The 122,679-nt window shown below is 31.8% G+C and overlaps 3 protein-coding genes across 6 annotated transcripts in view; 2 read left to right on the plus strand and 1 right to left on the minus strand.

The window, feature by feature from the left end:
- Window positions 1–2,214: 2,214 nt before the first annotated feature.
- On the plus strand, window positions 2,215–65,665 carry bma (SCY1-like protein bma). Of its 4 annotated transcripts, none has more exons than XM_080160398.1 (30): window positions 2,215–2,321; window positions 8,774–8,870; window positions 19,421–19,507; window positions 19,990–20,049; window positions 21,256–21,355; window positions 23,324–23,418; window positions 24,068–24,117; window positions 25,280–25,440; window positions 26,078–26,181; window positions 27,210–27,251; window positions 28,255–28,305; window positions 29,619–29,698; window positions 31,681–31,727; window positions 32,109–32,176; window positions 32,593–32,649; window positions 34,959–35,047; window positions 35,521–35,605; window positions 36,894–36,962; window positions 39,249–39,398; window positions 41,053–41,152; window positions 42,423–42,511; window positions 44,384–44,463; window positions 54,343–54,385; window positions 55,413–55,487; window positions 57,292–57,416; window positions 58,295–58,396; window positions 58,738–58,813; window positions 60,597–60,703; window positions 60,924–61,068; window positions 64,763–65,665. In XM_080160398.1, the coding sequence occupies exons 1-30, from the start codon at window positions 2,230–2,232 to the stop codon at window positions 64,784–64,786; spliced, it is 2,550 nt and encodes an 849-aa protein (XP_080016524.1). In that variant the 5' UTR covers window positions 2,215–2,229; the 3' UTR covers window positions 64,787–65,665. The 4 variants fall into 4 exon arrangements, with proteins under 4 accessions (XP_080016524.1, XP_080016504.1, XP_080016512.1 ...); XM_080160378.1 differs by having other exon boundaries at window positions 60,928–61,068; XM_080160386.1 differs by having other exon boundaries at window positions 60,931–61,068.
- A 27,028-nt stretch (window positions 65,666–92,693) lies between these two features.
- On the plus strand, window positions 92,694–96,915 carry LOC145318821 (uncharacterized). The gene is made up of 3 exons (XM_080160420.1): window positions 92,694–92,866; window positions 94,492–95,315; window positions 95,950–96,915. The coding sequence occupies exons 1-3, from the start codon at window positions 92,836–92,838 to the stop codon at window positions 96,796–96,798; spliced, it is 1,704 nt and encodes a 567-aa protein (XP_080016546.1). The 5' UTR covers window positions 92,694–92,835; the 3' UTR covers window positions 96,799–96,915.
- A 25,490-nt stretch (window positions 96,916–122,405) lies between these two features.
- Window positions 122,406–122,679, minus strand: part of LOC145318822 (uncharacterized) — a 3,617-nt gene continuing 3,343 nt past the window's right edge. The window contains exon 3 of the mRNA XM_080160437.1: window positions 122,406–122,679. This exon is cut by the window's right edge and continues 647 nt beyond it. Within this exon, the coding sequence (XP_080016563.1) occupies window positions 122,502–122,679 (178 nt within the window). The 3' untranslated portion in view covers window positions 122,406–122,501.

Below are 122,679 nucleotides of genomic sequence, written 5' to 3' on the forward strand. Positions count from 1 at the left end.
TTTAGGGGGTAAAAAATGTCTTGAGTATATCTGAATTGTTACAAAGTAAAAAAAAGTTTTCTGCTGTATATTTCCTAGAAGTAAATTGTTTCTCGATTTAGGACCAGTTTCTCTGGTGAAAACGGGATGATTACCCCTCTATTCTCATTTCTCTATTGTGTAAACAAAATTGCTGAATAGTCTATTTCTAGCTTTTAAGAAAATAGATTTGCTGAGAATTTAATTCGGAGATTTCTTCAATGTTTTCACAATAAATCATAAAAATAGTTTGCATGTTTATATGCTATGTAAGTATTGTTATGATTTGTTTCCTTCAAAGGTGTGACGTCTATGATTTTTTTGCCTTACAAACCTTCATTTTGGGGCGTACCCGTTAGTTTAGTATAAGTTAAGGAATTTTATTGTAAGCTAATTTGTTCGACTCTGTTTGGACATTCCATTTTAATAGGCCTTCCTTACTGGTAGTTGAACTATGCTTATAAGGCTAACCTAACCTACATTATCTATAATACAAATTATAATGATGCCTGTCTGTCCGTCTGTCCGTCCCTTAAGATCTCGGTAACCACTGAACCGATCGGTTTCTACTCTTCAGGGAATATACTTACTGGTCCTGTGGTGGTTTAGGCTATTTTCTTGGTGGTTGGGACACCCCCACCCCCCCAAAAAAACAAAAAATGCTGAAGATTTCCTTGGTCCTTTAACGAATTTCGCCAAAAAAAAATTTTGTGATCACCTCTTGGGGCACAGCCCCTAGAGGCTAGGGGCTAAGCCGCTAGTTATAAATATTTCCTTTCCTTTTACTTTTTTTAAGGGACACTTATGTAATGTAATTAACATAGTAGAGGTTATGTTCATCTAATTTTAATTTAAACGAACATCTATTTGAATTACAACAAGGATGACAACATCCATAAAAGCGAAGCTCTGAAACGGTAGGACAAACGAACATTAACATTTGTAGAGTGACAGAACTGAAAAATTAGAACATAATTGTATAAATGTCGAATCAAAATTGTAAGTAAATTTGTTAAAAAACTGCCTAAATACAGGATAATGTTTAAGGACATACTTACGTTTTTAGGACTTGATTATTGAGATGCTTCGCTTACAACATATCACTTTGTTGTCCTAAGAATCAGTATTCCAAACATCAGATCAATCGGATAATTTTATCACATAAAAATTTAGTTTTCAAAAAGTTAAAAATCAACATGATTAAAATGAACGTACGGACATTCTGGTAACGATCATAGAGTTGCCACGCATTCTAAATCGTACCTAACTACTACAGGAATTGCCATGCAAAGTATGAAATCGATAAGATAATTCTAACATGCCTAAATTAACGAAAAAAAGCTATCCGTTCCAGACGGACGGACGTACGGACCGACCCTAATTATAGAAAAGCTTCGCTTTTGAAAATACACCCAAACCAAATGCGCGTGAACAGGTTTTATGAGGATTTTTGAGGCGCGTGCTTATATGAACAAGGATTATTATCAAAATTAAAAGTTCTTTCATCTAATGACAAAAAAAAGGAAGCCTTTTTGAGTGTGCAAACCGTCTACATTTATATGAAGTATTAAATTGTATTGATTCTTATTACTATTTATTGTATAATATACATTAATTTTACATACACTTAATACCTATAGAAACCTAGTTTCAATAAACCAATATTGGAAAGAATAAAAATATTATAACATTGAATGTAATGCCATTGTGCTAAAATAATTAATAACAAAGTAATGTAACAAACACAAAGTCAAAGCTTTGATTATAAAAATGTTCCTATTATTTTTTATTACTTTTTTACTTTAAGCTTCTCTAAGGTTGAGAGCACAATCGTTCTAGTATGATAAAAAAAACAGACAAACAATCTTTTCAAATAAAATACGTATTTTTAATTATAGTTACTATGTCTTTTTTTAGTTGTAAATTTATATGTGACTGCATTTTCTTTTAAGGAAAGCATCTTTAGTTTTAGCAAGACTTAAACTTTTCTAACAATTACTATACCTATTCATTGTAAGTGTGTTAGTTTATCTGTTTGTCCAAGAGTTTTTTCAGGGAAGCTTTTTTTATCCAAAAAATTTTTTGGCTTTTCTTTAAAAGGCTAGGTGAACTACACCCTAAAGAAATCCAACATTTTAGAACAAAAACTTGTCCAATAAAGTATAGATGTCTAAAAAAAATATTTTTTTCAGAAATCTAAAAATAAAATGCATGGTATCTAATTCTAGTTCAGTTCTTGAAAGCGCCATGTTTGGAAAGACAAAGTCTGGGCTCAGGCTTGTGGACGCAAACCCAATTTCTCAGTAAGTTCCAGGGATCCAAAGGGATAAGATAATTGCCTATAAATTAATGTACATCCACAAATGATTACACACAAAATTACCCCTTCTGTAGATTAAAATTAGTGGTTGAAACGATGGAACACTCACTTTAGAAAATGTTACTTTTTAAGTAAATTTTGTATAAAAATTTTGAACACATAGTTTTAGGCAGCGGGGATCCTTCGTAGCTGCCAGCCGTCGGTAGTCGGTAGGAAAGCTGCGCCGGATTATCACAAAATTTTGATATGTTATGTAGCCATGTTAGATAAGCTTAAACTAGGATAAGTTTAAAATTTTTAGTAAAAAATTGACATTTAAAGATAGCTGGAGACCTGGAATATCATACCTGGAACCTATATTTCATATTGTTTTGTACAACTATATATTATATTTTTAGACACTAAAGTTAAACAAAATATTTGTACATATTACATTAGTTCTAATTGCAAATCCATGTTATTCCATGCCATTTTTCAGTACAAAAATAATTCAAGGCTAAAATTCATGAGAATTTTCTTAGGTATCTTACTGTTAAAGACCTTTTCGTCGATGGTTTTTATTGCTTGTTAAAGCAATTTGTACTGCCCTACGGTAAAATGCTCTGCTACTTTTATTGATTCGTTCTAGATTTTATTATCTGTTGGTGTACAGTTACGTAATTCCAACCAAAATAATCTCAAAATTGTACAAAAGGATTTGATACAAAATATATAATGATAAATCTACACTGAGAGCTTATTCAGGGAGAAAGGAGTAGGACATTTTTTTCATAATAATATGACATTTGTGACTTTTGTAATGGTTTCAAAGTTTAATTTTTCTAGGCACAAAATGTTTTTTTTCACGAGTTTCGAACTCATTGCCTACCTGGCCGGGAAACTACAATAATTGTTCTACGTTATACGTTACAATCGCAAGTATTTGATGGCGAAAATATTTAAATCTAAGATTCTTTTCTTGTATTTCTGCTACATAAGTACTTACAAAGTATTTTAAATTAAACAAGAATTGCAACTTCCAAAAATATAAATCTATTTACGATAACTATTCAAATTAATGTACTTTTTCAGCAGCAAAATCTGAGTAGCGTCTTCTGTATAAATTTGAAAAAATCATAATCGAACACAATTTTGAAGAAAAAAAATGTAATACCTATTTTGATCAATTGCGGATTTAACATCTCACGTATAAAATGATAAAAATTCTATTTCCTCCCATGATATTAAAATTCAATGGTAATATAAAATTCAACTATTTCCTTTCCCCCCAGACAAATTTTTAAACATTATTTTAATTGAAATAAAATACTACTTTAAATTAATGCAAATTTCATAGTATTATCCCTAAAATATTTTTAAAATAAAGAGTACTTAAAGTACAGTGCAGTTGTTAAATTTAAATATTTAATTTGGTGTAAAGGGTCTTTCAAGATAAGTGAATTTTTAAAATAATTTTGCATAGAAAAACAACAATTATATTTGGAAAGCCTGTAATATAACATTTTTGTCTAAAGTATTAAAAAATGCCTTTTTCGTTACAAAATAGCAGTCACACCCATTCGATTTGTCCAATTTTTCTTCAAAGCTATACATGAAATTGTTTTTGATGTCGACTTCAAGACAGCCTAAGGTACCTTGAACGTCGCTTTAGGATATATAGTGTGTTGAGTTTTAATTTTAAAATATTTTCATTCATATTCTAGGATAATCCAGATTTCTCGCATGTCAGTAATAGGTTCATTAGATCGGTTTTTTTCGAACTTCCGACATTTTTAATGGATAAATAACAAAATTTTATATGGATGTGGACAGGGGCGTCCAATTTTTTTTTGGGGGGGTGATTCGGTTTTTGGGGGGGGGGTAAAATGGCGCGCGAAGCGCGCCGCGAATTTTTTTTTACCCCCCCAAAATTTTTACCCCAGGGGTAAAATTTGCTTGGGGGGGGTAATTACCCCCCCTGAAATCTGTTGGCAGGGGTAAAATTTGTTTACCCCCCCCCAAAAATTTACCCCCGGGGTAAAATTTTCGGAGGGGTAATTTAAATTTTATTAAAAATTTAGTATTAAAAATGCGCGCGAAGCGCGCAAAAATTTTTTTTGTTAGAGATTTTTTATCTTGGGGGGGGGTATTTAGTATTTACACCCCCAAAATTATTTAGGGGGGGTAAATACCCCCTCCTAAATGGTTGGGGATGCCTACGGCACCCCCAGGGTAGGGGTAAATTTTAAATGGGGGGGTAAAATGAAAAAAATTTTGGGGGTACCCCCAAATTCGTTTGGGGGGGGGGGTAATCGCCCCATTACCCCCCCCCCCCTTGGACGTCTATGGTTGTGGACAGTTTTGAGGAATTTTTTAATTTTTATAAGTGAATTTTTGTATTTATTGTTTTTAAAAGAGTCCATTTCTCTTGAAAGACTCTGTATATTTATACACACACATATATGTATATGCATGCAAGCCCACTTAATAGTCATAACCCACAAATATGAGATGAATAGGAGTTACAATATTAATAAATGATATAGTATCATTACATATAAATCAATAATAAATCTTACCTCAGGTTATATTAAAGACTTCTTTGAGTCACATATTTTTTTTTGTTTTGAAAAAAGGCCAATCGCTAAATAGTTATAGTTTAAAATGAATACGAACCCTATTGTATTGATTCTAAAGTGCAATGTTCTTTCGAGTTTATACCTCATTGTTAAAGGAATCCTAATGCATCGCGACAGGAAATTTGACATTGCAGTCAGAGCTTTGCAGACCAATTAACACTCTTATGAATGTGAAAACAATTGTACAGTTCAATAATTACTTATTATATTATAAAACTACTTCAGTCCAAATTAAGCACTAAAAATAAACTTTAACAAATAACTTTTTGTAAAATATATAATTGTATGAATGTATTTGCTTTCAGGACATTGCAAATTTTAGCACGTTCTAGAAACAATTACAAAGTAAAAACTATTCTTTGAATTTGTAAGATCTGTAACTAGATACATTTATATAAAGCACTTAAAATGTATTTATTAATTGGTTCTTTGGGGACCAACCTTATTATTGACAGACCTTTATATGGGGTTATTCAGATATATTATTTCAAGTAGACAATTGAAAAACATAGCAAATTATTATAAAACTTTTTTTTATCAACCTGAATCTCCATGTGTTTGATTGTCTCAACATTAAAAGGGGCTGTTGTTTTAAAAACCTAAGCTTTTCTATAATTAGGGTATGTCCGTCCGTCCGAGACGGATAGCTTTTTTAGTTAATTTAGGCATGTTAGAATTGTCATATCGATTTCAAACTTTCCATGGTGATTCCTGTAGTAGTTAGGTACGATTTAAAAAGCATAGCAACTCTATAATCATTACCTACCAGAATGTCCGTACGTCTATTATAAATTTGTTGATTTTTCTACTTTTTTAACAACAAATTTTTATGTGATCTAATTATCTGATTGATCTGATTTTTAATATATAGATTCATGGGACAACAAAGTACAATATTATAAGCAAAGCAACTCTATAATCAAGTCCTAAAAATGTATGTAAGTATGTCCATAAACATTATCCTGTATCAAGCAGTTTTTCAACAAATTTACTTACAATTTTGCATCGACTCTTATACATGTATATTCTGATTATTCAGAACTGACACTATACAAGTGTTAATGTCCGTTTGTCCAACCGTTTCAGTGCTTCGCTTTTATGGATGTTGTCATTCTTGTTTACATTAAATATCAAGTCTGGCTCCTAAGTATTATTTTAATTTTATTTACCTAACAATTAAGTTTTGCCATTCAATTGATATTAAGTAAATATTACAAGTGCAGCAGCAGAGTGTGTTAGCTTTCTTACCCAATTGTCGTCAATTTAGGTTGCTAACATGGCCAGTTCGTCTATCCAGTAGGATGGAAGGGAATGTGGTAAAGGGGGAGGATATAAAAGATCCTTATTTTAGCCAGCTACAAGTTTTACTTTATTAGAGTATATGGTAATCTGGTGTAAGATCCAAGTGATAATATTATTATTATTATTATTTGATTCTTTATTTGTCTTTATCATTTACTTACAAAGATTACATTAAAAGTATAACAATATTAATTTAAAACTCATTTAAAATATTCAAGTTGGGTAAAAATTGTTTATGTACAGATATATAAAAGAATAGCATTTCAAAATTACATTGGTTAAATAAAAAAGATTTTTACAATCTGTGACATTCCCTTCGTTCAGTCATATTTTAATTCCTTAATGGATCACATTTAAGGTGTGATTGGCAGACTGAATAAAGAAAGGAGGGGCAGGAACAGTTTTATTAAGAGCAGAATGCACACGGTTGGTTTTTTATTAAATGAATAAGTTAGGGTACAATGTTTGGCACTTTCGATATAAGTAAATGATAATAAAAAACCCATAGAATGTGATAATAACTTCAGAAAAATCGAAGAAAATAGTTTTCATACTTAATTAACGTTTTTAAGTTTTTCTTCAAAAAGTTTAGATAAGATGCCTTTAAAAGTCGTCTATGATTTTGTCAGGGATAAAAATGTAACTTTAAAATAAGAATTACAACATATTTTTTCAATTAGTACAAAGTAAAATTTTGAACATTTTATTGATCAGTATATTTTTTAAAATGTGAAGTAGAAACCTGAATATTTTATCATGAAAATTGTGTTATGATTTGATTGTCTGCTAGATTACAAGAAAAAAGATACTGACAGTACTTGTTGGTTCTTTAAAAAAAATTAGGTAGATTTCTTTCAGAACCCCTCTTTTTGCAACGTTATTTCAATAGAACAGAGCCGTAGTCTTAGTGTACTCAATATCTAGACAGCCAACCATTGTTTTAGAATTGTTCAATGTTTTTAACTTCTGATAAAAACAGAATTAATGGTATTTTTGTAAATATTATACCTCTAAGAAATGGCTATACTTCCCAATCATATGTTGTGTGATATTTAAGAGGAATTATTTTGATATAATGTCATTAAAATATTCGTTGAAAAAAGTGCTATTCTAGCTTATACTTTACATTTTAATGTGTATGATAATTCAAATAAAAGATAATGAAGATTTATATTATATTTAATTGTTATAATTATAAAGAAAAACCTGGAATCAGTAAAAAACTGACTTTATTTTATTGACGTAGGGAAAATTTTGTCAAATATTTGAATAAAAAAACAATATAACACAAAATAAATTATTTTTAATATAGTCACAAAAAGGCTTAATGAGTTTAGGAAATATTTCATTCACTAATCATGTCATTTTAACTCCATTACACATAATACAGTGTAAAAAGATGTTCTCGTTTTAATTTTAAGTAATTTCAAATGCATTTTAATACCTTTTAATGATTTATTTTTTGAAACATCTTTTTATAAAATGTTATTGATTTTTGAAGTTATATGTTAAAATGTTTTTAAATTTTTTTAACATTTTGTTTTAAATGTAGAAAATTGGTAATTCTAAACATTCAAAAAATGATTTTATCAAATTTTCATCACTTAAATTGCATGTTTGATGAAATTTTCAACTGATAATTCAAGAAAAATCGTTTAAGTTTTATTATATTTTACTTTGAAATGTTAAAAAAATATATTATTGTCAAAAATGTGGAAGTTATACTTTCCTCAAAAAAAGACCTAAAACATGCAAATTAACACATGTAATGAGATTTTTTTTCTTTCAGGTTTAATTTTAAGTAATTATTGATATTTTTTGTAAAAAGGATTTTATATAAAAAGTTTTAAAACTCGAGTTATGTAGTGGTTCTAAAAAAGGTTGCGAATTTATGCAATTTTCTTGCAAAAAAAATTTTCTAGGATTTTAAAAATAGCAAAGGGTGTTATTAGACGTACTTACAGATACAATTGCTAAGTCATTTTGGCCAAACACTAAAATAAAGTTTTGACATCTGAGGGTCCAACCGTGTGCACTAACACTGTTAAGTACAAGGGTCGCCAGAGGATGAATTAAGGATAATTTTCGACTGGTCCCTTACCTTACTATTGCCCCTATAACTCAAGTCACAGATCCTGGGCAGGGACAGTTTTATTAAGAGCAGAATGCTCTAACATTGTTAGGTACAAGGGTCGCCAGAGGATAATTTTCGACTGGTCCCTCACCTTGGTATTGCCCCTATAACTCAAGTCACAGATCCTGTGGTATTCCCCTAGCCCAGTCATCAATAAAGCCTCCAAAAAAATAGTGTATCACATATAAGATGTGTTTAGCAGACTGAATTAAGATGAGAGGGTAGGGACAGGTATTCTGATAATAGACAGCTCTGACCCTGTTAGGTTTAAGAGTCGCCAGAGGATCATTATCGACTGGTCCCTTACCTAGGTATTTACCCTGTATAGCATACTTGAGCTGACAAGTGATAATAAATCCATTAACTTTCATATATATTTAGGCATTATATGGTGGGTAGACAACTGACAAGTGCAGCTCCAGAATGTGAACCTCCAGTATGGAAAATTTACGACGCTGTCTCAAAAACTGATGGAAAGGTAGAAAATTTCAAATTATTTATATCAGGGATAAGGGATAGGAAACCTGGCCATAAATTAGGTCTCGGCCTGGTTTTGAAAGGGATCATGCAACTTTTACCATTTGCCTAATTTAATGACCTTACTGGCGGACGGCTCATATTGGCTACCGCTCTAAACCAATAGTGTTCTGTGATTTGGGCTTGTTTTGTATCAACCAATCACCAATTGGCGGAGCCAATTGGTGATTGGTTGATACAAAACAAGCCCAAATCACAGATGGCGGAAATTTTAGAAGCAGACAATCTAGAAAAAATAATGATTTTGTCTGCTACGAAAAAATAAATATAAATGGTGTTAGATCACATTAGTTTAATTATTAAATCTGCTTAGAGTTAAACATTAAAAAAGGGCCACATAGAAAAAACAAAAATAACGGGATTATTTTTTTGGAAAGAAGGTAGCTACGAATTTTCATTTGGTAGTTTATAAATTAGATGTTGTATTTTGAATTTTAAAAATTTAGTACGGAGTTGATACAACACCTTCACCCTAATTTTTGTACAATACATCAACACAGTACAGATATATCATTACATTATATCCAGTATAGTATCCAAAGAACTTGATAGAATGTTACCCGAGTGCATATTTATTTATTTATTTTGAATTTAATTAGCAATGAAATTTTCAAATAAAATTTTTACTCATTAATAAAAATGCAAATAATACAAACTAAAATCTGTCTGAGGGAAACCCAACGATAGCTTTCTGACAGTTCAAATTACCAAAGTAAAAGATAAAAAATTTTGGGAGAGAAAAAACTTCATTTTAACTAAAGCCATTAATATATAGGTTTATAAAAAGTTATGTTTTTTACTTTAAACTAGCTACCTGAATTTGATTCTATACTTTATCTACACACACACACACAGCTTTTTCATTAGCATTTTATACGAACCACTGCGCTATCCCAAAACTGGTTTATTAGGCTAGAAATAGGCCTAGGCTTGAAATAGGCCTGAAATAATATTTTCCTACGTTTCCCATCCCTTATCCCTGATTTATATAGAATCTTATTTTGTTATAAGCCTGTAGTGTCAAGGTCGCATTATAGTTTATTATTAAATGTAAAAAACAAAGGATTGTTTTGTATATGAAAACAATACCACTTAATACCAACAGTAATTAAATTATTTTTAAAAACAGTATTTCGCTAACGGCTGAACCAATAAGGTTCTATACAGTAAAGCTTCCAACGGGTCAAGAGAAGGTTAATAACCATTTTGAGTACAAAGCGAAATCGCTTCTATAGAAAATAACCCCTCCCCCCCAAACAAACAAAAAAATAATTTTTCTTGTCAAAAAATATAGGGTCTACTTCTAACCCCCTTTTCTTCTGTGTACCTAGAGGCCTCCAAGGGTATAGCCGCTAGTCTAAAATATGACAAATAAAATAAATTAGACAATATATTTTCTAATAAAAGACAAAAATAAATATATTACAAAATAAATAAAACCCAGGGACACATTATTTTTAATTCAGTTACACACACACATACACTCACACAAACACACACACGCACACCCATACACTTTGTACATACACAAAAACATTACACAAATTGTTTTATCGAAGCAATTTATTTTCTAACCCATAAATCGGAAACTCAATAATTGTTACAAGAAAAGTATTAATACAAAAACATTTTAGGGTGTGCATTCACTGGCGCATATCATCACTTTCGAATAAGAGACTGGATGTCTTAACCTGTTCCCAACCTATTCAGTAAACGGATTATAATTTGTTTAGGCTGAGGTAATAAGCGCTTAGAAGAAACAGTAATCTGCCTGATTCCGTTCGCTAAGATCTAGTAAACTGCTCATCCAGTTTTTAAAGTTTTTCCAGGAATTTGTACAATAGACCTGGAAACTTTCAATGTTTTTAAAAAATATAATGGATTTTACACTTGGTGACATACCCCCACCTGGATCCCTTGAGGCTAAGAGACACACACTAGCAAAAAAAATAAATTTACAGTTGTTTTTGATGATAAGTTTAAAAGGAAGAAAAAGGGACATTTTGTGGGGTTATAATGAATTTCAATATATGTGCGGAAGTGAGAGAATACCGCATTTTAGATTTTTAAAAGCGAAGCTTTTCTATAATTAGGGTCGGTCCGTCCGTCCGTACGTCCGTCCGTCCGTCCGTACGTCCGTCCGAGATAGATAGCTTTTATTCGTTAATTTAGGCATGTTAGAATTGTCCTATCGATTTCAAACTTTGCATGATGATTCCTGTAGTAGTTGGGTACGATTTAGAAAGCGTAGCAACTCTATAATCATTACCAGAATGTCCGTACGTCCATTTTAAACAAGTTGATTTTTCTACTTTTTTAACAACAAATTTTCAAGTGTTTTAATTATCCGTTTGATCTGATTTTTGGTATATTGATATAACAATATTATAAGCGAAGCAACTCTATAATCAAGTTCAAAAATGTAAGTATGTCTATAAACATTATCCTGTTTTTAAACAGTTTTTCAACAAATTTACCTACAATTTTGATTCGACATTTATACATTTATGTTCCGATTTTTCAGTTCAGATACTATACAAGTGTTAATGTCCGTTTGTCCCACCGTTTCAGTGCTTCGCTTTTATGGATGTTGTCATCCTTGTTCTAAGGATAAAATACAGAATACAAATTCTTTCCTTTATAATTCTCTTCCTTATGGAGCACAGAGCTTATACAGATAGAAATATGATATTCCTTGCAGAATTGAATATCATTTATCTTTACGGGATCCTACACAAACAATAGAGATTATATAAGTTTAGAGTGTTAATAATATTTTTACAATTTTTTACGTTTTTTTCTGTTAAAAAAATGTAATATATTCACAAGTAGTGTGACTCAACAGTTTTTTTTATCAAACAAACACCAGATATTTTTGGAGTGGGGGGTTTAGCACCCCTTTACACCCCCAGCCTTGAATGCCATTGCTTGGAACAAACAAATTGTTTGAAACAATCAAGACAAATGTAAAAGTAAAGTTTTTTTTAATCGAGCCCATAATCAACCCTCTTTAGAGTTATGAAATAATATATACATATACCCTGATGCATGCAGATCAAAATATAACATTTTTAAAAAAGAATTTTTTAAAGTTTTGAAACTTAATAATCTAACATTTTCTTATATAGAAAGTATTACATAAACTTTATTGGGTGGTGTGTGGTAAAAAATTCAAGTTTTTCACTAAACTTTAGTGAACTTGTAAATTTTTAAACTTTGGATGACGCAAGCTTGAATGAATTCTAAAATTTATATTTAAATAATTAAGATGCACAAACTTTATTTTTTTTTCAGATTCTAATAGAATCAAATACTTTGGGATCAGTAATATTTGACATAAAATCACTTCGGATCAGTAATATTTGACATAATATCATTTAACATAAATTCATTTCACATAAAACATTTGACATAAAATCACTTCACATAAAGGTACATTTGACATAAAAACATTTGCCATAAAGGTACATTTGCCATAAAGGTACACTTCACATAAAAACGTTTCACATAAAGGTACATTTGACATAAAGGTACATATGATATAAAGGTACATTTGACATAAAGGTACACTTGGCATAAAGGTACATTTGACATAAAGGTACACTTGGCATAAAACGTTTCACATAAAGATACATTTCAAAGTCTACCCGAGGTTGTCATTTTTTTCCCCGAGCATGGCAACCGGTGAACAGAATCTCAGTTCTGCACCACAAGCCTCGCACAACTGAAGTTCCCAAGTCTATACAGTCATATTTATATGAAAATATTTTTAGAAGATTTTTGAATTTTTTTTTGAAGATTTTCCATTTTTTTTAAAGATTTTTATTTGTTATTAAAAGAAAATCTTCAAAAAAAATTCAAAAATCTTCTAAAAATATTTTCATATAAATATGACTGTATAGACATGGGAACTTCAGTCGTGCGAGGCTTGTGGTGCAGAACTGAGATTCTGTTCACCGGTTGCCATGCTCGGGGTACCTTTATGTGAAATGTACCTTTATGTCAAGTGTACCTTTATGTGAAATGTACCTTTATGTCAAATGTACCTTTATGTCAAATGTACCTTTATGTCAAGTTTACCATTATATATATGAAATGTATCTTTATGCCAAATGTACCTTTATGCCAAATGAGTTTATGTGAAACGTTTTTATGTCAAATGTACCTTTATGTCAAATGAGTTTATGTCAAATGATACTTTATGTCAAATGTTTTATGTGAAATGAATTTATGTGAAGTGATTTTATGTCAAATATTACTGATCCAATCACTTCACATAAATTCATTTCACATAAAACATTTCACATAAAGTATCATTTGACATAAACTCATTTCACATAAAGGTACACTTTACATAAAAACGTTTCACATAAACTCATTTCACATAAAGGTACATTTAACATAAAGGTACATTTGACATAAAGGTACATTTGACATAAAGGTACACTTCACATAAAGGTACATTTCACATAAAGGTACGTTTGACATAAAGGTACATTTCACATAAAGGTACATTTGACATAAAGGTACACTTCACATAAAGTTACATTTCACATAAAGGTACACTTCACATAAAGATACATTTCACATGAGATACATTTCACATAAAACCATTTCACATAAAGGTATATTTGGCATAAAGATACACTTCACATAAAAAAAAATGTATATTTTACATATGGATAAACTACACAAAAAAACGTTTCACACAAAGGTACATTTCACATAAAGATACATTTGGCATAAAGGTACATTTCTCATAAAGGTACATTTGACATAAAGGCACATTTCCCATAAAGGTACATTTGACATAAAGGTACATTTCTCATATAAACATTTGACATATATTTTACAAAAAAAAAAGGTTTCATATAAAGATATATTTAACATAAAGGCACATTAAAAAAGTACATTTCCAATAAAAACATTTCACATAAACATTAAGGTACATTCCATTGCAAAAAAAGTGATCTTTGGTTTATTTAAATGTCCATTTATTTAGCAATTTTCAAGAATGTCAAGCGTGGGAAAATTTTTAGAATGTGGGAACCATTTATTTTGATTTAAATGGTACATATGATTTTCATTTAAATTCATTTTTTGGACCCGTGAGAAATTTTTTTTAACGTGAGAACTATTTAATTTTCATTGAATTTCATTTTTTGGAAGTGTGGGAAAAAACGGGAGAAAAAATATGTTTTAGTATAAAGAAATGTTCTATCAGTTTCAAACCTTTTTCATTCGATAGATCATACTAACTTTGGAAAAACTGTCAGACCGATTTTTGAAATTCAATCTGTGAAAAAAGATATTCAAGTTTTAATTTTTTGTTCTGAAAATATTATTTTACATGTATTGACGCCATCTTGGATTATGATAAATTTTTTTTGTTAGAAGATTTTTTTTCTAAAATATTTTTAAAAAATTAACTTTTTACAATAAAAAAATCTTTGAACTTAAATTGACCAATAATTCAAAGATTTTTTCTCTTTGATTTGGAAGATATTTTATGATTTTTATTTTTAATGTCAAATAAAAACACAACAGTGAAAAAAATGAAAATTAAATGAAAAAACGTTTTATGATTTTATTCAAGAAATTATTTGCTAACATCACCTTTTTGTTGCAATAGAATGTTATTTAAAATAAAAGTACTCTTCAAATGAAAATAAAATTGACATAAAGGTACATTTCATATAATCACATAAAATCATGTTTTTTTCTTCAAAATATTTTCAATGAAAAAAAACTTCCAAATTTAAGAATGAAAATCTGTTAAACGTACTTTTTTGTACTGGTACCCAAAGTTTTATGATGGTACCCAAAGTTATATACTGGTTTCCAAAGTTTTATACTTGTACCCAAAGTTTTATACTGGTACCCAAAGTTTTTACTGGTACCCAAAGTTTTATACTGTTACTCATGACAAATTTATGTGAAATGTATCTTTATGTGAATTCATTTTCATTCACATAAAGATACATTTCACATAAATTTGTCTTAAAACTCAGAAATAGATTTCAAGTCTTAGAGGACCTAAATGACGAGACTGAGATCACATGGACTTCAATTAAAGAAAACTTTCAATCTACTGCTAAGGAAATCCTAGGACACAAGAAACCAGAGAAAAAGGACTGGATCTCTGAAGAAACATGGATCAAAATAGAAGAGAGAAAGAAGCTCAAAAACAAAATCCATAATGCTCAACATTTGGCTGACATGAGCAATTTAAAAGCTGAATATACTGCTAAAGACAAAGAAGTCAAAAAGTGCACAAGGAAAGACAAGAGAGATTACATTGACAATCTGGCTGAAAAGGCCCAGAGAGCAGCTGACTTTGGTAACATGAAAACAGTATACAACATAACCAAGCAATTAAGTGGCAAATATAGCAAAAAGAGTGGTGAAACTATCAAGGCTAAAGATGGTAAATTACTCACTACAGAAAAAGAAATTGCTGAAAGGTGGAAATCACATTTTGAAGAAGTGTTGAACAGACCTGAACCAGAAATTACTGCTGAACCAGAACCAGAACATGAAATAGACATAGATATAAGACCACCAACTATTCAAGAAGTTAAAGCTGCTATACATAGCCTAAAGAATGACAAAGCACCAGGACCTGACTTGATAACTGCCGAAATGCTTAAGGCAGACATAGATCTTTCTGCTAGGACTCTAACTGATCTTTTTGATAAAATTTGGAGGCAAGAAAAGATACCAACGGACTGGTCTAAAGGTATAATCATAAAACTACCTAAGAAGGGAGATTTGAACAATTGTGATAATTGGAGAGGAATTATGCTGCTTTCTATCCCAAGCAAGGTCCTATGTAAAGTTATTTTAAACAGAATTGATGAGAAAATTGACAATAAACGGAGAGAAGAACAAGCTGGATTCCGTGCTGGAAGGGGCTGTGTTGACCAAATTTTCACCCTTAGGACAGTTATTGAACAATGTGTTGAATTTAACAAGCCACTTCACGTAAATTTTGTTGATTTCTCTAAGGCCTTTGACTCCATACACAGACAAACACTCTGGAAAATACTAAGAAGTTATGGTATACCAGAAAAGATGATAATTATGATAACTAAATTTTATGACAACTTCCAAGCCTGTGTTTCAGTTGGAAACAATAAGACATCTGATTTCTTTAAAATAAGCACTGGAGTTAGACAGGGATGCATTTTATCACCTATTCTATTTATATTGGTCATTGACTGGGTGATGAAGAAAACCACAGAGGACAAAAAACGTGGTCTCCAGCTGGGCATACCAGGACACCTAGAAGATCTGGACTTTGCTGATGACCTGGCACTGATTTCAGAAACAATTAAACATCTACAAGCTAAGACAGATAGACTAGTCAAATATGCAGGACAAGTCGGGCTCTTTGTTAATGTCAAGAAGACTGAAATTATGAATATACCTACAAACCCTGATCAAACTATAACAATAAATGGTGAACAATTGAAACAAAGCAACAAATTCACCTATCTGGGGAGTGTTATCAGCAGTGAAAATGGCTCAAAAGCTGATATTAAAACCAGGATTGATAAGGCTAGGGTTGCTTTCAACAGTCTACACAACGTTTGGAATTCAAAGAAACTTGCTCTGAAAACAAAAATCAGACTTTACAACAGTAATGTGAAATCAGTTCTTCTCTATGGAGCGGAATGCTCGAGAACTGTGAAAACTGAAACAAATCAACTTAATGCATTTCACAATAGCTGCCTAAGAAGAATTTGCAAAATATTCTGGCCAAACAAAATATCAAACCTTGAGCTGTATGCTAAGACCAAGTGCAATAGTATTGAAGCAGAAGTGAAATATAAAAGACTAAAGTGGCTAGGACATGTGCTCAGAATGGAACAAAATAGGTTTCCTAAAAAGTGCTTAAAATGGAACCCTACCACTGGTAAACGTAATCGGGGACAACCAAAAATGACCTGGAGGCGGAGCACTGAAAAGGACCTCTTTAATTTGGAATTAACATGGGGAGAAGCTGAGAAACTTGCCAAAGACAGCAGGAATTCATGGAGGAACAAGGTGTCCGTATTCTCTGGCCTTCACAGTCAAAAAGAGAGATGCGTCTGATGATGATGATCTTTATGTGAAACGTTTTTATGTGAAAAATTCTATAATGAGAAAATTTTTTTATATGAAATGTATCTTTATGTGAAATGTACCTTTATGCCAAGTGTACCTGTATGTCAAATGTACCTTTATGTCAAGTGTACCTTTATATCAAATGTACCTTTATGTCAAACATACCTTTATGTCAAATGTACCTTTATATCAAATGTTTCTTTATGTGAAACGTTTTTATGTGAAGCGTTTATACTGGTACCCAAAGTTTTACACTGGTATCCAAAATTTTATCCTGTACCCAAAATTTTATTCTGGTACCTAAAGTTTTATACTGGTACCCAAAGTTTTTACTGGTACCCAAAATTTTTACTGGTACCCAAAGTTTTATACTGGTACCCTACCCATGACAAATGTTTTCATGACAAATTTATTTGAAATGTATATTTATGTGAAATGTTTTTATGTGAAAAATTCTTTAATGAGAAAATTTTTATGTGAAATGTATCTTTATGTGAAATGTACCTTTATGTAAAGTGTACCCTTATGTGAAATGTACCTTTATGTGAAATGTACCTTTATGCCAAGTGTACCTTTATGTCAAATGTACCTTTATGTCAAGTGTACCTTTATGTCAAATGTACCTTTATGTCAATCGTACCTTTATGTCAAATGTACCTTTATATCATATGTACCCTTATGTCAAATGTACCTTTATGTGAAACGTTTTTATGTGAAGTGTACCTTTATGGCAAATATACCTTTATGTCAAATGTTTTTATATCAAATGTACCTTTATGTGAAGTGATTTTATGGCAAATGTTTTATGTGAAATGAATTTATGCCAAATGATATTATGTCAAATATTACTGATCCAATACTTTGAAATAACTTTAAAATAAAGAAATTCTGTGTAATTATTTATAGCTTGACATGACGTGATAATAAAGTTTCATATTAATATCAGAGTTAAGCTTGGAGGATTTGAGAAATTCAATGAATGCTCAGCAAAATCAGTATAGAATTTTCTTTAAAGTGAAAAGTCTATACAAGTTACTTGGTAATAAAATATTTTGTAATGGATAAAATGGATATTTTCATTATTTTCTTTTTTATTCATTGGGTAAGTAAAAAGTTGGTGTTTAGTTTAAAAAGAACAAGTATTGTTCTGAGTGATTGTCATTTCTTTGAATTTACCTCCCAATCAAGTCTAGGCCTTTTCCCAACAGATTAATTTGAAAAGAAGAGGGAGGGAAACAGGAAATGTGGAAAAAATACAAAGTTATGCCAAAGTCTAGGGAGAGCAAAGTAGGCAATGTGAGTTTTTTAGATGGTTTGAAAACTTTTAGGATATTTTTTTGCCTTACCCATGGGGAAGGCGCTAACACCTAGGTCTACCCTTCACTCAATTAAACCTGATTTAGACTAAGCAAATAATACAATTATTTTTGCTTCTACACCTCTACCCCATAATTTAATTATTTTTTTAAGTGATGGGGAGTTTTAAAGCACAGAAAGGTACTTTGTTCACATATATAATTATATAGTTCTAAGTTACCTTAAATCATAAAAAGACTAACTTTTGAATGAAAAATCTTCTTGATGTAATAATCCTATAAGATTAGCATGTAAATCATATCCTTTTTATTATCTATGATTTTCTATCACTCACAATGTATGCCAATTAATGAGCCATTTGTGATGAAAATAAGATCCCTCTAGACAATTAGTAACATTCAATTTTATCTGCTGATATATTTACGATTTGTACACCTTCGGTATTCTATATACAAGAAAGTAAATTTTCAAAGCTCCTATTAAAAAAAGTCAGTTGCATTTTTCTTAAAATTTTCAAACAATAAGCATATACACAATTCATAAAAACTTATTTTAAACTTCAACACTTTTATTTCTTGTCATCCAAGTGTTCATAGGATATGAAATATGATTTATGTATAAGAGGATAAACCTTTAACCTGATTAATTCAAATGAAAAATGTATGTTTAGTACATGCATACTTTTTGATTCCACGATTTTTGACATTTTGTTTTTGTAAATATCAACAGTTTTCTTAATATGATATTTAATCATTGTATAAGGAAAAAAAATCTCATGCTATTTTGTATTATTATTCTAGATTAGTTAAATTGTAATATGTCATGCACTATGTAACATAATATTGATATTTATGCTAATAATTATTTGCTTTTGTATAATTAAATATTTTTTTGTGTATCCTATAAATAAAACTTGTTTCTAGATTAAATCAAATAATTATCTTGAGTTTAGGCGAACAAGCTATTTTTATTTTGTTCTCCATGGACCATGATGGTGCTACCCTACAGCTGAATCTCATTTTTTTATGAACTCTTGACTCTCTAAAACTTTGACCTGTATTTTAGGAGGTGAGTATTCATGTGTACGAGAAGAAGGGATGTGACAGAGTCGGCAGGGGAAGGAGACGAGAAGCAATAGCTGAACTTTTAAAGGTAGGTTTTGTTCCAATAAATCTCTAGAAAACCAAATGATTTACTTTAGTCAAACTGTCCTAAATCGAATCAATTTTGATGACACACAGAAAACTGTCCCGAATTTGTATTAATTTTGAGGAACAAGACTCCAGTTACGTCGTATTTTTCTTTCCCGAAAAAGGGAAGAGGGAAAGAAAAAAAGGGAAGGGGAAAAGAAAAAAGAGATGGGAGAAAAGGGGGTTTTCCCCATCTCTTTTGAAGAGATTTTCTTCCCCCCTTCCTTTTTTCGGGAAAGAAAAATATGACGTCACTGGAGTCTTGTTCCTCAAAATTAATACAAATTCGGGACAGTTTTCTGTGTGTCAATTTTGATATACATCTTTCGATTAGAATTATGTGTGAGTAAGTAGTATTCAATTACTAAATTTTCAAAATAAAAAATTATGTTTTAATATAAGCTTCAAACTTCATAGAAATAATCACTTTAATTAATTTTACAGGAGGGAGTGAACAGATTGGTACAACATTCAGCACCGAGAATGTTACAAGTTGTGCATGGGGTAAGCTCAGTAAAATTATCTTTAATTTTTCTGTTTTAATTCAATGAAGAAAATAACATGTTTTTCAATTGAGGAATTGTTAATAGAATTGTTTTTCGAAACAGCGTATAGTGTCCAATAAAAAATGACGTCATACAATACGAATTACCAATGATAGGCCAGTATAAATTGTAATTTACTGACCAATGGCCTATCATTGGTCATTTGTATTGTATGATACAATTGGATACCAAACGCTGTTTCTTACTTTTTGTTTTAAAATGAAAATATAGATCAAAAGATCTGATAAATACAGTGACTAAAGACAAAAATAGATTTATAGAAAATACAGAAGTTGCTAACCAAAATAAGAGAAATTGTGGATAAGAGTAAAACAAGGATGACAACATCCATAAAAGCGAAGCACTGAAACGGTAGGACAAACGGACATTAATACTTGTATAGTGTCTGAACTGAATAATCAGAATATAAAAGTATAAGATTCGAAGCAAAATTGTAAGTAAATTTGTTAAAAAACTGCTTGATACAGGATAATGTTTATGGACATACTTACATCTTTAGGGCTTGATTATAGAGTTGCTTTGCTTAAAATATTGTTCTTTGTTGTCCCAGGAATCAATATACCAAATATCAGATCAAACGGATAATTAGATCATATAAAAATTCGTTGTTAAAAAAGTAGAAAAATCAACATGTTTAAAATGGACGTACGGACATTCTGGTAATGATTATAGAGTTGCTACGCTTTCTAAATTGTACCTAACTATTACAGGAATTACCATGCAAAATTTGAAATCGATAGGACAATTCTAACATGCTTAAATTAACGAATAAAAGCTATTTAAAAAAGTAAAAAAATCAACATGTTTAAAATGGACGTACGGACATTTGGGTAATGATTATAGAGTTGCTACGCTTTCTAAATCGTACCTAACTACTACAGAAATCACCATGCAAAGTTTGAAATCGATAGGACAATTCTAACATGCTTAAATTAACGAATAAAAGCTAACTATCTCGGACGGACGGACGGACGGACGGACGGACGGACGGACGGACGGACCGACCCTAATTATAGAAAAGCTTCGCTTTTAAAAAGTACATTAAAAATATCCAAATACTCTTGCTTTATAATATAACAAAGTAAGGTTTCTGTCACCAAGTTCATAAAACTTAAATTTTAAACAAATATTTTTCTTTTTTTAGACCGAGGAAAATTCAGAGAGTCTAGCCTTTGCTTCGGAGAGGATAATTGGAAGTCTTTCAACCATTCTAGCTTCACAGAATATTTCTGATTCATCACAGGGTATACATTATTTATATTTTTCCTCTAACAGTAACAAAATTATAACACAGGGAATCAAAAAAAAAAACATTAAATTGTGAGAAATATTCTTGTTAGCCAAGATATAAAGGAATACACAACTGCTAAGAAATTTGACAAGATTTGACCTATTATCCTTCTAGCTACAAAAACTAGTTGTTGTTTGACACAGGATACAGATTTAATGTATATTATTGTATGTCGCAATTTCAAATTATGTTCAAAAGTAGCGAAACTCTTAATAAACCAATAGTAGCGAAATTGAGAAATCTATATATTTAAAGGATTTAAAGAAGTAAAATTCAGTGCTTTGCAAAATTTTATCAATTATGACAATGATTATTAATAGTTTTGAAATATGATTTCAGTCGGTTTTTAATACCAGCTTGAAAACAAAATTAAATGTACTTTTCTTATTCTTTTCAATTTTTTTAAAGAGAAAATTCAGTGAAAAAAGTAAATTTAAACTAAATCAAAAATTACGTTTAGATTTTTAGAAATTGTCATGTAATTGTATACTATACTATTGGCATAGAAACAGAATATTTAACCCATGTTTAAAAAAAACAACATATCTAGTATTCTATTTTAAACATTTAAGAATTAATCGGATTAAAAATTAATCAGAAAAAATAAAAAGATAAGATTTTGTATTTCTCAAAAAAGTAATTTTCCAATAAAACAACAATTTTAAAAGCGAAGCTTAAAAATAGCAAATATTAACAAACATATATAGGAACAACGCTTCGCTTATAACATTATGCTTATCGTCCAAGGAATCAAACTTGAAAAATCAAGTGAATAGGACATTCTCGAAAAAAAACTAAACACCATTATATCCATTTAAAGTGTTGGAGCGCTTTCTAAATATTTCAGGAATTAGCATGCCAAGTTTTAAATTCTTTCGACTATTCTAACGAAGAGCTCTTAAAGCAAAGTAACTTTTACCTATCATATATGTTTTGACCAGTTATGGTTGCGCTGTCTATGGACATAACTGTCTTTGTGTAGTTTACTTTTTCAAAAAAATTGTCTAAAACTTTTCTGAAGAATGTTTACTTAGCAACAAAATGATTTAAATTTAATTCCATGTTTATCTTTTAATTTGGAAAAATTAAAAGTAAAGTACCATCTAACATTTTAATCCAAGATTATGATATAATATATACATTTCTAATCCGTTTAATTTGTTAAATAATAAGCATAGCAACAACCAGATAACGATGTTGAAAAACAGTAAATTGTAATATAGTAAAAACAAGGTTGACAACATCCATAAAAGCGAAGCACTGAAACGGTAGGACATTAACACTTATATAGTGTCAGAACTGAATAAACAGAATATAAATGTATAAGTGTCGAAGCAAAATTGTAAGTAAATTTATTGAAAAACTGCTTGATACAGGATAATGTTTATGGACATACTTACATTTTCAGGACGTGGTTATAAAGTTGCTACGCTTATAACAATATACTTTGTTTTCCCAGTAATTAACATACCAAAAATCAGATCAATCGGATGATATGACTAGATCATATAAAATTTAGTTGTTAAAAAAGTAAAAAAATCAACATGTTTAAAACGGACGTACGGGCATTCTTGTAATGATTATAGAGTTGCTACGCTTTCTAAATCGTACCTAACTACTAAAGGAATCACCATGCAAAGTTTGAAATCGATAGGACAATTCTAAAATGCCTAAATTAACGAAAATAGCTATCCATCTGTGACGGACCGACCCTAATTATAAAAAAGCTTCGCTTCTAAAAATTTACACAACGATGATGATGTTTTTTACAGTAAAGCTTTTAGAACCAAAAAAATATTTCTTTTCAAAGATCAAGTAAAAATTAGCTGCGTTAAAATTGTTCTTATCTGAGGTGGTATAATTTTTTTTATCTGAAACATTTCGCTTTCTGAACATATTAATCATCCTTATTTTCTTATAGGATCAGAGAAATTACAAGTTAATGGTAGTGGGGAGCTGTATCAATATGTTTCTTACAGTTTCATTGATTTTGAATACAGATATGGACTGTGCCAGGTTAGTAGCCACGCCTAACCCGCGACCGTAGTTCAACACATAGTGCATCCGCTCGTCGTCGGGGAAGTGATAGGTTCGATTCTCGGCTTAAGAACGCGTCATAACTCAAGACGTTAAAAATGGTTCCTTCTGCTACCATGTTTGGTGCGCGACATTAATAGTCAGAGTATGGGGAATGCCATGGACCATGGCGTTTGAGTGTCATGGAAAGCATCCCCGCCTGAATGAGGTAATTCATGAGGTAGTAGCAATGCTTCTCTTTTGTTCATCCGTTTTTCTGATCGTCCAGCATGGAAAATTATTTCAAGTCACTTTTTACGACAAAATTATCTAAAGTATTGTAATATTTTAATAAATAATCAGTAATAAAAAAACCTTAAAAACCATATTACAAGATCCTTACATCCACTATTTTCTCTTTTTTCAACAGAATTTTTGTATCTTATTTCATTTTATTTTGCACTTTTGTAATACAATTATAAGCAAAAACGAGTAACAAGATTTATTCTTTTATGGGAATAAGGTATAACCAACCAATAATATAAAATACCTTAGTAATGCAAAAAGTAGATCTTCGCATGAAACTTTGTTGGTCTACAAAAAAATATTTTGCATTCAGTGAATGACTCATTTAAATTTTGTATTCTAGATATCAGAGGCATTGCTGTACCTACATGCAAGCTGTCAATTTGTTCATAGGTAAATCAACAAATTTTTTAAAGTTTGATTTTCCTTATTATTTACCTTTTTTCATTACTCAAGCTCAATCATAACGATGCTTATGTATAATTTGTATATATGGTACATAAATTGGTATAAGCGGTGTCTATAATACGATTCGATGAATAAGGATTTTTCTCGTATTCATTCGAATCCGGTGGATAGGAACCGGTTCTCATCCATACGAAAAAACTATGTCTAGCATCGTATTATATCCAGTTTTCTACGAATATAGAAATGTACAATCATAAGATTAAAACCAGTTTTTTTAGCCCGTGCCTTCGGCATCTCGGGGCTAAAAAAACTAGTTTTAATCTTATAATTGTACATTCTATATCCGCGGAAAGCCGTTTATAATACGATGCGAGAAATAACTATTATATTTCTTATCATGACTTCAAATTTAATTTATTTCCACTGGATATAATCTGGTTCTTAAATACGATTAAAAAACAGCATTTAGCATAGTTTTATGTATAAATTTCGCGAAAATAAAGGTCAAATTCGCAGGGTCAATCCATTTTTGTTGCCTAAAAAAAACTGTCAATAAAAGCATAGAGAAAGTTTTAAATTTCTAAAGCTTCTCCATGATTAATTTTGCTCTTACGGTTTTAATAATTCCATTAAAACCAATTGTGCATATCAAATATCCATTAAAACTGAATATACATATAATGCAATATTTGTGTAAGAAAATTTATATTTATTAAAATTCCATAGAATAAAATTTTACAAACAAAATTTTAATTATAAAATTTTTGCTCAAAATATTTTATAATATGTCTGTTAGATAAAGATTATAAAATATCATAAAGTCTTTTCTCGTTTTCATTCGAGTTAGGTGGAAAGGAACCGGTTCTCATCCATACGAAAAAACTATGACTAGCATTGTATTATATCCAGCTTTCTACGAATATAAAAATGTACAAGCATAAGATTAAAAGCAATTTTTTTAGCCCGTGACTTCGGCACCTCGGGGCTAAAAAACTGGTTTTAATCTTATAATTGTACATTCTATATCCACGGAAAGCTGTTTATAATACGATGCGAGAAATAACTATTCATGTGTTTATTCATTGTTAATTATTTGCGTTTAAATATCATATTTAGAAAAAAAACATAATTTGATAATCCTTACTAGAAACGTGTGTCCGAGTACAATATTTGTAACAAAGCGTGGCACCTGGAAACTTGGAGGACTCGAACATGCAGCCGCCATTGGCCACCATGATTCTGAGGTTCTCTGCCAAGCGTGGACAACAAAAATGCCCAAAGCAGCGCAGCCTAACCTTAATTATACAGGTGATAAAGACAACAATTAAGTTAAGACATATATTACTTTGAAGTCGGCTGTGAAAAAAAGTGGCTTCGAAAAAGAGAGAATTTTTAGTGATTTTTTCACATATATATCCTTACATAAAAGTGATAGGATCTGTGTCTGTTTGTATGTACTAAACTCCACATCCCCTTTAGAGGCCTTTAGGGGCAGAGCTGCTAGTTAGAAATAAAGAAAGATAGAAGAAATGTAAATATATGGTAAAATGATAATATATCAACATACATGTCCAATGGCCTATTTTTCTTATTGGTCACAACGTTATCACGATCACCAATTGCAATATTTTACTAGTGACGCTACTCCATAAGTTTTTGTGTTTTAAACATATAAAAATAGTAAAAACTAGAAAAATACAATAGTTTCAAATAAAGGGGTTCTCAAAGCTCCACTCTGTTCGGCTAATGTGTGTTAAACCGTATATGACGAACTAATTAAGACGTCGGCAATAAGTACATCTTGTCCGTGACCGTTTATTTTGCTTATAATTTCAAAAGCTTCCTTATTTATTAACTTAATCGTTCTTGTTTTCTTTATCACGTTCCTGCCCTGTATTTCTAGTGGCGCAGCTCCTCTATAACTAGTTTATTTTCATTTTTTTAGCCCCCGAGGTTCAGCACAAGTCATGCTACAGTAGTCGCAGTGATATGTACAGTCTCGGTATGGTCTTTGTAGCATGCTTCAATGATGGTCAACCTATTATACAGGTAGGAAGATGGATAGATAGATATGTACAGTCTCGGTATGGTCTTTGTAGCATGCTTCAATGATGGTCAACCTATTATACAGGTAGGTAGATGGACAGATAGATATGTAATTGTACAGTCTCGGCATGGTCTTTGTAGCATGCTTCAATGATGGTCAACCTATTATACAGGTAGGTAGATGGATAGATAGATATGTACAGTCTCGGCATGGTCTTTGTAGCATGCTTCAATGATGGTCAACCTATTATACAGGTAGGAAGATGGATAGATAGATATGTACAGTCTCGGTATGGTCTTTGTCGCATGCTTCAATGATGGTCAACCTATCATACAGGTAGGTAGATGGATAGATTTATATGCACAGTCTCGGTATGGTCTTTGTCGCATGCTTCAATGATGGTCAACCTATTATACAGGTAGATAGGTGGATAGATAGATTTACAGTCGGAAACAAGACAGATTGATTTGTCGCATGCTTCAATGATGGTCAACCTATTATACAGGTAGGTAGATGGATAGATATATATGTACAGTCTCGGCATGGTCTTTGTAGCATGCTTCAATGATGGTCAACCTATTATACAGGTAGGTAGATGGATAGATAGATATGTACAGTCTCGGCATGGTCTTTGTAGCATGCTTCAATGATGGTCAACCTATTATACAGGTAGACAGATGGATAGATAGATATACAGTCGGAAACAAGGCGGACATACTTAAAGGAAAATTTAGACATAGAGACAAAGTGACAGATTGAAATACAGAAAAATAGACTTAGAGACAATCAAAGACAAATAAATATACAGACATACAGACAACCAGACAAATAGATCTAAAGATCTACTGAAAGGAAGACAGAGAGATAGATAAACAGATTAACAGAGAGATGGTTATACGGACAGACAGAGTTGAAAATATACATATGTATATAAAAATATTAAAGAATGACAGGCAAGCTAATAAAACAAATACTAAACAATTCAGACAAATATCAGTTTTAAAAAATATTGCAACTATTTTATGTTCAGGCTAGCCACAGCACAAATACCTACTTTAAGCTGGCGGGCCAGGTATAATCATATTTTATTGATAAATTGGTCGATTAGAGGTATTTAACACACCCATTATGATTTTTTATTAATTGAGTGTATACATTCCTCCTGTAGCTAAGGAAGAAGACCACTCCTTAATAAATTGCCAAAATAGATGTTCTGGCCTATATTACTTTCAAATCAGAGAATAATTAGTTTTGCAAGATCCTAGGCTTCAGTCTGACGGACAGACGTTCTACTTTTTATTTTAGATCATTATTTAAAAATCCTAAAATAAAGCATAAAATATACAAAAATATGTTAAAAAGAAAGATATGATATGTAAGGATTATAAATTATGTATGCAACGTTTATTCTCTCTCAAATCATTTATATTTAAATAAAAAGAAATATAATTCTACTTTACATTTTTTATTCTTATTCTCTATTTTTGTGCTACAGCAGTTTTAAGAGATTTATTCTAAGGAAATTTACTGTAACGTTTCTACGTTTTTTTATAGAAAATGTTAAATTTCTACGTACTATGATTTTATACTAAAATGTTAATAAAAACTTCATAAAAAGTTAATATTAATTTATATTTTTAGATATTTTAAAATATGGTCGAACGAATATAAATAAAAAATGACGTTTAAACTTATAAATAGAAATTCCATAGATAGAAAAAAAAGTCCGGCCAAATATTATTACAGCACCAAATTACGCGTTTTCTTTTGCTTAACTCTAATTATTAAATTGATATTTATTTGCCATAGTGTATTTATGCAATTGTAAGGAGGTTTAAAGGTAAGAGATCTTAAGGACAAGACAATGGACGAATTTTATAATTATGTTGACAGCTACATCCCTTTCAATCCTCTTTAGCACTCTTAGGTTTTGGAATTTCTAGTTTGTACAACTTAGGTCAACCAACTAGAAGTGCTTTCTTTTGTCAACAAAATTTTGAGAGCCATTATAATTAACAGTCCTCTGTTTGTCCTCTCCCCCAACATAATGAATCTTTCATTTACATTTTTTTCAGTTATCAGAAAGAGTTGCTGAAATTCTACCACAAATACCAGTTGGATTGCAGGTGGGTAGAAGCTAAAACTCCACAAAGTTTGATAATTGTGCAGTGTATAGAAAATTATATTAATTTTTATTAGTTCTAATTAAGGATGTCACAAAATTTGTAACTAATTAAAAACTTTAATTAAAGATCAAATATTAATTTTATAACTAATTAACAAATTACACCACGTAAAGCAGACAAACATACACACATAAAAAACAAGGATGACAACATCTATAAAAGCGAAGCTCTGAAACGATATGACAGACGAACATTAACTTTTGTTGAGTGTCAGAACTGAATATACAAAATATGAAAATATAAGGTTTGACAAAATTATACGTAAATTTGTTGCAAAACTTCATAAATACAGAATTCTGTTTAAGGACATACTGTCATTTTAATACTTGATTATAGAGATGCTTCGCTCATAATATTGTATTTTGTTGTAATAGGAATCAGTAATCAAAAAATCAGACTAACCGGATGATTTTTTCACATAAAAAATTGTTATTTAAAAAGTAAAAAAAGCAACATGTTTAAAATGGACAAACGGACATTCTGGTAATGATTATAGAGTTGCTACGCTTTCTAAATCGTACCTAACTACTACAGTAATCACCATACAAAGTTTGAAATCGATAGGACAATTCTAACATGCCTAAATTAACGAATAAAAGCTAACTATCTCGGACGGACGGACGAACCGACCCTAATTATAGAAAAGCTTCGCTTTTAAAAACAATTGGGAAATATTATGCTCTTTGAGCAATATAGATTTTAGAGTTTAAAATGTTTTTAAAACTAATAAATTAAATTCCGTAAAATATTTTATTTATAAAAATATTCCGATCATGTAAAATATTGCTTTAAAGTACTAAAAACTAAAAATTATAGCAATCAAATATGATATGATCCAAATCACTGAATGAATTTTAATCTACTTTTATAATTTTGTCCACAATCCACATGTGTATAATAATGAGGTAATATTTCCACTACTATCATTTTTACATGCACTAGAAAGTTTTAACGATTCCCATGAAGATTAGGTTTTCAATGTGTTTTTTCAATGTTTTGAGATTTCAATGTCTTAACAAAGTTTTAGCGATTCTCATGATGATTATATTTTTTTTTAAAGTTCATTGTTTTTCAATGTTTTTTCAATTTTTTCAAAAACATTGAGAAAAAAAATCTTCAAACGTAAAAACATTGAGAAAAAGTACTCCAAAGAAAACAAAGTATATTGTTTATAAAAATATTATCCAACTTGTGAAGTCAAATATTTATTATTCGCCAAAGAATAAAAATCACCATTTTTTTGTATTTGTCAGGTATTGGTGGATCAGCTTGTGAACCAGGACACAAGACACAGACCTTCGGCCAGACAAGTTGTAGAGGCACCTTACTTTGGGTAAGTTATGTCAGACGCGTGATCTTTATTAAGCTAGATTAGGGTCAGTTACACCAAAACAAAAACTTGTCCAAAAGAGGGAATATAGGTGAAGTATATATGTAGGTACAGACTTTCAGCAAGAGAGGGGACTAAAAATGTGATTTCAGACGCGTGTCAATGAGCTTTACTAGGATATGTAAGGTTTATCAAGGTAAAGTTTAAAGGGACTGTGAACGTAAATTTTTCTCATCTTAATATCAAATCTTAACATTATCTCATTCATAATATCTCACAGATAGAGCAAAACGCGCTTTTGTTTGCTTAAAAAACGGCTTTTTCCGACGATTTTTATAAGATACGGGGAAAGGAAGAAATTTTCCGTATTATATAAAATGTGCATTAAATTGCCTTTTTCTCCCATTATAGCTAAAATTAAACTTTTTCACATAGTTCTAGATTTTTCCTAACAGTTAAGCTGACTTTTAACATAATCCTTGCTTTAATCCAATGTATAGTTACTTAGAAATTGATAAAATAAGCAATATTTTTTTATTGAAAACCAAATACAATGACAAAGCCAGAAACAGGTTTTTTATTAGTATCCAATTAACTTTAAATGGCCCATCTCTCGCCCACCTTTAATTACAAATTTGTAAATAATAAAGACGCAATATTTCTTTATAAACAGTCTGATAAAAGTGTAAACTAATTCTCCAAAGTGGGTTATTTATTGTTCAACACAATAAAAAAGGATATTATTATTTTATATAACCTATGAGATTCAACCCTTTGTAGACAGTGAGGTATTTTTTTTGTCAATAATACGAATTTAAAATATGTCTTTATTACCTAATTACTACGTTATAAAAAAACGAATTGGCAATTTTATAGCATAAAATAAATCCTTAACAGTAAGTAAATTGTTTCAACTATATATGACAAGTTAGATATCCCTACAAACATTATAAGAAACAAAAACGTTCAGATTTTCCCTATTTTTTCCATTTTCCCTCTCAAAATACCATAAAATCAAGGCATTATTTCTGGATATTTTTGTGAATAGGACATTTTTGGTTGATCAGTGTAGTGAAATGTGCTTAGTAAATGTTAAGATTTGATAATTAAATGAGAAATTTTTACGTTCACACTCCCTTTAAGGGATATAGATTTCAGCAAAAAGGGGACTTTTATTAAGTTTTGTCAGACTGATTACGAGAAAGACTTAAAGCCAACGCTCATGCAATACATTGATGTGTTTTTTTGTAGTATTTTGCATGACATCCAACGAATAATTATGCATTATATGCTAAATAGATTAGGTTAAAGAAAAAGGTGTAAGAAAAGTAAGAATGATATCTTACTGTATGTACATATGAAAATGGCTTGAAGTAGAAAATCTAAGGTTGTCTGTCTTATACTGCGTCATAACCAAAGAAATTAAAAATATGCTGTCAAATCAAACATTAACATCTTATTACAATATAGATAAAAAAAACTTTCTATAAAAAAAACTTGCCTTATATCTATTTTATTTTTATTGTTTTCTTCTCCTAAATAATGAATAGTTAATGGTCTAAGATTTATTTACTTTTTTCTCTTTTTTCCTATTGAATATAAACAGTTTCTGTAATTGTTAATTGTTTTATATAAATTGAGTTCATTGTTTTTTATCTATTGATATTTAAAGTTAAAAATTAAATGCAGAGAAAAATTTTATACAATTATTAGAATTGATCCCTTTAGTGGTAGCGCGATTGTCCAAAGCTCATTTGATAAAATTTCCTGAAACCCCTTCCTGTATTTTAGCTCAAACCCTACGGGCCTCTCATAAACCTTTCGTAACCTAACCCAACTTTAAAGATATTCTAGTCTATGTTGTAATTGCAATCACGCGCATCTCTTCTCTAATTTTAGGCCGGAGGGCTCAATCCCTACGTTTTTAAACCTTACTTAACCTAACCTATTAAGCGCATCTATTCTATAATTGATTATGACCGTAGGGACGCTGCTGTGCAGGCTTTACAGTTTCTGGAGACTCTGGAATCAAAGGAAACGGAATATTCAATATTTTAAACAAGTATGATTACATCCATAAAATCGGCTGGACAAGCGAACAATAACTTTTGTAGAGTGTCAGAACTTTGTAGGCAGAATATTTATCAAAAAGACTTTAAAAAATTATACATGAATTGGTTGTAAAGTTGTTTAACTGTCATATTGTATCTTGTTGTCCTAGGAATCGTTTTCCCAAATCAGATGAATAGGATAATTTTAAGAAAATTGCAAAAAATTGTCTGTCAATGATTAAAATCGTTAGGACAATTTTGACATATAATAGCTTTGCTTTTAATAATGGTAGTTGATCAAACAAATTTAAGAAATTAGTTTGCCTTCAAGATTTCATTTACAAATATTCCCATCATTTACCAGGACACAAATCAGAAAGCTCAGTTTTTCAGAAATACTCTTATTGAAGTGTTTCCACTAATACCACGGGTAAGCATTTATTATTGTTCTTAATATTTAAACTATATTAGGCGGTTAAGAAATCTGTGTAATATTCACCCATAGACGTAGGGGGGGGGAGGTTAAAGGGGTGTTTATCCCCCTGAAATTTTGAAACCGCACTCAATTTTAAAATAAAAGATATATTAGATTACCCGTCTCAAAACTTTGAAACCACTTACTTTATCCCTGACTTTACCATTCTCAAAAAAGCTTGCACGTCCTTGTAATTAAATTATTTATCTAAGTGTAGATGAGGGAGCATTTTAAAGATGTTTTGATAATAAAATTTCCATTAAAGTGCGAACAAACCGATAGACAGGCAACATGAAAGAATTGTAGAACAGCTTCATACTTATACGATTATATTTAGATGCTTTTGAAAAATTTTAATATTTTTTTTGTAGAAATTGTGGTTGTCACTTGTTTGGCCAGCGTTAGATCAAGAGCTAAGCAAACAAGAGGTAAGAGTAATGGATATACAATATTCGTGGATATTATGACAGGGGGGAAAATGTCGTCAATTTAGGTTGCTAATATGAGCATAATTTATTTGTCATTTCGTTAATCCAGTAGGAGGGTAGGAGATTAAATAATTTTTTTGGGGGGGTTGGGGTTGTCCAACCCCCCAAGAAAGTAGTTATAAACCTTCCCGGGACCTATAAGTAGCTACCCTGTTAAGGAGAACCCGATCGGTTCAGCGGTTAGCGAGATCCTTCGGTACAGACACAACAAACATAGACATCCTGTTACTTTAGCTTTAGTATAAGGAATATGATAATCTAGTGTAATAACCAAGTAAAAATAATTCCATTGAAAGAGCGTTGTCACAGGTTCTCTTCTTATTCCACAGAATGTTTCCAAAAATGTCATGCACTTTTTTATAAATATCAGCTATACGGTAATTCTTTTTCTCGTATTCATTCGAATCCGGTGGATAGAAACCGGTTCTCATCCATACGAAAAAAACTATGTCTAGCATCGTACATTGTACATTCTATATCCGCGGAAAGCCGTTTATAATACGATGAAAGAAATAACTATTAAAAAATTTACGCCATTTGAAAAAAGGCATACAGTTTTTACTTCTTACACTAATAAAAGCATTAGAATAGTTATTTCTCGCATCGTATTATAAACAGCTTTCTATGGATATAAAAATGTACAAATATAAGATTAATACCAGTTTTTTTAGACCCGGGTTTTTAATTTTCTGGTTTTTAGATTCTTCGTTAAGCCTAAAGGCTCCAGTTTTCATGAAATCTAATCTAGTTCATTTTAAAAATTCTATGACACCAGCCTCCCTTATATACAGGCTGAGGAAGAAACCATTTTTAAAAAGAATTGTAATTAATATAAAAATATTGCGCAATATTAGTACACAATTACTATTATAATAAAAACTAGAATGAACGTGAATTAGAACAATTACACCAATTAATTACTATTCTTAGAAATAATTATCCAGTAATTGTGTAGGTTGTGTAGGGGTAAGAAAGAAAACTAGCTAAAAGTATGAATATTTTTAAAAGCGAAGCTTTTCTATAATTAGGGTCGGTCCGTCCGTCCGTACGTCCGTCCGTCCGTACGTCCGTCCGTCACGGATAGCTTTTTTCGTTAATTTAGACATGTTAGAATTGTTCTATCGATTTCAAATTTTGCATGGTGATTCCTCTAGTAGTTAGGTACTATTTAGAAAGCGTAGCAACTCTATAATCATTACCAAAATGTCCGTACGTCCATTTTAAATAAGTTGATTTTTTTTTACTTTTTAAATAGCTTTTTTTCGTTAATTGCCTATGTTAGAATTGTCCTATCGATTTCAAATTTTGCATGGTGATTCCTGTAACAGTTAGGTACGAGTTACAAAGCGTAGCAACTCTATAATCATTACCAGAATGTCCGTACGTCCATTTTAAACATGTTGATTTTTTTACATTTTTAACAACAAATTTGTATGTGACCTAATTATCCGATTGGTCTGATTTTTGGTATACTGATTCCTGGGACAACAAAATACAATATTATAAGCGAAGCAACTCTATAATCAAGTCCTAAAAATGTAAGTATGTTCATAATCATTATCTTGTATCAAGCAGTTTTTCAACAAATTTACTTACAATTTTGCTTTGACTCTTAAACATTCGCATTCTGATTATTCAGTTCTGACATTATACAAGTGTTAATGTCCGTTTGTCCTACCGTTTCAGAGCTTCGCTTTTATGGATGTTGTCATCCTTGTTTAAACATAAAAGCTTTGTATTGAGCTTTGTATTTCACTTACTGTATTTGTCATGATGTAACGCATGTTTTATATTGCAAATAGTAAACTTTTGTATTAAAAATTAAGTTTATTTCATCATTTCACATTTCCGCCCTCTAAAACTACTGAAATCTAGGAAGGGAGAGGACATTGGGCTGTTTATTACACTAGTCCCCAAACTTTTATAATAACGCTTTATTATTCGTTGGCTCAACAACTTTTATTGAATTTTGATTGATTGGTTCATTAAGTTGAGCGTCCAAGCATTTTAACAAATAATCGTATTCTACAGAAAGGGTAGTTTTGTGTATCACCATCGGGGATGTACTTCAATTTATCGGACTTAGTCTTATCCCATTAGTTCCCTGACTGAAATCAAGGGATTTAAAGCTTTTAGTTTAATCTATCCTATTTCTTACACCAAAAGGTGCCCCCTCCCGTCCCCACAAACTCTAGAGACTCTTCGCATCCACTCCCCTACTATATAAAAATGAATTATATGATATTTAGGTAATGGCTGCAGTGCTTGAATCTATATTATTTCTGATCAATGAGTGCAGCCAGTTGGAGTATCAAACATTCATTCAGCCTTCTATCAGGTATTTAGTCAGCTGATCTTTTTTCCTCGTGGCTTGACACCCCAAACATGCTAACTTAAATCAATGGTTGAAGCAGCTTATAATGCTATAAAAAACGTTAAACAATACCAATGACCAATGATATATTTTACCATTAGTCAATCAACATGTATACTGTCCTATCATTAGCCATTTTTTATTGTATGACGTCATTTATTGATATGCTTTATAAGCTGATTCCAGTAATTTATTACTTCAGATAGAAAGCTAACTCTATCCTGGCATGATAAACCATACATAAACCTATATTTTGACCGGGAAAAAAACATTAAATCAGCGACAAGGTCGCGGCTTGCTCGCTGCTGCCGATCACTGTTTATGTTGTAGTAATTTTTCTGTAATTATTGCTTTTTGAACTTGTTTTTGAACTTTTTGTATAATGTTTTTTTTGAGTTGCTGAGTAAAAGTTGAATATATATGTATATTGTTTTCAGACCCATATTTAGCGGTCCTAAGACAGTTCAAGCAAGTGTCACCTTGTTGGAACAATTACCCATTCTTCTAGAGAAAACAGACCAGGTAATACAAGAACGTTCAAGCTTTTTTGTTGGGGGAAGGGGGAGGGGAGGGACAAAACTCAATAGGGAGGAATTGAACTGGAAAAATTAGACACCCCCCCCTCCCCCCCCCCCTCCCACTAATAAAATGTTTTACTTTTTGTGAAATAAAAAATTTAACGGAACTGTGAAATCTAAGGGCTTTGATCCCCCCTCCCCCTCCCCACATAAAAAAAATTCATTTATGATTTTAGAGTATTTTTAAAAGCGAAGCTTTTCTATAATTAGGGTCGGTCCGTCCGTACGTCCGTCCGTCCGTACGTCCGTAACGGATAGCTTTTTTCGTTAATTTAGGCATGTTAGAATTGTCCTATCGATTTCAAATTTTGCATGGTGATTCCTTTAATAGTTAGGTACGATTTAGAAAGCGTAGCAACTCTATAATCATCACCAAAATGTCCGTACGTCCATTTTAAACATGTTGATTTTTTAACTTTTTTAACAACAAATTTTTTGTGATCTAATCATCCGATTGATCTGATTTTTGGTAAATTAATTCCTGGGACAACAAAGCATAATGTAATAAGCGAAGCAACTCTATAATCAAGTCCTAAAAATGTAAGTATGTCCATAAACATTATCCTGAATCAAGCAGTTTTTCAACAAATTAACTTACAATTTTGCTTTGACTCTTATACATATATATTATACTCATTCAGTTCTGACACTATTAAAGTGTTAATGTCCGTTTGTCCTATCGTTTCAGTGCTTCGCTTTTATGGATGTTGTCATCCTTGTTCTTCTATAATCCTATTGGAATTTAGGTATTTGTGTTTTATATTAATGAAATTGTTTTATCATGTTAAAAAATATAATTTGAGAGGAGAGAAATAAACAAAACAAATATTTGGAAAGCAAAATATCAATTTGGTAATTGTTTTTTTTCACTCTTAAAACTTTAATATGTTTTTTGGCGATTTTTTGGAATTATGCATTAAATTTATTGAACATCAAGTAAGACAAATAGTTAGTTATAACACTAATGGCGATTGCGCCCCTAGAGGCCTCTATCAGCAAATACAATATTCTCTTTTGAATCTATGTTAAGATCTATGCTTACCAAAAAATATCTAAACGGTCGCGAGTTATATTTTTCAGTTTTTATGCGATTTATCTTGTGAGGTTGATTGTACCCTCCTTCAAAATAGTTAGAAACCTGCCCAGGACCTATGGGAGGTAAAATGTAGATGAGAACCGTAGAGGTTAAGTAGACACAGATAATCTTTTACTTATAGGGATAAAATATTTAGGAAGAGTTGAAGACACAAATATTACCTATGGTGTATCTAGCCCTGGAAAGTAATATGTCCCAAGTTCAGGTAAAAAATTGTATGCCTTTTTGGAAAAAGGCATCGAGTACTAACTTCTTCCATCAATTAAAAAAAATGTAAATGCTTTCTCGTCATTTCTATGGCTTTGCGGACTTTTAAATTGTTGGTCCAAAAATGTGTGTCCTTTTTTTGGTTAGTTTTTATTGTATGTCTTTTCACAAAAGGACAGTAATCTTTTTTTTAGAAATGCCTCAATTTTACGAAAACTATTTTGTTTTTATTTTAGGTCTTCTTTATCATATGGTGTAAAATTAAGGGTGAAGAAAAGCATCGATTACCTATGAATCTTTTATCCTAATAAATTAGAAATAACTAAATTAGTCGAAAAAGTGCTTTTAGCTAATTTAATAAAGTTCATCAAAATTGGCAGCTGTGCGGATACGGCTTTTGGTGGCTGTGGCTTAAGGTTGGTTAAGGCAGCAGCGGCTAAGGATGACTTATGGTGGCTGCAGCAAAATTAACTTTTATGGTAAAGTCTGGTTTTGACTGAGGCTGATGGGGGGGGGGGGGGGGGGGTGTGGCTGACGGTGGTCAATTCTTTCTCGAAGCCGCCCAGCTTTCTTTGTTTCGCGGTTAGAGTTTCAGCTGCTATTTAAGTTTTTTCTGAGCTGTTTGAGTAGGTTTTACAGCGGTTATAGCTGCCAAACATTCGCAGGGTGAGGATAGATTATGCTGATTGAGGCTATGAGTGGCTGCAGCTAAGGATGGCTGAGGCTAATTGTAGCTTTTTGTGACAAAAAGTGGTTGATTTAAAATTTGGTGTGTTGCTTGCTTAATTGGTGCCTTGGTAAGTCGCGTGGCTGAAGGTGCGGCTTCTTTTAGCAGTGAGGTTGATGCGTATGTGACTAAGGCTGTCGAGCCCATGGAAAAAATCTACTTAATAGTGTTCCATTTAAATTAAAGTACGAAGAAAATTTATCCATTAAGACTTCTAAACCGATTAATATCCGCTGGAATATAACCGATTATCACCCTTACTGTAAAATTATGTATACCATCGTATTACCTACGATTTTTCACGAATATTAAAATAAAAGCCAGGTTTCATTTTGATATCCGCGGAAAGCTTATAATACGATGCGATAAATAACTATAATCTAAATAAAGAATTTAGAATGAATAATAAATTCTTTATACAGATTTTAAATAATATATTTTCTCCTTAGAAGATCTATTTTATTTTTAAAAAAAACTATTAAAGATTTTAAACTAAACATATTTTTGTGTTTTTATTCTTTTGTTTATGTATAGAAAATCCATTTCTTGTAAAAACAAACTACTCCAAAATAAAACTTAACCAGGAGTTTTACAGATAGGGAGTTGAATCCATTTTTATAGAAGCAGAAATATAATCTATGATTATGGTTTGGACCCTCTAAAACTGTAATCTACCCTTCCACTTTCCCCTCTCTTGGTGAAGATATCTTCAACGCCGATACGATTTTTGAAATATAAGATTCCACTTTTGTCTCTCTTGTTGAAGATATCTTCACCAAGAGAGTCAAAAGTGGAATCTTATATTTCAAAAATCGTATCGGCGTTGAAGATATCTTCACCAAGAGAGGGGAAAGTGGAATCTTACATTTCAAAAATCGTATCGGCGTTGAAGATATCTTCACCAAGAGAGGGGAAAGTGGAAAGGTAGATTACAGTTTTAGAGGGTCCAAACCATAATCATAGATTATGTTTATGCTTCTATAAAAATGGATTCAACTCCCTAATTGTTTTATTTTCATAAGTAGTGAAGCGCATCTTTATCAAACAAAGAATAGTTTTCATAACAAAGTAAATAAATCATAGCAGGACAGAAAATGTAAACAATCTTTTTGAAAAGATAAGTTATATTTTTTACATGATTTTTGGGATAGTGATTCATGAGGTACAATGTTATACGCAAAGCATCTTAACACACCCTTTTTTAAAAAAACACAGTGGTTGTATTTTTGCTAGTGGTAAAAGTGGCAGCACCCACAATAAAACGCCATGAAAACTATATATTCAAGCAATTTTGCTTTAAATTAACAAACATTTTTATTTAGGTATAAATATACACTCTGCAAGTGTTTAATGTTCGTTTGTGCTTCGATGCTGTCATCCTTATTTTTTCAATTTGTATTATCAAACAACTAATAAACCAATTAATATTCAATTTCCTAAACTAACAGAGAAGTAATTTAAAGAGGTTTAACAGATCCAGTTGAAATAAAATAGTGATAGAAAAACTTGAGATTATTTCCGTGTTTACACAATTTTAGTTCTCCTTTGTAATTGTAGATGGCAGCAGTATCTGTTGTTCCCGCAATTTTGGATTATTTGTGTGACCGAGTAATAAGAACTGAGCTTCTGCCACGGATAAGAAATGTGTATTCGTGCAACGGGGCGGATGTTAAAATCGTCCTCAGCCTTCTGGCATGCATTACAAAGGTTAGTATCAGGAGCTGTTTATAGTGCCTATAAAAAAATGACGTCATACAGTACAAATTACTAATGATAGTCCAATGGACGTCATTTTTTACAGGCACTATAAATAGCCTACCAGAATTAGCTGAAAAAGATTATTATAGAAATTAACCTAAAGGCAAAATAGTTTTTCTTAACATGTTACCTCTCCTTCATGTTGACATGAACCCGTGTACTTTTTGGAAAAGTACCAAACTGGACATTTTGTGTATGTAAATATATAACTATCTTAGAACATGTAAAAATAACACTTTAAATTTTATGTATAATCTCTTAACTGACCAATTGACACAACACAAACCAATATTTTTAAATTTTAAAACCGATATTCAACCCTTCTTCAAGCTCTAACCAAGCGGGGCTCCCCTAGTACTTACTAACTTAACCTAATCTTAAAATTGTCAAAATTAATTTATAATTATGTTTTTGTGATCCATTTACATTTTGAGGGATATTGCCAAAATTTAACTTTTCCCAGTTTTCTCGTTGAAGATTGTCAAAAATATTTCTTTCCATTAAAGGATTAAAGATACAAACAAGGATCATTCATTCCACTAATTTCTAAAAATCTTAGATAAAACACAGCTCATATATGTAAAATGTATTGTTAGTTATACATAATTACTTTAACTTTCCTCGGATTAATGTCGAAAAAAAACCAGTTACTTTCCTCAAATTGCCTTGTAAGAACAGAAAACCCCTTCCCAACTTAGTTTTAAAATAAATGGGTATTCTTCATTTACTAAGTATATTTGCGATTACTTTTATTTAATGAAATCTTCCAATTTTTAACATGTACAAAACGGCCTGCTTAATTGCTTCAAGATCCATGTCAGATCTATATAGGAAATAAATGTCTATAAACGAGCTCAAGTTTTCCAAGGAATATATGATTAAAACTCATAGTGCTCCAATAATCCATAATAAACTCTCATTGCCCAGAACGATAAGACCCATTATTTTACTTTATTAAAAATAAATTCATTTTTTTCATTTCATGTTGCTATTTACCTTATATTGATGTATTTAATTTCTAATCATAAAAAGGAAAATTTAAATTTATGATATGATAAATTTAAGAAAACTATGTTTTAAAAGAATTCGATTGTGGCGACATTTTGTGTGTTCAAATATTAAACTAAAATTGTAATCATCATCATTAACCTTTGGTGATGGTAATGTAAAGAAAAAAATATAATTTAAAAAAATCTTTTAAAAATCATTTAAATTATTAAATATTTACTTTCTTTTAGATAGTAATGCCGGGTGAGGAAAATAGATTTATTGAGAAATAGATATGCATATAGAAAACTAGCCAATAGGGAGATAATTATATCGAGCCAACTCTAGTACTTAAATATGGGGGGGTCTGTACCTGAAGTGCCCTTATCCTGCGGTCTATCCAGTACCCAATATAACCTAGCCTAAGATAACTATCAACACCAGAATAAGACTGCCCCCTGCATTTTAGTTGAAAGAAAAAGGAGGAAGTAAGAAAACATTAAAAATATGAGACCTATATAGTCTGACCGATGATATTGGCTTATAGAGGAGTAGCTTTGCTCACAACATTTTTTACAGACTAACAGTCATTAACTTTTTATGTTTTGTTTTTCAGATTTTGGACAAGTTAGACAGAGCAGTTATAATTGATGAAGTTTTGCCACTTCTCGTGGATATCAGACTCAATGATATAAACATCTTGATTACAGTCTTAGGTAGGGACAAACTTTTTTATTATTAGGTAGTAGAATGTGTTACCCGCGACCGTGGTGCAAGGCGTACCGCTCGTCGTCAGGGAGGTGATACATTCGAATCTCTGCCCGACCTTGCATCATAACTGAAGACGTGAAAATGGTTCCTACTTATGCTATGCCAGGGGCACAACATAAATAGTTAGAGTAGGATGAATGCCTTGACCCATAAACAGTCGAAGCATCTCATACCATGCACAGTTAGGACTTTTCTGACAAAGGTCGTGCAATCAAAGGGTTGGTTGTCTGTTGGATGCTACTTAACCTAATATCCAATGGTGGGCGTTAGATTATTGTGTCCCATTACAAGCGTATGATACCCTTGGGTTGTCTGGATTATCACTTGAAATCGAAGAAGAATCCCGCCCCAATAATGTAATAGGGAATAGGTAATAGTAGGATTAATTGTGACAAAGGATGCCTGTATGAAATTTAACCATTTTAAACAAAATAGTCTTCATATTGTAATATAGACCGTTTTCCACGGAAAATAAAATAAAAAATTATTGGATTAACTCCAGTTTTGTTGACCCTAGTAGCCAAAGGCCCAGCGGAACGAAACAGTGATTGATTTTATGACTTTTATTTTATTTCTTAGTGGTAAATCATCTAAAATACAATATGATGCATAATTTTTCAGTGTAGCGGATATAAATTATCCTTTATCCTTGATGAAAACTATTCCAGTTTAATATCCTGTTTGCATCCTGTAATATATTAGATATATTATGCGTATACCAGAAAATTAAATACCCAAGAGTTAACGTCATGCTTGTTTTTCATTAATTCCCGTCTTTATATTTCAATATTCTAAATAATTTGATACATTAACAAGAAATGATTTTTTCTATCATGAAAAGTTTGAAATCGATAAGACAATTCTAACATGCCTAAATTAGTGTTAAGAGCTATCCCTTACAGACGGATGGACGGCTGACTGACCTGCTGACTCTAATTATAGGAAAGCTACACTATTAAAAATACTTTTTCTCGTATTCATTTGAATCCGGTGGATAAGAACCGGTTCTCATCCATACGAAAAAACTATGTCTAGCATAGTATTATATCCAGCTTTCCGCGGATATAGAATGTACAATCATAAGATTAAAACCAGTTTTTTTAGCCCTGAGGTCCCGAAGGCACTATAATCTTATAATAGTACATTCTATATCCACGGAAAGCAGTTTATAATACAATGAAAGAAATAACTATTATTATACTTGATTATATTAAGAAATCTACCGAGTGATGTTGAGCGATAGAAAATATGGATTAAATATTACTCTACTGGCTACACGGGTTCTACCTGTTCTCATTCCCCAGGTATAGATAGAAAATATTTATTGAATATTACCCTGAAGGCTACACGGGTTCTACCTGTTCTCATTCCCCAGGTAAAGATAGAAAATATTTATTGAATATTACTCTGCTGGCTACAAGAGTTCTACCTGTTCTCATTCCCCAGGTATAGATAGAAAATATTTATTGAATATTACCCTGAAGGCTACACGGGTTCTACCTGTTCTCATTCCCCAGGTAAAGATAGAAAATATGGTTTGAATATTACCCTGCTGGCTACACGGGTTCTACCTGTTCTCATTCCCCAGGTATAGATAGAAAATATATATTGAATATTACCCTGAAGGCTACAAGAGTTCTACCTGTTCTCATTCCCCAGGTATAGATAGAAAATATGGATTTAATATTACTCTGCTGGCTACACGGGTTCTACCTGTTCTCATTCCCCAGGTAAAAATAGAAAATATGGATTGAATATTACTCTGCTGGCTACACGGGTTCTACCTGTTCTCATTCCCCAGGTAAAGATAGAAAATATTTATTGAATATTACCCTGCTGGCTACAATCATAATATTAAAACCCGCTTTTAAAGCCCGTGCCTTCGGCATCTCGGGGCTAACAAAACTGGTTTTTATCTTATAATTTAACAGTTTTATATCCGCGGAAACCTGTCTGTTATACGATGCGATAAATAACTATTCAATTATCTTACTATCATTATCTGTCAAATAATATAAATATTGATTGTCTACTAAATTAATGCACAATCCTCAAGGTTTATAACAAAACATTAAGTAGTTCTACAATACTCAATGTCCGTTTGGCTTTACTTATTGCTGGTGAAAATATCTTTTAGTTAGGTACAATTTAGAAAGCCTACCAACTCAATGATAGTTACCAGAATGTCCGTACGTCCATTTTAAACATGTTGATTTGCAACTTTTTAACAACAAATTTTTATGTGATAAAATTATCCGATTGATCTGATTTTTGGAATACTGATTCCCAGGACAACAATGTACAATGTTACAATTTGTTTCGATTTTTATACAGTTATATTCTGATTATTCAGTTTTGACACTCTTCAAGTTTTAATGTTCGTTTGTCCTACCGTTTCAGAGCTTCGCTTTTATGGATGTTGTCATCCTTATTTATATACTATTCAATACAAATACAGAAAAATTAACAAAAAAGTCTATATAGTAAAGATTAGGTTATTTAAAGTTTGATAAAGTTAGGTTAGGTTAGACCACCACTAGGTTTAGTCCCCCTGCATTACAAAATATGTACAGACAAAATAAAAATTTAATATTCATTTAAAAGTTGAATGCACGAAGCTGTACAAAAACGAAAATAAATAGAACACATACGTGTGTATGTTGTTTAGTGTCTATTTTTATATATTTACCAACAAAAATACAAAGAAAAATATTTGTATTTATTAGTTTGGAGAATGGATATAGAATTTACGTGGATATTATGACAGGGGAAAAATTGTCGTCATTATAGTTTGCTAACATGGACATCACATTATTGGTCAGTTCGTCCATCCAGTAGGAGGGGAGGGGATGGGATGAATGGGGTGAATGGTGGGGGTCGCTATTTATTTAGCCGGTCCATAATTTCTACTACTAGTACATTCAGAAACAACCCAGCAATCTGAAAATACATATGTAGCATCATATTTAAATGAATTAGGGAGTTGAAGCAAAGCCCTGTACTACATGCCACTGATTTTCATCAACATCCGCATTTATCGCATCGTATTATAAACAGCTTTTCGCGGATATAAAAATGTACAATTATAATATTAAAACAAGTTTTTTTAAGCCCCGAGATGCTGATGAATATCGAATATTGCTTCGTTGCTTGTGAACATAATTTTCCTTGTTTAGACTGTAAATCCTCAGCTAACAATAGAGCAGTATATGGCTGTACATGCAACTATTCAAGAAATGATTGATCTAATTGACAGGTAATGTAATGTGCAATGCATGAAACATAATAAAGTTTTTGTATTAACAAGATGTCTTGCGTACTTTGATTCAGCTTATACCAATAACGAAATTAATTCGAAAAAAATCACTAAACCTATATACGTGGTTTTCAGCTGTCGCTGGAGGGGGGGGGGGAGCAACTTATAGTAAGATTAAGGACCTCTCCATTTGCCCGCCAAATATTATTTTAGATTTATTTGCCTTGTTGGTTATACCATATACCTGACTTTGATTACAAGACCCTGGTACTAGCAGTACATTATTATGAGTAGCACCTTTTTTATGACAAAGAAGATCTCCAACAGCTATAGATAGGCGAATGTAAAAAGATTATCTTCAACCATCCCCCCCTTAATACTTATAAGTTCTATATTATTATTATTTATTTTATTATTGGGGTAAGATTCAATAATTTTCTTGATTTATAAGACACTATTTATGTTTGTTATATAAAACAGTGCTTTTTCCCTCACCTTTCCACTAGAAAAAATAAGTTGCATGGCCTCACACTTTGCTACTTTGGCATGCCTCAAACAATTTTCTACGGATTTCCAGGAAATTTAGCTTATCTTGGCAATTTTTTTACTTATTTTTTATTTATTTTACTGAAATTATTAGTCGTCCATGGGATATGTATTTCTGTATATACTAAAGACAGTAATCCAAAGGGCAAAAGTTTTTATGCAAACTAATTTTATTTATAGAAAGCTGTCTTAACCTCTTTTCGAGGAAGCTTTGTGTTTATCAAGATCGAAATTAATTCCTTATCATTATCCTAAATTAAGCGCAAATGTCGTCTTGTTTGACTTTCCTTTCATAAAGTGACGCGGTATGGATTGTTTATATTTTGATGCGCCCACGTTCGTTACTTTTGAATGAGATATGAGTGTGTGAAGATTTCGGAGAACAAAATTGGGCCTATCATTGGTCTCATAGTGCGTGAACAACCCTAGTATACCAGGGATTTGAAACCATAAGAACTTCAGGTAGAATTTGTTAATTTTATTAAGTGGAATGGTGTATAGGACGATTATATTTAGTTTAAAAGGCTTTAGCCAGCTAAGCATGGAACTTAATTATGATTAATATTATGTTTTAGTAATTTTTTATGTGCCTTTATTTTTGCATTTAACAATGATTTATTAAACCAAATAATTTTTCTTTAAAGCCAAAGTTTCCAAAGATTCTTAACCGTAGAGAAAAATGATTTTAAAAAGCAATTAAGATTACGTGGTTATAAAAAACTGGAATTTTGTATTAATTGATTTTGTAATTTCAGGACTTTGAAATAATTTCATCAATAAATCTATAATCAAACCTGCTGTTGAAACTTGATGGTTCCTGGTATTGGGGGTTTGTATGTTCGCCAACAGATCTCGAGAACTTCCCGCTAATTCGGAAGTCACACTCAACCAAAGTGTCATGGTTGAGACAATTTCAAAGGATCTGAAGAATAGGCGTTAGCATTCTTCAAGAGATCAATAGCATCCAGTGATTATTGATGCAATAAACTGTGACAATTTTTCTGTGAAATAAGTACCTAGTGAATCAATATGCCACTAACCAAAAAGCAGAAAATTGAGCGAGCTATCGCTATTGGCAGTGAAAGGCTAGAAGTGTTTGACGAACAGTTAAAAGTGTTTTATGACAATCTAAAAGCCTGCCAAAGTTTTAGTTCATGTGAAAATGTGAATTTAAAATCAATTCGTGACATTTTTAGTGAGGTCAAGGACCAATCTGACCTAATAAAAAGTCTAAAACCTGCCGTGGAGACTAGTGAGTTGCGCGAGTTCAAGCGTGATTTGGATGAAGCTAGTGAACAGAAAACTGTTGCAGATAAAGTTTATGCGTCGTTGGAGCAGTGTACAAAAATTCTGTACTGGCTTGACAATGATTCAGACGACGCGAGGTCAAGCACTGTCGCCAGGAACCTCGACGTCATTGAGAAGGTGAAGATGGACATGGGAGTGCTTAAAATTTCCATGGAGTTGCGCCAAGAAGTACATGATATGTACCGAAGGCTTAGAGAGATGGAACGTCGTTCATCTAACTTGGATGAGAGTGGAACACCTGCCATACTCTCCAGAAGTATGTCTGCCGTGGATATTCGGAGTTCCAACCCGCAGTATGGGCGCTGGGACAACAGTTTGCTGCCGTCCTTCGACGGTACAGATACAGATTACTCCAACTTTAAACAGGTCTTTAAAGATCTATGTTCTGGTTACGGATTTTCTGACCAGAGGTTAAGTCTGATGTTGTGTATGGAGAAGGTGATAACCAACCCGGAGCTACGCAAGCAAGTGTCAGCGATTAGAGATCATAATGAACAATGGTTGTTTCTCGATCAGATGTTTTTATCAAACACCCGCCGGTTCATGAAGATTTTAACTAAGCTGAACAAGATGAAACCTGTGGATAAACCTGTGGACGTGGTTAGTGCAATTGCTACCTTCAAGAGCACGATGCAAGAAGTAGAAGCCATCGTTGGTTCTGCAGCTAAGGATTACCACCACCTAACTCTTATTCATATTTTCAAAGACAAGTGCCCAGATAGCCTGAGAGAGAAAATTATGATGGAGCTAGGTAGCATGAACCAACCAAACATCCAGAAGATTGTAGAACTGCTGGAGAGGACCAGGGGAGCAATGTTGGCCGGTGATATGTCCTATGACACTAGCGCCGGCAAGAGAAATCGTGACAGAGCTGCCGCCGCGCAAGTATCTGGCCGCAGCGACAATAAGAATGGAAAGGCTGGAAAGGACAAGGCTTCCAAGTGGAACAGTACATGTCCTGTGGAAAGCTGCAAGGAGAAACACCAGAAAGAAAGTTGTCCAGCAGAAAAAGTTGTGTGAACTCTGCCTGTGTGACGGCCATACTGCTGACAAGTGTAATAAATCGGATAAGCTTGGTGTTTGTGGCACCAATAATTGCGACAGATATCATAGTAGGTTGCTCCATGAGGCTAGTGCTGGTGTGAATACAGTATACAAGTCAAGTTCTGCACCCAGCCCCTGTACCTTCTTACTTCAGTTAGTTCCTGTTGTAGCACCTGGCGGCGGCACCTGCCACGCCACTGTCATGTTTGACTCTGGTGCAAATTTGCCACTTGTGTCTGAGAAGTTATCCAACAAGTTGAAGCTGAAATCTACCGGCAGATATACAACTATTTCTGTAGCTGACGGCAGTGAGTCTTCCTGCCGCAATGTTGTGTTTTATCTGAAGGATAGGGACGGTAATTTGAGGGAGTTTGAGGCAGCTGTCATGCCTACCCTCGGCGGGGCCAACGAGATGCGCTCGGTCCACCCCGAAACCGCCGCCGAGATATTTAAGATGCCGCCAGAAAGATTTACATATATTAGTGGAGGCTTAGATATCATCATTGGAAATACACATCCTGACGTGTTTCCATCAACCTACCAGAAAGTGGGCCAGTCTATGTTGTGGCGAACCATTTTTGGTAGTGGTTTTATCTGTACAAGTGCTGACGGTGGAGCTGGAGACCAAAAGTCGGCATATAAGGCTGTCAGTGTCAGTGGAGGCATCTTGCCAGACTTTTTGACGTCTGAATCGTTTGGCGTACAGCCGCAGGCACTTTGTCCAGGATGTACTGCCTGTCAAGAGTGCAAGGCTATGGCCGACGGCACTACCTGGGACCAGCGTGAGAGGCAGAGAATAATTGAGGCAGGTTTAACACTAGACTTGCAATCCAACAAGTGGACAGGTCAATATGCTTACATTGAAGATCCTCACACTTTGCCCTACAATGAGAGTTTAGCCCGCAAAATTGCTGAAAAGAATCGTGCCAAGATGGTCAAGGAAGGCACCTATGATATGTATGTGGAGGTATTCAACGACGCCATCTCAAGAGGCGTGTTTCAAAAAGCCACGCCTGAAGAATTGCAGTATGAAGGGCCTAAGTCTTGTTCATCAATAGTGGTTGCTTTCAAGGAGGATTCAAGTTCCACACCCATGAGATTGTGTGCAAATAGTTCTCTGACGTTCAAGGGCACCAGTTTTAATAACATAATGCTGGGAGGTCCGCCGCCAATGCAGAAGATTTTTTATCATTTGTTGCTTTTCCGCGGTTACAAGGTTGGTTTAACCGCGGACATTTCCAAGTTTTATAACTCCATCCTGGCCACAGAGTTCGACAGCCAGATGAAGAGAGTTTTATTTTCCCCGACGCCAGACGGTCCACTTGAAATTTACCTGACTAAAGTTGTGAATTTTGGCGAGTTGGCTGCGGGAAATTTGGCAGTTACAGCCCTGAAGTTGACGTCCCGCCTGTTCGGCGGAAAGAGTGAAGCAGAGGTCAAGGAGATGTATGGAGAGGGTAAGATTAATGGTAGTGAAATTGTTGCTAAACCTGAATTATGGAAGGAGCCACAAATACCTACCTACCCTGAGGAAGATTTCAAGTTACCTCAGATTCCAGTTGCAGTCAAACTTGAGAAGCACAGCTTCATAGATGATATTATTTCGGGAGCAGGATCTGTGCCAGAAGCCAAGGAGATGATGAAAGAAGCCGACAGAATTATCAGCAAAGGTAGTTTTTCCTTCAAACAAGTCATTTATTCTGGTGATGATTGCCAGCCAACCAAGGTTCTTGGGCTGATATGGAAGCCAGCCACTGATGTGTTATCCATCGCCACGAGAGTCAACCAAGATGGTAAAGTCAAGGGTAAGAAGGTGAAAGAGGATGCTGATTTGTACAACCTCCAGGACGCCTTGGACGAGAATCTGACAAAGAAGATGGTTCACAGGTTCGCCGCCCAGACCTTCGACCCGCTCGGGCTTTGCAGCCCTATCCTGTTGAGAATTAAACTTGTCCTGCGGAAAACTTGTTTGCTGAATTTGGGCTGGCAAGATTTCATTCCAAAAAGTCTACGGGATGAACTTGTTAAGTCGCTGGAGGACAGAGCTGAGGTCGCTAAATTGGAGTTTGACCGTTGTGTGGTCCCGGAGGAACCAACTGGCCTTCCATCCTTGATGATGTTTTCGGATGGGTCATCAGAGGCCTATGCATGTATGGCATATTTGAGGTGGCCAACTAGGCAAGGGTTTGAAACGTTCCTGCTAGCCACCAAGTCAAGAGTTGCGCCGGTCAAGACTGAATCAATTCCACGCCTTGAATTGATGGGTTGCCAGATGTCCACCAGGTTGTCAAAGTCCATCAGAGATGCCCTGCCCTTTGATGTTATCAGAGTGATGTACTTTACTGATTCATCGTGTGTTTTATCACAAATAGTTTCCAACAGTGCTATGTTGAACACATTTAATTCTCATCGCATTGGAGAAATTCAATCTGCAACCAACAAGGATGACTGGAGGTGGGACACACAATGTTGCAGATTTGGGCACCAGAAGCACCTGCAAGGTATCAGATTTAGGTCCAGGTTCCAGGTACAGATTAGGCCCAGAATGGTTGCGCCAGGATGAAAGTGCGTGGCCGGTGAAAACTGCCGAGCAAGTCAAGCAGGATTTACCACCGGAGGAGTTGAATACCAAAATGGTTAAGTTATGTTCAATGAAAGTTACCGGAGAAGCCGCTGAAGATGTCTTTAGGTTTAAGCACAGGAGATCATTTGGACAGGCCAAACGTATTATGGCAGCTGTCCTGCAAGTATCGAACACCTGGTTGAAGAAGCTAAAGAGCAGACAAGAAGGCAAGGCTACAGCCGCTGGTAGTCATGTAGCAGCCGCAGATTCTGTGTACAAGCCGTCTTTGTACAATTTTATGGCGGCGGCGGAACTTTTCATTGTGTCATGTAGCCAACAGGATGAGTGGATAAATGACGCTAAAGGCAATTATTCGTCATTGAATCCATTAGTGCATGAAGTATCATTGACCTGGCCTGTTGTTGGTCCCGGAGGTAATTATGTGACCAGGAAGATGAAAATTCTAAAAATGGTTGGTCGTGGAGAGCCCGTCATTGACACCATTACTGGTGGCCGTAAAATGCTATTTGAAGACATGCCAGGTTTAGTAATTTTGGAGCCTGGTAATTGGTTAGCTGCTGTCTTTATGAGAGAAGCGCATGTTGAGCTTCATTCTGGTGTCCGTGGAACTTTAGCTGAGAGCCGCCGTTGGTGCTGGATTGTGAAGGCAAGGAGGTTGTCCATCATGGAGGTGAAGAAGTGTTGGCCCTGCAGTGTTGAGAGGGCCAAGGAATGTCGTACTACCATGAAGGATGTGTTACCTGACAAGTTGGTTCCGAGCAGGCCATTTGAAGTTGTGCAAGTTGACCTTATGGGTCCGCTGGTTACGAGGAGAGCTACCGCCAAAACGAGGAGTCAGACAGCAACGAAGAAGGAGTGGGTGTTCGTGGTAGTCTGCAGGTTCTCAGGGGCGCTATGGTTAGATGCCTTGGAGAAGTATGATACCAGCAGTATCCTGTTGTCCCTGCGCAAGTTGGAGGCTGTTCATTGTCTGCCGAAGGTTATAGTAAGCGACATGGGCACACAATTATCCGCTGCTCGCAAGGTTTTAGAGCAGAAGTTGGGCAGCCAGGTAGAGCTTTCTTGGTTTCAGATCCCGGCCCGAGCCCACCATTTTATTGGGCAAGCTGAGAAAATGGTGGGATTAACCAAGAGATTGCTCTCCAAGAAGTTGGTGAATAGTTCTGTTAATTTTAACGAGCTCCTGGTGCTGTTGGCAGAGGTTAGCAAGTTGATGAATAGCAGACCATTGACAATAGAAGCTGCGAACGACGTGGAGAATTGGCGGCTGATTACCCCTGGCCAGCTGCTGGGAAATGTTGACCGCCAGCCGTTGTGCAATGTGGCGATGAAACCGGAGGACCAAATTTCCTCCAGGTTGAAGTTGTTAGAAGATTTGTCTGCCCAGTTTTGGACTGCCTACCGCCAGGAGATTCTGCCGAAGATATTAAGGATGTCCAAGTGGAGAGAGGAGATGGCGGAGCCGCTAGCTGACGGAGATATAGTTCTGGTTACGAGTACCAATCCGCTGATGAGATGTTTGCGGATGGGCCGAGTGACGAGGATTGAGGATGGGAGAAAGACTGCAAGAGTCTTGTTCAGGCTGTCAGATAAATCTCCCCTGGAAGAACATGCTGTATCAGTCAGGCAGTTATTAAAAATTATGATTAATAATTGATTCTTATTTTATGGAAATTGAGATTTTTTTTTAGTAAAAAAGCCACATTTTTCATATGCCTATTTTTATGCCTAAAATAAGAATCAAGTGAAATGCGATTAATTTTTATTCTATTTCATACGCTCAAATTTAATTTTATTGAGTTTAAATTCTTTTCAAAAGTACAATTCATTATAAAACTTACCTGAAAAGTTTACCAAAAAAGAATAAATATGTCGAGGTTGCGTGATTCGATATTTATTCTAAGAAAAAAATCAAGTATTTTTTAGCAGATTTTTTAAAATTATATATGAATTTCAATCAAGTAAAACATTTTTATTCAGATCAAGGAATGATTGAAAATTCATATTTAAAGTCTCATATTTTTACAAAGAAAAATTGGTATTTTTTTCATAATTTCGATGAAAATTCTAACGAAGATATTATTATTATTTTGCTATTATTTAAGTATTGAAAAGTTTTATTGTTGATTAAGATAGTACAGTTCTTATTCATTAAGTTTGAAAAACTTTCTGCCCAAGGATTTTGAAAAATTTTTTCTTACTACTCTTTTTGATGCTTAACAAATTTAGTTTTAAGTACCTATAAATCTTAATTTTCTTGTCTAAGATTTATTTCGTTTTATATTTACTATTATTTGTTTACATTTCAACCTGATTTCGTAGGTACTTATTGATTTATTAATAATGATTTATTACCTATTGATTATGAAATGATTATTAATTAGTATAAGTTGTTATATTTACAACATCATGATTAATAGGATTATCCATTTTAGGATTTGTGTATGTGATCTTGTGAGTGTCATGTGCTGGAATATTGTATGGTACAAACCAATCCCCATCCTTCTATCCTAAAATGTGAGGTATTATGAGTCCTAGTGAGGAGTATAATATTGTGTATGCATTTCACGGGGTTTCATTTAGTTAGGAGCAAAAATTGTCATGTTTTTCGGGATGTGGCCATTCTCATGTGATTATGGTGAGTTGAGTTTAGTGAGAAATGTTGCTAGTGCTCAGCGCAAAAAACCTTGAATCTCGTTAAGGAAGTTAATTTGACTTTCAAACGGGGGGTGTGTCTTAACCTCTTTTCGAGGAAGCTTTGTGTTTATCAAGATCGAAATTAATTCCTTATCATTATCCTAAATTAAGCGCAAATGTCGTCTTGTTTGACTTTCCTTTCATAAAGTGACGCGGTATGGATTGTTTATATTTTGATGCGCCCACGTTCGTTACTTTTGAATGAGATATGAGTGTGTGAAGATTTCGGAGAACAAAATTGGGCCTATCATTGGTCTCATAGTGCGTGAACAACCCTAGTATACCAGGGATTTGAAACCATAAGAACTTCAGGTAGAATTTGTTAATTTTATTAAGTGGAATGGTGTATAGGACGATTATATTTAGTTTAAAAGGCTTTAGCCAGCTAAGCATGGAACTTAATTATGATTAATATTATGTTTTAGTAATTTTTTATGTGCCTTTATTTTTGCATTTAACAATGATTTATTAAACCAAATAATTTTCCTTCAAAGCCAAAGTTTCCAAAGATTCTTAACCGTAGAGAAAAATGATTTTAAAAAGCAATTAAGATTACGTGGTTATAAAAAACTGGAATTTTGTATTAATTGATTTTGTAATTTCAGGACTTTGAAATAATTTCATCAATAAATCTATAATCAAACCTGCTGTTGAAACTTGATGGTTCCTGGTATTGGGGGTTTGTATGTTCGCCAACAGATCTCGAGAACTTCCCGCTAATTCGGAAGTCACACTCAACCAAAGTGTCATGGTTGAGACAAAAGCCTTTGGTATGACGTGGTTGGACAAATTAGAATTCTAAAAATAACCCACCTATAGAAATGTCTATTTTTTTACGACTAATATGTCAATAGATTATTTAAAATTATGATTAATAATATTAGTTCAAAAATGATGCATAGTCTATGAATAACATTTGTTTTTAGTTTAATACAAGTACGAATAATTACAACAGTGGCAAAGCTTTAAATACAAAGCTATCTAGTGTACTACTTAAAAGAAAAAACCTGTTGAGAACTGAATATCTCCAAAATATAACCTAAAGGGTGTTAAAAAAAACGGTCGCTTCACTCTTTTCAATATAAACCCTACAGTTTTTGTCAAAAACTAACAAAAAATGACCCAAATCATGTCCAAGCAATGACAATTAGAAACCATTATTGATTTTGATTTTTACTTACATCTCCTGAGCACTACAGCTCAAGTCCTAGCACTTGTGGAGAATTTTTCCTTACATGGAGATTAAAAATCAACAAATCGTCTTAAATACTATAAATTGTATAGATAGACCCCATAATGTTCAGAGTTTATGATGGGGCATGTAAAGACCTTTCTATAGACGACTTAACCAGATTTTCTAACTCAATCCTTGTCAATTTGGCATAAAAAAAAAAATTCTCCACAAGGGCTAGGAATCGAGCTGTAGTGCTCAGGAAAGGTGAGTATCAATCAAAATTCAATAGTTTTTTCTCATTGTCATTGCTTGGACATGAATTGGGTCATTTTTTGTTAGTTTTTGACCAAAACTGTAGGGTTTATATTGAAAAGAGTGAAGCGATCGGTTTTTTTTAACATCCTTTAACATAACTTAAAGTAATAAACAAAGGAACGAAAAACTAACTCCTTCTCCCATAATTATTGATTTATTTACAAAAATAAGAAGGTTGGGTTAACATTGCTCAGCATCATTATTTGTTTAGGCACCAAAGAAATAAATTGAAAATGGACGGAGATCTCCCAAAGGTAAAATTTAGTTTGAAAACTTACAGACAAAATCAAAATTATTTGCCAAAGTTTGGCAAAATCTAAGTACAATTAAAGTTGATTCAAGAAATTGTTTTTTAGTTGTTGTTTTTAGACAATTACCTCTGACTAGAACTGGATGCCTTAAAATGCATTTCTAAAGTTCATTTTTGATTTAATTAGAATAAGCGAATGTTAAGTGAGCATCGCAGAGATATTCACTACGAGAGAGTTGTTGAAATATAGTTGAGAGGGATTCTATGGTTCAATAGTTTGATCACGGGATTTCATCTGTTTTTCTCATTTACTTTTAATGATGTAAATTGTCATTTGTTTTGTGTATCATGTTACAATCTATCAGAGTTAGGAGGATGGGAAATTTTGTTTAGTGCTAAACAAATTATATAATAACTTGTAGATTTGTGACTTTTTTTATTAAAGCTAGGACAATATTGTCCATAAAAAGAGCTGCAAAAAAAAATAACATCTTTGATTATAACCAAATGATATATAAATTACTAAGTACGGTTAGTGTTATCTCTTACCCAACTTTATTTGTACTTCATTTTTATATATCAACAACTTTTTAATTAAAAATATTCGAATGCAATTCAAAACTACATTTATTGCTTCTTAATAACAATCAGAGCGAACATATAGTATAAAGATCTTTTATTGCAGCTTTTATGATCATCAAAAAAGTTGAACGAGTATATTAATTTTCGCTTCTGGAGACAACTGTAAATAAACCATACTAGAGTTATAATAGTTATTTATCGCATCGTATTACAGACAGCCTTTCACGGATATTAAAATGCACAATTTGCACAATTTTTTATTAGACCCGAGAGGCCGAAGGACAAGGCTACCAAAACTAGTATTAATTCTACGATTCTTGTTATGATATTTTAGTGGAAAATTGTCTATAATACGATGCTATACATAATTTTTCAGTATGACTGAGAACTGATCCAGCAGATATTTTTTCTGTTTCGAAGGCATACTGGAAATAATTTTGTTTATTTAGTCATCAGAGAGGCAAGACAGAATATCAGATATATCAATTCCAAATCTTGTAATTAGAAGGCCAAGTGTTGTTCAGGTATTATATAAACTTTACACACTTTTTTTTATCCCTTTTTATCAATATTTCTGTGAATTTTTAAAACAGCACAAATTCTCTCTTCTCCTTTGCTTCTCATTATGAAACAATCTATCTCTACTTTTTGCCAGGGAGTAAGGGAGGGGACAATGGGCAATTAATTCAATTTAAGAGGGTTCGCTGAAAAGCAATGAAAACCAGATTTATCAAGAAAATTTTACCAAAATTGTAAAGGGATCACGGTAACCTAATTTAGAACAAAATTAGTTCTAAGAAAAAAATCATTTACTTGAAAATTAAATTCAAGCGGTTCTTGGATTTTTTAATACATAAATATCACAGTAGAGTTTCTATACATGAAAAGACATTTTCTTGGGAAAAAATATTTGTTAAAACCAGCGATAAATAACAAACTTTTCTGTCTGCATATTCAAAACTAGCTCAGCTAGTTAGCGGGGCATTGATGCGCAAGTCCCCAAAATCAGTAAGAATCTGCTGTATTCGTGTACATTCCCTTTAAGCCAGTCCCCAAAGTCTGAGACTCCTTAAAAATTGAATATTCGATCCATTGTCCCCTCCCTTACTCCCTGACTTTTTGCGATTATGAAAAACTATGTTGATATGATGAGCGGAAGTGAATTTACACATTTATAATCAGGAATATGGAAAATAATTTCCAGTGTGGCTTTGAAACCGATTAATATCCACTAGATTTGAACCGGTTCTCAACTATACTGAAAAATCATGTACAGCATCGTATTAAAAACAATTTCCACGAATATCAAAATAAACATCATTAAATTAATACCAGTTTTGTTAGCCCTGACCTTTTTTCCCCTCGGGACCAATAAAACTGGTTTTAATATTTTAATATTTCATTTCAATATCCGCAGAGAACTGTCTATAATGTGATAAATAACCATTCTTTCCAAGATTCTAATTGTTTAAAATAGCAGATATTTTGTGAATTATTGATATATCTAAATAATTTTGAGGGGTTGTTGTATATAATTTAGACAAACTATTTTAATTATAGAAAGAACCAATAAAACATTGTCTTATCCCTGTAAAATCAGATTATTTACTAACAATAACAATACATGATTTAAATCAATTAAATTTGCTCTAATTAAAACTTGTTTTGTCCATATACTTGAAAATATATAAATTATTGGAAATCCAATAAAAATATAATTGCACTATCTATCTATCTATTTTCTATTGACAAATTATCATTATATTACAAGTGTTTGACATATTTACATTAATAAATGTCAAATTATTGCATAACAAATATTTTTTTACTTTTTATGTAAAACTATAAAAATATAATAATAATTTTTTTAGAATAGTAATTGAAGAACTTACCAGTTTTTCTTAGGGATCCGAAGGACAAAGCACAAATTGTGTTAAAATTATGTCAAAAATGATCCATGTGACGTAATAATAATGAGGGATTATCCATCACTTTTTTAGGGGATTGCTTTCCCACTTCTCCTCTCATCTCCCTATTTTATTACGTCACATGGATCATTTTTGACACAATTTTAAGACAATTTGGGCTTTGTCATCTAAAAGTATAATACAAATGCATATGAATTGATGTAAATCCCTAATAATGATACACAAAATTATCCCTCCTGTAGATTACAATTAGTAGTTGAAACGTTTAGACACTCAACTTAATGAATCAACCTATCAAAATTTAATAAAAGTCCCGAATGTTGATAACTTTGGAGACTACTGTAAAAAAAAGCCAAATGTCGTCTCTCTCCATGAGTTTATCTATACCTTTTTTCTGTAGGGGACCATGTTAAACCATGCGGGACCACTGCACCGTTTGTCAGCAATAACCTCGAATACATCAAGTGGGGAGAGCTCCCCTGAAAATAGTAATTATCTCAGAGTGTCGGCACTGTTTGGAAACAGGTAAGTCATACTATACAATTAACTGTAAGTTCACTTATTATCAAAATAGAGAAGCATTTCTATAATAAGGGTCTGTACGTCCGTCCATACTCTGTCCTTATTTTGTATTTGGGAAATCAGCTTATAACTTCGAAAATATAAACACAGCCTACAAAAGAACAGGCAGCAATTTACTATTCCTGGCAATTTTTTAGCAGACGAAAAGGGTATCCACCATTTAAGGCAGATAGTTGACTGGATTATACAATACATTATACATTTATTTGTGAAACTATCTAATAAACGTTTAAAATGTTTTCCAGTGAAAAATTTCTTAATTATCTTCTTTTTTCATAAAACAATAAATCTTTAAAAATTCAAATTTAAAAATGATGATCCTATTCAACTAATACATTTTGATTAACTCAACTTTCTTTTAATAATGAACAGACAAAAAAAATCAATTGTTTCTAAACAAAAGAAATAAATTCTATTGAAATATTTAAAGTAAAACTTTATCTTTTTTTCTAAAAACTTTCCACAAAAAAATCAATTTGTACAAAATCGTTCCAGAGGTAGAATATTTTTCATAAAGAAATAGATTCCAATTAAAAGATCAACTAATATCTATTGTAAGTTAGATCTGTATACTTTAAGTGCTCGGCAGCCACGCCTCAGTCGCTCATAAGCCTCAAATTTAAAGCCACTTGTGTGCCAAATTTTTTTTCTGAAAATTATGGATTGTCTGTTTAAGTAAAGGTTTAGACAATAGACATCCAGGTGAATTCTAAAGTTATAATATGACGATATCACTGAAGCTTACACGCGGCTGCCAAGCCCTGATAATTTTCTTTGTTTTTACATTTCCCATTTCCATTAAATATGATTTTATTTTGTAGACGCTGGAGTGAGAATACAATAACTATAGGAAATAGATCTCCCCTTTCTTCTGTATCATCACCTGGAAGTGCCCCAGGATCCCCTGTGGGGCTACCTAACAGGTAAAACTTCTCTGCCAATAGGATCTTATTCTTTACATGGAATTGTCCCTGGATCTCATGTGAGGATCATCAACAGGTGAATAAAAAAAAGTATCATCACCCGGAAGTTCCCCAAGAGATCCCCTGTGGGGCTACCTAACAGGTAAATCTTCCCCCTTTGTTGCCCTTGATCTTTTGTAGGGGTTTCTAACAAGTAAATACATAATAGATTAAGGTCAACATATCCTTGTATCTTTTTCTGTACCTTCTTAATTCACGTTGTATATGTAAAAAAATCCACATAAAAATCAATAACCGGGATGTTCTGACATACTATAGTTTTTAAACATGTTTTCTTACAGACGGCATAGCAGTGTGACACAGAGGCGGCGCAGCTCATCAAATCTTCTTGTTCACTCGACAACTGTTACGTCATCGGTAACATTTAGATAGATAGATTGTCATCTATATAGAATGTTAGTTACATATTAACAAATAGATTGGTATATAAAAGAGAAAGGGGATGTCTGGTAAACAAACATTTTATATTCTTTTGGTGCAATAACTCTTAACCTACCCTCCGTCCAAATAGCCTTAAACCTGCCCAAGATCAATATTAATTTCTAAGTAGAGTAATAAGCTTAATTTTTGTAATAGATAGGACATATTAACATAGACACATATATGAAAAAAAAGATATATTGAAGGTGTGCGAGAAGAAAATTACTTTTATCTTTTTAATAAAATGAAGATTTATCCTCTTTGTGTAAAATGTTATAGAGCTCTGGAGAAAATAAAGATTAAATGTTCCACGTAAAAACTTTTTTTTTCAATTTTCCATTTATTTGAAAGTTACTGTTTTCTTTAGGAACTTTAAATATATTGTAGAAATCATGAAAAAAATGATTAATTTTTGACGCGCGCAACATAATAGGTTTATGTGGACATTATGTTATTAATAATAAGTGATCACAGCTGCCATAATATCGACACAAAACATGATTTACTTTTTAGTTATGGCAATCCGTCGAAATTTTGGGCCGGATTCCGGATTCTTATTTTTGGCGGATTCCGGATTCGGATTCCGGATTCTAGCAATATTTTAAAAGGATTTTTAATTTTTTTTTTTAAATTAAGTGCTACATATGTCCTAAAAATCAATGTTCTTGGTGTTCTCTATAATTCACTTCCAAGAATCGAACCAGATTTTAAAAGATATTATATATAATGATAAAAAATCTTTGCCTTCAAAGAGGAGGAGTTGAAAGTAAAAACTCAAGACGCTAATTTTAGCCTACCAAATAAGAATCCAGAATTCGCTATTAAAAAAACGGATTCCGGATTCAGATTCCAAAATTGGCCGAAAATTGGGCGGATTCCGGATTCCGGATTGCCAACCCTAACTTTTATTCTAATGACATAATAATTACACATTTATTGACTGGGTATGTTAGATGTTTGAATAATGGGCCAAATTAATGAAGAAGGATTTACCCAACTTTTTACTTTTTTTTTCACTCAACTTAGGAATAAAAAAGATGACACTATATTTACATAAGACAGTATTTTAACTTTAACTACACTTCTTTGCAAAAAGTTTGTCTTTCTTTATTCAGTTTTTCTTGTGATATTCATTCGATTTTAATATTTTGTAAAAAATACTGTTTTCATTGGAATGAAGGATTTTTAATTCCTGTTTATTTGCTAAGTACATCTTGCATCTTAGGGCTTCTAACTAAACATTCATTTTTTAAAGCGAAGCTTTTCTATTATTAGGGGATGTCCGTAAGTCTATAATGGATAGCTCTTATAGTTAATTTAGGCATGTTATAATTTTCCTGACGATGATTCCTGTAACAGTTAGGTACGATTTAGAAAGCATCTCTATGATCGTTACCAGAAAGTCATTTCAAGCTTTTTTGATAAAAAAATTTACACAGTATAATCCTGTTCACTTTTGAAATATTGTTACCTAGGACAACAAGATATTTTAAGTGAGCGAAGCATCTCTATTATGAATCCTAAAAATGTAATATGTCATTAAACTGTATCCTGTATTCAATCAATTTTGCCTCACACTTAAATTATATGATACAAGTTTGTTTCGACTATATTCCATAAGTGTTAATGCTCGTTTGTCCCACCGTCTGATTTCAGAGCTTCGCTTTTATAGATGTTGTCATCCTTATTGATCTATATTTTCATCTATCCATCTATCTAGCTGGGAGGAAGTGTGCCGAGCTCGCTGGGATACACAAGTCCGCTGAGTAGCAGACGAAGTAGCCGGGTTGGAAGGACAGGGTCGTCGTCAAGCTTGATGGGAGGCAGGTACTATTAGTATCTTAAATATTTTAAGCAAAGCAAATATTTTAATTTTTTTTTTCTCAGGCACACAGGGAAAAGTGATTTGGAGATAAATTATTATTTGACACAAAAAAAGTATAACATCACCTATGCAATAAATATACTTTGAATTAATATTATTTTTGTTTTTCTAATTTGACATGAGCCTAGTCAGTGTGAGAAACAGTGATCTCAAAATGTTTAGGAAGCAGTCTGTACACGGAATGGCGGAATGTACTAACTCGTCCCCGCCGTGGAGTAATTGTTACGCCGGGGCTGGTGGGCCACCCGGGAGTGGCGGGACCAACTCTGTCACACCCTCTCTACTCCAGCAGATCGGGAACAATGTTGTGAGTGCCGCGAATGCTTTTACACCATATAGAAAGGCTTTTATTAACACTTCTCCTAATAACCTTTGCGCTAACTCTTTCCCCTTTAATTAGTTTGAGCAGTTTGCGCATTTTCTTTCCTTTTAATTAGTTTGTGAAGTCAATATATTTAACGACACAACAATTAAACAAAAGAAAATAAGTTTTTGAATTAGAAGTTGGCTGCAAAAAGGCCTAACCACTATCCTTTACTAAGTTTCTTTAACAGTCTTTTTTTAAAATTATACTAGTTATTTCTCGCATCGTATTATAAACAGCTTTCTGCGGATATAAATTGTACAATCATAAGATTAAAACCATTTTTTAGTCTGGGCAGTTTTTATTCAAGGGCTGAGTCAAAAACTTGTTTTAATCTTATGATTTTACATTTTTTTCGTAAAAAAAGCTTTTAATACGATGCTAGACACAATTTTTGTTTGTATGGATGAGAACCGGTTCTAATCCACCGGATATTAATCGGTTTCGAATGAATATGAGAAATAACTCTCAAGAACTTATTTTCTTCTGTTAAAAAGCAATAAAGGAATTCTAAGTTTTTTTGTTTTAAAAATTACTTTTTAACTCCCTTATTTTAAAATGTTGTCACTAAAAAAAGATAATTAAAAAACTTGGTACTCCTTTATGAAAAAAAATATTATGGAATGCTAATAAGATTTAATTAAGAAAATTGTTGACATTTTCTCATTATTTTGCATTTTTTAAACAAAATAGAAATTATTTCCTTTTAAGATGATAAAAAAAGAGATCATCTAAGTTGACTGGTTATTCCTTTTTTAATTAATTTCTTTAGTAAAGATTTTTTATCAGTATATTATTTCTCCTCTTACGTCTCTGAGATGGGTTTTCATAAAGTTATTGATTGATTTAAGCGCAGACAACAGGAAGAAATGCCTCGTAGGATTTAAACAGAGTATACAACTTAGGAAATCAAAATTTTGAAATAATTATTTTAGCCATTTGTATAGTGTCTAATAAAGCTCTAAAAAGATGCATTATTTAATATACAGCAAAAAACGATTTAACATTATTTATTTTTCTTCTATAAAAGCCATACCAACAAAAGCGAAATAATTAAATAAATTTCTTTCTGTTATCTGCGCTTAAATCAATCAATAACCTTATGAAAACCCATCTCTGGACAGGCATTATAAAAGGAAGAGATATATCATAAGATTGATAACAATTATATCGAAATAAAAAGTTTTGATTTAATAGAACAATGTCAACAATTGTATTACCTGTTACACAAAACATATATTCTTTCTTTCTATCATTGCCTGTTGTTATACTCATTTTCTTATCTAGATTCTCTAATTTTATGACCAAAAAATTCTAATATAACAATTTTTAATAAAATTTAGCGACTAAGAATAATCTTAAATTATTTCAAAACGGTAATATTTATTTTCAAGTTGCTAATTAACTTCTAGCCGAAGAATGAAACTATAATAATTAATAGTAGCTTTTTTATTGGCTTCTACTCTTTTAAAGCCGCAACAAATAAAAAAGACTTAATCCTGCTTAAAGGTTAGCAGTCTGAAAGCAGCTGCAGCTTTAAAAATACATAACAGAATTAAGTTTGGTCAAATTTTTAGAGAATCTTCTTTATTAACCTTTAAATAGTTTAGTCCTGTAGAACATAATTAATCAATAGTATTTTAAACAATAGAGAACAAAAAATATCTTTTGACATAATCAACAAAACATAATTTAAAAACATTTTATTACAAATTTAGGAAAGATTTTTGTATATTAAAAAAGGATTAGTCAAAATATTTTAATATTGAGATGGACAAATAAACAAATTTTGCAAAAAACAGTTTTCATTTTATTTTGAAAGAATACCTTTAGAAAACATTTTTATTAAAAACTGAAACATTTTACCTTTATGAGTTGATTATGTCCCTAGATAATTCTCTTGAAAATAGTTCTTCTCTTTGAAAATAGTAATCAATGATATATCTTCTTCCTCCTACATTTGTTTTCAATTTTAAAGTTTATGATAATTACATCAAAATTAAAATTTGAGGCTTATTTGCGGCTGATGCGCAACAGCCAAGCACTAGTATTATTCATTGATCATCTTTTAAAAGAGAAGGGATTTTTTTTCAACAACTTAACTTTTTAAATGCACATATATAAAGTAGATATATTTATTAGATGTACTTTTATCATAAATATTTTTCATTCACTTTTTCTTTATGCAACAGTGCACAAATCTATATTTATACAATATCAGATTATTTTAATAAGATTTATTCATGCTAAAGAGAAAGTATCAATTGTCAAGGGAGGGTTGATTACTAAAAAGATATCATCTTCAAGTTAAAAAGGACTTTCTATAAAAAGAGAAAGAAAGAAAAAGAAAGAGAGAGGAAGAAAAAGAAAAAAAGAGAGAGATAGTGCTGTCGCTCATGGATTTATATTAATGCCATAAATGAAGCTTTTTGTCCTGTCGATCCTTTAGTCTCGGCAGCCGCGGATCAGCTGTGAATAACCCTCAAATCTGAACCCGTTTGGATTCTTCAAATCATTTGTTGAAAAAGGGTATTGTCCTATTTTGATTAGGTTTACACTTTCAGCTTAATTTTTAATTTTTAAAATGTTGATTTCTTTTAGACTTACAGCCGGCTGACGCGCGGCTGCCGAGCCCTGAATGATACCTTGAATAACGAGATTACTACAATAATGACCCTCTCTTTACCTAAGATATATCTACTTTAACATTTAAATGCTTGCTGCTTCACACATAAAAAAAATAATATTTTTATTAAAAATTTATTAACACTTTTGATCAAAAAATTAAACACTATGAAACACTTGTAGTTTAAAAATAAATCAATTAAAATAAAAATGTTTTAAAAGCATGGAGTTCAGTTATATAAAATTTTATTTACTCATTATCTAATAAATACATATTTAGCTAAATTTCTAAATAGCCTTATAAATTAAAGGCAAGGATACTTTATAACACACTTAAGTCCGCTTATCACCAAGATATTTTTTTTTTAGATTCACTTTTTGAATTTTTACAATAATTTATTTGATTAAATTGAAATAAATAAAATCAGAGTCTTTTTACCCAACCTTCAATTTTTGAAATCAAATAATTCATTTTTTTCTGTCCGTTTTTGCCTTTTTTGTTTGTTTGGTGCTTCTCTTGAACATTAATCTTTTCTTCGCTTGTTTGCACAGTTTTGTCCTTGTTATAGTTATTTATTATTGTATTTGGATTTATTCTAAACTGCACCAATAGCCTCACCTTAAAAATTGTTAGTTTTTATTATGATTGGGGACAGAACTTGAAGTAGATTGAAAGAATATGATCATGTTATCAATTAATGTTCTTTGGACTTAAAGAAAGCATTTGATGACGGACGAAGCTAAATTCTTTAAATCAACTTCACAGAATAATTCTTTCGAATTTGAGAAAGAGTTAGTCTGGTTTTAGATCTTGTTTGGTAGATTTCTCTATTTTGCTTCCAGTAGTTTTTATATAAATCAAAACTAAGTGAACCGAATTAACATTTTGGAGTTAAATTTGCATAGGATTAGTTTCAGTACATCATAATAGAGGTAAGATTAATTTATTTTTGTATATCATATATCAAGTAAAATGTACGCAAATGTTTTATCACATTATTTTACTTTTCAGTGCAGCCTTCTCAACAGAAATTAAAGATGCAGTCCTTGGTTCAACATTTGAGAACAAACGATACTTTTTTTTATCAAAATTGCCTATGTTAAACTTTAACATGATATGAAAACAAATGAAAATTAAAACTTAAAATACCATTTACAAAATTGTTTGTTTGATTTGAAATTTTCAAACCTGTATGAATGTATCTTGATAATTGTTCATAACATGGAATTTCGTAGGTAGATAAAACACCCAATTTTGTTATTATGTTTCTATATAATATTCAAAACAAAGGATTACAAAATACACACATTCATTGTTCAATTTTATTTTTTATGTATTTCTTTTTATAAATGTAATAAATAGAATGTACGGCCCCTTTTATTATTGATTTTTAAATAACTTTTTTTAAAAATATCTGCTTAACATTTTTCATTAGACACTATACGCTGTTTCATTATAACATGAATACGTATTAAAACAAAGCAATAGCAAGCAATAGTGACTTAGAATGACGGACACAGCTAATTGAAGAGTAGATGTTTATTGTTAAATGGTCTTGCCACAGAGATGACTCTGATCCTGAGTGGCCTAATCCATACAGGGCTCTCTTATCCCATACTCATCCTAACCTAAGTGAGAATAAAAAATACGATATTAAAATGGTCTTAGGGAAACATTGTTACCTTTACATAATTTTAAGTAAACACCTTTTCCTTTTAGCTTTAAAGGACAAACGGACATACAAAGTGGTTTATAGTCGTATGTAACAAAAAATGAATTTTCAATTATGCTTTGCATTATCAAAAGTTTTGATCAAAAATATAATGATAATTGCCTTATTTACGTATTGTCAATACAGATTATAAATAAAGATTAAAAATTAAATGAATAAATGTACTATTATGTAATATAAAATAATCTTTTTTTCGTTCATTAAAAATTTATTTGATTTTTGGCATTATATAAAAAAATCATAAAAGAAACGAAACGAAATATCACAAAATTATCTTTAAAAATGTTAATACATGTAATACATTTACTTATTTTGCGTTTAAAGGTAATTTTATTTTTTAACTGAAAGGTGGTACCCAGCGAATCTTTTTAAAAAAGGGAGCATGCTATGTTGTTCGATATCTCAAATGGTAGCTTATGAATTACCACCTAATTTTTTTGCGATAAACGTTGGAAAATCGTCCTCTCAAGCAAAAGGTAGCATGTGAGTTCGCCATCGATATCGTAGCAGAGTATGGGGCGAAGTAGCACAATAGTAGCAAAAATTAAAAGAGCAAGAGAGAGAAACATATCTTACACGAAATATCTTGCTAGTATGATGAGATACCAAGAAAGTTTATCTGGTATACGACGACAGGCACCCAGTAGAACGAAAATGTTAAGTTTTAAAAGTATATGGAGAAAAAAACTAAAATACTGCATCTCGGATAAAATAATTTTCGGTTTTAAAGATATCTTATTTCTGTATATTTTAGTAAATAAGTTTTATAAAATATTTCTATAAATTTGTAATATATATAAAGGTGATATAAAACTACAATTTGAAATCTTAGAATTTACAAGATTGCTATTAATTTTCAGGGCTCAGCCGCCACACTGAAATATAAAAATGAAACCCGTTTTGATGCATATAGTTTTCTTTTGAAAAAAAGGGATGGACAGAGTTGGTCAGGTAGACTTCAGTGGATTTTTAGAATTGCAAAAGGTTGATTTCCTTGAGTCTTATAGGCGGCTAATGCGCGACTACCGAGCCCTGTTAACTTTCAATAGACTTCTAAATTTGACAATAAGATATCTTTAATTTTTTTACCGAAGTATTTTCTATAATGTTGGTCTGTCTTTCAAATACGTTTAGGAGGCAACGTTATGCTCTTTTTTAGGGGAGGAGGGCGAAGGGTTAGATTTTCAAATCCTTATTTAAAAGTAATAGGATCTCTGTCTATTTGTCTGTTTTTTACCGCTGAACCGATATGGTCCTCCTTTACAGTGTAGCTTCTCTTGGGTCCTTATGGGGGATAGGATAGGGTACCACCACAAAGAAAAATCGCCAAAAATAAAAAAAAAGATAAAGTACTGCCAAGCGGATATTTTTGGTAAACAGCTGATCTTAACTTTGATTAAAAAGAAAACATTTTACGTGCCCCTAGAGGCCTCCTAGGGGCGTATCCGCTAGTATTATATGATTTTCTTATATAACGTTTAACTATACAAGTTCCTTGCTCAAAATATTAAATTACACCTAAAGAGTACACACTAAATCAAATATTTATAAATTTTTTGGATAAAGTTTTAATGTATTATTTTGTAGTTTTAGTGTTGTTATCACAAAGCAAGTTTTTATTCTGTTATATTTAAAAACAAAGCTTTTCTACATTTAAAATGATTGTTAATTTAGGCACTGTACGAATCATCCTGTCCATTTTTAACATTTTGATTTTTTAGCTATTTTGACACAAACATTAATATAACTTCCATATCATCTTACAAAGCCCAGATGAAAAGTATCAAAAAAATAAAGTAAAAATATTAGCAGAATAACTTACCTCCTAAAATATAACAAGTGTAAAATTCCTTTATTTTTAATTTTTTTTTGAAAGGACCATCTTTTATTTAGGCTTGACAGATTCTTTATAATAAAAATTGATAAAATATTTTTAGGGCTCGGCAATAAATTTTACTAATTTTATGCAACAGCCGGCTACCTTTTTTGAACTAAAGTAGCCTCTCCAAACTGCCATCTTTTTCAAACAAGCAGCATTAGATAGATGAAGGAAGTTAGGACATTAGACTGTTAATTTATTAAAAGATTTGCTACTAAGAGATAGTGTTTAGAATCTTCATTGAGTGGTACTCTATTAAAATTTGCCTGAAGTTTTATTCACATTCTCTTATTTAGTAAGCTTTGGGTACTATTATCATACATATCCTTAATTGGTTGGTTTAAACTAGTAAGGCACAAACTTTTGAACCCAGGGGTGATTTTGAATTTTTTGGGGGGGGATATACAACAATATATTGTTCATTACCCTTCCCTATTGATCCATGAGCAGCCAAGCAAGCCAGCCACACTTTATTAAGATTATTCTGTAAATGTGGGAGTGTACCCCGCCTTTGCCTCAGAGGTTCGCGATCACAAGCTTTGTAGAGAGACAGACTTTTCACCACGACTTGCAGGTCAGCTTTGCTGATCTGCCTATAACTATAACCAACAGTAATTCAGTTTGGATGTTTATTGTGAAAGGGCATCTTAAATGTTAATGGTTTACAACATAATATAATAACACATGGATTAAGGGCACACATATGAGAATAAGAATTACATAGTAAAGGATATCATATTAAATTGGTTGTTAGACAAAGCTGATCCCATCCCTGAGCTAGGGAGGGAGCAGCAGATGTATAACTGATTGAACAAAACCTAATAAATGGAACAGTTACTATACAGAGGCATAATACATTATTTTGATCTATTCACAATGGCTTCTCCTGTAGCTTAAAGGGGAATGAACAGAAAATTAGGGATAGATCTGGGGAAGCGAAGCTATACTACAAGTCAGGTAAAGTAAAGGCGTCCTACATAAACATTATCTTTATTTAATCCACGTACAACAGCCTTCCACTCTCCAACTGAAGGGGTGCCGAGCCCTGATTTTTATTGTAAATAGAAATACAATTTACGTCAATTTTATGACAAAAGCAAGGATACACTTTTTACAGAGAAAAGAAAAAGTAATTTCTTTTATTAATCTTACAAACAATAGCAAATCATATTTCTGAAATTGATGGGGGAAGGGGGTTGGGATTTTATGGATTAGTAAATTATTTTTAAAGTTTTCTTAATTAAATAATTTATTTGTTATCTAAGTTTTCACAAAGGGAGGAAAGAACTGTTGATAATATAATTTTTATTTCCAGTACAGCTTCGAAACAGACTAATATCCGCTGGATTAGAACCGTCTCTCAATCATACTGAAAAACTGTAATGTATCATATTACAGACAATTTAAATTTAATATTAAAATAAAAATTACTATTACCTAGTTGCCTTTTAGCTTAATCGTTCTTGTCTGGTTAGATAAGTCATGAACATTTCAGTAACTAGGTTTTTCTACCAAGATGGGTTGTTAGCCCCTCTTGAACCCCCCGTAGGGGTAATGGGTGGGCTTCGTTTAGACTGTATCCTCTGTGGCGACCTTCAGTATGGCTCTGCACTTCCTTGAACCTCGGGCAGGTATACTTCGTGCAGGAACAACCCTCATACAACGATAAGTTATAGATTAGCTTTAATAGCGCAATAAATAAACAAAGGAAAATATTTTTTTCTATTCGCAATATTTTACAATAACAAACGCAAAAAAAACATTCCACGTAATGTTAAGAATGTACATACACGTGAAATTTTATATTTAAGCTGCATATTAAAAGTTAATTTTTAAACACAGGCTGACAGACACAGGTCCTGTTACTTTTACACAAGGACTAGTGGATACGCCCCTAGAGACCCCCACTTTTGATTTAATTGAAAAAGGAAAAAATAATGGGTTGTGGTGATATTTTTGCCAGGGCTATTTCTCTTAGGATGGTGGTTGAACACTCTCCGAAAATAGTTATAACGTTCACAAGACCTATAAGAAGCTATACTAATCTGCAAGGGAGAACCATATCAGTTTAGAGGTTAGCGAGAACCTTTGATACATACAGACTGACAGACAGATACAGATCCTGTTACTTATATATATGGATAATCTTAAAGATTTTTCATTCTTGTAGGTATTATTTTTGAGAAATCCTTCACAAAAACAAAATATAAAATTACAGGCATAGTCCAATTGCGTAAGAAGTAAATTTACTTGAAACGCTGGCACTAAATTCCCTCTTTTGTTGGCGCATACCTAGGATTAACATGTGAAACATTACACGTCCTCCTTTTTATCCCTCTGAAAGTTGGGAGAGATTAAGAGATGATTTGGAAAACCCAAACCCCTCTTATATACACTTTTATTGTTGTTTCTTTTATTTGAATAAATAACAAATAAGGATGACAACAAACATTAGTAGCGAAGCCTTTGAATGTGAAAATAAGAATTACAAAGTAAATGAAAGCAAAATTGAGAGTATAACAGACACTTATCATCAGACACAAAATTTTTAAATGATTTAAAGGGTAGACGTGCATTGGTCAGCAACATTTTCACCAAAAAAATCTGATCATCGCGAGAATCTTAACCTGGAAATAATCTGCCGTCTATCTAGAATAGTAGATAAGTAAATAATTTTTTTTACAATGTAAATCAAATGGCCGTCAAAGAATTACGGACTGACTGACGGACCAAGTAAATTATATACTGGTTGCTTATTAGTATTGTGTATTTTCTATGTCCATCTTGAATTGCAGCCAAGAAAATCACGTCTCCCCCATATCGTTTCTTACAAACAGGCGGACATTTGTAATTATAAAGTTGCTTCGATACTAAAAATATCTTAAAAGCAGATAAGAAAACAATAACAAATGTGCGTCAGTTTCTTTTTCTTTCATACAAATTTACGTTTATTTTTAAGATTTATTGAAAACGTTTGATATGTACAAATATTATTCGTATGATAACAAAGTTCGCATCTATAAAGTACATACATTAAATTTGACAAAAAGTACACTGATGGATATGAGGACGGGATACACCACGAGATCTTATTCTGGTGCATCTCTGGACCAAATCTTGCTTAATTGCTGAGCATAATTGTATGGTCACGCACCCTTTAGACAACCAACCCTTTGAATGCACGATCTTTGTCTGGAAGTCCTAATTGGTTAATGAGTTGCGCCAGTTATAGGCCAAGGCATGAGCCCTACTCTAACTATTTATTATGCTTACCTGACATAGCATCAGTAGCAACAAACAGTAACTTCTTAGGTTATGACGCGTTGTTGGGCAGAGATTCGAACCTATTACCTATCGGAGCGTATGCGCTATATGTTGCATCTGAATCTTAACTTCAGCGAATCATGGCTATAAACATACATAAAAATGTGTTACGCAACGTACAGTCGCAGGTTACAAAAAGTGCATACTTGACACCAACAAAATTAAAGTAGAAACTGAACCCTATCAAAATTGTGTAGTCGTTCTGTAAACAAAGGAAAGAAGTCATATATTGTCATTAAACTGTTTTTAACCTATTTTTTAATCATAATCAAAAATATACTATGACACCAGTAGAAACAGACTGCAGAGCCCAAATTTGAATTAAGTCCCCAATAAACTTTTTTGGGGGGATTTAAAAATTAATTTTATATGTTGCTGTGATCATTTTGACGGAAGCAAAAGCAACTTTTAGTTTGGGGTTAAATTGTTTCTTACAGAACAATTTTATAGGATTCAGTTTATATCAATACAATAATAAAAAAAACTCTACTCTGTTCGATGGAAATAATTTTTTTTCTAAAACAATCAATTTCAGTAAAAAATTTAACATAATACAATAAAACACATTTGCTAAAGTTAAACAATAAGATTTCTTGTTTCATTTCAATTTTTTATGATTTCCGAAAGAGTGTTTTCACAAAGTGACTTATTTACAATGTAGTTAAATAATTTTTATTTAATTAAAAGGAAAAGAATGAAAACTATACACGTAAAAGATACATAATTTTTAAAAATATTAAAAAAAATAAGTTTGAATAATCTTATTTTATATCATATTTGTATATGTGTCCAAAATAATTTTGTTGTATTGCATAAACATTTGTTGACATCTTGTCATGTTGACATCAAATTTAACCCTTTACAGCCAATTTTTATGTGTTTAAAATAGGTGAACGAACACAAACATGTTAATGTTAATTCATTGGTATATTGTAAAGATTTAACTTTTTAGTGAATTTTTATAGTAAAATCATAAGGCCAAATTTTACTCTATACCAGAATACAATATTTATGAAGCAAAACACTCTAAAAGCTACGAATTTTACTTAAATAAAAAAAAAACCTTTTGCTTTGATCAAAATGACTACGGCAACAGTAAAAATTAATATTTAAATCCCCCCAAAAAAGTTTATTGGGGACTTAATTCAAATTTAGGCTCTGCATTAGATCTTTTCATGAAAATACACTTTTTCGAATTTTAGTCTTCTGCTAACCTAAAAAGTTACTTTAGGAGCCTAGAAATACATGTACAAAATTTCAGCTCTCTATCTCTACTGGCGACCTAGCGCCAGGCATGTAAAATATCAACAGATAACGGTAGCACGGCGGTTTTAACAATATCTCAGCAATGTGCAGGTTTTAAGCTCTTCTGCATATTTCAATTTAAACACATAAGGACAAAGGTATATTATCCAAAAAATCTTTTGTCAAAGTCTACTCTACACCTAGCGCCAGTCAGTTTTCTAAAATCATGCATTTTATACCTGTGAAAATAGAAATCGCCAGCGCTAGGTGTAGAGTAGACTTTGACAAAAGATTTTTGGGATAATATATCTTTGGCCTTATGTGTTTAAATTGAAATATGCAGAACCCCTAAATTCATCTTCCAAGCCATTCTCTGACCATTTTAATTTTTTTATGAAATAACGGTATTTCAAAACTGCCCTTTGAAAAGGCCTAAAAAATATCTTTTTTTGTCACTTTTTTCACTGCTTATAGTTACAACTTATTAAGACATTATGCTCAGTTAAAAAAAATCGGCGCCTCCAGCACCAAAACCTGCAAAAACTGGCAGTTAAACTTCTGTGCCCCTACTTGCCCCCCTCTTCGGCCAACAGTAGTTGTCTCAAGAAGTAAAAGAGATATCAATACACAGAAGGAAAACTTTTTAAATAAAACTGAACTAAGTAACTATTACAGATTTCATTTTGGGACTTTCCTTCTAGGGGCTTGTGGAGCAAAAGACCCCCCAAAACACTAAGAATATGAGTTCTGAGCTTATTTTTAAAGTTATCAACCTGATTTTTTTAAAGAAAACTTTGTAAATAAAACTGAACTCAGTAATCATTACACATTTCGTTTTAGACTTTCCTTTGAGGGGCTTGTGGAGCAAAAGCCCCCCAAAAACTAAAATTATGAGTTCTGGACTTATTTTTAAAGATATCAACCTAATTTTTTTGAGAAAACTTTTTTCACATAACCAAACTCAGCAACCTATACAGATTTCATTTTGGGACTTACCTTCCAGGAGCTAGTGGAGCAAGAGACCCCCAAAACACAAAAAATATGAGTTCTGAGCTTATTTGTAAAGATATCAACTTGATTTTTTTAAAGAAAACTTTTAAAATAAAACTGAACTCAGTAATGTTTACACATTTCATTTTGGGACTTTGCTTTGAGGGGCTAGTGGAACAAAAGACCCCCAAAAACACAAAAAATATGAGTTCTGAGCTGATATATAAAGATATCAACCTGATTTTTTTAAAGAAAACTTTTTTAACATAACCAAACTCAGTAATGTTTACAGATTTCATTTTAGGACTTTCCTTCTAGGGGCTAGTTGGGCAAAAGACCCCCAAAACTAAAAATATGAGTTCTGAGCTTATTTTTAAAGATATCAACCTGATTTTTTTTGAAAACTTTATTAACATAACCAACCTCAGTAACTTTTACAGATTTCATTTTGGGACTTTCCTTCTAGGGGCTAGTGGGTCAAAAAAAACCAACACAATAAAAATATGAGTTCTGAGCTTATTTTTAGAGATATTGAGCAGATTTTTCAATGAAAACTTTTTGAACATAACTGTACTAGGTACCCATTACAGATTTAATTTTGGAACTTTCCTTCTAGGGGCTTGTGGAGCATAATACCCTCCAAAACACTAAAATATGGGGGGTGTCTTTTGCTCCACAACAATCTGTAAACATTACTGAGTTCGGTTATGTTAAAAAAGTTTTCTTTAAAAAAAATCAGGTTGATATTTTTAAATATAAGCTCAGAACTCATATTTTTTGTGTCTTTGAGGGTCTTTTGCTCCACAAGCCCCTCAAAGGAAAGTCCAAAATGAAATGTGTAATGATTACTTAGTTCAATTTTATTTACAGAGTTTTCTTTAAAAATATCATGTTGATATCTTTAAAAAAAAGCTCAGAACTCATATTTTTGTGTTTTGGGGGGTCTTTAGCTACACTAGCCCCTAGAAGGAAAGTCTTAAAATGAAATCTGTAAAGGTTACTGAGTTTGATTGTGTGAAAAAGTTTTCTCAAAAAAAATTAGGTTGGTATTTTAAAAGATAAGTCCAGAACTCATATTTTTAGTTTTTGGGGTCTTATGCCCAACTAGCCACTAGAAGGAAAGTCCTAAAATGAAATCTGTAAACATTACTGATTTTGGTTATGTTAAAAAAGTTTTCTTTAACAAAATCAGGTTGATGTCTTTATATATCAGCTCAGAACTCATATTTTTTGTGTTTTTGGGGGTCTTTTGCTCCAAAAGCCCCTCAAAGAAAAGTCCCAAAATGAAATGTATAAACATTACTGAGTTCAGTTTTATTTAAAAAGTTTTCTTTACAAAAATCAGGTTGATATCTTTAAAAATAAGCTCAGAACTCATATTTTTTGTGTTTTGGGGGGTCTTTTGCACCTGGAAGGAAAGTTCCTAAATAAAATCTGTATAGGTTGCTGAGTTTCGTTATGTGAAAAAAGTTTTCTCAAAAAAAATTAGGTTGATATCTTTAAAAATAAGTCCAGAACTCATATTTTTAGTTTTTGGGGGTCTTTTGCTCCACAAGCCCCTCAAAGGAAAGTCTCAAAATGAAATCTGTAAATGTTACTGAGTTCCATTATGTTAACAAAGTTTTCAAAAACAATCAGGTTGATATCTTTAAAAATAAGCTCAGAACTCATATTTTTAGTGTTTTGGGGGGTCTTTTGCTCCACAAGCCCCTAGAAGGAAAGTCCCAAAATGAAATCTGTAATGGTTACTTAGTTCAGTTATAATTAAAAAATTTTCTTTCTGTGTGATATCTCTTTTACTTCTTGAGATAACTACTGTTGGCCGAAGAGGGGGGCAAGTAGGGGCACAGAAGTTTAACTGCCAGTTTTTGCAGGTTTTGGTGCTGGAGGCGCCGATTTTTTTTAACTGAGCATAATGTCTTAATAAGTTGTAACTATAAGCAGTGAAAAAAGTGACAAAAAAAGATATTTTTTAGGCCTTTTCAAAGGGCAGTTTTGAAATACCGTTATTTCATAAAAAAAATTAAAATGCTCAGAGAATGGCTTGAAAGATGAATTTAGGTGTTCTGCATATTTCAATTTAAACACATAAGGCCAAAGATATAATATCCCAAAAATCTTTTGTCAAAGTCTACTCTACACCTAGCGCTGGCGATTTCTATTTTCACAGGTATAAAATACATGATTTTATAAAACTGACTGGCGCTAGGTGTAGAGTAGACTTTGACAAAAGATTTTTTGGATAATATACCTTTGTCCTTATGTGTTTAAATTGAAATATGCAGAAGAGCTTAAAACCTGCACATTGCTGAGATATTGTTAAAACCGCCGTGCTACCGTTATCTGTTGATATTTTACATGCCTGGCGCTAGGTCGCCAGTAGAGATAGAGAGCTGAAATTTTGTACATGTATTTCTAGGCTCCTAAAGTAACTTTTTAGGTTAGCAGAAGACTAAAATTCGAAAAAGTGTATTTTCATGAAAAGATCTACTCTGCAGTCTGATTTTACTGGTGTCATACTATATTTTTTATATATGTTTTAAAAATAGGTTAAAAACAGTTTAAATTATGTCAGCCATGGCTACTTTTTTTTATCAAAGCAGTATTGCTGACAAACTATTCAAATTACAAATTGGCAGAATGTCAACAGTTTTAATAAAGTATTCAGTCGCCTTTTTGGATGGTTACTGTTGCAAAATATAAGAAAAACCAGTCGCTAAATTTGACTGCAAATTTTAAATGTTATTAAAATATACATTTCAGGAGGAAAAGAATATCCGATGTGCTTCTTAGTCTCTGATAAAATAAAAATTTTGTTTACTTAAACGGACGGACGGATTGACCCTATAGTAATAGTGGCTTGCGCGATTAGAAAAAAAACATTATATGAATCAAACGAGAACAAGATATTTCATGGATATATAATGAACTAGAACTTAATCATATGTATGTTGTTTCTATTATATACACTAGCGGCTTCGCCCCTAGCCTCTAGGGGCTTTGCCCCAAGAGGTAATTTATGAGAAAAAAAAATAATTACCTCTGGAGATGCCCCCCACAAATTTTAAATAATTTTTAAAAAAATTGAGGGGGGATTTTCTTCATTTTTGGGGGGTTGGGGGTGTCCCACCCCCCAAGAAAATAGCCTAAAACCACCACAGGACCAGTAGGTATATTCCCTGAAGAGTAGAATCCGATCGGTTCAGTGGTTACCAAGATCTTGAGGGACGGACAGATGGACAGACATCATTCTACTTTGTATTATAGATAAGCCGAGGGAAAAGAAAAAAAATATATTTAAAAGCTATATATTTTGTTACTTTATAGTAATTATGTATATTTTTTTTATTTATCGGGGTTTATTGTAGAGTGGCTTAATAATATAAACAATACATTAATTTATAATTCATGATCTGTATATAAATCTACTAGCGGATATTCCCCTAGATAGAGGCACTTTAAATGTGTTTTTTTTGTTCAAGTCTTTACGATACCTCTTTATGTTGCGTTCAACAGTTAGGGAGTTGAATCCATTTTTATAGAAGCAGAAACATAATCTATGATTATGGTTTGGACCCTCTAAAACTGTTATCTACCCTTCCACTTTCCCCTCTCTTGGTGAAGATATCTTCAACGCCGATACTATTTTTGAAATGTAAGATTCCACTTTTGCCTCTCTTGGTGAAGATATCTTCAACGCTGATACGATTTTTGAAATGTAAGATTCCACTTTCAATAGAGGCGAAACTAGAATCATGGTTTACATTTTTAATATCTATGTTTCTGTAATCTTCCATTACTTTTTTAACATCGACATAATAGAAATGTACCATACTATTTTAAAATTATGTCAATTGTGAAAAAAAGCATAGATTTTATACATAATTTAAACATTTTTGTATATTCTTAATTAAGTAAACAAAACATACAAAGAGACTTTTATACAAGATGTTTTGTTTATTTAAAAAAATACTTTTAAAAGTGTATCAAATGAGTAATGAAAATTATTTTAAGAAAGTCGTTTATTAATTAATTCAATTGTATATATTTGTAATTTTTTTGTTCAATTTATTTCATCTTAATATTTCCCTAGTAATCTCTCACCGTGTAAGTAAGCACTTAAAGGTTAGTTGCTGATCTAATTGTGCATTTTTGTGGTAAATTACTGATCAATTACTGAACAATTTGGTCTGATTTGTGAGTTAAAAGTGGATGGAGTAAATAAATGGACATTTAAAGTAAAAGTTGCTTGTATCAGTTGAAGTGAAGAAAAAGAAGGAGGAGTAATAAGGGGGGGGGGAAGTTCTGACACATTTGCGTAAACCTGGTGTTTAGGCTTTATCTTTGGACTGAGAGGATAGGTTATTAGGAATAAAATCATTCTTATATGATGAATTTCCCCCAGATTTAAGATTTTTTGGATAGGCCTCCAGGTTCCGGAGCTTCAGGCCTCCAGGTGGTCTCTGTACAGATAGAAATTAAAAATAAGATTTTTTTTTGAAGGGTTAAAGGTTAACTTATAAAACAAAATATGCTTCTTTTTTGTTGTTATTCACATATTTGAAGAAAAAACATACATATTTTGTCTCATAAGCTGACTTCTAACTCTTAAAAAAATTTTTTTTTCATTTTTACCTGTAGAGAGACCACCTGGAGGCCTGATTTTGTATATATATATAAGTCAAATAATTTTCATTATATGCTTTCATGCTTAGTGGTAGCACACTGAGCTAAATTGGTGAGAGTTCAAGTTCAATTCTCTATAGGTTGACTCTAATTTCTCATTCGCAACATTAATCATGCATCGTCCCCTGGTTGTGTAAGATAGGGATTATTGAGTAAGTTTAGATACCCAATAGTCACTTACTTACAGTACTACCTTTAACCCAAGCTCCTCTTTGGAGAGCGTCATTCATTACCATGACTTAATTTGGGACTAATTTGGGCCATGTTCGGCAAGGGTAAGGTAAGAGTAGATCTTATGAGATAGCAAGTCAAGTCAAAATGTGCTTGAACATGGAGCTTGATAGCCCTATTTCTATGGAAAAGTGTCTCCGCCTACTCCAGGTCAAAACTATACAAAACTAGGTATATTCCTCTTAGTATTATTTTTAGCGATTTCGAAAATTTGAGTACCCCCCCCCCCCCCCAACAAAATAATAATTTAAGTAAACTATTATTATGTTGGACAGGAGGAAGGGAGGGAGGGTATATAAGGCGAGACACGAGCCTTGCCTTGCCTCCTTAGTCAACCATGCCAACCAGTTTAGGATCTCAGTCCCTCGCTACAAGGCAATCTGTAGTCGACTAACAAACAGCTTCAAGCTTTCAGTCTATTTATATACAGAATTCTTACTGTATTGTTTACCCCTTTCCCCTCCCATCTGACCAACAACCCCCTTATCCCCGCCCCCTTTATGTTCTCCCTCTCGTCCGCTCCGTGTCCGCGTTTTTTAACTGTATTGTTTACCCCTTTCCTCTCCCATCTGACCAACAACCCCCTTTTCCCAGTCCCCTTTATGTTCTCCCTCTCGTCCGCGTATTTTTAGCAAGAACAATTTTATTTGTGGGTTGCGTAGCAATATTTAAAAGAAATAGCCTAACCTAAAATAGTTTTTTGAAATTTAGAAAATTAAAGTACCCCCGACAACGAACATCTGTGGCCGCAGCGCTCGGCTCCCTAGCCTATAACCTAACCTAACCTAACCTAAAATAGTTTTTTGAAATTTAGAAAATTAAAGTACCCCAGACAACGAACATCCATGGCCGCAGCGCTCGGTTCCCTAGCCTATAACCTAACCTAACCTAACCTAAAATAGTTTTGTGAAATTTAGAAAATTAAAGTACCCCAGACAACGAACATCCGTGGCCGCAGCGCTCGGCTCCCTAGCCTATAACCTAACCTAACCTAACCTAAAATAGTTTTTGAAATTTAGAAAATTAGAGTACCCCGACATCAAGTTGTGGACACTGGAAAAAGGCAAGCTTCAATTTAATTCAATAACGTGTCCGTGCTGTGGAGAAGCATCGCTTCGCTTGGCTTCCCCACACAGCACGGACACGTTATTGAATTAAATTGAAGCTTGCCTTTTTCCAGTGTCCAAATCTTTTCCTCCTCCCGCAGACTATCCAGACTGTCGGGGGGGGGGGGGGGGGGTACTCAAATTTTCAAATTGATAAAAAATTTTGTAACAGGATAACGCCCAAAACTATGGCTAATCAATCAAATTGATTACTTAAAAGTATTTTATCATAATATAGCATGATTTGGTATATGAGCCATATAAGCAATAGTTTTTATTGATTGATTATGAGTATTTTTTCGTAAAATTACCATGATTTGGACAATAGCAAAAATTTTGATTGATTGCTTGAAAGTAATTTATCAACAAATGGCATGATTTGGTATAAAAGCCTAATAAACAAAAACTTTCATTAATTTCTTATAAACAATTAATCAAAAGTTCTTTTTGTACAAAATGAAAGAGTTAAATTTTCTTGCATTAGGGTGAGGGCGAACTAAACCGGTAATTTTTTCAGTTATTGAAGAAAGAAAATAGGGAAAATATTAAACTGTTTTTAACCTATTTTTAAAACATATATCAAATATATACTATGACACCATTAGAATCAAACTGCAGAGCCTACATTTGAATTAAGTCCCCAATAAACTTTTTGGGGGGATTTAAAAATTAATTTTTTCTGTTGCTGTGGTCCTTTGTGATCAGAGCAAAAGCTCTTTTTTTATTTGGTTAAAATTCATAGCTTTTAAAATGTTTTGCTTCATAAATATTGTATTCTGGTATAGAGTAAAATTAGGCCTTTTGATTTCATCTAAATTAATTCATTAAAAAGTTAATTCTTTACAATATATCAATGAATTAACATTATCATGTTTGTTTTCTATCACTTATTTAAAACACATAAAAATCAGCTGTAAAGGGTTAAATATATTATTAATAATGTAAGATGACAACAAATGTTTATGCAATACAACAAATTTATTTTTGTCACTTATACAAATATGATATAATATAGGATTATTCAAACTTATTCTTAAAATATTTTTTAAAAGTATGTTTTATGTGTATGGTTTTCATTCTTTTCATTTTGATTAAATGAAAATTATTTAACTACATTGGAAATGAGTCACTTTGTGAAAACACTCTTTTTTGAAATGTAAAGAATTGAAATGAAAGAAGACTTCTTATTGGTTCAGACTTTAGAATTATATGTTTTATTGTATATGTTAGATTTTTCAATGAAATTAATTGTTTTAGAAAAAAAAATATTTCCATTGAACAGAGTTATGTTTTTTTATTGTATCAATATAAAGTGAATTATATATAAATTGTTCCAAATGCCACAATATTGCCCCGAGTAAAAAAGACCTTTTGCTCTAGTCAAAATGACCAGAGCAACATTAAAAAATATTTTTTAAATCCCCCCAAAAAGTTTATTGGGGACTTAATTCAAATTTGGGCTCTGCAGTCTGATTCTATAGGAGTCCTAGTATATTTTTGACACCCCATTTAAAAATAGGTTAAAAACAGTTTAATATTTTCTAATGAAACCAAGAATGTTAGAAAGCTTACGGAAAAGACTATCAGGTTATCCTAGGATTTTAGAAGTTTGATATAATTGGACTTAAAGTCGTTACTGATTAATACCCCACAGGGGGGCTAAACCAACAACGTTTTTTTCAACCTAAAAAAAATCAATGAAAAACAGTCAATCAAACATAATTAGGTTAGGTTAGAGGGATTATCCACAAAAAATTTCATAAGGACTAGACTATTCCTTCTATGTCAACACTGGTGTCCTGGATAGAAAACAGGTTTTTTTTGAGTTATGTATGACAATACCTATATTTCTATGACCAGGCGTGTATGACGGTTCAGCACATAACTTCCATTAAATCACAGCTGATCATTTTTGTGGATTTTTTTGAAAATTACTTTTTTACCCAGATTTTCATAGTTTTTCCTCAAAAAATCACAATCTTCTCATATTTACAGCTTAGTTAATCTAAATTTATTTCAAATTTCAAAGAAAAGTATAATAGATGACAGCTGAACCAAAGATTATGTTATTATCAATAACAAGATCTTTCAGAATCAATTGACTAATCTAAGATTTGTAGTCTTTAAGTTGGGTAAAAGTTATTTGAAGTTGTTATTTGAATTAATGTCTAAACATTTAAACAAAACTCAAGTTTGTTTTGGTAGTTAACACAAAAAAATACTCACTTGTTAAGTCCCTCATGCATGCCTCATGAATTGTTATAGCATAGTTCCTGGCTGTAATAAGATGTTCCTCTGAGGTTCCACCAATGAAGTTTAAATTAACATGCTTCAGAATCAGCAATGATTCTGTATAAAGTTTTCCTTGTAATATTGACAAGTTATCTTGCTCAATATTGGTCCCTTGCTGACTTGATGTCTAAATAGTTCCTGTGTTATTGTTTGTTCCAGCTCATCATCATTGGAAACAGTCAGTTCAGTATTGTGGCTGCTATTAAAGGTTTTGATCAGTTTCTGTTGCAGTTGAAATGATTGTGGTTGTGTGAAATTCTTGCCAGTGTCAGACACAAACTGCACCAGATTCTTGTTTACTCTGGCCTTTAAGGTATTCAGGTAAACATTGTAACCTGAAAGTATTGTGACAGGGTGGTTTTAGCTGTTCTGAGTAATGAGTTTGGATCTACTGCAGTTCATGGTAAAATATTGCTGATAACAAATGCTTCTGGTTTATGATTTGACAGTAGATGGATGTTCTCAGATCAGCTTTTCCAGCAAACAGTAGGCTGTCCCAGTTGGCATTACTAAATACGGAACTGCAGTAGAATATCAGGGACTGGCAAATTGCTTTTTATGTTTTACTATGACTTACTTTTCTTTCCCTCTGGTGGAGTAGGCTTAAAGCATTTTGTTTTTGGGTTTTAGTTTGTTTCTAGGCTCCTTAACAAGATGGGTGATATAGAAAAGATTGTCACATGTAACACCTAAGAACCTAGGATGTCTGACTTATGGTACTGTTTCAACTATGACTACAGTGCCTGCTTCATTCGAAACCAATCATTAAGAACTGCTAAGTAAGCTTTTGTGTCCTTGACATAAGGATAAATAAGGGGACCTATGCTGTTGGAGTTGTCAACAGAGGGAACTAGATGTAATTAGAGTTAGGTGTTGGCATTTATGAAATTTACAGTTCAAATAGTATATTGTATAGGACCCCTCCTTGTAGGTCAGCCTGTTTGGCAGATTTGTATGTATATTTAGATCCTCTGATAACAACAAATTGTTGTCTACCTCTAAGGTATTCACATAAAAACGTTACATGTACTCATTCAAGTCTAGTGCATTAATATTATGCAGTAGAACCTCATTGTTTACAGTGTCAAAAGCCTTTGAAAGATAAATGGCAACTGGCACTGTTCTGATAACTGGTTTCTTATTGTTTGCAAGTTTAACAGCATCATTCAGGTAAGGACGAATCATGCATGCAGGATAAAGAAGTGAGACAGGGCAGTAGCTGGAACCCTGATTGTCAAGTTTCCCTGGTTTCAGTAATAAATATTGTACCAGTCCTCCATATGCTTGGTGTCTAGAAGTGATTTGCTTGTCAATACTAAAATGAAAACATTGTACAAAATCATTGCTGATTCTGATTTGTTTAAACTTTTTTGGTGGAACCTCAGAGGAACCTTGTATCACATCCAGGATCTATGTTTTACCTACAAATCTTAGAATAGTCAATTGAGGTTATTAATCTTGTTATAGCTGTCATCTATTTTACTTTTTTGCATGAATTAAGAATAACTAAGCTGAAAATGTGAGAATATTATGATTGTTTTTTGAGAAAAACTATGAAAATATGGGTAAAAAAGTAATTTTCAAAAAAATCCACAAAAATGATCAGCTGTGATTTAATGAAAGTTATGTGCTGAACCGTCATACACGCCCGGTCATAGAAATATAGGTCTTGTCATACGTAACTCAAAAGAAACCTGTTTTCTATCCAGGACACCGGTGTCAAAAATCATTTTTTTTAAAGATGGAAAATTTTATTTTTTTTTGCAAAAATTTTCTTTAAAAATAAAATATTTTCATAAAAATCCACTGTCCTACCCACTTTTTGGCCTAATTCTTAAAAAGCCCATATTGAATTTTTGAAAACCTGAAAATGAACCTTAAAAATCAAATTTAAATTTTTTTTCAAATTTACCTGAAAATACCCCGCCACCAACTCTGGACATTTTTAAAAAAATATTAACTCTATCTTACCAATTTTTATGTAGGTCGATCTTTAACACCTACTATTTTGTCTAACTTTGAGACCCTAAAAGTACCCTTAAAGGGTGCCTGCAAGAAATACCACGCTCCAACTGCTAAAAGACTGCCACAATTAGACCCAGTACCCCAAATTTAAAATCTTTAGCTTCAATAACAAAAAAGTTCTAGGCATTTCAAAATAACATGTTATGTACAATGACATTTTTAAAAAAATATTAACTCTATTTTAAAGCTCTCAACCGATTTGAAAAGTATGGACAATTCTTAGTTAAAAAGGTTTTTACGGATTAGTTCTAGGTCTTACCAATTTTTATGTAGGTCGATCTTTAACACCTACTATTTTGTCTAACTTTGAGACCCTAAAAGTACCCTTAAAGGGTGCCTGCAAGAAATACCACGCTCCAACTGCTAAAAGACTGCCACAATTAGACCCAGTACCCCAAATTTAAAATCTTTAGCTTCAATAACAAAAAAGTTCTAGGCATTTCAAAATAACATGTTATGTACAATGAAAATTTTGAAAGATTTTCAATGCTCATAAAAAAAAAACAATATTAAATTATGTTGCCTAGACACAAAATTATAACTTTATCTTTGTCAGAAACTTAGATTGCTGGTAACTGATTATATTTTTAAAATAAAAACACCAAATTTCATAGTCAAAATCTATGAAAAAAATTCGATTTAAATTGCATATGTAAACCAAAATCATAGAGGAAACAAAGGGGTAAACTAATACAAGCTCAGCTGTGTTTGGTTGCTTAGCTGATTCAGCTTTCTGATTGGCTACAGTACACTCGGTATAATGCGAGTTAAACTTAATTTTTTTTAATGATTGTGACTATAAAAATGGGTATTTTTATTGTAAAAATAAAATTAGTTACTGGCAACCTAAATTTATGACAAAATTAAGCTTATAATTTTGTTTCTAGGTCACGTAGTTCAATTTCAAAATTTCTAACATTAGCACTGAAATTCTTTCAAAATTTTCATAGTACATAAGATGTCATTTTAAAATGCCTAGAACTTTTTTGTTATAGAAGCTGAAGACTTCAAATTTGGGGTATTGGGTCAACTTGTGGCAGTCTTTCAGCAGTTAAAATATGGTATTTCTTGCGTGGTTTAAAGCTATTTTCTTGTTGGTTGGGACACCCCCAACCCCCCCAAAAATGAAAATTTCCCCCCCCAAAAAAAATAATTTTTTTGGGAACACATTAGACTATAAGCAGCACCAGTAGTACTATATTTTTTTTATTATCTCTTGGGGCAAAGCCCTTAGAAATACCAAAAAAAGGCATATTTGGATGTTTCCTTGGTAATTTCCTCTATTTTAAAATTTTGGTACCCCCCCTCCCCCCCAACAACAAAATAATTTTTTTCTGTAAAATATTATTATGTTGGACAGGAAGGAAGGGAGGGATGGGAGGGAGGGTAAGTGGAGAAATAAGCCTCATTAGTCTGGTGAACAGAATCACAGTTCTGCACCACAAGCCATGGGCAACTGACATTCAAATGTCCATTCAGCTTATTTATATGCATCTGAAAAAAAATCTGCTATGCTCACTGTTCCACCCTCACATGTAAAAACTTTATTTTAGTGTTTGGCCAAATTGACTTAGCAATTGTATCTGTAAGTACGTCTAATAACACCCTTTGCTATTTTTAAAATCCGAGAAAATTTTTTTGGCAAGAAAATTGCAAATTTTTGCAACCTTTTTTTGCACCACTACTTATATAAAATCATTTTTACAAAAAATATCAATAATTACTTAAAATTAAGCCTGAAAGCAAAAAATCTCATTACACATGTTAATTTTCATGTTTTAGGTCTTTTTTTGAGGATAACTTCTCCTTTTTTGACAATAATATATTTTTTAAACAATTTAAAGTAAAATATAATAAAACTTAAACGATTTTTTTAATTATCAGTTGAAAATTTCATCATACATGCAATTTAAGTGATGAAAATTAAATGAAATCATTTTTTGAATGTTTAGAATTACCAATTTTCTACAATTAACCCATTAGTGCCGAGCGCCACTTTTATGGGCCGATCGAGCTGAAAGTTTCAGGGAAGCTTTATAATGGTCAAAACGGAATTTGTATTTTTTTGTTTTGCTCTAGTGGCGTGCACAGGAAAGTTGCAAAAAAACCCGGTTCGGCTCGGCCATAAATACCAACCAGGCATTATTACCCGTTTTGGGCGGTTTCCGCTGGCGTTAAAACCCAGTTTTGCTGTAAAAACCTGGTTATTTCGACCAAAAATCGAAAAATGTAATTTTTGAACGCCAAAAGTGAGATGAACACTTTTTAGAACTTTGATACGATCCGAAATTGAAAACTACACAACCTCATGTAATCTAAAGAGCTACAAGTATAATACGAAGCGATTTATTTCAAATTTAGTGTTTAGCCGGCGATTTCGGGTAAAAAAACCCTGTTTTGTTGTTGTTGTCAAAAAAGATCTATTAGTGAAACCGGGTAATAAAGATTTCAGACTCCAAATGGAAATGCCGAACCGGGCTTATATAGGGCGTAAAAAAACGATAAAAAAATCATATTAAAAATAATAATTTAAATAAAACGAATTCACAAATAGATGTACTTGTCAATAAACTTTAGATTTAACGAAAAAAATCAGCGACTTTACTATAAAAACAAAAAAGTTAGATGGGGTATTTTGAATTTTCATGATTTTCAAACTTTGTTGATCTATACCGGCAAACGGAAGTAAGCAAAACTACCTGCTCCAGGGGGAAATGAAAGCCAGGGTAGTAGAGGGGGGATTCATACTGAGAATGATGCAATGAAGCCGAAAACCGTTTTTTGTACATTTTCTGGAACCGGGTTTTAAAACCCGGTTCGGCACTAAGGGGTTAAAACAAAATGTTAACAAAATTTAAAAACATTCTAATATATAATTTTAAAAATCAATAACATTTAATAAAATGATGTTTTAAAAAATAAATCATTAAAAGGTATTAAAATGCATTTTAAGTTACTTAAAATTAAAACAAGAACATCTTTTAACACTTTATTCTTTGTAATAGAGTTTAATCATTATTTGATGAAAATGAAACATTTAATAAACTAATTGAATCTTTTTGTGACCATATTTAAACTTTTAAATTTTTACACTAAGGTGTCTTTTAATAAAAATCTTTGTTAATTTCTCTTTTGTGACAAAAAAAGAAAGGGGCCTTTTTACTATTTCTAGGTACCATCGCATTTTATTCTTTCTTAGTTAGTATTCGTATCCAGAGAGGGAGGAGACAACGGACTGTTTATTACAATAGTACACAAAGTTTTACAACAACGTTTTCTTATTCATTGGCTTTGGGGATTTTTACTGAATATTGATTGGTTGATTAAATTGTGTTTATAAACGTTGGAACCACTAATTTTAATCTACAGAAGGGGTTATTTAGAGCGTCATCATTATGGATGTGCATTAATTTATCGGCCATTGTCTTATCTCTTTATATCCCTGATATGTTTCATAATTTTATTTGTTTGCTTTGCTTAAAGGGACTGTGAACGAAAAAATTTCTCATCAGATTATCAAACCTTAACATCATATCATTAATATAATCTCAAATATAGGGCAAAACTGTCTCTTGTTTCCTTAAAAAACGGGTTTTTCCAACGATTTTTACTATGTCCAAGTTTGGGGAAAAAATTTCCTGACTATATAAATGTGCAGTTAATTGTCTTTTTTTCCTTCTCTAGCTAAAACTAAACTTTTTGACATAGTTCTCTATTTTTCCTAATGGTTAAGCTCACCTTTAACAATATCCTTTCTGTAAACCAATGTATAGTTACTTAAAAATTGATAAAGTAATATTTTTTATTGAAAACCAAATACAATAACAAAGCTAGAAACAGGTTATTTTATTAGTATCCAAGTAACTTTAGATGGCCCATCTCTTGCCCACCTTTATTTACAAATTTGTAAATAATAAAGGTGCAATATTTCTTTATAAACAGTCTGATAAAAGTGTAAACTAATTCTTCAAATTAGGTTATTTATTGTCCAACACAATAAAAAAGGATATCATTATTTTAAATAACCTATGAGATTCAACCCGCTGTAGACTTTGAGGTATTTTTTTGTCAATAATACAAATTTAAGATAGATCTTTATTACCTAATTACTACGTTATAAAAAAAACTAATTGGCAATTTTATATTACAAAATAAATTCCTTAACAGTAACTAAATTGTTTCAACTATATATGACAAGTTAAATACCCCTACAAACATTTTAAGAAACAAAAACGTTCAGATTTTCCTTGTTTTTTCCTTTTTCCCTCCCAAAATACCATAAAATCAATGCATTATTCCTAGATTTTTGTTAATAGGACATTTTTGGTTGATCAGTGTAGTGAAATGTGCTTAGAAAATGTTAAGATTTGATAATCAGATGAGAAATTTTTATGTTCACACTCCCTTTAAGTGAAAGCTTTTCATTACATTAGGTTTTATTAAGTATGTGTTATAACATATAACATAGGCCAAAGTTTAAACTTTATCTGAGAGTGATAGGACAATGGCAGATTGGTTATCATACCTTTTTACATAAAAATGAAATGGTTTGGCAAGGGTAATTAATATTCCATTGTCCTTTACCATTATCCCAAAGTTAATTAAATCTATAAGGCCTTTGAATCTAATTTATTAAGCTATTTGAAATATATTTAAATCTATTTTTACAGTTTTAAAGAATTACCTTTACATAAATTCAATCCACCTACAATGAAAGCCAAAATAGACAGGCAAAACTTCTGAATTCTATTTTGTACTTCAGTTTGAATTTTTATTAGTTTGAAATAAATGCACATTTAAAATAATCTTTGTCTAAGAAAAGATAAATATACCATGCGTGATTTTGTTTTACTTTTTGGGCTGATTATTATCACTGAGAGAAAAGAAAAAATAAGTATTTTTTTCTGTTGATTTTTTGGTATCTGTGCATATAAAAGGAAATAGAATTATCCTCTTAGAATTTTTTTTTATGAATTTTGAAAATTTTGGTAACTACCCCCTTCCTCCGAGTGTGACTCTCATTGGTTGGAGTTTTTTTTAGCAAATAGCATCACGGTTCGTTTTTTATTAAATGAATAAGTTAGGGTACAATGTTTGGCACTTTCGATATAAGTAAATGATATTAAAAAACCCATAAAATACGATAATAACTTCAGAAAAATCGATGAAAATAGTTTTCATACTAAATTTTGGTTTTTTATTGTTTTTGAAAAATGTCATAGTAGAAGATGAAAAATGTCGTCTTAGTTTTTCTAAGGGATCTATATTCTCCGAAATCTAAATTATCAAAATAATTTTTTGGTAAATGATTATACAATATATGTCAAACATTTTATCAGAAAAGATATTTTAAATTATAAAGTGGAAACTTGAATAATTTTTCTTGTGGAAAAAGTTTTCTGCTAATGTTGATAAACATATGTCTGCTAGCATTAAGATTTTTGTACTGCCAATACATGTTGGGTTTTATATTTAAAGAATTTCTTTAAAATGTTGTTTTTTTACCTCGTATACCAATAACGCAATATTTGCTATCAGGAATTTAGGTACATTAAAAAATCATATTATAAAGCATTTGAATTAACAAAGGTTATGCTAATATTTTTACCATTTAAGTTTATTTAATATTTAAAAAAATATCACAACCCTCCAAGTTGTAGCTACTTTTCCTGGACATATGATTTGAAGAATATGATGTGATGTAATGTCATATAAGGAAATTTTAATATTCATTAAAAAAATGTTATTTTTGCATATATGAAACATTTTAATGTGTTTGATGGCTAAAAAGAAAGATAATTAAAATTTATTTCATATTATATAGCTTAAATCACATAAGATAAAAGATTTTTATTAAAAGACACCTTAGTGTAAAAATTTAAAAGTTTAAATATGGTCACAAAAAGATTCAATTAGTTTATTAAATGTTTCATTTTCATCAAATAATGATTAAACTCTATTACAAAGAATAAAGTGTTAAAAGATGTTCTTGTTTTAATTTTAAGTAACTTAAAATGCATTTTAATACCTTTTAATGATTTATTTTTTAAAACATCATTTTATTAAATGTTATTGATTTTTAAAATTATATATTAGAATGTTTTTAAATTTTGTTAACATTTTGTTTTAACCCATTAGTGCCGAACCGGGTTTTAAAACCCGGTTCCAGAAAATGTAAAAAAAACGGTTTTCGGCTTCATAATTGCATCATTCTCAGTATGAATCCCCCCTCTACTACCCTGGCTTTCATTTCCCCCTGGAGCAGGTAGTTTTGCTTACTTCCGTTTGCCGGTATAGATCAACAAAGTTTGAAAATCATGAAAATTCAAAATACCCCATCTAACTTTTTTGTTTTTATAGTAAAGTTGCTGATTTTTTTCGTTAAATCTAAAGTTTATTGACAAGTACATCTATTTGTGAATTCGTTTTATTTAAATTATTATTTTTTATATGCTTTTTTTATCGTTTTTTTACGCCCTATGTAAGCCCGGTTCGGCATTTCCATTTGGAGTCTGAAATTTTTATTACCCGGTTTCACTAATAGATCTTTTTTGACAACAACAACAAAACAGGTTTTTTTTTACCCGAAATCGCCGGCTAAACACTAAATTTGAAATAAATCGCTTTGTATTATACTTGTATAGATATAGCTCTATAGATTACATGAGGTTGTGTAGTTTTCAATTTCGGATCGTATCAAAGTTCTAAAAAGTGTTCATCTCACTTTTGGCGTTCAAAAATTACATTTTTCGATTTTTGGTCGAAATAACCGGGTTTTTACAGCAAAACCGGGTTTTAACGCCGGCGGAAACCGCCCAAAACGGGTAATAATGCCTGGTTGGTATTTATGGCCGAACCGGGTTTTTTTTCAACTTTCCTGTGCACGCCACTAGAGCAAAACAAAAAAATACAAATTCCGTTTTGACCATTATAAAGCTTCCCTGAAACTTTCAGCTCGATCGGCCCATAAAAGTGGCGCTCGGCACTATTGGGTTAATTGTAGAAAATTGGTAATTCTAAACATTCAAAAAATGATTTCATTAAATTTTCATCACTTAAATTGCATGTATGATGAAATTTTCAACTGATAATTAAAAAAATCGTTTAAGTTTTATTATATTTTACTTTGAATTGTTTAAAAAATATATTATTGTCAAAAAAGGAGAAGTTATCCTCAAAAAAAGACCTAAAACATGAAAATTAACATGTGTAATGAGATTTTTTGCTTTCAGGCTTAATTTTAAGTAATTATTGATATTTTTTGTAAAAATGATTTTATATAAAAAGTTTTTAAACTCGATTTAAGTAGTGGTGCAAAAAAAGGTTTATTATAGACAGAATTTATTTAATTTTTCGTCCATTTTTCCCTCCCTTTAGACAACCTTTATTGTACCCAGGGAGGTAGGGAACATTGAACTGAAATTACCTTCTTAGCTGGTCCAAAACCTCTCGGTACTTTAATTCAAGTTTATCGCCACCAGTGATCTGATGAGTTTAAGACAATAGCCGATAAATGGATGTACATTCCCAAAAATACCCCTACTGTAATTTGCCTTCAGTGGTTGAAACATTTTGACACTATACTAAATAAACTAACCAATTAAAATTCAGTAACAGTCCCCAAACATGTTAAGCAAACAAAAATGAAAACGTTATTGTAAAACTTTGGGAACTAGCATAGAGAGAGGTGGACAATGGACTGTTTATTACACTAGTCCCCAAAGTTTTATGATAACGTTTTCTTATTAGCTGGCTTAACAACTTTTGGGACTTTTATTGGATTTTGAATGGTTAGGTTATTAAGTACTAGCAGCTTCGCCCCTAGCCTCTAGGAGCTTTGCCCCATGAGGTAATTTTTAAAAAAATAAAAATTCTGGTGCTGCGCCCATAATTTATGAGCATCACCAGAATATTTTTTTTTTGGGGGGGGGGGGAATTTTCATTTTTTGGGGGGTTGGGGTTGTCCCAGCCCCCAAGAAAATAGCTTAAAACCACAACAGGACCAATAGGTATATCTAGGGTTGGGCCAGATATCCGGTGTGGCCGGATATCCGGCCGGATATCCGGCTCTATAATTTTTTATACTTTACACCAAAAATCTCTGCTTTTTAAAATCTTAAATGGCTATAATTTTCTTATTATTGAAGCTAGAATAATTTTTTCTGAATAAGTTTAACTTTATGTAAATTTATATAAGATTTCTGAAGATATTTTTTTTTTTACTACTTTAATATCTGGTAATTTGGCCGGTTATCCGGCCGGATATCCGGTAATTTGGCCGGATAACCGGATATTTGCCGGATATCCGGCGTTAGCCGGATATCCGGCCGGTTACCGGATATCCGGCATTTGAATTCAGCCAGATATCCAGTATCCGGTATCCGGCCAAAAAAGTATCCGGCCCAACCCTGAAGAGTAGAATCTGATCGGTTCTGTTGTTACTGAGATCTTAAGGGACAGACGGATGGACGGACAGAAAGACAGAAAGACATCATTCTACTTTGTATTATAGATAGTAGATCCAAATTCAATAAAAGTCCCCAAAGTTGTTAAGCCAACGAATAAAAAAATTTATGTTTTGAGATTTCTAATATAAAATTTACTTTAAGATAAAAATTTTCTGAAAAAAATTGTTCTAGCTTCAAAAATAAGGAAATTAAAACCATTTAACATTTTAATTAACCTTAAAAAGAAAGTTGTTAAATGAAAGGGTGAAGTAAGCAAAAAATGACTTTGTCTCACTTAAAGTCGGAAATTTATTATTTAACAGGGAACATGCACAATTTTTTTTACCATCTAACTCTAATAGGAGCTGAGATTATATGTGGGGGGGGGGGGGGGGGGGAGCGTTGAACTACTAAGGTCCGGAAATGGGCCTGGTTGTTAAGTGTTGCAACCTTTATTTTTAGGTCCTTTTTTTCTTAAAAACTTAAAACTAATCAAAATATAAAAAAAACTAACTAATATGTACCATTTCTACTATGTCGATTTAAATATATGATATGTTATCTTGAATGTATCATTCCAGTTTTGTCTCTATTGAAAGTAGAATGATACATTACTATTATGTCGATATAAATAAGGAAATCAATGTTTATGAAAACGCTGATATGTAAACATGAATGTATGATTCCAGTTTCGCCTCTATTGAAAGTGGAATCTTACATTTCAAAAATCGTATCGGCGTTGAAGATATCTTCACCAAGAGAGGGAAAAGTGAAAGGGTAGATTACAGTTTTATAGGGTCCAAACCATAATCATGGATTATGTTTCTGCTTCTATAAAAATGGATTCAACTCCCTAACTGTTCAAGTCTCTCAAACACTTAATTTTTTTGGGGGTTTTGTTTGTGATTTATTTCCCGATCGGTACGGTTAGCGAGATCCTTCGGTACAGACACACAGACAAACACACATCCTGTTACTTTATCACAAGGATAAAAATTTGAATAAAAGATAAAATACTTTTGAAATAATAAAAAAAATAATAACAATAATGTTTTATTTACATCTGTTTAGTGTGTAATATAAAAGATACTATAAAAAAAATCCTTTTAGTCTTGTTTTTCATCACAATGAAGACTTTTGTGATAGGCTGTATTATAGGTAATCCTTATAGAAAAATAACAGGATCTGTGTGTGTATGTCTGTCTGTACCGAGAGACCGAAAAAAAACTTTCTACTTTATAATGTAGCTTCTCATAGGTCCTGGGAAGGTTTATAACTATTTTGGGTGATGTTACCTTCTCGATGTTAGTTAGGTCAATTTTGACAAAAAAAATAGGCAAGATTAAGTAGTTGTAGAGAAGTTTTGCTGCTTTAATTATTTGTGTTCTTTAATATCCAAGTTTAAATTAACTGACCCAACAAAATTTTATTTGTGTGTGAAATGAATGCAATCTCTTGTGGGTGCAACTCTACATTACATTCACTACTAAAAGGCCTACATATTTGGTATAGACCCTTGAACCGTTAAGTCGTCCTTCTAGCTCAAATTCATAGTTTTAAAATGGTCTTTAGGCTTACTAACCCTTACTTAACCTAACTCATACTAAAATAATAGTCAACACTATAATTTTAACAAATGTTTTTTTGTGACTGCTTGATTATTTTAAATACAAAATATTTATTTTGTGTTAAGTACATTTAACTAAACATTAATTAATTCTCAACAATATTTCAAATTTTTAAAGTTCAGGAAAGTGTTAGAAAAAAATCTACTTAACAACTATGATTTGTAGGTGTGTCTAATACATTTTTAAAAATTAGTAGAATACTTAACATAATATGTATTAGGGCGGGTTCATATCGGAATTAGACAAAGAGGGGATATGCAAAAGATAAAATTAACCTTTAAAACATTTCTGACCGAAAAAGAATTTTAAAAAATTGAGTTTTAGAACGCGACCACTAAAAAATATATTTGATTACTTATTAATATGCAAAGACGACATTCAAATTTTTTTTGAATCAGAACTATGGCTTCATGGTGCTCCCTGGAAAGGCCTTGAGGAGCTGAATCAGGAACTTTTGTCCGTTTCAAAATATCTCGTTCCTAGCCTTAGAAATCACTAAAAAAACACATTTTTTAAAGGTTTATTGAGAATTGTCCAATTTGGAGAGGTTTTTTAGATTTTCTCAGGCTAGGAACGAGATTTTTTGAAACGGTCAAAAATTCCTGATTCTACTCCTTAATGCCTTTCCTGGGAGCACCATGAAGCCATAGTTCTGATTTAATAAATTTTTACTCCCATTTACAAATAGCTATACAATTGAATGTCTGGTCGTCAGCGGTTTTAAGACTTAAGATAAATTTTAAATCATCCAGATGTGTATTATAATCATACAAATCATTTGCAGATCCCCGCTTTGGCCTCAGAAAAAAAATGTCCAAAATCGACCCACCCTAATATGTATAGAAGGTTATATAAAAGTACTGTACTTCTAGATCCGCAATATGATCTAATTAATTTAATTTGTTATGAGTTTTGGAATTAAACTTAAAAATATAGAAAAATTTCTTTAATTTATATAAAATATTTGCGGGACTGAATTTAGTTTACTCAATTGTAAAGTGTTATATTTGGTTATTGTCTGAACAAAATTAATTCAAAGTGTCACTTCTATTTTAAAATAAACATTCAGTTGTTATTAGACAAAGGGTCAAGAAATATTTAAATATCATAATACAATGACATTATCACTGGAAAAAATATATGTACTGATATTAGGTGCAGCCTTTAGTGCTTCTGGAAGTTATGTTCCAGGTACTCCTGGCGCTTCCTGGACCCCGCAAGAGTTGACAGAGACCAAGCAGAAGCTAACATGGATCATGGACCATCCTGAAGAGGCTCTTAGGAGCACCAGCGGTGGAAATGCTATCGCTGACGATTATACTTTTGAGTATGGGGATCTAGATTCCATTCTTCCAACAGCTGCTAAACTGGTCAGACTTGGGTTCCATGATTGTCTACCCGAGAAAAGGACTGGGGCAGGTTGCAATGGATGTCTTAACTTTGAGGGAGTTGGAAATAGATACTATCTCAATTATTGTGCCAAGCCACATGGCAGACAAAACAAAGAGTGTAAAGACAAGGAGGGTGGCAAGAGACCTAAGAAACAACTTGAAACTGACAACAACAATCTTTTGTGGGTTGGAAACGTTCTTGAGGATGTGTATAAGAACGCCAATTATGCTGGTATTCAGTCCTCAGAATCATTGTTTGAAGCTGGTAAGTCAAGAGCTGACTTTTGGGCCTTTGCCTCTTTAGTTGCTGTAAGACATACCCTGAAAAACAATGATAAAATGTGTCAAAACTATCAGCCAACAGCTGGATGTAGCCTAGCTAAGAATGACACTTCATTCTGTAGTTTTAACCTGAATGCCCCAGAGATTTTGCCTAAATTCCAAACTGGACGTTCAGATTGTGTAGGCAATTGCAAATCAGATATGCCTGACTTTTGCACCACAAAGCATGAAATTCACCCAAATCCTCATGGCACTGGAGTTGAGACTGGCACCTTCTTCAATGAATCCTTTAATCTGAATGTACAGGTAAGAACTTCGCCCCTAGCCACTAATGGCTTTGCCCCAAGAGGTAATTAATGAAGAAAAAAAAATAAGTACCTGGTGAGAAGCCCCCCACTCCACCAATAATTTTAAATAATTTTTTCATTTAGAAAATAGCTTAAAACCACCACAGGACCACAGGTATATACCCTGCAAAGTAGAATCCGATCGGTTCAGTGGTTACCGAGATCTTAAGGGACAGACAGACAGACATCGTTCTACTTTGTATTATAGACTAGTGGCTTCGCCCCTAGCCTCTAGGGGCTTTGCCCCATGGGGTAATTAAAAAAGAAAATTAAATTTAAGAAAAAAAATCTTTTTCTGGTGCTGCCGCCAATAATTTATGTAAAGAAGTTTCCCCCGAATTTTTTTTTTGAGGGAGGGGGGGATTTTTCATTTTTTGGGGGGTTGGGGGTGTCCCAACCACCAAGAAAATAGCTTAAAAGCAACACAGAACCAATAGGTATAAACCCTGAAGAGTAGAATCCGTTCGGTTCAGTGGTTACCGAGATCTTAAGGGACAGACGGACGGACGGACAGACAGACATCTAGATTATAATTATAATTTCCTCTTCTTATAAAATTGATTCTGTTATGTTATATATTATTATCTATTTAGGAGGCAGCAGGTATTCTTGGTGCCCATTCTATTGGAAGAATGCACAAGGTTAGTTCCATGTTCAAATCTGATCCCTGGACCCCACAAGGAATCCAAGACTGGAACAATCTCTACTATATCAATGGTGTGAACTATATCACCACTGCTGACCCTACAAACTCCAGAAGTTGCCTGTTTGTTGATCCTACAAAATATCCTGACACTGCTAACAATTTTGTTGGTGATGAAGAAGGCAATCCTATTCAAGTCAAGTTCAGGGTTAGAAATGAGATGGAGACCAAACAAGGTGGACCACATTGGACACCCAATCAAGGACCCTGGAATTGGAATTTATTCTCCAAAGGGTGTGACAAAAGCATCTGTGAAGGAATAGCTAATCCTGCACCTAAATCATGTTGCCGCCTTTTGACTTACTGTGCTACTAACCCTTGCCCTGGAATTCCCGAAATAGAATGCAGTGGAAGTAGTTGTGATGAGTATAATGTATACCTGGGCGTCAACATGTTGAATGTTGACATGGGAATGGTTTTTGCCTTTGACAGAGACTCAAATGGACGGCCAACAGGTTGTACTGGTCTTGATGATCCTGATTGGATTAATGGAGCTAAACAGTTGAGCGATCCTGTTGATTGTCCTCTGAACAATGTACCAAGTGGTCTGGGTCTTGCTGGACCACCAGGATCTGGAGCTCCTGTGAGAACCTACTTCCTGGAGTTTGAATTCTATGCCAACAATCCCCTGAACTGGTTGGTAACCTTCAGGAAAGCTTTTGACAAGATGTTGGAGAACAGAGTTGAACCTGCTGATCTCTCCCCAGCCAACCCATGCTGGCTTGATGACACTTGCTAATTCTCATCTGGACTACTGCATTAGATGGAATTGTTAGCTAAAAACATTACATTTTAATTTTTATTTTAAATATTTATTTATTTACTTCTAAAATCAAAAATATATTTCATGAGCATACCAAATGTATTTCTTTTATCATAAATCTGCTTAATCAAACCTTCTTCCCAAAGAAGATAAAGTACTTTCTCGTATTCATTCGAATCCGGTGGATAGGAACCGGTTCTCATCCATACGAAAAAACTATGTCTAGCATCGTATTCTATCCAGTTTTCTACGAATATAGAAATGTACAATCACAAACTAGTTTTAATCTTATAATTGTACATTCTATATCCGCGGAAAGCCGTTTATAATACGATACGAGAAATAACTATTATCTTCTTAGCCTTCTTCTAGTTCTTTTTTAAATAGCATGTCTTATTAAGTTGATACCCATAGGAGCACAATTCCGCCTTAGTAATTTTGTTGTGATTGGGTGGTTCTCTTAGTTTACAATATTTTCTAATCTTATTCTGTTGTTTATTTCAGCTAATAATTCTAATTTGTATTATAAATCCTACTTTCTATTATAGATAGATTCCTCTTTGAAAAAATTTCTAGGAAAAAACAACACTTTTCAAAGCAGAATTTCAGAAACACCTGGGGGTTGAGATAATTAAAGCATTATTTATTATTTCAATCAAATATTTTCTGTACATTGATTATTAAATATCTCTGTAATTAAGTTTTAAAAATGTAAGCATGTTCTTAAACAGATGCAATTTTGCAACAGTGTTGATTAGAATTACAAACAAATATTCTGCATAAGTTCTGACACTCAACAAGTATTGATGTTCATTTGTCTAGCTATTCGATTTTAGAGCTTCGCTTTTATGAATATTATCAACTTTGTTTTGATAATATTTGAATGTAAATTGTTTGAATAAGTGATAAATGATGGGGAATAATAAGAGAGTGGGTAAATTTGATTAAAATTGCTTAAACCCTAAATCACTGCAATTTGATTTCATCATCCATAATATATATATATACAGGGTGCGGCACATAAATCGAGACATTTTGTAATTTTTAAAGAAATGAACATAAAATCGTCAATTTTAAAGATTTTATTGAATTTTAAAAACTGGAAAGCAAAATAGGTATATGACTAGTAGATTATTCAAAAAAATCGCCGCCAGCCTCAATCACCGCCTCTACCGGCTTCCTCAACCGCTTCAGGTCCAGGTCAAAATGTACCTGTCCAAGCTGGCGTAGTTCTCCTTGATAGTGGCAATGAGGGAGGTCTTTGTGGTATGGGCACGTCTATTGGTGCATGCTTCAAAGTAGCCCTAGGCCCAAAAGTCCATTGAATTAAGATCGGGCTGCTGGAAGGCCACATTTCCTTAGGAACATGAGTAACCGCCAAATTGACAAAATCCATGTTTTTGCTCTCATTTGGGCTAGGATTTAGCTACAGTGGACTTTAAGTACTCAAAATGCGTGTCTCGATGAGCTTAAGACACACAAAAAATTTTGGGTCAAATTTCCAACTCCTTCCCTGTCGGGCCCTACTGTTTGTGATTTCTTAAGGCTTGAAAAATCGACCTCACTTCGGCTAGGATTGAGCTAAAATGGATTTAAACACGGCAAAATGCGTGTCTCAATGAGCCTAAGACACCCACAAAATTTGGGGTCAAGATTCTAACTCCTTCCCTGTCGGACCCTGCGTTTTGTGATTTTGCGCATTAAACCACCGGCGCACTATGAATCTGCCTTGTTGAACATATGCGCGGTCAGCTCGGTGTACACGTCTATCTTCGTCCAAAGATTTTTTGTGCTAAAAGGTCATTACCTAAGCTTTCTATAGAGGGGTCAAACGTCCTGATTGGTCAAGTAGTTTTCACGCAATGGCCGTTTGAAAAATGTCTCGATTTATGTGCCGCACCCTGTATATATATAAATGTTCAAATTCCCAAGATCAACTTCCTAATTAGCTGCTCTATAATCCACAACCTCTGTAATTAGTGAAGCTGTGATTCACTTTTATCCGTCATTTTCGGCACTCTGAGAAAATTCTGCTGACCAATCAGTATCTACTTAATTCATTTGTCCGTCATAAATTGCATTATTGGAACTTACAATGAAAGGACTTTCTATAAATTAAAAAAAAATATTTCCATTGCGACTTCCGTAAAATACAGGGTGTTTCAGAGAAAACTGCGTTTTTCAGATTTGGAAAACAACCATTAGGAGTACAAAAAAATAATGATATGTTATTCTCTATAAAAATATGCATCGAATTTGTTACAGGTGTTTTTTAATATCTCTTAAAACAACAGCGCATTTTAGAGCCCAAAGAATTAATTGATTTTTTTTCTAACAATGACTTTGCCATAGAGAAATAGAAAAAAATTAATTCTGAAGAACCTTAAAAGGTCTTTGCATGGAGCCAAAAAAGAAAATATGTAAAAAATTTCATAGGGGGACATTGATTCAACCTTTACTACTTTGATATTGTACTTTTGAAACAATATGTTGCAAAATATACATATATTACTTTGAAGCCGGCTGTGAAAAAAAGTGGCTTCGAAAACGAGAGAATATATGCTATTAAGTAAAATTTCTTAGTATTTATATAGTAAAACTCCATATATAAAATTGCAGCCGGCTTCAAGATTTTTTGAAATTTTAGTGATTTTTTCACATATATTTTTTCAATAAATTCCTTTGATTAATTACCATTCTCAGATTTCGAGGAAAATGAAATTTTTTTAAATAAGGGAAAATCAATAAAAATAAATTTTTCAAAATATTAAGTTAAAAAATCACTAAACTTGTCATGATCGCTTCTAGTTTGGTTGGAGTTTACCTAAAATGAATCTTTGAACCATAAAACCTAACTTTCTTGTTTATTGACCAATTTCAACCAATTTTTTTTCTTTCACCTGGATATTCATTGGAGATTCCAAATCTGATATCGTAGTTTACCTAGAATGACTCTCTGAACCACTAAACTCAAATTCCTTGTTTATGGACTGATTTCAACAAAAAATTTCTTTCACTAAGAAAATCATCTATCTTTCTATCTATATATCTATCTAACGGACTATCTATCTATCTAATCTATCTATCTAACGGACTATCTATCTATCTAACGGACTATCTATCTATCTAACGGACTTTCTATCTATCTATCTATCTAACGGACTATCTATCTATTTATCTAACGGACTATCTATCTATCTATCTAACGGACTATCTATCTATCTAAATAACTATCTATCAATCTAACGGACTATCTATCTATCTAACGGACTATCTATCTAACGGACTATCTATCTATCTAACGGACAATCTACCTATCTATCAATCTATCTATCTAACGGACTATCTATCTATCTATCAAACGGATCTTATCTATCTAGCTAGCTAGCTTACTAACTATCTATTTATCCATCAAACGGACTATCTATCTATTTTTTTATGTATCTAGATTTCGATTTTTCTATCTCTCACAGCCCCCGGGATAATTGTAAAATGCTAAATCTTTTAAAGAAAGTAACATATGTCTGTTAGTGTGTAGCATAAGATCTCGATAACTGCTGAACAAATGTAAGTTTAATAGGTTAATTTATAAGTTAATAAGAAATTGAAAGTAAGATATTTAACAAATTGTTGTTTTAAACTCAAATATTTATTGCCAAGTGTCCCTTCATAACTATAAAACTTCTAGCTGTTGTAAAGTAATAAAAAGGGTACATTAAAAAAAATATTATGGTTTCTTGTGTTATAGACAGAACATGGAAAGGCTAAGTGCTAACACATAAAAAAATGATTGCCAAAGTGGGTATGTGAAATAATAGGAGTGAAGCAAAAGGTAGTTAAAGTTTGTGCTGTTTTGACAACAACACTGTTTTAAAGTTTTAAAGACACACAACAAATGTCAAGTTTAATTGTCCAATGTTTCCTGTTACCCAATAAAAAATATTCTTACACAAAAGTGATTCTTATTTGACATTTAAATATTTATTCCAATACGAAATAATATACAAACATAGTTAAAACATAATAATAATAAAAAGATAAAATTAAGACATAAATCGATCCACATAGAACGAATAAAAGAAACAATGTGTATGTTAGGCTTAGTTTGATATGAAATTAATAAAATCATATATTATATTGTTATTCAAGCCAGCATTATGAAGGAGTTTACAAGTAAATTGAGATAAAAGAATAGAGTGTGCATAGAAATTGTTGTCATCCCACTTAATGAAATCGTCCTCTATGCTTATTTTTAAAGATCTATCTTTTGCAACTAAAATTAAATGGGATAATTGTAGATAGAAATCGTTTGAAAAGCCTTCATAAAACATATTGTATAAGTAAAAGTTTTCTTTTAAAAAGATGAATTCTGGCTTACTATCATTTAGAACATAATCTAGAAATAATGCAAGTTTATGTATAAAATAGGTAGGAAACACACAGAAATAGAGGGCATGTTCTGTTGAACTTATTATATTACATTTTGAACATAAATTTGAATCAGTTAATTTAAATTTATATAGTTTATTTTTACTATTTAATGTTCTGTTCATTTGTTCAAGGATAAAATTTTTATAATATAAAATAATTGGCATGCTAAATATTTTTTTTAACGACATAGAAAGCATTTCTTTGTCTGGAATATATAACTTATCACTCACTCTAGTTTTTAGTGCAGGTAGCTCACATGAGTTTTTATTTCTATGAATTAGTTTAAAATGGAGAGAAAATACAGATTTGTTCTTTAAAAAAACTGTTCCAATTGGAATCAAAAGTTGCTTTGCTCTCTTCATGCTAAACACACAATCTCTAGGAAAAGCTGTTTTTGTTGACTCTACTAGTTTACTCAATTTATTTATTAAAGAAACATCTCTAATTATATTCGATAGATCAGATTTTATGCATGGCAAAAACAATACTTTTTCATCAATTTTTCTTGTTTCAAATATGGAAGCGATGGTTAGCTTCTTAGTTTTAAGTAATATATTTTCATCGTGTTTATTAAAAGGTGTTGAAATATTAGCAAAATTGGATGAAATAATGGGGGATTGGAAAAACGTGGATGGTTCATGTTCTAAATCATAAAAAAACTCACTTAACTTATGAAAATAATTACCACCTGCACATGGATAAAGACTCTTAAAGAAATTTTGATGCTCAATTATTGTTTTATAACTAAATGTAGGTAACATTGCTTGAATGTTTAGATGTTTATGTTCTAAAATTAAGCTAATGGTAGTATCATTATGTTGGGAAGAAAATCTTAGACAATTCATAAAACTATTTAACCATATTGAAAATGCTTGGGTGTCAGGTTTTAGAAAGTTCAAACCACCCTGAGTGAAATCTTGTTCTATACGATTTTGTGAAATTTTATATCTGTATGATATTTTTCCATCAGGATTTCTACTAGACCATAAAAACTTTGAAATAATTTTCCAAATTGATTTACAATATTTCTCGTCAGGGGGATAAATTCTGTATACATGGTAAGCACAGGCTGATAATAAATGGCTACAAAGATTGCGTCTTTTAATCAAATTATAACTGCTTTTTAGAGGAATTGACTTTGCTTTTTTTAATAATAGAAATATCTATAAATATTTCTATCAAATATTATTTTCAAGGAATCTTAATGATGTCATTGGGTGGTTTTGATTACTGCCTTCCCACTCCCTTAGACTTTTGTCTGAAAGTCTTAACTATGTATGGCAATGATACAAATGTATTTTTAATTCAACAATTATATGCTTAAGAAAGTAAATGTATTATCCTAAAGTAAATGTTTCCCTATCCCTTTTAAAAACATATCTTTAACTAATTTTCATACATGAAAAACTTTTCAATATCTGTTGAAAATAAATAAAAATAAAAATTTAAATAAATACAAAAAAAATGAGTATTATGCTTTAATTAATTTACGTGGGATAAAAGGTCATAAAAACAGTTCACACACTCCCCGGGGGACTTTTCCTAAAAGATATTCATGGATGAAGTTAACAGTAAAGTGACCAGGAATAAATATCCAATACTTAGTAACAACATTTTTATTACAATTAGTTAAATTTTTAAAATAAACATTTGAAAAGAAGAAGTATGTATCTATATTTCTGGGTAAAATAGCCTTAAACCTGTTCTGGTCTAAATTAAAGATTTATGAAATAAAATATAGTTTATACCTTTCTTCATAAAAATACCAAAATCTTTCTCTTGTATTTTTTCTTTTTTCCTGAATTATTTGATACTAAAATACAAAATGAAACTTGTGAAAAAAAGGGATAGGGAGGATATAATAATCCTTAACATTGACAAACAACATTTCCAATAATGATAAACTAAATTACCCCTTCTGCACATTAAAATAAATTGTTAAAAAGTTTGATACAATCATATAAAAAATCAATAAAAATACCCAAAGTTTTGATTCAATACACAAATAACGTAGTTACAAAGCTTTGGGTACCAGTGAAAAATGTAGCCTATCGTCTACTTAATCCCTGAAATATCAATACATGGGGCCAAAAGACATTTCCAAAAACTACATATATTCTAAAAATAAAGTAAAAAGTAATATATTATCTGTATGTTTTAGCTATGAAATTTTGATACGTTAGAAAAATGGATTACAAAGTTTGATATCCCATTTCCAAGATATTTTGCTTCAAACAAAAAAACTTTAATTTCTTATCTAATGGGTTATAGCCAATAGAACCTGCACTTTTGAGAGATTGTGTTTAAAAAAAGCATTAAACCATTGTTATAGTATACATAAAAAAAAAATCACATTTAATTATTATAATAAAAAGTTTTATTACTGTATAATTTGTATTTATAAAACATCTAATTTTAAAATCATTTATTTATCTTCATTTTCCAGCTAAAACTGTTCCATATTTGTTAAATTTTATTTCTATTTGAACTTAACTTAAACATTTTTCTTATCATCCAATTATAGGATACTTTTTTGAGTAAAAATAGCGCAGCAACTCTACTTTATTTCAGCTTTATTCAAATATTGGCCATACATACTCAGTACAGTCTCCCCTACATGGAGAGATTATTTTCTTCTTATTAAAGAAGTGCAGCTACTAAAAACTTTTGCTGCAGATATAACTATTTCTACTTATCTTTGTTTATTATCTAATTATCTAAGACTAAATATATTTTAAAAAGATTAAGATCTAACTTCAAGTGAGTAATAGCCTAGATTTGCTACAATTAAATAAACTGTAAGAATAGAAGTTTTGAAATTATGGATAATTTTGAGCGTAATCACTCCTTTAACCCCCCCCCCCCCTTCTCTTTGGAGGGTTGTGATTCCATTCAGAAAAGACCTATAAAAGCAAGCAACAATGTGAAAGAGAACTAATGGTCCAGTGGTTAGCGAGATTCTTGGTACACACAGGCAGAAAGACAAACCCATACGCAACAGTCACAATGTTACTCTAATCTAATTTAAGAATAGTTACCAACAAAGTAAAATTGTTGAAAGCGAAGCTTTTCTATGATTATGGTAGGTCCGTCCGTCCGTCCGTAACAGATAGCTGTTTTCGTTAATTTAGGCATGTTAGAATTGTCCTATTTATTCCTGCAGTAGTTGGGTACGATTTAGAAAGCGTAGCAACTCTATGACCACTACCAAATGTCCGTACGTCCATTTTAAACATGTTGATTTTTTTACTTTTTTAACAACAAACTTTTATGTGATCTAAGTATCCGATTGATCTGATTTTAGGTATAAGCGAAGCAACTCTATAAAAATGTAAGTATGTCCATAAACATTATCCTGTATAAAGCCGTTTTTCAACAAATTTACTTAAAATTTTGGTTCGACTCTTATACATTTATATTCTGATTATTCAGTTCAGACATTATACAAGCGTTAATGTCCGTTTGACCTTCTTTTTCAGTGCTTCACTTTAATGAATGTTGTCATCCTTGTTATAATGAAAACATATAGAATATGCTTTGTTTCTATCTATCTTTTTATTTAGCTACATGTCTAACTATCTACTATCTATTCTATATATCTATATTTTGGTTCAACGGAATCTCTGCTTCTGCATGGAGTTAAATATAATTCTTTTTTTAAAGAGGTAGTTGCACGAAATGCCTTTAAATTTGAATTTAGTGAACTGCATATTTTTTCCTGTTCAATGGTTTAAAGGGGTAGGTTCACGAAATGCATTTGAACTTAATTTAGTGAACCGCATATTTTATCCTGGTTAAACGTTTAAACTACATTTATATGGCATATATTTGAAAGAATTTCAATTTTCTACCACATAGTTTTTAAAATAATAAAATCGTCTTTTTAAATTGCATATATCACAAAAAGACAATTTTCAAGTCTTGATATTTTAAAAACTACGTGGTAGAAAATTTAATTTATTTCAAATATATGCTACATAAATGTAGCTTAACCCATTAACTAGGAAAAAATATGCGGTTCACTAAATTAAGTTCAAATGCATTTCGTGAAACTACTCCTTTACATTTATAGGGCATACATTTGAAAAAATTTCAATATTCTACCATGTAGTTTAAAGATATTAGGACTTAAAATAGTATTTTTGTGAAATATGTTATTTATATAACTGGCTATATTCATAAAAAAAGCATGACGACTAATTTCGTTATGTCTAATTGTTTGTTATTTACTGTAATACAATGTTATATATGTTTGATGGTATACATGTAACTTTTGCTTGCAATAAATTTATTGAAATGCACTTCATGCAACTATCCCTTTAAGTTGATATATCTATGGATCTCAAGAGATAAGACAATGGACTATAGATAATAATAAACTAAATTCCCTTTTCTGCAGAACAAAAATTATAGGTGGGAATCAACCAAATCAATCAAAATACCTATCTAGGCTATCTATCTACCTATCTATCTTTTAACTATAAAGGGTGTTTTTTTGTAGGACAAAAGTATTGCTTAATATAACCCATTTGCCATTAACAGAAATTAATAATCTAAATCTTAATTTCTTTACTGGGTTGGGGCAATTTGTATAAGAAAAAAATATTTAGCGATTTTAAACAAATTATGCCCTAAAAACTGGTTTTTCCAAAGTACCTGTTATCTGAAGATTTTTAAAACATGACCAATTTTTAAAATGTGTAAATTTTAAAAATTCAAATTGCGCGGCTTGTGTTAATAGTAGAATAATGTTATGCATATCGTCAGAATCGTCATAAACTCTAGTTTTTGGGTGTTTAAGAAATATTCCTGTGCTATGTAAAATTTAGGAGCTACGTGGTAAAATATCCCAACTTACTTAAAACTTTTCAACCTTTCTCATTTTTTCCAACGTAGCTTCTATAATACAAATAGCATGAATATGATACATATATTTCCAAAAACTAGAGTTTATGAAAATTCTAAAGGTATGCATAACATTTTTCTACTATTAACACAAGCCGCGCAATTTGATTTTTAAAAATGCACGCATTTTTGCACACTCTTTAAATTGGTAATGATCCAAAAATCTTTCAATAATAGGTACTTTGGAAAAACCGCTTTTTAAGGCATAATTTGTTGAAAATCGCTAAATATTTTTTCCTTATACAAATTGCCCCAACCCAATGAAGAAATTAAGATATAGATTATTAATTTCTGTCAATGGCAAATGGGTTATATTAAAAATATCCGTTTTCATACTTTTATTTTTATTCATTGGTTGTAAGATAAAACAAGGATGACAACATCCATAAGTAGCCAAGCATAAAAAATCATGGGAATACGTAATCAAGAATAAATTTATTGGAGAAAATAAACACATATTTTGTATAATGATGACGGTCAAAGTAAATTACATAAAAGATGCTCATAACAATGGGAAAAATTATTTTGATATGGATATCCTAAATAAGTTTTAAAATTGGACCAAAAACACCAAAGATATCGGGAAATATGTAAAACATATTAAAATAGCCAAAAACCTGCTAAAAGGCAGTCTGACCGCCATGGATGTTTTCTTAAAACAACAGGAAATTTAATTTTTATATCCCTAACCTAAAAAATTTAGAAAAATCGGACTATATAATTATACATTAGATTATTCATTGGTTGTATGATAACACAAGGATGACAATATCCATAAGTAGCGAAGCACAAAAAATCATGGGAATATGTAATCAAGAATAGATTTATTGGAGAAAATAAACACATAATTTGTATAATGATGACAGTCAAAGTAAATAACATAAAAGATGCTCATAACAATGGGAAAAATTATTTTGATATGGATATCCCAAATAAGTTTTAAAATTGGACCAAAAACACCAAAGATATCAGGAAATATGTAAAACATTTCAAAATAGCCAAAAACCTGCAAAAAGGCAGTCTGACTGTCATGGTTGTTTTCTTTAAAGGAAGCCTGCAAGAAATACCACGCTTTAACTGCTGAAAGACTGCCACAAGTAGACCAAATACCCCAAATTTGAAGCCTTCAGCTTCTTTAACAAAAAAGTTCTAGGCATTTTAAAATGACATTTTATGTACAATGAAAATTTTGAAAGAATTGCAATGCTCATGTTGAAAACTTTAAAATTAAACTACGTAGCCTAGAAACAAAAATATAAGCTTATTTTTGTCATAAATTTAGGTTTCCAGTAACTAATTATATTTTTACAATAAAAATAACCATTTTTATAGTCAAAATCATTAAAAAAAATTAAGTTTAACTTGTATTGTACCGAGTGTACTGTAGCCAATCAGAAGGCTGAATCAGCTTAACAACCAATCACAGCTAAGATTGTATTAGTTTCCCCCTTTGTTACCGCTATGATTTTCGTTTAAAAATGCAATTTAAATCAAATTTTTTTCATAGATTTTGACTATGAAATGTGGTGTTTTTATTGTAAAAATGTAATCAGTTACAGGCAATCTAAGTTTCTGACAAAGATAAGGTTATAATTTTGTGTCTATGCGACGTAATTTAAAATTGTTTTTTCTTTTGTAAGCATTGGAAATCTTTCAAAAACTTCATTGTACATAAAATGCTATTTTGAAATGCCTAGAACTTTTTTGTTATTGAAGCTGAAGGCTTTAAATTTGGGGTATTGGGTCTACTTGTGGCAGTCTTTCAGCAGTTAAAGCGTGGTATCTCTTGCAGGCTTCCTTTAAATGGCAGGAAATTTTATTTTGATATCTATAACTAAAAAATTTTGGAAATCGGACCATAAACACCAAAGATATCGAGAAAAATGAGAAAAAAAACAAAAATAGCCTAAGACCTGCTAAAAAGCGGTCCAACCGCCATTGATGTTTATTAGTTAATTGTGCTCCTTAATAATGAGAATGTTGTCAAAAATTTTTATCTTTTATAGGAGCCAAGAAAATCATGTTTCCCCCTTTCTATGTCTGATGGACAGACAGATGGACAACGTTTGGAATTATAGAGTAGCATCTCTACTAAAAAACCAATTTACCATATCAAATAGCAATTAAAGTCTGTTACTTTTTTATGTTTGATCATAAAATAACATGTATTTGGCCATAAGTCAACCTAAGATGCTGAAACAGTTTCCTTACAAACCTAAGTAATCAGTTTTGAAATATCTTTCTATTTCATGAAAAACTATTAAAAATACTAAAAAGTATGCCAATTTGGGTGTAACTTTTTATGGTGTATGGAAACCATAAAATCTATAGAAACATCTCCCTTTTGTACTTTTCTCTCATTATTCAACTTTCCTGATTAAATCAAGTACAAATACAGCCATAGTTACAAGATCAACACATTAAACATGATATCATTGTTAATACATATTACAACACGATAAAGGGGAACGTAACTGAAGCTTTTTTGAGGCAGGGGGGGGTTTTCTCCGGAACCACTTGATGAACCGTGCAAATTTTTTGAACTTAAGCTTTTATGGGTATGAACATTTTATGGTTTCAAAGTCAACCCCCTACCCCCACCTCTAGCCCCCTAGATTTCTTTAACTTAAGCTTTTATGCTTATAAACTAACTTTTGGTTTAGAAGTAACCCCTCGCCGCCAACCCCTAGCCTTCCTGGTAACAAAAAAAAAATCTAAAAATGAACCTAACCTTAATTTTCTCAGAAACCATTTGACCAATAGAGATGATTTCTTAAACTTAAGCTTTTTGCTTATAAACTAACTTCTAGTTTATAAGTCACCCCCCTGCCGCCAACTCCTAGCCCTTTGGGGCTTAATACCCTAAAAATAAACCTAACCTTAATTTTCTCAGAAACCATTTGACCAATAGGAATGATTTCTTAAACTTAAGCTTTTATACTTATAAACTAACTTCTTGTTTAGAAGTCACCCCCCTGCCGCAAACCCCTAGCTATCTAGGGCTCAAAAAACCATAAAAATGAACCCAACCTTAATTTACTCAGAAACTATTTGATCAATAGAGATGATTTCTTAAACTTAAGCTTTTATGCTTATAAACTAACTTCTAGTTTAGAAGTCACCCCTCTGCCGCAAACCCCTAGCCCTCTGGGGCTCAAAAAACCTCTAGAAATGAACCTAACCTTAACTTTCTCAGAAACCATTTGATCATTACCGCCGGTTTTTTAGGACTTAACTTTTATGGTTTAGAAGTCACTCCCCTACCCTGAATTCTTAGCCCCCTGGGGCTCAAAAACCCTCTAAACGGACGTACGGACCGACCCTAATTATAGAAAAGCTTTGCTTCTAAAAATATCTGCACATTTTATAATATATAACCATATATCTGCCAAACAAAAAAATAGTTTATACACATAACAGCTTTAGTCAAAAATATCTGAACTTTTAATAATGTGGTTATTGTTAACTTCTAAACTAAAACTTAGTTTATAAGCATAAAAGCTTAAGTTTAAAAATCATCCTTATTGATCAAATGGTTTCTGAGAAAATTAAGGTTAGGCTCATTTTTAGGGGTTTTTGAGCCCCAAAGGGCTAGAAGTTGGCAGCAGGGGGTTGAATTTCAAACACTAAAAGTTAGTTTATTAGCATAATAGCTTAAGTATAAGCAATCATCTCTATTGATCAAACAGTTTCTGAAAAAATTAAGGTTAGGTTCATTTTAGGATTTTTTGAGCCCTGGAGGGCTGGGGTTGGCAGCAGGGGGATGACTTCTAAACTAAAAGTTAGTTTATAACCATAAAAGCTTAAGTTTAAGAAATCATACCTACTGATAAATTTTTTCTGAGAAAATTAAGGTCAGGTTCATTTTTAGGTTTTTTTTGATCCCCATAGGGCTAGGGGTTGGCGGCAGGGGGTTGAATTTCAAACACTAAAAGTTAGTTTATTAGCATTATAGCTTAAGTTAAAGAAATCATCCCTATTGGTCAAATGGTTTCAGAGAAAATTAAGGTTAGGTTCATTTTAGGTTTTTTTGCGCCCCAAAGGGCTAGGGGTTGGCAGCAGGGGGGGGGGGGTGACTTCTAAACTAAAAGTTAGTTTATAAGCATAAAAGCTTAAGTTTTAAGAAAATTAATGTTAGGTTTATTTTTAAGGTTTTTGGAGCCCCAGAGGGCTAGGGGTTGGGGGCAGGGGGTGTTTTCTAAACTAAAAGTAAGTTTATAATCATAAAAGCTTAAGTTTAATAAATCATCTCTATTGGTCAAATGGTTTCTGAGAAAATGAAGGTTAGGTTCATTTTTAGGGTTTCTTTGAGCTTGGGAGGGCTATGCGGTTGGCGGCAGGGGGGTGACTTCTAAACCAAAAGTTAGTTTATAACCATCAAAGCTTGAATTTAAGAAATTATCTCTATTGGCCATATGGTTTCTGGAAAAATTAAGGTTAGGTTAATTTTTAGGGTTGTTTAGAGCCTCGGAGAGCTAGGGGTAGGCGGCAGTGGGGTGACTTCTAAAGCAAAAGTTAGTTTATAACTATAAAAGCTTAAGTTTAAGAAAACATCCCTATTGGTCAAATGGTTTCTGAGAAAATTAAGGTTAGGTTCATTTTTAGGGGGGTTTTGAGCCACGGGAACTAGGGGGTGGGGGTAGGTGGTTGACTTCTAAACCATGAGATGTTCATACCCATAAATGCTTAAGTTCAAAAAATTTACGTGGTTCATCAAGTAGTTCCGGAAACCCCCCCCCCCCCTGCCTCAAAAAACTTCAGTTACGTACCTCTTTTCAATAAATGTTTAAAGAATAACTATTTGTTTTATTTAAGAAGAAAAACTATTCTATAACTGGCCCTATATATGTTTGCACAATCATAATTGTACCTGGTTTTGATTCCGTGTAAGTGAAACAGCCGTATGGGAGATCTTTATTAGCAAACATGCATTTTCTTTCAATTGCTTTGCTCACATCTTAACGAATGCAGATTCCGGAAGAGACAGAAACTTCTAGAATTCTCTGGGAGGCAGAAACAATGGATGCCGCGTTTTAGAAAGGAGATTTTGAGAAAAGGTCGTCGTAGTTGCCTTTTTGGTATAAGGTTTTCAAAGGACATAAGGATTTTCACAAATGCATGACTAAGGACTAAAGGAGCGCTTTACGCCCGGCACATGGATTTGGCCATTGATTATATAGTAACATAATTTTAGGTAGATATTATGGTTTTTCAAAGAAAGAAAATAAAAAAATTAAAATTCGACTTTATTAACTTTAGAGGACAGCTGCCAACCTCTAGTTTTCAGGATGTAGTTTAATACTTGTTAGAAATAATAATTTTTTTAATATGATAAAAAGATGATCTTAAATCTTAATTTTGGGGATGATGATCTGAAAGATGATGGTGGTGATGGTGACCCAGATTGTATCAAAGTACATGACCATTATGACAACTTATTTAGATCAAAAAAGGTCTGTTTAGTAAGCATTTTTGACAGATTTATGACCAAATAAATGTTATGATATTATAAGTAATAGACTTTAATTGCTATTTCATATGGTAAAGTGTGTTTTTTTTTATCATACAACCAATGAATAATACTCTAGTTTGATGGACATAAGCTGCAGAAAGATGGACGAAGGAATCTTGATCTCCAGTTTATAGAAAAGCTTCGCTTCTAACCCAAATTAATTCCATTTGAAATTGAAGAAAATTAAATATTTTGTTGGGGTAGAGTTGGCGTAAAACATATTTTTTGATGTAAGAAATAAAAGAAGGGGGTTGTGGGAAAATTTTCACTTAGATATGTTTGTCAGAATCACATTCCCTTTTCCCTGATTATAGTATTGAATGACTACACTGACATTGGGAAGTAAAAAAGAGCAAAATTTTACAAACAAAAAAATATGTTTGTTTCAGCGCTTTATAAATTTTTGAAGAAAATTCATGAAAGAATGTCTAGAGGCAATAAATAATTATAATAGTTTTTTTTTACTTTTTCAATCATTGAAAAAAATAAATTCCATCATTAGGGTAAGGGGGGGGAAGTTTCGGTAAGGGGCTATTCTCGGTAATTTCGACCTACCTTCATTAAATGACCTTTTTCTCCATGTTCCTTTCAAATGACAGAAAAAAACATAAAAGCAAATTTGTTCCTTATTAAATTGCCTACAAAAAAGTATATAATGAATTTTTTGTGAGATGAATATTAAGGGTACTTATTGGGTCTCAAAGTCGGACGAAAAATTTTTTTTTTCCAAAAATTTTTTAGTAGGTGTGTAAAGATCAACCTACACAAAAATTGGTAAGACCTAGAGCTGATCTGAAAACTTTTTGAACTAGAAATTGCCCGCTTTTTCCAAATCCGTTGAGAGCTTTAAAATCGGGTTAATATTTTTTTCAAAAATGCTAAAGTTGGTGCCGGGGGAAAAATCGGTAATTTCAAAAGAAATTAAAATTCAACTTTTAAGGTCATGTTTTCATGTTTTCTTTTGTCAAATCTATTATTCCATATGGACTTTTTAAGAATTGGGCCTAAAAATGAATAGAACAGATAAAAAAAAAAAAAAATAATTTTATTTTTTGAATCAAAATTTTGCGAGGAAAAAATCAAAATTTCTGGTCCTTTGAAAAAAAAATATTTTTGACATAGGAGGAATAGTCCGATCTTTATGAATTTTTTTGTGGTTAATCCCAATCACCTATACTAATTATGATTTATTACGCTTGTTTGGTCGTTTGGCCTTTTTTCATCGATTTTTTTAAGGTTAAAATGTAGTCAAGATTTTTTGCAAAGATGACACTTTTGCTTCAAATTCAATTTTTGAGGTCAATTTTTAATCAATTTTCATGTTTTTTGGGCTAAATATATAGTTCAATGTGAGCTTTTTTAGGATCAGGCCTAAAAAGTAATAAAATACGTTTTTTTCTTATATTAATTTTAAGTTTAAAAAAAAAAAATTTTCGAAAAAAAAAATCGAAAATTCGCGTCTTTCAAAAAAATTCATTTTTAACATAGAAGGAATAGTCCGATCATTATGAAACTTTTTGTGGATAATCCCTATACATATACTAATTATGATTATTTATGTTTGACTGGTGGGGAAATATCGGTACCTTTTTTGCGGTCAATTTCGGCCAACTTCTAAAAGTCCTAGGATAATGTCCTTTTGGGACCTGATAGTCCTTTCCGTAAGCTTTCTACTGGTTTGGTTTCATTTGAAAATATTAATATTTACCCCATTTTTTTTCAAAAAAACCGAAAAAAACCCGAAATTTCCCCCCCCTTACCCTATCAATCTGTAAATTTTTCTTATCATTTTCATTTTATAGCTTTCCTTATGTTTCATATTATGGTTGATTTGTATTAACTTTAATTTGTTATTAAAGGAAGTCTGCAAGAAATACACCGATTTAACTGCTGAAAGACTGCCACAAGTAAACCCTATACTCCAAATTTTAAGCCTTCATCTTCGTTTAAAAAGTTGTAGGGTGAGACGGGGCTAAACCAGTAATTTTTTCGTTTTTTTTTTAAGTGGGGTAAAAATTAATATTTTCAAATGAAACCAAGACCAAGACCATTAGAAAGCTTACAGAAAAGACTATCAGATCCTAAAAGGACGTTATCCTAGGACTTTTAGAAGTTTGTTGGACTCAAAGAAATCACCGACCTTTACCCCACGGTGGGGCTAATCTGGTAATGTCTTTTCAACCTAAAAAATATCGATGAAAAACGGCCAAACGGCCATTCAGACATAAACAATCATAATTAGTATAGGTTATAGGGATTATCCACATAAATTTTCATAAGGATCGGACTATTCCTTCTATGTCAAAAATAATTTTTTCAAAAGACGAGAAATTTCGAAATTTCTTTTAAAAAATTTTAATTTTTTTTATAAAAAAAAACCTGTTCTATTTTTGGTCTAATTCTTAAATAGCCCATATTGAATTTTAGATTTTACCAAAGAAAACCTGAAAATTGATCTTAAAAATCGAATTAAAATTTTTTTTCAACGTTACCAAAATTAGCCCTGCGCGAACTTTGGTCATTTTTGAAAAAAATATTAACACTATATTTAAGCTTTCAACGGATTTGAAAAGAGCGGGCAATTCTTAGTTCAAAAGGTTTGTACAGATCAGTTCTAGGTCTTACCAATTTTTGTGTAGGTCAATCTTTAAACACCTACTAAAATTTTTTTTTTTTTTAATTTTCGTCCGACTTTGAGACCCATACAGTACCCTTAAAATTCATCTCACAAAATTTTCACTTTTTTGTAGGCAATGTAATAAGGAACAAATTTGCTCTTATGTTTTTTTCTGTCATTTGAAAGAAACATTGATATAAATGTCATTTTATGAAGGTGGGTCAAAAATTACCGGTTTAGCCCCTTACCGGTCAATGCCCCACATCACCTTAGGCATTTTAAAAGGACTTTTTAGGTAGATGAAAATTTTTCATTGCTCATGATAGAAATTTACAAAATTTCAGATGAGTTTTTACAAATGTCGTTGCTAGACTATTTAGGTTTTAGGATATTTTTTTTTCGGGGGGGGGGGGGGGGGTGGGTGAGTATATGACATCATCTGTTTAATACAATACTGCTATAGGATCTCTAGTAATTTATTTGTATGTAATAATGCGCATATTTACTAATACCTCTTTGATTGTCCCAGAATTATTAATTAAGCTTTTATTAGTCCTAGATAGCATAAGCACACATTTATTTGCATTTATCTTTCATTTAAAATTTAGCTTTTTATTTATTTTAACAGATTTTGAAAAAATTATCAAGTTTTAAGAAGGGATAGTGAAACATTACTTTAGGTTAATTCATCTACCTTTTATCTTAATTGTTTCAGACAAAGGTCTAAGAGAGGGAGTAAGCAGTTATTAAAACCACCCCATTATATCATTAGAATTCCCTGAAAATAATAATTAATAGGAATAACTCTATTTCTTTCTATTTTCAAATTTAAATGAATTAAACTTTGAATATGAATCTAGCTATCTAACTATCTATTTATCCATCTATCTGGCTATCTATTAATCCATCTATCTATCTATGTATATATCTTTCTATGTTTCTATCTATCTATCTAACTATCTATTCATCCATCTATCTAGCTATCTATCTAGCTATCTATCTTGCTATCTATCTAGCTATCTATCTAGCTATCTATCTAGCTATCTATCTAGCTATCTAACTATCTATCTATCCATCTATCTATCTATCTATCTCATTATTATATCCAGTTTTCTACAAATCCGCAGAAAGCTTTTTATAATATGATGCCAGAAATAACTATTTATTATGTGTTTAAGAATTAGTCGCAGCTTTCTGCCTCATAGAAAGGATGTAAAGACAAACGGATAAAACGACTTTACAAATCCAATACAAATCAAATGACTATCAGAGCATTTCCAACAGACTGACGTACAGAGTAGAGTAGAGTTAGATGCTCATCGATTAAGAAATATAATAGCAGCTAAGTAATTTAAAATTTCCAAAATAAATCAAATGACTCTCAGAGCAAAAAATTATAAACTGGAGCTCATCGGTATAGGGCATTCTCATGAAATTTTTAGGCTCTTTAACTTAAATAGCAGCCGAGAAATTTATGTTACCCCCAGTTTTATACAGATACAGACGGATGGACATAATTATATAAAGGGTGTTAAAAAAACAATCGCTTCACAAACGAACTTTAACACTTGTAGAGTGTCAGAACTGGATAAACTGAATTTAATGCATATGTCTATACAAAATTGTAAGTATATTTGTTGCAAACTTGATTAAATATATGATACTGTTTAAGGACATAGTGACGTTTTAGGACTTTATTATAAAGATGTTTCGCTTATAACATATACCTTGTTGTAATAGGGATCAGTATTAAAAAAAATAGTTGAAAAGGATAATTTTAACATTAAAAAATTTGTTGTGGAAAAAATTTAAAAATCAGCTTGTTTTAGATTGACGTCAGGACTTTCTTGTAACGTTTATAGAGTTGCTGCGCTTTCTAATCGTATCTAACTGTTATATGAATCAGCTTGCAAAGTTAAAAATCAATAGGAAAATTCTATCCTGTTTGAATTAACGAAAACAGCTAACTGTTACAGACGGACGGACAGACAAACTGGCCCTCAATATAGAAAAGCTTCGCTTTTAAATAACACAATTCATGCTCAAGCAATAACAATGAGAAATCAACATTGAATTTTGAATCTACTCACCTCTCCAGAGTGCTAAAGCTCGAGATTTAGCCCTTGTGAAGAAAAAAAAGACAGAACCATCATACACTGAGACATGACAGCTCTGCCTAGTTTTTGATGTTTGACAGGCCTTTCTTTTTTTTTGTCAAATTGACTAGGATTGTGTTAGAAACCTGGTTAAGGTGTCTATAGAAAGGTCTTCACATGCCACATAAAAAAATTACGCATTATGGGGTCTATCTACAAGATTAAAAGTACTTAAGACTTTTTTTCTTTTATAATTTTAGAGAAAAATTCTCCACAAGGGCTAGGACTCGAGCTGTAGTACTATGGAGAGGTGAGTAAATTCAAAGTTCAATGTAGATTTCTCATTTTCATTGCTTGGGCATGAATTCTGCTATTTTTTATAAGTTTTTGACCAACACTTATGGATTTATATTGAAAAAAGAGAAGCAATTGTTTTTTTTTAACACTCTTTATATATTATAGAATAGCTTTTTTTATAAACATTTTGTTATTAAATAATGTTTCTAATTTTGAACGGCCATACAAAGCCAGTTTTAAAGAGCTTTGCTATTAAGATATTTTTTAATAACTAAAGTAAAAAAAAAATAAATTAACCTCGGGCTGTGAATTCATTAAGGTTAAGGATATTTAAAACAATTCCTTCCCCACCTCAAACAATATAAATTTATAGGTTGTTTTGGTGACTTCTGATGGTTAGTATGGCTGTCAGAAATTGAAATTAAAAAAAACTAGGATGGCAACAACCATAAAAGCAAAACTATAAATTTAGATGGTATGACAAACGAACATTAACATAGATTGTACAGCATGACCCTCTAAAACTTTAGCTCTAAAAATCTCCGGTGTTAATGGAGGTAAAAAAAATATTTTTATATCTACTTATGTGGAATACTATGGAGAACAAGGACATATGCATTTTTTTATAATTCATTGAGAAATAAGGGCTGCAGATGCTTAAAAATACTTTTTTGAGGGTCATGCTGTATATATGTGATGAAAAACTACTTAAATACAGGATTCTGTTTAAGGACATTCTTACATTTTAGGATAAAATTATGAAGATCCTTCGCTTATAATATTGCATGTGTTGTTCTAGGAATCAATATTAAAAAATCAAATGAATATTATAAAGATATCATACAAAAAAATGTTGTAATTAAAAGGAAATACAAACGAACGTTATCACTTGTAAAGTGCAAAAACTGTATAAGCAGAATGTAAATGTATTAGCATAAACGAAATTGAAAGAAAAATTGCTTAAATACAGGATAAGGACAAACTTACATTTTTAGGACTTGATTAAAGAGATGCTTCGCTTATAACAATGTATTTTGTTGTCCTAGGAATCAGTATTCTAAAAACCAGATGAATAGGATAATTAAATCACATGAAATATTGTAGTCAAAAAACTTAAAAATAAATGTATGTACAGACATTCTGATAACATTATAGAGTTGCTGTGCTTTCTGAATTGTACCTAACTATATCATCATCGTAATCATCATGCAAAGTTTGAAACAATAGGCCAATTTTATCCTGTGCAAATTAATTAAAAGAGTTAACGGTTACGAATGGGAGTACGGACGGACGGACCTAACCTAATTATTGAAAAGTTTCGCTTTTAAGAATTAAATATCTGAATGTTTTAAATGGAAGTACGGACTTTCAAGTAACAATTATAGAGTTGCTACGTATCTTACTATCATAGGAATCATCATGCAAAGTTTGAAAACGGTAGGACAATGTCTAAATGAACAAAAAGAGCTAACTGATACGGACGTACAGAAGGACGGACCGACCCTAATTATAGAAAAACTTCGATTTAAAAATCTATTAGGATGGTGGTATATAAAGTCTAATGCCTAGATTATATTAAACAACTATTAACTTTTGATCCATGAAACATTGTCAAAGCAAACATTTTCGATAAATAGGCACTGTATGTCCTAACATCTGGATCATTAGTTTAGGCCTGTTTGAAAATGGTTATTGAAAATGGTTAGGATCCTTATGATTTGGTATTAGGTTAAGTAAAACTATTTCTTGTGCAGTAATGTCCGGTTATGATTTTTTTAAGTTCAATAAAAAACATTTTTTTGTATATACTTTATATAAACATACTGCTTTAAAATTTTGTAGTTTTAAATTGTATGAAACTTAAAGATTTTTTGTTGGAAAAACTTAATTTTATTTGTAATAGAGAAAACTGTACTGAGTGCATAAACAGATCTTAAAAAATGATTTCATAAAATACCTAGTGATTTTTTTTTTATTAAGGGGGGGGGTTGTCCTTTGGCGGGGAGGGTAGGGCAGGGTTGAATATAGGGCAAAGATCAAAGTGGCATTCTATAAAAAGATATTATTTTGAAATGAGAAACATCTATTATTTTTTTTAAAAATAACATAATGACAATTACTAGAATTATTGCTTTTTTATCCTTTTCATGTTTTTTTTTTCTTTCTCCTTTCTTTTTTAAATAAAAACTTTACTTATTAATCTTCAATGATATTTTAAAATTTAAAATATGGTATTAAAATTATATACAACAATGATCTATCTTAATATTTTTCCTTTTTTATTCTCTTTGCTTTTTTACTTGATTTATTTTGTTTTGTTTTTCTCTAAGTTCCTTTATCTATTTTTTTTCATCTTTCTTATTATTTACTGATTTCTCTTACATAATATAAATGTTTATTTGTGTTTTTTTTCTCTTTTTTTACCATCCTTACAACTCAATTTAACTAAATTAAAGTTTCAATTTTCCCTTTCACATTTAATATGTTTCATATTCTTTTTATTTCTTTTCGTATTTCCTAAAAAGGGGCTTCAGGAATCAAATACACTATCCCCATTTTGGTCAAGATAGTACTCCTGTAGCTCCTGGTGCATATCCTGAAAATTTTCCTTCTTTTCCACCAATTTATACTACGTTAATAATTAAACTCTTAGTCAATATTATTTTATTTTTTTTGTATGAGATTAAACATCATAATGTAAACTCTAAATTGTCGATAGATAGCAGCAATTTAGAGTATTGTATGTGCTATCTCCTAAGCTAGGGGGTACCTGGCAGCACCAAATAAACATTATTATTATATTATTATTATAAAGGGACTTCTAACTATAAACATTTAAAATTGAAACTGCCCAGTGCCGACCTTACTATGGACATATTATTACTTGGCTTTTACATCAGATTTTCGTGTTCTCTAATAAAATGAAACTTGCAGCGAGCTAAAAATAACGATTACCCCCTTTCCACCCCCCCCCTGACCCAATCCACTCCCTTCCTACCTCCAACCCAATATATCTTTTTATAAATAGTATTCCTTTATTTTTCAGGGTGACTTTAAATAGGTCACAGAAACTTATTCAGGGGTTTATGCGGTTAAGACCTCCCATCACAAAAGTCTATCCATCTTTCTATCTATCTGTCTGTTAATCTTTTAACACTTTAATTGTCCTATATCTCTCTATTTGTCTATCGATATAGCTGTCTTTTTTATATTTACTTTTTTTTTAAATCTAGCCATTTCAGATTTAAAAAATATATATATTTCTAGAAAAATGAAAATATGTGTTGAAAGTAATATAATTAATTGGTTAAACTTAACAAGGGAACATTTGTTGGGAAAAAGGTGTCAGATATCTCCCACCCACTTAGCTATTGAAAGTTCCTTTTCTGTAAAAACTAGGATGACAACATCCATAAAAGCGAAGCTCTGAAACGGTTGGACAAATGAACATTAAAATTTTTAGAGTTTTGAACTGAATAATCAGATTGTAAAGGTATAAGACGAATCAAAATTACAAGTAAATTTATTAAAATACTGCTGAAATTCAAGATAATGTTTAAGGACAATTATATAACAAAAAATTAGTTGTTTAAAAAGTTAAAAATCAGCATGTTTAAAATATATGTACGGACATTCTAGTAACGATTATAGAGTAGCTAAGCTTTATAAATTGTATAAATCGATAAGACAATGCCTAAATTAACAAAAAAAAGCTATCCGTTCCAGACGGATTTCGGACGGACGGACGTACTGACCCTAATTATAGTAAGGCTTCGCTTTTTTTTGTTAAAAGTCAATTGTAACAAGGATGAAAACATCCATAAAGCGAAGTTCTGAAACGGTAGGACAAACGAACATTAACACTTGTAGGGTGCCAGAACTGAAAAATCAGAAAATAAATGTCGAATCAAAATTGTAAGTAAATTTGTTAAAAAACTGCTTAAAAATAGGATAATGTTTAAGGACATACTTACGTTTTTAGGACTTTATTATAGAGATGCTTCGCTTATAACATTGTATTTTGTTGTCTTAGGAATCAGTATTCCAAAAAATTAAATCAATCGGATAATTTTATCTGATAAACATTTGTTGTTAAAAAAGTTAAAAATCAACATGTTTAAAATGAACGTATGGACATTATAGAGTTGCTACGCTTATGAATCGTACTGAACTACTACAGTAATCACCATGCAAAGTTTTAAATCGATAGGACAATTCTAACATGCCTAAATTAACGAAAAAAATCCATCCGTTTCAGACGTACGTACGGACCGACCCTAATTGTAGAAAAGCTTCGCTTTTAAAAAGGGAGCACTTTAAAGTTGAAAGGGGACGGAGGGTTATAAATAAGTTTCCCATGTTCATCGAATCCGGTGGATAGGAACCGGTTCTCATCCTGCGATTATAAAAATGTACAATCATAAGATTAAAACCAGTTTTTATAGCCCGTGCCTTCGGCACCTCGGGCCTAAAAAAAACTGGGTTTAATCTTATAACTGTACATTCTATATCCGCGGAAAGCTGTTAATAATACGATGCGAGAAATAACTATTAAACATTTCTTGGACCTTAAGGGATAATATATTGAAGGATGTATTTATAAACAACATTCTCAATAACGATAAATTAAAATTTAAATTACCCCATCTCTACATCAATTGTTGAAAAGTTTGAAGCAAACAAATAAAAATTCAATAAAAGTACCCAAAGTTTTTTAGTCAACAAATTAGATAAAGTAGTTAGAAAGCTTTAAGTACCAGCATCTATCTATCTATCTATCTATCTATCTATCTATCTATCTATCTATCTATCTATCTATCTATCTATCTATCTATCTATCTATCTATCTATCTATCTATCTATCTATCTATCTATCTATCTATCTATCTATCTATCTATCTATCTATCTATCTATCTATCTATCTATCTATCTATCTATCTATCTATCTATCTATCTATCTAAAGTTGATTTTCAATTTGGAAAGTTTAGTGATTTTTTTCCGTATTAAAATATTTATCTCAAGTATTAAATTGATAAATAGAACTTGAAGCCAAATTACATATATTCTGAGTTTTTTATGTTGGGGTTAATTTTGGAAGAAAAAAGGGTTTTAGGAGTTTATTTTTAGTAAAAAGGGGTCTAGAGCTGTCAACATATATTTTTATCTTTTTTCGGCTTTGAAAGTGTTTTTTACAGCCGGCTGCGAAATAATATATATAAACAAATTATTTCAATTTAATTGATATCCCATATTCAACATCAAGCATTTTTCCCCTACATGTACTAATTAGTACAGCCGCATTTTTAGAGATATCAAAAAACACCTTAAGTAAATCCGATGTACATTTTTACATAGAATATGGACCTATAATTCTTTTTTTCATTTCCTTCTGGTTGTTTCTCAAAATCGGAAAACGCAGTTTATTTTGAAACACCGTGTATATAAATACATATTTTGAAAATATTTTCGGGAATAGTCCCTTTCGTGGCAATGCCCCTCAAGGGCTATTCGTCGTATTTTTAAAATGGCTTTTGATAGGTTATTTTACGTTAGGTTAGGTGATTGCCCCACAAAATTAGGCAATTGGCCCCGCAGGGTTAGAGCCTCCCGCTAGGGCCAGAAATAGAAGAAAGCTACTGTGAAAAAAGGAGCGTTGCCACGAGAGGGACTATACACATATTTTCAATAAGCATCGTTTTTGCATCAAACAAAATGTAAATTGATAATTTTGAAAAAAGTTTATTATTATAAAAGAAAGTAAAAAAGCCAAAAACTAATATCCAATAAAACAAAACAATCTTAAAAATAATTTTTCATATCTAGCAAGTGTCATTTAGCCAGCAATTGTTTGCAACTGGGTTCAATTGAGCCTGGTCCACTTTGTTCTCCAACATCTTGTCAAAAGCTTTTCTGAAAGTGACCAACCAGTTAGTAGGATTATTGGCATAAAACTGAAATTCTGCAAAATAAGTTCTTCTAAGATCAATACCAGGGTCC

The sequence above is a fragment of the Acartia tonsa genome, chromosome 1 (assembly GCF_053477335.1).
Source record: "Acartia tonsa isolate MP-2025a chromosome 1, ASM5347733v1, whole genome shotgun sequence".
NCBI classification, from domain to species: domain Eukaryota; kingdom Metazoa; phylum Arthropoda; class Copepoda; order Calanoida; family Acartiidae; genus Acartia; species Acartia tonsa.

Excerpts from the sequence above, each read along its gene's own strand:
- bma (XM_080160378.1), top strand. The coding sequence starts at position 2,230 with ATGGTATCTAATTCTAGTTCAGTTCTTGAAAGCGCCATGTTTGGAAAG. Across the intron at positions 2,322-8,773 it reads GACGCAAACCCAATTTCTCA|GCATTATATGGTGGGTAGAC; the intron begins GTAAGTTCCAGG and ends ATATATATTTAG. Across the intron at positions 21,356-23,323 it reads TATTTCTGATTCATCACAGG|GATCAGAGAAATTACAAGTT; the intron begins GTATACATTATT and ends ATTTTCTTATAG.
- LOC145318821 (XM_080160420.1), top strand. The coding sequence starts at position 92,836 with ATGAAGACTTTTGTGATAGGCTGTATTATAG. Across the intron at positions 92,867-94,491 it reads TGTGATAGGCTGTATTATAG|GTGCAGCCTTTAGTGCTTCT; the intron begins GTAATCCTTATA and ends TACTGATATTAG. Across the intron at positions 95,316-95,949 it reads CCTTTAATCTGAATGTACAG|GAGGCAGCAGGTATTCTTGG; the intron begins GTAAGAACTTCG and ends TTATCTATTTAG.